A 139,601-nucleotide genomic window follows, 5' to 3' on the forward strand; every position below is an offset into this window, starting at 1 on the left:
CACTCTTAGACCTTAGGAAATACACCAATATGATACCTGAATAGTCATCTGTGAATGACTGTGCATATCTGTGCCCTTCTATGCTCCACGTAGGCATGGGACCCCCTAAGTCAGTGTGCACTAGTTCTAAGGGCTTCTTAGCCTTACTGTCTGGCTCCCTATTCCTTGTCTGGGTGAATTTTCCCTGGGTACACATTTCAAAAAACGCTGGCTTTACTGCATTGCCCTTTATTTCCATGCCTGTCACTACACCCTGGAACTTTTGCATATCTTCGTAGATACAGTAAACCGAAATCTCGTGCCAGGTTTTCACATCATGACACACACATTGTTTACATTGGTCAACAACACTCTTCAACAGTTGGCAAGTAAAACAGGTTTCCACTCTCATAGATATCAAACCTCCTACTATCACTGGTAACCATGTGGCAGTCCTCTTTCTTGAAGGTGATGGTCGTGCCTCCATTTGTCATTCTTGCCACTGAAAAGTTGTTGTGAGGATATGAAGGCATGTACAGTGCCTCTCGTAGGTGCGCTGTGTGCTGTCGTCCGGCATGGTCTTGTGGGTTGATCACCACCGTTCCTCCCCGCTGTTCTATTCCGCTGCACTTGGTTCTGTCGGCCAGCTCCAGTGAATGGGGACACAGGCTGAAATGAGCCTCTACAAAACCCCCACTCACTCAAAAATGTGGCTGACCTTCAATGGGGGCTTCTACACGGGATCCTGGCAGTCAACACCTTCATCTCCAATCCTCGACCCATCAGTGTCCAACAAGTGTCTCTTCTGTTGTGCCGTAGAAACAATCTTCCACTGTTTCTCCCAGTGTCCTTGGCTCGGCCCCCTGCTGGACAAACTGCGAGGTGTTCTCCCTCCGGACCTTCATCCTGGGCTTCAGGTACAGGAGGGCCACCAAACACAGGAGCCAGATGATCAACTTCATCCTGGGACAGGCTAAAGTGGCCATCTATGTCTCCAGAAAGAGGAAGATCAAGGACAATGTGGACACTGACCTGGTCCTCCTGTTCAGCAGGATGGTGAAAACCAAAGTGCTAATTGATTTTAAATATTACAGGGAGATGAAGGACCTGGACCAGTTTAAATAGATCTGGACTCCAGGTCTGGTCCTGTGCTTAATGCAGGAGGAACTGATCTGAGCAGTTTGTGTGTTTAGTTTGTAAGTGTAAGTGACGGAAACCTGTGTCTAAACCTCTGAAAGATTAGTGAAATAAAGCTGGCTTAAAATCTCTTTGTTGCAGCTGGGAGAGACAGAGACTTCAGGAGAACATAGTTAGTAAATGCAGTACAAATTCTGGGAGAAACAGTGATTTTTAAGCAGTTGCCTACGAGTCAATTTTGAGACAGAGAACAATGACCTGTGTAGACCCTCCACCACACTTATTAGCAGAAATACAAAGAAAAATGGTGGCTTTCTTTTGGGATGGGCTACACTGGGTGCCACAGAGGGTGCTGTTTTTAGCCAGAGAGGAGGGGGGACAGGGCCTCATCCCTCTGGCCAGCCGGACTGTGACTTTTAGTCTTCAGTTTGTACAAAAATACTTAACAGGTCCAGCAGATCTAATGTACAGGGATGTGGCCAGCTGCATCTTTAGGCATGTAAATAACTTGGGGTTGGATAAAGCTCTGTTTTTAAGTGACCCAAAATTTCTAGTTTTAAATGGGTTACCTCCATTTTATCAAAGTGTTTTTAAGTCTTGGAACTTCTTTTCTCATAGAAGGCGTTCCACAGCTGACTCTCTGCACTGGCTTCTGAATGAACCTTTGATCAACGGAGCCAGACTGGATATAACCTGTGAAACAACACCTGGTCTGAGGGGGGCACTACTCCAGTCAAAGATCCTGACATTACGACAGCTGGTGGATGCAGCAGTGGGACCGGTGCTGAATGATGCCCAGGCACTGGGCTCTCTGGTAGGATTGAAACCTACTCGGGTGGCACAGAGGACCCTGGAGCTGTGGGCCCATAGGCGCTCGGGTGATGAAAAACGGCTACTCACAGAGTATGCAAGAAAGAAATGTGAACCCAATGATGTAGATGCTTTCCTGGAAATACTCCTGAGCCCACGGCTGGGTGACCTGACTGGCCCCCTACTGATGGTCTACAACCCACAGAAACTCACTCTGAATAAAGCAGACAAAAGAACTTTTTATCACATCTGTGTGAAAAGCAAACACAAGGTCGGACTGAGCAACAGGCCCTCCACTGTGTGGACACAGAGAGTGGGACAGAACAACCTGAAACCACAGTGGAGGCTTTTTAACAAGCAACCCTTGGAGAAACGGACCAGTGACCTCCAGTGGAGAATTTTACACGGTGTTGTTGCCACAAATGCTTTTATCTCTGTTCTTAATCCTGCTGTTTTTAGTAAATGTACTTTTTGTGATCTCCATAAGACAGTTTCCCACATGTTCACTGAATGCAACAGGCTTTCTGTTTTAACATTGGTTTCTAGTTTCTTTGGCCTTGCTTTTACAGAGAAAAATTTTATCATGGGAACTGGCTATAACAAGACACACAAAGAGAAATGGCAGCTCCTTACCTATATCTCAGGAGAAGCAAAAATAGCTATTTATTTAAGCAGGAGAAAAAGGATTGAGAATAGAGAGGGACAGCATGCAAAAGCTATGTGGCAGGCAAAACTAAGGGCCAGACTCAGATTGGAGTTTAATTTTTATAAAAAGACAGGAGATCTGAAAGGCTTTAAAAGAAAGTGGTGTTTTAAAAATGTAATTTGTTGAAGACTTGCAAATTTTTTATGAAATAATTAATTTTATTTGAAAGATTTTGCACTGGAGCACTTTATTATTACTGCCATCTATGTCCTTAAATGTGAAAGATAAATAAAGTGTTTTCAAAAAATCAAAATTTATCCCTCTCTCTTTCTACCCCTTACATGTACTCCATGTCCATATCCTGAAGTCTCTATCTCTCCTAGTTCCTCTCCTCTTTCTCCATGTTCCATGTTCCTGCAACGCCTGTTGCTCCCATATCGTCATGAACTCCACACAGCATCTCTTAAAGGGAGTTTTTCCTGCTCATTGGGGATCTATTTGTCTCTTTAAATCATTTCATAAAGAGTTTGGTCTCGACCTGCTCTGTATGTAAAGTGGCTTGATGTAACTTTGTTATGATGTGGCGCTTTATAAATAAATCTGATTTTATTTAATTTGAACCTCATGACCCCCCAGTCTGTTATAAATAGATCGTCAAAATAATAAAAAATGGATAAACATTAATGCTAATAAAATGCCCCCCCCAAGCCCCGCCCACCTAGACCCAACCCCCAACCTCAAATCATCTCTCATTGGCCTACTGTAGTGCCTGTAAATGCACAAAGATGGTTCTTCTTAAAACCAAAAACAGACTTCTGAAGAACAACCCTCCAAAAGGGGGGGCAGGCGGGGATGGGGGGGGGGGGGTTAGTAGAACATCAAACAGCAGGGGATCAGACTGAAAACCACAGGAAGACTATAAAACAGGAGGGCGCTGACAGAAAACATACACTCACACAGAGACACACACACCCCTTCTCCAGATAAAGTCTGGTCCTTGGATCAGTGTCTAAATCAATAAAAATAGACATAGAAATAGAGTCCAGTGGACTCCGGACTGGATTCTGGACTCTAGACTAGACTAGAAGAGGATCAGAACTCAGCGGTATCACCACATCCATGACTGTTCTCAGTCATCCAGGTCATCGCTTTCCCATGATGCCTAGCCAGAGGAGCAACCCCAGGCTTGGTGTCTTCACGTGGTGATTGCCCCCACCCACTCTGGGTTAAATACCTGGGTTTCCCACACTGACCCTCAGAGCTGAAGAACCTTTTTGGGTGAGAGGTGAAACGTCTTCACACAGGATAAAGAAGTCCAGTTGCTTCCTACTAAACACGCCAAGACTCTTTGTATTAAAATGGATCTTCAGCATCCAGTGAGTCAGAGTCCAAGTCTTAGGATCTGGACCCTGAATGTAGATTGTTGAACCCCTAACCTAGGAGACTGCCATTGACTTCATGTCTTCCATCAAGCATTGGTTGTAACGTCCTCAGGCACTTGATCTGCTGCGTTACAGAAGAGTCTTTACTGTGATTTTGGATAAAATGTCTTTACCTTTAAAAAGCAGTTCAGTCTTTGTCTTGTCTCTGATGTTCTGTGGCAGCTCCAGAGACCTGCCTAAAAGTCCTGTTTGTTTGTTTGTTTGTTTGTTTGTTTGTTTTGGCTGATTGTTCAGCTCCTGATCATGAAACACTTTCACATAGTTTGTGAAGTTAAGGCTTCTGTAGCAACATGAAGACAGGACCTGAACCTTTGATCCCACAGCTGTTCACATTTAGCAGCTAATCTGCTGAGTGTTGATCTCTGACCTTCTTTCCTCTCAAGTCTCGTTTTTATCATTCATTTGAATTTAATCTCCCAAAAAGCACTTAAACTGGCAGACATGTGGTTTTCATATCTGAGACATTCTGGAGGCTTCACCTCTGACTCTGAGTTTGAAGGTTCCATCAGTTTCATCATCACACGTTTACAGAGAAATAACTGTCGGGAGCTTCAGGTCTGCTCCAGTTCAGTCTTGGCTATAATAAAGTCAACAAAGATCCAGAGCCAGTTGTTCATTACCACTAATGGGTGTTGAAAATTCTGAGCTTTCTGGAGAAGTAGTCATCAAAACCTTCTTCTGGCTTTTGTAAACGTGAGTCCACAGTTCCCACATTGTTAACAGGTTTGAATTTCTTCCAGTTCTTAACACAGGGATCTCAGTTGGACCTGATAGTGGGAAGCATGAGCAGTTGCCCAAGGCATAGCTGAACTCCAGTCTGCAGGTTCAACCTCTCCCCAGGCAAGTCCTCATCTCAGTTCCCAATTGGTGAAGCTGTTACTGAAGATACCCCGGCTCCTGGCTGTTGAGACTAATCAACATCATTAACTTTATGCATGCTAAGAAGAACAGTTTTAGGATGACTTGATATCTGTCACAGCTGTTCCCGCCTTTATTGATGCATCATAAAGATCTCTTGGTGTTTGTTTTCACTGCCAGTAATGAACATGTCCCAAAGAATCTTGGGAAATGGACCAGGACCAGGAGCACCAACTTCCAACTTAGTTGACAGTCAGCTTTGGCCCGTCTTAGGTCTGCCTTCTGGGATGTCACTCCAAAAAACCATGTGAAAGAGCGTTCCCTCCGTCCATCTTCTCTTCTGCTAAGATGGGTTAGATGGTGAGAAGTATCCAAGGTGGCAGCTTGTGTGAGCCTGTGTGTGCAGCTTATGTGATGTCCCCTGTTTGTCTATACTACCCCTTATTGGATTTTACTGGATCATATAGCATTTTAAGCCTTTTGCCTTTTGCATTTTAAGCAGGCTCGGACATCCAGCTTCTTTGTAGTGGGGCTTGCCTTCAGTCTAGTTTTGCTGCAGCAATTCAGAAACTGAACCAGAGCCTTGGTTTTCTCAACCTACCCAGGGCTTGTTTATCCAGCACTGAGGCCTACTGCTGCTGCTGCATCCTGGGCCCTATCCATCTGGCTTTGAGGCCTGCTGCTCCTGCATGCCTATTTATGTCATACCTATTTGGGTCAGGGACTTGCCTCCTTCTTGCTGCCTTCCTTGCTACATGGCCTGTTTGGCTATTGTCACCTTTTCTTCCCCTCTCTCTGGTTACAGCAAGCTCAAGCTGCAACCCCACCTTTCACCTCATTCGTCTATTTTCATATTTTATACAGACACAATGCATTTTGCCCTCATACTGCTCATTGTAGTAACTTTCTGGGCCTTCAGGTTAACTGTCCCTCACAGGGTGAGTGTACTGGAGAAAGTACATTCCACCCCGGCTGTTCCAGATGCCCAAACCAATGTTTTGCATAATTTGCTATTTGTGCAAGCACCGGATCACACTTTTAACTATACAGAATGGCTGTCTTGTTTTTCATGTCGGTCTTGGATAGCAACTTTGTTGTTTCAGAGAAGTCACTTATTGTAATTTCAATCATGTCAAACACGAAAAAAGGAATCCCCAGTAATAGATGCATGAAAACATGTCTTCTTCTTTTGATATCGGGAAACATACAGCCTAATCCTGGGCCGGATATTGCTACCTGTAATACTCCTGCTGATTTTAAAACCAGGACAGGGCTAGGTATTATCCACCAAAATATTCGAAGTGCACTCCCGAAAATTGACTCCCTTCGCATCTGGGCCAAATCAACAAATGCTGACGTTATCATTTTGTCTGAAACCTGGCTCAGTAAATCAATCCCTGATAATGCCATTTCTTTAAATGGTTACCAAGTTTTCAGAGCTGACCGCCCGAAAAGAGGTGGGGGCATTGCAATTTTTGTTAAGTCAAAATTCTCTGTTAATGTCTTCGTGTCTGTATCAGTTGTTAAGCAATTTGAATTTTTGGCCATAAACATCATACAAGTATTGAGCGGATTTAGCATCACTGTTGTTGGTTGCTACAGACCCCCTTCAGTTGTTGCTAAGGCACTTTCCACTTTGACTAATTGATGGGTGATATGAATTATAATGAAGTCATAGTGTCCAGAGACCTAAATTAGGACTCTAACCCTAACCCTAACCCATCTCTGATGATTTAAAAGATGCATGCGTCTCCCTTAACCTCACTCAGATTATTGGGCATCCTACACACCCAAATTCCAAATTCCCAGATAAGTCGTCCCTAATTGATCTGCTCTTAGCTAACGTCCCACACAAATACTCAATGACAGGTGTTTTCGTGAATTATATAAGCAATCATTGTGTGATTGCTGCTGTCCGAAACACCAAGTTCTCAAATCTAAACCCCGTTTTGTGGTCAAACGTAATATGAAGGCCTTAGTTGAACAAGGTTTTGTCCATGACCTTTATAACTGTGCTTGGGAACGAATTGTCTTAATTAATGATATGGCGACTGCTTCGAAATTTTTCTGCGACAGCTTCTCATAGAGTGGAATGGACAATCAGGACTGCAGAGAAGATCATCAGTGTTAACCTGCCCTCCATCCATGACGTGCACATCCAGAGTCAGGAAACTTCTCCCCTCTAGCAGGCGCTACAGAACACTGTACACCAAAACATCCAGACACAAGAACAGTTTCTTCCCCCAGGCCATTACACTGATAGACACCTAACCCTACACCTGATAAACCCTAACCCAAAACAAATCACTCACTTGCACTTTATAGTCATTCCTTAACTTACTGTTCTTGTTGTCCTTGTTCTTTGTTGAATGTTTGTTATGTTATGTCTATTTATTTTGTTCATGTTTACATTATATATTGTGGATAAAAATGCACCCTTTAGAAAATATAAAGTGATAAGTGAGGGATAACCCCTGGTTTACACCTGATCTAGGCAATTTACTCCACGAGCGAAATCTAGCTTGGGCTCAGGCAAGGAAAACAGGGCTGGAGTCCGATTGGCTCAGTTTTAGACAACTACAACATTGATTTTCTTTCCTTACAAAAAAGGCCAAGTCAAATTTTTAACTCTCTGCTACAGCCAAAAATTTAAATGACCCCAGGAGATTCTGGAAAGTTATTAAATCCATCTCGGCCACTGACACTCATAGTGAAATTCCTCCCTGTATTGTTAATCATGACTCTTCCATCATTTCAGACAGAGCTTCTATGCTTGATTGTTTTAATAAGCATTGTATTGCCTCTGGTTCCCTGTTTTCCAAGTCCTCTCCCCCAAATGTATTGTCTGCTGATTGTCTGCCTGTTGCTTCAAATGCACTGTCACCTGCTCCTGATGAAGGTCACGTATTTGCAGGTCCACTGTTCCATTTTGCCTTGTTCTCACTCGAAGAATTCCAAAGAGCTCTGGTATCACTTGACTCCACAAAATCTGCCGGCCCAGATAAACTGGAACCCTATTTTTTAAAACTAGCAGCTGATATTATTGCTAAACCCCTTCAACATATTTTGAACCTCACTCTTACATCAAATAAAATCCCTAGAATCTGGAAGACCGCTCACATTCCCTCCCTATATAAAAGGGGGAGATCCCACCTCTCTTCACAACTATAGACCTATTTCCAAGTTGTGCATTTTGTCCAAGGTCCTTGAAAGACTTTTGAATGAACAGTTAAAAGACTTCCTAAATACAAATAACATTCTCTCTCCATATTGGTCTAGATTCAGGAAACAACACAGCACCATTACAGCTTCTCTAAAAGTCATAAATGACAAATTAGAGTCACTGGATCATAAAAACTTTTGCACAGCTCTCTTTGTTGACCTTTCCAAGGCTTTTGACACAGTGGACCATCACATCTTGGAAAAACATCTGTCAGACATTGAGTTGTCCAAACAAGCTGTTGGTTGGATGGCAAATTATCTGGCCGGCAGGCATGTATGTATGTGTCTATGATTATGGCTGTTATTCCAGTATTTTAAATGTCTCTTTTGGTGTTCCTCAGGGCTCAGTATTGGGTTAAATTTTATTCAGTATCTATGTTGATGTACTGGGTCGAAATATTCCCAATTCCAAATTTCATTTTTATGCCGATGAAGTGGTTTTATATTGCTTTGGTTCAACTCTAAAGCAGGCCTTTCGATATTTGCAGACTGCTTTTAATCTTTTGGAATCCCAACTGATCGACCTGAAATTTGTTTTACATGTGCCTAAAACTAAACCTATGTTGTTCTCCAATGGCAGGAAGGTCAGTGATCCTTCACCCAGCATATTTTCCTTGCAGTGAAACCAGATGAAATTGGTTACACATTATATGTATTTGGGCATTTTAATTGATGACCGTCTAACCTTTAAACCCCACATTGAGAGCCTTATCAAAAAGCTGAAAATCAAGCTGGGTTTCTTTTTCAGGAACAAATCATGGTTCTCCTTTGCTACAAGAAAAAATTAGTTGCTGCTACCTTCCTCCCTGTGCCTGACTACGGTGATCTGTTTTATATGCATGCCCCTGTACATTGCCTACAATCCCTTGATAATGTGTACCATGGTGCCTTGAGGTTTGTTACAGGCTTCAAAGCTCTCACACATCACTGCTCCTTATATGCCCGAGTTGAGTGGCTGTCCTTAGCTGCACGCAGGCTTACTCACTGGCATTTTTTCATTTATAAGGCCATTCTGGGTTTACTCCCCACATACCTGTTTGGCTATATTATCAGGTCCCATAGCACCTACAGTCTTTTTCTTCCAATAACACATATCAGTTAACTGTTCCCAAAGTCCACGCTGTACTTGGTAAACAGGTTTTTATGTATGTTTTATGATGTTATGATCCTGTATTGTCCATGTCTATGTCTATGTTGTCTGTTTTGTTTGTATTTTACTGTACATATTGTTGTCTGTCTTAATATTGACCCTAACCCTAACTTTAACTAATCCTGCTGCTATCTTGGCCATGCTTCCCCTGAAAATGATGTCCTTGGATCTCAGCGGGACCAACCTGGTTAAATAAAGGTTAATAAATAAGTAAATACAATAAATCTGTGACTGTTTCAAAACCACAAGGAGCAACAGTGTCCCTTAGCAATTTATTGATCTGGATGTGATCAATAACTGTTGACAGGTCAAATAGGAAGCGGCAGAGGCTGTCCCTGGTTCAGACACTGCCTTCTCCCAGATAATCCGTCTTCCTGTCCTGCGTCTTCCCACAGCTGAGGCCAAAATCCTACTTCAGGAAGGAGGAATGCTGCAGGACTGACATGGCTTCCATCCAACCAAAATAAATCTGAGCCAGGTAATGAACAGTGGAAATCAAGGTAGTAACTTGTTACTACTGGCAGTATAAAAGAAAAGTGCTTTGACCAGGGATACATTGACACTTTGCCCTGATGCACAGTTTGCATACATGATACACTCGTGCAACCAATATGAGATTGATATTCCCTGATGACTGAGGACAAACCAGTCTGGACTCAGCAGGTTTTTTTATTTATTGAATTGATTTAGATTTTTTGATTGATTTTATTCAGTTTATTTATTTATTTACATCAATGGGGACATTCTGTTGTGCTGTCTGCATACTGAAATAAAACAACAACACAGTTAAATACCTTGGTTCACCCCTAGTCAGTCAGAGCTGATGAAGCCTCTTGGATGAGACGTGAAATCTCTTCAAGAATCTACAACTCCAGATGGTCCAGATTCAACTTTGATCTGGAGGACTGAGAACAGCACGAACACTAACACAGTCATACAAACGTATTACAGAGATTTTATTTAGAATTGCTGACACCCATTAAAGTGTGGTACTGCACATTAATGTATTTCTGTGTAAAAATAAAGCATCACATAGAAATCGTTGAGGCTTATAGATTCTGTTTGCAGGTTAAAAGCTCAAAATAAAAGAACAAGGTGAGTTTAATGACAGCTACCCAGGGGGGGGTTGCCTCAGTGGTGCAGTCTTTGCTGATAAAGTGCTTCATGCTGTGGATTTTAGGCAAAGTAGCAGATCTGGGCCCTGGACCCTGGACCCTGGACCTCAGGGCCCAGAGTCAGCATTTCAGCAGCGAGGGTTCCCCATTCGACAGTAACACACAGTTCTGAAGAGCCGACACTGACAGAAAGCACAAAAATCACAGCACACATGTTCTGGAGATTTACAGCTTCCCCACAAGGGAATGCAGTCTGCAGGAGGGGGGGGGCGTTTCACATCCAACTTCTTCTGGAGGGGGACAGAGACACATGAGGACTGTTAGAGTTTTTTTATTCAAATCACAAATAGATTGTTAAACTTTATAGAACCACATTCAATCTCTTCATATTCAGACGCTGATTCTGTCTGATCAGTTCAGACTGAATGTTTTCTTCTTTCCCTTTCCCATCTTTCCCAAAGAAAGGTTCCTGTCGTGTTTGGGTCATTCTGCAGCTGATCTGAAGTTTCTATCTTTATCTGATCAGGAGTTCTGCTCATTCTTTGGAGCAGTAATGATGAAAAATCAGCTGCTAACAGCAGACCCTGGATGTGTATGAACATGATGGTCCTTTAATATCTCAGTAGATGATCATTTGACCTCCACAGGCTCCACTCACCTTTTTCTGCTTTTTCTTGTTGTTCTTGGCTGGTTTGGGTAACTCTGAAAGGGAAAATGAGCTTTAGTCTTCATGATGAAGAGCAGCACTGAACTCACACTGTCACCAACATTGTAACTCACCAACAATGACCACAGGTGGCGGGGCCAGCTCCAGGCTCTGAGACAGAACGCTGGACACCACAACACGATTGGTGGGGAGTCTCTCATCCAGGATCATATGGGCAGAACAGATCAAGTAATCTGGGGTGGCGAAGACAAGGCAGGCCAAAAGAAGAAACGCACGCATCTTTCTCTGAGACCAAACAACAACAACAAAACATGAAGTCAACATTTGCTCACTGTGAGATCACTTCCTGCAAGCGACTTCAGGACCAACTGGAGACGTTTTAGCCTCCTTCATTGTCCTCACTGGGTATTCGACATCAGTATGCTGCCCTGACAGCTGAGGCAGGTAGTCTGCTGCCGCCCCACAACATTCACACCAAGAAAACACACAATCTGTCACCATGACATCGTTGTTCTGTCACAAAGCAACAACTAGAAGTTGTGCTTATGACAAGAGTGAGGGGAAAAGCATGATGATGGTGGCGATGATCATGGGTGACTTCTACAAGGGAATCGAACACACCTCTTATGGTGTTCTATCCACCACCAACCTCCTACTGTCCTTTGTTTCTCTATGAACAACATCACTGAACTTTTGCCTGCAGTCTGATCATCATGACAACTAAAGCTGCAGGTCCAGGTCACACCAGCACCAGAACCTGGCTGCAAGTCTCCCCTGGTCCCCCGCTGGCTCTGGTCCAGACCCCGCTCTTGTTTCAGCATGGTCCATCAGAGACCGAGGATTCTGTGAGGACACTGAGCAGTCAGATCTGACACATCAGCGAAACAGTTGCTGAGACACAACACATAATTATACAACTACACAATAAAGAATTCAACTAAACCACCACATAACACAGCACTGAACTATACAACTTCTGTTTTATGTTTCCCTCAATGCATCATCTTTGTCTGCAGATCCTGATCCTGAACTAAAACCTGATCCTTTTTCTGGTTCATGATGCAGCTCCTGACATGAGTTTCTTAAAAGGATCAGCATGCAAAGTGGAACACAAAGAGACACACATTGATATTTTCTGTAGGAGAGGAATAATGCTGGGGCCTTGGGCCTGGTTCTCATTTTGAAATAATTTTCAGTAATTTCCAATTGACAATAAACGCAGCACATTTCTCCTCAAGTTTCACACAGATGAGTCAACACAGCATGAAAAAACACAAACATTAAAATTATTTTTTCTTTGAAATTAAAATATTAGCTTTGAAAAAAAATTATTTGAAAATAAAAACCTTGCAATTTTTTTATTTCTAAAACAAAGACATTAATTATGTAATAACAATAATAAATTAATTGTTTTTAACTTTCTACTGAAAATAACTCTGTTAAAATAAAACATTAAATCTTTCTGCGAAAATTAAAACCTTAAATTTGTTTTTTTATATCTAATGTAAAAAAATATTTTTTAAGTTAAGCCAAATTCTATCTAAATTAAAAATGAACTCAGCTAACTACACAACAGAGCTAACACCACACAGACGCACAAAAGATTTAACTGTTCTTCTGGAAATAAAAAAAACCAAAATCTGGCCTCAATGGATTTAATGGGACACCTTACATCACATTAAAAGGAGGTAATAATGAATAATTTATTATTAGCAATAACCTATTTTGTCTATTTTTATTAATGTATTGCTCATTGTTAAATGTATATTTTATTTATGCTTTATTTATTTTGAATGTTTTTATTGTTTGTTACCCTAATATGCATGAGTATTCAGTATTATAATTATAATTAAATAATGATAATCATAATAATAATAGCAAACAGTAATGAAAATTTCTAATTACAAATTATTCTTTATGTGAATTTTGACTGATCAAATTTTCTGTATACAAACAGCTATGATTGAGGATACATGTGTGTGTGTGTGTGTGAACCTTTTCCTTTTCACCGTCCTTCAAGTCCTTCAGCTGTTGTTTTGAATATTATAATTCTGAAAATTAATCATAGTTTTGTTTGATAGTTCATCTTTAGAATGACACACATTCAAAAATAAAATAAAAGTAAAATAAAAATCCGATTAAATCAACATGACTGTAATAAAACAGTTTATAACATTATTCATAACAACAATATAATAATAATAATATGTATTATTGTTGATTATTGTGCTCTTGTTAAGGTACATTTTGTATGATGAATTTTATTTTCTTGTTATTTGTTTTCTCAGATTTAATTTTTAGAGGATCTATAGCTATTGCATATTGTGTGTGTTGCTGTGACTGTGCAGTTACATTTTTCATTATGCTATTTTGTGTTTATTGTTGTATATTTGTATAAACTTCACTAAATTCAAGTTTATTGCATAATTATTGTGTTAATAATAGTAATAATAATAATATGAATGATGAAAGGGTTTTGAATTCTAATTATTATAAAGTCATAAATTATCAATATTTTTGTTAATGGTTTTTTCACTGGCATTAGGTACTATTTTGATGAAAGATCCGACTCTGACACTGAAATTTCAAAATAGAACAGCTGAGGTCAAAGGTCAAAGCCATGAGTCACAACTGTGTGACCCTGAGGTTAAAACTGGTCGATGTGAAGGACACACACACACACAGACATACAGACAGAACAAAGGTTTTTCAAAGAGATGGTCACGCACAGCATGATGTCACCTGCGTCCTATTCAGTGAGGCCATCAGGCTAATGCTAACGACATCAGCCTGTTTACAATGACTAAAAACTTGATTTATGAACTTTTCAGACATAATGAAACACCAAACCAGAGCTGGACCAGAGAGACCTGTATGTGGGACAGGAAGTGCAGCCCAGAGAAACAGGCTGTGATCAAATTCCCGATGGACTTCAGCCAACCATCACGTGGCCGATTGGGCTGTTTACCCAGAATCCTCTTGTGAAATGACACAGACTGTGAGCAGAAACTATTAACCAATCAGAGACAATCGGTCATGTGGACTGATATTCTATGATTCATATATTCAAACACAATAATGTTAAATATGAAATCATGTTTTATATATTATCACATGCCAATATAACATAGAGGTGAACATTATAATCATTGATAATACTTGTAAATATTATTGAATTAATATCAATAATTTTTACTGATGAAGCAGAAACTGAACCTTTACTGGTCAGAATCATTAACTGATGTGGTGAAGAGGCGAGGAGGTAAGGAGGCGAGACGTTTCACTCGAAAGCGAATCAAAACTTCAGGACTTGGATTTTGACAGTACTTGATTAGACTGAAATGATCTGAAAGGGTTCCGGTTTATGGACTTATTTCGGACAGTTTAAGACCTTCAGAGACGGAGAACAGATAAACCCAGAAGTACAGTAAAGTTTGATCTTCTTTGGTCCAGGCCAACTTCAGTTCTGTTCCTGGTCTGTGCTCTGATCTGACCACAGGATCAAGTCCTGCAAGACCTGGTCCTAAATCCTCAGATCCTCAATCTGCAGGGTGGGGGTCGGCTGCTGACACCGGGCCAGCACTGTGCCGCTTACATATGGACTCTGGTCATAAAAAAGGTTTCCTGTTTCCTGACATCCCAGGTCAACTGAAATCACGATCCAGATCCAAACGCATGTCACGTCACAGGTTTGATCCCAGTGAACTGCTTTTCTTCAGGACCAGGTCTCTCTGGACCTCATCGTGCTGGAAAGTGGACTCAGGAGCACCGGGATTGAACAGCTGAACAATAAATCCAGATCCTCTGATGTCCGGGATCCAGACTCCAGGAGAGTTCTGACGGTCTGATTCCTGCCTCAGTTCGATTCCCTCCACTATCCCCCCATGACACTCAAACTGCTGACGAAGAAGAAGAAAAAGAAGAAAACAAGTAGATTGTGACTTACCTGAGTCTCTAGTTGTCCGTCAGTTTGTCGCTTCCCAGATTTCCCTCCTTCTATAGAGACGGTCTACACCCCTCCCCCCCTCTCTCTCTATGTCTCTGTCTCTCTCTCTCACTCTGTCTTTTTGTCTCTCTCTCTCTGTCTGCCCCCCCCGTCTGTCTCTCTTTCTCTCCCTTTCTGTCTCTAGTCGGACTGATATTTACCAGAAATCACAGAAATCACCATTATTGTGTGTATTTCCATGTTTTGCTGAAACGTAGTTGTTGGTTTGGTGTGTGTTTATTTGTTAGTTGTTTGGTGCATGTTTTGGGGGGTTTTCTGGCCAGGTTAGGGTGCAGCCGCTGGAGACCCCCACCAAGAGGGTAATAATCAGTAACATCCCCCCCTTCGCTAAAAACGAGGACCTGTCCAAAGCCCTGTCCAGGTCCAGGCAAATGGTCGGGCCCATCAGAATGGTGCCTTTGGGCTGTAAGTCCCTGAAGCTGCAACGTGTGGTCCGCCACAGGAGACAGGTCCACATGGTCCTGAAGGACACGAAGTCCCCCCTGAACCTGACAGTGACCTTCAAGGTGGAGGGGTTCAGTTACATGATCTTTGTTACATCTGACACAATTCAGTGCTTCGAGTGTGGAGCTGAGGGACACCTGAGTCTTGTCCTGAGGCCAGGGGGCCGGCCGGGGGTCTGGGGCCTGATTCGCCAGTGGGCCAGATTCGGGTCCGCCGGGGGGGTGTCCGGTGCTCCATAGCCGGTGGTTGCTGCGGGTGGCTCGGATCAGAGTCCACTGGCAGGAGAAGCAGGGGACAAGGAGACAGAGGTGCACAAAAACAGGGACATAACCTGATCTGAATGTGAATGGAAACACAGGGAAAGGTCAGGATTTGATGGAGGAGAGCGGAGGGAAGGAGGAAGACAGTCAGGCAGACTTCAGAATCACTGGTGTTTTAATGTAGGACTCAGGCCTCACCTTAAAAACTATGAGAAAAAAAATGATGAGACAGACTTTAAATATAGAGAAGCCCTGCTGGCTCTCTCCAATGAGGAGAAGGAGAAGATAAAGAGCCTTTTAGTATAGACTAAAGGTCAGAGGGCAGCAAAGGTGGAGAAGGAGTTTGACCTCAACGGTTTTGTAAAGTCTGTAAGCCGGCTGAGAAAAGAACAGGTTTTCTTTTAGTGTGTCTTTTATTACCTCCATCATGGCTATCATTCACAACAGCAGCTCTCTTGGTCTCAGAGCGAGGCCAAGAGAGCTGCTGCTTTTAAACTATTTGTGAATAAAAAACTTGATGTGGTTTTTATTCAGGAGACTCACAGCACCCCAGAGAATGAGGAAGTCTGGAAGAAGGAATGGCCTGGGGGGGTCTTCCTGAGCCACAAAAGGTCCAACAGTGCCGGGTTGGGGGTCCTGCTCTCCAGAACTTTTAGTCCTCACTCCGTGGAGGTAGAGCATGTTTTAAAGTGGCTTTGTGCAAAAATGTAAAAATGGCTTTTATCTGTATTTATGCTCCGGTTTTAAGCACAGAGAGGATGGAGTTTTTAAACGTTTTATGTACAACTTTGAGTGACTGTGCTGATGAATATTTATTCCTGGGGGGTGATTTTAACTGCACTGAAGACGACAGGTCAGACAGGAACCACCTGGAGCCTCATCTTGCTTCCTCTGCTCGGCTCAGACGAGCTGAAGGATGTGTGGAGAGGTTTTAATGTGAGGGACAGACAGTTCACCTGGACTCATTTTAAAGACAACTCTGTCTCTCTGGCCAGGTTGGACCACTTTTACTGTTTTAAGCACAATTTTCGCATCTTTCCCAAGTGGAGGACACTCGGGACATCAGGAGGTTCGCCACACACTTCTATCAGGAGCTGTACCAGAAGGAGCTGGAGGAGGACCCTGAGCTGGATCTGAGGAACTGGAGGCCGGTCTCCCTAATGTGTGGGGCCTTTCATGAGGTCGTTCATGTGGACCAGAGTTACTGTGTGCCCGGCAGGACCATAAGTGACAACTTCACTTTAATTGTGCACGTTTTGGAGCTCTCCAGCTCATTGGACGTGGACACTGGTCTTATTTCCATAGACCAGGAGAAGGCTTTTGACCAGGTCGAACACCAGTACCTGTGGCAGACACTCGGTGCTTTTGGGTTCAGCCCAGGTTTCATCCCCTTCATCCAGGTGCTGTACCGTGACGTTGCCAGCATACTGAAAATCAACGGTGGTCTGGCTGCACCTTTCTCAGTCCAAAGGGGGGTGAGGCAGGGGTGTCCTCTGTCAGGGATGCTGTACTCCCTGGCCATAGAGCCCCTGCTACACAAGCTGAGGGGGGGGCTGGGGGGAGTGGTCTTCCCTGGATGTCCCGCAGCAGTTAAACTGTCAGCTTACGCTGAAGACCTGATCGTGGTTTTAAATACACAGAAGGACATTTGTGTTTTAGAGGAGAACGTGGCCCTCTTTAAAAAACTGTCTTCAGCCAGAGTGAACTGGAAAAGAGCGAAGCTGTGGCAGTCAGAAAAGACTCTCTAAATGAGCTGGTTTTACCGGGGGGGCTGTGTTGGAGGACGGGAGGGTTAAAGTACCTGGAGGTGTTTTTAGGTGACAAACTATTTTTAAAAAATGCCCAGCATGTCGTACAGAGGAAGGACACTAGTGGTTAACAATCTGGTGTCCTCCTCTTTGTGGCATAAGCTGGCCTGCGTCAACCCCCCCCCTTACACCACTCCTGTTCCTCGACTGACCTCTGGCCTTTGACCCCAGCAGCCCATTAAATCCTGACAGTCAAAGCTTTGTTGTTTAACAGTGGTCATGAGTTAAAGGTCTGAGTCACAGACTGACAGGTGAATGACTGAAATTTCCACACTTGCCCCACCTCTTATATTTGGATTACCAGGGAATTAGGACTGGAGTCAGGCAGGGCCCCGAGGGAGGGGCCAGGAAGGCAGGGACATCAGTTCAGTTCAGATCTGATCAGGTTAAGGGTTAACCCATTTCAGCTGGAGACCCGACACACGGACAGACACACTGTCCCCAGCCCCATCACATCCAGTCACCAGATGTTTGATGAAGATCTCATTTCCCGCTCTGATCCGGAGCAGGTCCAGCTGATCAATGTAGCTTGTTGACAAGGCTACTGAACAATAGTGTGAGTTACACAGCACTGTTGATGTTGAAGAAATTTTTCAATAAGCCACTTTGATAGCTTAAAACTAACATCAGTCAGTAAAACTTTAGCTTAGAGTTAAACCTAGAGTCGAGATTTAGCTCTTTAGCTCACTTTGCTGATATTCTAAGATAGCTATCATTAGTTTTGATTAGTTTTATATTTCACAGATATGTGAAATAAGCTGATTTAGAAAGTGTAAAAATTATAAAACAAGCTAATGTTAGCTAGATCTGCAACACCTCAGAGGTTAAAGGGTCCTTCAGGGACCTTTTCCTGATCCAGCTGGTCCAGACTGACCATTCTGTCTTCACCACTTTTCTATCTGTCAGGATGTTTCCAGATTTTTCAGCTGACCAGTCGTCTTTAACCGGAGCAGGTTGTTTGATTTTTTATGATTATATCATATCATCTTCATTGGACTGAAGATTCTGTCGTGTTGACCAGTGAGCTGAAGGATGGGTTCACCTCCTAGCTTGTTACCTTAATACTTGTGTCCTCCTGATAAAAACCATTCACATGAAATCATGAAATGCTCAGATTAAATTTTCTAATTGCTGATCTGAGTTTGTGTCAGATGTGATGGGATCACCCCCCCACCCATCCCCCGGAGCTTGTCACAGAAGCTCCACTGTAATTAGACCAAACTATACACACATTTTCAAACATGGGTTTCTGATCTACATTCCCTGTTAATAGATCTATTAGGTGACACATTTCCACCACCAAACACTGAAGATCCCATTTCTGGCAAACTGGAGTGTTAATGAAAACCATATTGGTGGATGGAAGGAGGCTTTAAGTCGGCCTCTGCATTTCAGCCAAACTACAACCACATGGCAGCTCAAGGAAATCTCTGGGATGGAGCGGGGTCCTAGTGCTAAGATAGCCCTGACAAAGATACAGAAAAGAATAAATATATATCTGTTGTGCACTAGTGGCAGTAATTTAGAGATTGGCAATTAATATCAATGATTATGAAACTGATTATTGATATCTAAAAATATTTACTATCAGGAGTAAATTTTGGGGTACCACCCTGTTACAAGGAACCAATGTCCAAATTAGCAAAATCAATATCAAGTCTCAAAAGGGTTAACAAAAGGAGTAAATTCGAGCACTGGCTGTTATGAATCCAGCAATTGTCACAATTATAGCCACAATAATCACAAACAACAACGGTTTAATGTAACAGAATTTATTCACAGCAATTACTATTCAAAATAACATCACTCTGGATAAATGGCTGTTATAGTTTGATCATTCAATGACACATCAGCTTCTAATCTACAACAGAAAACACACATGTGATAAGAATGGGTCAGTAATATGGATAGCCTTAGCAATATAGCAGTAGCAATAGTAACATCATATGCAGCAACACTAATAGCAAGAGCAACCGCAATCCCACCAGTCCATCTATAGATCTTGAGGGTGTGTGTATGTGTGTGCGTGTAGGGGGAGAGAGAAGGAATGTGCGAGCGTGTGTGTGTGTGTGTGTGAGCAGTAACGGTGGCTGGAGAGTCACGTGAGTGACGTCTGCAATGGCCAAGATGGCGTCGGCTACGCACTCGTCAGAACCAAGATGGCGGCTGGTTGCCACATGTGAATGTGTGTGAGGGGAAGAAGAGGAAAGAGAGAAAGAGATCGCAGACGACATCACCACAGTTGATTATTACAGTATCACTACACAATAGCTGAGCCAGCGAATGGAGTTCACGGGTCAGGTATTGGTCCTTCAGCTAGTGATATTGCACAATCACTGATCACGTGATAACCCACACAGGTCTGTAGCAGCAATCACTTTTGCAATTTATGGAATTTAGGGGAAAGAAAACTAAACAAAGCAAACATAAACTGAATCCCCATATAAACAAAAGACACAGTGAAACAAAATGCAATGTACAACTGGGCCACGGGAAAAAGCGAAGATGGAGAGCCACGGAGTGTCTTTGTCACCTGTGTGACGTCACCGGGGGCCTCTGCTGAGGGCACTGGCGTCCAGCCAATGCCCTCCTGTTCAAACTCAGAACCACACCCTAGAGGTAGATCCTGGGGTCGTGGCGCCATTTTTCAAACAGGCAGACCACTCTGGCCCAGGCTTCAGGAGGGACATGTAGGCTTCTCTATTGTTCTTTTAGAGCATGTGAGAGGCGATCCCAACATATCTGATTTAACTGGGCTTATTATTTATCACTGGCCTCTCTGACCCAAGGATTAACCTTATTCTGAGCTCAGATTTTGAAACTGAAGGAAACAGAAATGTCTGCTTTTTCAAATAAACTATTTTAAATGAAAGAAAAAATAACAACGCCTGTTATTAGCATTTAACAACAATGTAAAATAAATTGGTTAATTACTGTCGTGGAAATTCTCTGTAGGTGAAGAATGAAATAGAGAGCTTCTGTCGGCCGACACGTGTTTTATTTCTTTGCAAAGAAAGGTCCCTCAAACATGCCAGTGGTTCGGGATGCAGGAAGAGACAATGAGACAAGGGGAAGACCTACATTTCTATTCTAGGGGAAAAGGGTCCACCTTTGAGGTGTGTTTTCGCACCTCCACCTTCAGGAGTCAGGGTTCTGGCCCCCTGAGGTGTGGAGTCGGGCAGTACAATTTAAAATACAAAGGGGTGAGAAAGCAGGGATTTGAGCATCTCAACTGGTGTGGATGCAAATAACTTGATTTTAAAATTACAATTGAGAGTGTTTCACAGAGACCTTAAAATTACATTCACAATTACAATTACTTTAAGAACATTTTATGGCAGCATCTAAAAATCCTCTTAACAATAGTATCCAATAATATTGCCTAGTATTAAAATTTAATGGAAATTTCAAACAGCATCTTGAAAAAGAGCAAATGTAGTTTAAATGTTTCAGCATGTTAAAGTTTCAAAGACTCAAATTAAATCAAATCTTAAACTTTTGTGACTCGGTGATGCTGTGATTGTGTGAATTTTATGATAGTGTTGAGAGTATTGATTAAGCAGGCCTGGACAATATGGTCACAATTTATAGCACCGTGTATCACAAAATTTTGGTCAATACAATATAATTCTGATATTGATATAAACATTACAAAAGTCACAGAAAAACCACAGAGAATGCTCACAAGAGACATTTGTACATACAAGCTCTGAACAAACTAGTTTGCCAAGTCTATGAAATCTTTTCCTAAAAACTATGCAATATTTTAGATCCAAAAATTGTACAAGTAAATCAATGTTTACCTTTTAATTGAATTCAACCTTCATATACAAACAAAAATGATGACGTCACCCTCAAATAAAGACAAACCTAAGCTTTAACATTCACATCTTAAACTAACTTCATACTACAACATAGGCTGATTATCTTATATTTGTATAATCAGATTATAACAAAAGTGCTTCTGCCAACATCAAAAATATGGAATATTTTTCAAATTGCTCCAGAATACAGAAAAAAGAGAGCAACAATAAAGACAAATGGTGTGTTGTGGTGATTCTGTGTTAGGGACAGGCTGCTTTAAACTTCTCTGGTTCCTTTTGCTCGTTGGCCTCTCCAGCTCATTTAGCAGAAAACTGAAACCTGAACTTTATCCGATGTTTGATAGCTGAACCACCTCCACTCCTCTGAATTTGTTGTGTGCAGAGGTGAGGATCCAGATAACCCACGAACTTAACAAGGCAACAAGACACGGGTGAAACATATTAGGGCAGGGAAGGCAATCAAGGTGATAGTAAGGAGGCAGGAACAGGAACAAAGGGAGGAAGCAAACATAGACAACACAAGGGGAAACCAAAACTATCAAAATAAAATAGGAAGTGAAGACAATGCTAAACTGACTCAAAATAAAAGAACACTAAGAGGACAAAGCCTGACAGAATTAGTGTCTTCTCTCTTATCAAATATTCCATCGGCCTTATTGTGACTTGTGGAAGCTCATTCAGTCACATTTGTGTAGCACTCATGTAAAAAATTTAGCAGCTAAAACTTACAGCACCAGAGTCGATTCTGCTGTGGAGGCGCTATGAAGCACCTTGTCATGCTGATCTGCTCGTTTTGCTTGGCTTGAATACAACAAATTGACGGCAGCACTTTGCACGGATGCTTCAAATCTGTAATATCAGAAATGTCTTTAAAAACTATTTCAGCATTACTAAACATTTTCTATTGTGACAGTTGCATTATTCTTGTTTTAGAGTTGTGTAAAGACACTGTGTCTTTACTCTGGCTCTCTGGAGTTGTTGTTGTGTAATGCTGCACATTCTCTTCTTCAAAGTCTCCATGTGCACTTTAATATTGAGTGAAAGTGAAAAACAGTTCTAAAAGCTGCAGGATGAAAAATGAGGTTTGACAGAAAAAACCAGCTCTTGGCTGAACTCCTTCTGGTTGCCGCTCCAACATGGCGACTCTTTCCATCTGCATCTTCTTCGTCAGTTAACTTACTTTTTTAATGAGAGCCAGCTCCACCTCTTCTGTCCCCAAGGAAGACGATGTCCTGAGGACAAGGAGGATGCACTCATGTCTCCCTGAGAGGCTGTTGAATCCATCAGTTGGCCTCCACGATTCTTCACTGCAACAGCATCAGGTGCACAGAGAGGACTCTGTAGATGTTGTTCAGTGCAACCCACACTGACCTTGGACACTGCCATATGTGAACATTTTACCCCAGTTGTGGGTAATTATCAGGTGCAATTATAAGGCGATGACATAATTTGACAATGTGAATTTGCAGGTGTTCCAGGTTGTTAAAGGCTGTTGACCAGCAGCTGTCAACCATTAATTAAATATGTGATACAGATGCTCATCAACTTATTCACATGGCGGTTCATTGAGTCCAGCTGTGGACATGGCTCCGCCCTCACAGGGGAAACAGGAAACTCAAAAGTTATTTTGTTGTTGTGGTTAAGGTGAAACAGACTGATGGCCCATATTAAACCTTCAATTTTTAAGGTGGAACGTGTGACTTTTCGATATTAAAGTGTCATAAAATCTTAACATTGTGTTATTTCTTCTTAAGGCCCATTTTATTGGTCACCTGCCAGTGATGTCATCCTCCACATGACATGTCATTCTGTAAACGTGGACCTGGACTCTAGGTCTGTGAAGTGATTGACAGACCAGGACGGCTCTACGACGAGAAAGAAGACAACAACTCAGATGATGTCACACTGTTTCACATGATGAACTCTTCATGATGAATAATGTTATTTCAGACATCAGATGTCAGTCCTGATGTTCAGCAGGTTAAAAGGTCGATGAAGTAAAGGGTGGTGAAGTCGATGCTTCTGCAGATGTTCTTTCTACCTGTTATATCAACTTATTTCATTCATTCCACTTAGCTGTCCACTGTTAGCCCTCTGCTAACCTCTCAAGTATCTGCATTTTATTATCAGAGTTTAACAGTTATTGCAATTCCATTTTGCTCTGTTAGCAGCTGTTAAGTGCTAGCCACACTTTGGTCTCAACCAGCAGGAAAATGCTTATCAGAACATCTTTAGCATCATTAGCTGAAATGTATCAAACAGATCTATAATGATGAAGCTGCATCTGAAGCAGACTGGATCATTTCATTCCAAGTCTCACCCACAGATCAAGATCAGCAGGCCTGAGGTTGGGGCAAAGAGGGATGAGATGGGCCTCAAACAGTGGGCACCATTCAACCACAGAGCCAATTGCTGGAATACGAGTGTTCAAACAGGAAACAGCTGTGAAAATATTCAAAATAAAACATCATAATGAGTGGGAACACTTCAGCTCCCTCTGGTGCTGCAGACAGAAACACTGACTCTGATGTGCCATAAAAACTAGTTGAATCCATTAAAGCACCAAACATTCTATGGTCTTTATAGCTCCATGATGCTTTCAGTTGATCTGAACTTTTATGGCAGCAGATTAAAATAGAGACTAAATAGAGAGATAAAAACCACTTTGTGTTATTTGTGTTTATAAATCTTTGTGTAGTCAAAGCTTGTTTATGGCTCTTTTGTTTACAAGCTGTTGATTCAGCATCATTAAGTTGTGTGTTTGTGGCAACTCCTATGTCTGAATTCAGGTTCAGACCTCCATGCTGGAACAAGCAGGTAACACCAGCTCTGTACTGGTCCTAATACAGACCAAGAAGGTCAACTCTGAAGTGAACTCGTGTTCACACAGAGGAAGAAGTGAACTGATTACAGCGATAAAGTGGTGTGAAAAATCCTGCTAATGAGGCTGCCAGCTCTAAAGCTCAGCTCAGTTGTTACAGGCCTCTGGAACTCATCAGGATCCTGAATTTGAGTGAAACACTTAAACTTGGAGTGGCATTAAGATTCCACTGCTGTCTTCACAAATAAAGAGCAGTTTTAATGAGCGCTTGAGTTACAGACTTCCTCTGGAAATCATTTCTTCTCTTCGCGTTTGGTCTTAATGAGTCCAACAACCACACGTTTCCTTTGCAGCTACAGCCGTTTATCAGCCAGAGGATCCGCAAATGTTTTGTCGCCTGCTAGACCAATTTAAAAAACACACGCTCTGGTTGTGTGTCTGTGAAGCTGTCAGTGAACATTTGGTGTCAGCTCACATGACACGCTGTTTGTGATAGCTGTGTGATGTGACCTGGTGATGTCATAGTGGTATCACACCAGAAACAAGCTAGTTAGCAAAGTCAGCTAATGTGCAACAGGTTTTTCATGTTTCATTTCCTACTCAGTCCGATCCAGGTTCCTGCTGAGGATGTCATGTTGAAGGTGAATCTGATTTTAAATGATGAATTTAAGTATTTTTAAGAGACGAATGCTAACAGGTTAGCACTGATGATGAGGTCAACATGTCACTCACACTAACCCTAACCCTAACCCACTCCAGATGAGGTGCTAACCTGGTTTATCCCAATCCTTGGCCTGAGTCTAGCCCATCTAGGAAGATTTCCCGTGTGTGCCAGACTTGGTAGCAACGAGCAGTCATGCTGCATAGAACCGGGTGTTTATTAATGGATGACCAACACAACTTTTTGGCCCGAATATGAGCCAGAAGGGCCAATTCACTGCAGCCAGATTTTTTGTTGCATAAATTTATTTATTAGAATAGTTAAATAATGTGAAAATGAAATAATGTTTAAAATGAATGCCTGATGTATATAAATTAAATCAAATCCTCACTATTTATAAAGCTTTACTTATATATTTTACACACTGACATTGGAGCATAAAGCTACAAATGATAACATGTACAATAAATATACAAAAGTACAAAAACCCAAAGATACAGCGCAATTAGAAAAGAGGGTGCAAACTCTGGTTGAATGCATTTCATTTATAAACCTTTAACTATTTACATTGAAACAAAATAGACAACTATAAAGAGTCATACAACAGAATGTAAATTAAAATGTGTTCAACAAAAAGAAAAAAACAGCATTGTGGTAACCATTTGAACCAATTGGCATTAGAATAACGAAGTTCCTCAGCTTTGACAGATCAATCCTGTTTCTTCTCTGTCGTTATCTGCCCTGTTTTGAAGCACATTCTCTCTGAGGGGACAGATGTTGCTTCAATGCAGTCTCTTTGCTGTCACAGTGTAAGATGTGGGCAGACTGAGCCCTGCACTGAGCTTGACCTTTCTGCCTGTTGTTGTTTCTATAACTATCTTTCCTTGTCTCGTCTCCCTCATGCTGCTGTGCTCACTGTGACCCCCACCTCCCCCCCGCTCAGCAAGTAAACACAGACACCACCACATATTTCAACCAATCACGTGTGATTTTAACAGAAAAAAGAGGTGAAGAAAAAAAAAAAGAATCACCTCCCAATCAAGAGCCAGCTCCTGTTGTTAACCTCAAAGAGCTGTTTAAGTTTGTATCTGTAGGATTTGCCTTTTATTAAACAATTTTCAGCCAAAACAGTTCATTCACTGCATTTTTTTAGAGTTAGATTCTTTGAACATACTGCCTCGTTAGTATAGTAGTGAGTATACCTGTTTGTTATGCGGGAGACTATACCAAGTCCATGCCGGACGAAGAACCCCAACCACAAGGCGCCCAGTAGTGGTAGCCAGTCCCAAGCCCAGATAAATGTCAGGGTTGCGTCAGGAAGGGCATCCGTAAAACTGGAGCCAAATCAATCATGCAAGTAGCAAGAAGCTTACTTGCTGTGGCGACCCCGAACAAGGAAAAAGTTGAAAGAGGAAAAAAATATTTCACTAGTGGAGCTGTGTACTTTGTCCACCACTGTGTAAATATCTACTACAGGCAGTTCAGGCCAGGAGAGACCGGACGGGCTCTGAGAGATCTGGATTCTACTGACCCCTCATAGCCATCAAACGCTGTGTTCACTGACAGTTTTAGGGCAGCAAAGGACATGGGAACTGCCAAAACCTGAGGACGAGGACTAACTCCAGTTTGGCAGCAAGTGTGGACCTGGATGAGTCCAGCACCTGGAGTGTAATGAACTATGGTGAACAGTCTAGACCTGAGGCCCCTTTAAATATCTGCCTGTGACAGATCACAGGCTCCCTCCACCCTTCCACCTCAGCTCTTAACAGGAGCTGGATCTGGAGAAGGATTTGGCCAAGAGACGCATCCTCCAGATCAGATCCAGACCTTCTCAAGCCACTAAAACCATCTGGTTGCTCAGAGCAGGTGAGTCAAACATCTGAGGTCAAAGCAAACCTGAAGAAACCACATTAGTCCTGGTGCAGCAGTTCCACTGAACAGTGACACCTGGTGGACAGAGTCCACACCTCTTGACATGGACCCACGGACCGGAAGACCCCAGGACCAGAGGACCCTGTCAGAAGAGAAGGAGCAGCAGCTCAGCAGCAAAACAGACTAATACAGCACAGATACAGCTGCTTCTCTGTGATCTCACTGTTGAGTCCTGATCTCATTGGACCTGGGGCCACAGTTATGGAGTTCAAATCCCCATCCCATACCGGTACCAGTAACAGATCCAGACCAGGCCTGGTCCTGTTTCAAACCGAGAGATGGTGTTTGTTTCTGGCCACTGCTGGAATTAGGACTTTATCTTGAATTGGTCTGGGATTCTGAGATGTGGTCAGTTGTTATTAATTATGATAAAGATGAGGAGCAGTGAGATCTGTTGATGTCAGAGCTTCAGAAGAAACAAACCTGTCACATGTTATGGTGTCTGTTTGTGTGTGTTGATTTTATTTTGAAGGTGTCAGGTCACCGCCCATCAACTTCCTGGCATTTCAAAATAAATCCAAAGTATTCTGCAGAGAAAAAATGTGTCTGCAATTTAAACATACACACACACTTAAATTTAATTTAAGGGCAATTTAAGATCTTTACAGGACTGGGTCTATCAAGTTGTTTAATGGAGCAACACACCATAGTCTGGCTATAAAAAGCACTGCCCCTTCACCGATCATCGTCCCTGAACATGAGCTCACCATTTGTAGAAGATGGCGTTGGCGATAAATTAATTATTTATAATCTTAAAAGATGTATTTAAATTTTAAATTAAATTCTTATTTAGATAATCAAGATAACTACCCCAGATGTACCTCTGATTACACTAAAAGTGTCTCATCATTGATCTCCACCTGTGGAATAGTTTAAGAGAAATTAATAAAGTGGATTCAACACAGCAAACAAAGAGAAGAGTACATGGAAACTTTGACAGTTACAAGAAACAATAAATATGCATTTAGTATTTTACCACCAAAGCACTTATACATCCCCTGGACAAAGAACAGCTGCTGGGAGCTGCCAGCTCCAGAGTCTGACTGAATACCCCGAAGACCGTTTTGCACTACTGGCACTACAACTAATAGAACACCAGTTAGAAAATTCCTTCGACTTTACAAATAAGACAAATCAAATTAATTTAACTTTGATTTGGCCCTAATCTAAGTGATTTCCATGTATCCTTTATTGTGAGACAATGCCAGGGAGAGAATTATTTATATAATATATATCATATCACATTATATTATATCGACTATATTATATCATTTACACGATCTGAATTTTTTTGTAAGGCTTCCTCTCTCGCCTTGTTTGTAGAAACAGTGTGCTTTCAGCTGTTCTTATCGGTCTGAACTCTTCATAGCTCTCCATTATCAAAATCTGCTCCTCTTGGCTGAAATATGCGGCACGTAATTGGACAATTTCTCTGTGGAAATGATGTCAAATGACGCCTTTTTATGTGAACACACACAGAGCCTGATGAGGAAAGCCTGGGCCGACAAATCCAGATGATAACCACCTTTGTGATACTTGTTATGCCTGGTTGGAGCCAGCTGACCAAAGAAAGCCCGGCTCTGTTTAGCTTCCTTCGTAGTTCACCCCTCTGGATCCGGACCTGTTGCTTCTCTAGACATGCTAACTTCTTGTCCCCTCTGTGTGTCTGGCTCCTCATGTAGATCCAGACCAGGACTCTGTGCACTCAGGACTAATCCAGTCTCTGTTAAGGTTAAATTAGAAACATAAACTGAGCGTTACCCATAATTCTCAGCAAACAGGATCCAGTTGGTTGTCCACAGAAAGACAACAGTGACTTCATAAACCTGAGACTCTTCATGAGAAACGGGAACAAGCTGTTATTATGTTGTCATTGTGTTTGTGTTCCTGTGAGAAACAACATGACTTCAGCCTGTGAATCTGAGACTCTTCATTAAAACCATCTGAATGTTGAACAATAAAAACACAGAGGCAGCTGTGGAACAGCTGTTCATCCCCTGCTCCAAAGATGTCCTGCTCTGTGGACTTCCCGTGAGGCTGGTGACTTTGAGGAACAAGACCGTATGGACCTTTAAGACTTTTCGTGCCTCTCTCTCACTTATTTTAAAGTTTGTGGCTCAGTGATCTGAAACATCTGAACTCTTTTTATGCCATGCATGAGGAAATGCTGCACTGTTGTGGCAAACTGACCTTTTGTTTTTCTCTGGTCTGTGATCTTCACTGATTTAATAAATGTTGAACTTTAAAGACACCAAGACCTTTATCTGGCCCGAGGTTCTGAGTCACTCAATGGAAGTTATCGTGACATCTGTAATGTCAAAATCATATGGAGGTATATAGCAGGTATATATAAAATGAAGGTAATAAGATGGAATTTAAAGCTGCAACTTTCTGACTGATGTCTTAATAAAAGGTCAGATAAAATGTTTTCATCAGTTAAACTTTACCTCAAACAGCCACAAATTTAATTAACTCATTTAACAGTCCATCTTTTTACCTTTTCAGCCTAGCACCAGTCAAACACAGGAACTTAAGACCAGGACATGTACTTCACTTGATGGAAATGTGGGAAGAAGTTAAATTCCTTTTTATTATTAGTGATTGTTTCCAATTTTAACATTTGAGTGTGATCAGTCACTCTGTACTGACAGTGATGTGTCATTCCTGTCTTACAAAGCAACAAGGGGCTGCCTTCACACATTTAAACCTCATGCTTGGCTGTCATTATATTTGACATGATGACCTTTGATAGTGTGTTGGAGAGTGACTTGTTTCAGTTTTCTGTAAAGAGCAGTGAAGTTTGAGCTTATGGGGAGTATTGATTCCCCTCAGGGTCAGATCTCAGATGAGGGGTTGTAGATCAGGTGTCTAGCTCCACCCACCTGAGACATGGGGAGTCAAAGTTTATTATCAGAGACCAGGTCTGTTTGGAAGAGACTATAAACCAGTCAGAGCCAACCACGACTACAGGAAGGGAGATAAGAGGTCACCACATGAGTAGAAACTTTCAAGTCAATATATTTATTTTCCTCATCAATTCATCAATCACTGCTGTAAGCACGGCAACCACTGTAACTCCCAGGTTTGTCACAACGTGGGGGAGTCCAGATAAAATATAATCACAATAGAAGACACTGAGGCAACTAATTAAGACTTAGATCAGAGGCATGAAGAGCTTTGGTGCTTCCTGTGGTAGTGGCAGTTTATGAAAAGCTCTCAGGTCAGTGTGACTGAATAAGGCTACTGAATGCATCGCCTCTCGCTGCCGCCACAACACAGGTCAGATACACTTTATTCCATTAATGGAGGGAATGACATGAACAGTAAATCTCAGACTGCTGCACCGATACATGGCAACATCTCAGAAGGGCAACGAGGAAGAGAAGAGGCAGCTGAAGACTGTGGAGGTGAAGTCAAGTGTCAGGTTTGATGCTTTTAATTTAAAAAAAAAAAAAAAAAAAAACTGTCCCTGAAGGGCTCATAAACAGAATGAACCCGGTGACTGTCCTCTCCACAACACCAACCCCACCCAGCTGCTGCCGGTGCTCCTCTCCCACCTGAGGGCCCTCAGTAGCGGTAGTGGTCCGGTTTGAAGGGCCCCTCGGCAGGCATACCCAGGTACTTGGCCTGTTTCTCTGTCAGCTTGGTCAGTTTGACCCCCAGTTTGTCCAGGTGGGCTGCAGCTACCTGTTCATCCAGCTAAGAAACAAACCAAACCAGTCAGGTCAAAGTGTCCATACTCACTTCCTATCTGAAAATCATCTTTGTTAAAACTAAAAACAAACACAGATGAACATAAACAACAAATCAAGCAATTTAAAGATCATGAGATGAGTCTGTGCAAATATTAGAAAAAAGGTCCACGGCTTCATATTTCATACTAAAAAGGTCCTGTTTGAAGGGTTGATATCCACGTTAACAAACCAAAAACCATCTCAGTGTAGTTCTACATCTCCCCTCTCTTGAAATTGGAATTCTTTTCATTTCATCAAATAAAATCATTCATTCATTATTAAACTTTACAAGGTTAAAATAAAGTTGGCAGGAGGTGAATCTAAATTAGAACCTCCTGTCTCCATGTTAAAGGTTGACCCCTGTAACATGTCATGTGTCAGCTCTGACCTTCTTGGGCAGGAAGTAGACTCCCACGGGGTATTTGGATGTGTTGGTCCACAACTCGATCTGAGCCAGGACCTGCAGGACAGAAGTGTTAACGAAAGACTGAGATTTGACACCTGATGCAGAGAAACTGAGATGCGTTTCCCACTTTTGGCTCAAAGTACCTGATTGGTGAAGGAGTTGCTCATGACAAAAGACGGGTGGCCCATGGCACAGCCCAGGTTAACCAGACGGCCTTCAGCCAGGATGATGATGTGGTGACCATTCTTCAGACGGTAGCGGTCAACCTGAGGAAGAGGAGGAAGTATCAGTTTAAAAGATTACATCTCTTCAGTCGAAAAAGCGAGGAGCCTTTCCTTCCTCCCACCTGAGGCTTGATGTTGACCTTCTCAGCAGCATTCTTGTTGAGCCAGCTCATGTCGATTTCGCAGTCAAAGTGCCCAATGTTGCAGACAATTGCATCATCCTTCATGTTCTCAAAGTGCCTGAGGACGACATGACAAGTTGACACTCAGAACAAGATGTGGGAGCAAGTGTGGAGTTCAGACTTACTGTCCCAAGATAATGTCCTCACAACCGGTGGTGGTGACAAAGATATTTCCCTCCTTACACGCCTCGTCCATCGTGGTGACCTCATAACCTGCAGAGGGGTGAAAGGTTAACCTCAGTGAACCTTTCCACCTTCATTTTCAGAAACCAGATCTGAGTCTTAAAAACCAGATGTTGCAATCAAAGTCTGAGCCTGAGTGTCATATTTTCCCTGGAAGAAGTTCACTCCGCCGTCACATACCCTCCATGGCAGCCTGCAGGGCATTGATGGGATCGATTTCGGTGACGATGACACGGGCTCCGAATCCTCGAAGTGCCTGGACGCAGCCCTTCCCCACGTCACCGTAACCTGCCACCACAGCAACCTTACCGGCGATCATTACGTCTGTGGCACGCTTGATTCCATCGATCAGACTCTCCCTGCAGCCGTACAGGTTGTCAAACTTACTCTGCAGGAGAAACAGAAGGGGTTAACCCTCATTCAGACGCCAACCACCTGTGATGTCACACCCCTTGTGAAAATACCACAGGTTACCTTGGTAACTGAGTCGTTGACGTTGATGGCAGGGATCTTTAGCTCACCCTTCTTCATCATCTTGTACAGGTTATGGACACCGGTAGTGGTCTCCTCTGACACTCCGCGGATACCTGGCAACAAGTCAACCAATCAGAGATCAGCTGAAGAGCCTGAAAAGAAATCAGACTCAACAGGTTGGTTTTAGAGAGATGCACAGAGAGAGACAGCAAGCTAATGAGTTCATGGCCTTGGTCTCTAGTTTCAAGACAACATGGTGAACTGTGTCCTGCTTCATGAATAATGTTATTTCAGACATTAAATTTCAGTTCTGATGTTCAGCAGGTGAAACAGCTGACTGAAGCGAAGGACGGTGTGTTCGATGTTTCTGCTGCTGTTCCTTCTTTACCTGTTTCATGACTCAAACTCAACCAGGTGTGTCCCTGTGGGTGGGAGAATCACTCTGAGACCTTTGGTGGGGGGTTCTCAGTGTAGACGACCACCAGTCTCTGTCTGCTCCTCCTGACACAGCAGCAGCACTGACAGCTGAGCTGCAACGCCTCGAGGAGCAGGTCACATGACAACACCAGCGGAACAGGATGTGCTCACAAAGACCCTGGCTACATGTCTCCAGGACAGATGTTTTAATTAGATCATCCTTTAGACTGCAGATACAGCTGTCAAAGACTTTGAATTAAAGTGCTCAGTGCCCCCACCTGCCAGCAGCTTGGGGTACTTCTGGTGGACCATGTTGGTGAGATCTCCTCCGTCATCCAGGATCATGTTGAGGGGCTGTCCATCCCTGAAGTACAGAGTCTGCTCGATGCACCAAACATACTCCTCATCCGTCTCACCTTTCCATGCATACACTGCAAACAAAGAAGGACACTTGGTCCAGGATGGGCAGGGGCAAGGCTCACCCAGCAGCAGTCAAAATTAATCCTCTCACTTCAATTGTTTTTTTTTAAATCAGATTTTTGGGCAGGGGTATTACCTGGAATACCAGCCTTAGCGATGGCTGCAGCAGCATGATCCTGTGTGGAGAAGATGTTACAGGAGGACCACTGGACCTGAGAGGGAAGAGGAGATGGGTAAAAACTGTGAGACCTACCTGCCCTACCTGGTCAGGTTTGATCCATAGTGGGTTTGCCCCTGTGGGTGGGCAAATCACCCTGAGACCTCAAGTGGAGCGGGGGGGTCTCAGTGTAGATGACCACCAAATCTCTGTTTGCTCTTCCTGACACAGCGGCAGCACTGACAGCTGAGCTGCAACGCCTCGAGGAGCAGGTCATATACAGACGAAACGGATCATGTGACCCATGTACGAACCAAGTGGAGGCGGAGTTAGCTCGTATTGGCTTAGTCTGAAACCAATCAGTTCAAAGACGAGTCAAACATTCAGGCAGAAGCTTGTTGCCGTTACCTCAGCACCGAGGGCGGTCAGGGTCTCGATGAGCACAGCTGTCTGCAGGGTCATGTGGAGGCAGCCGGCGATGCGAGCCCCCTTTAATGGCTTCGACTGACCGTACATCTCCCTCATCTTCATCAGACCAGGCATCTCATTCTCTGCGATGTCAATGGCCTTTCGTCCCCATTCAGCCAGTGTGATGTCAGCTGGGGGGGGTGAACAGGACAGTTTATTTTCTCCTCCTGGTGGACATTTCTATAGCTGCCTTTCAATATCCTGCATTTGTGTGTGCACTCTGCATTAGGCTGTTCCCTTTAATCTGAAAACATGTGTGGTAGTTTCACATTTCGAGGGAAGTCAGTGTGTATGTTAGTCCTGTAGTGCTGACTGCATTTCTCTTCACGGAGGGGTGGGCACAGAGGCAGCACTACAGGGTGAACACTGATAGTAATCAGACCTGTCCTGAATCTTAGTCCATTATACCACATCAACCCAGGGGAGAGGACCAATCACAGAGGAATGGCCCCCACACTGGACGGGAAGTGCTCTGGTTGACATTGCAGACAAAGCTCAAAGAGTGTGTGTGTGTGTGTGTGTGTGTGTGTGTGTGTGTGTGTGTGTGTGTGTGTGGTGGGGGGGGGGGGGAAATCCAGCTTCCTTTGACTGTATTTATTAACCAAAGGACGCACAACTGCAGCCGAAACAGTCGAGCAACTGATCTGACATGTCAACAGAAAAATATATACAAATATTAAAAATCAATTACAGCTCGTTAAACCAGTTCTGCATCAACCCACAGATCAGGACTGGACTTCCCCAGAGGGAAACCTAAACTGGTCCATCTCCAGGTGGCCCCGCCACAGGCAGCTAACTCTGGCCCGGGCTCGCCCCCCGAGTGCAGGCAGCCCACGTTGCTCAACTTCTGTCTCTGGCAGTCTGACAGTCAGGCCTGGGGGGGGGTCTGTGCTGAATCCAGTTTTCCTTACTGAACGCATGCAGACATTTTTAATTCTGTAGTGAACCAGTTCCGCTCAGCTTTGTTTTGTTTAATTGTTAATTATTTTCAATCAAGACCACGTGCAACTTCGCATCTGCCTGCTCCTGTCACTCAAACAGAAAGTGGCGGCGCACCGACAAGCATCATGGGAACTGTAGTTTCCAAATGTACCAGAACTGAGACGAGTATCGCCTCCGGTTCCGTTAATGAACTACAGCCCCCAGAGGAGCGCGGTGCGGCCCGCGACTTCACGTGGACTCATTCTCCGGATCGAGTCAAGCGCTTACGAAAACAGAGGAAAGCTGATTTACCGGCATTACATCAAATGAAACGCAAACATGTAGCCATCGCTGCTGACTAAACAACAACAGCAGCAGCAGCAGCTGACAGCGCCGCGGGTCCGCGCCACAAACCGCGGGAATATCGAACCCTGGTGGAACGTGAACGTGCTCGTTTCAGCGCACGCGGGTGTTTTCAGGTTAAATCGCGCGTGCCCGATACCGTAAATATACCAGCATGCTAACCAACTAGCTGACGGAGGCTCCGGCGGAGACACTGACCGACTTTGAAGGGCAGTTTATCGGACATGGCGGCCGCTGAGTCCCGGAGCCTGGAGCAGCTGTTCGGAGAGGGGGAGACGGAAACACGACGGCCCGGGTTTTATGGTCCGGGCCGAATTTACGCCGCCATCCCGGACCTGATCTGGATCCCTATTGGCTGCAGCAGCCCCCCCTCCCGGGTATGACACCTGTGATTGGTCGAGCATTGATGCGGTCCGGCCAATCAGAATGAGGAGTTTGGATCAAGTTCAGGCAGGACTCGGTCGGTGTTTTCTCGGTTGGAGCGGACTCACACCGGCGGTTACACAACACCCGAAGTACACAGATGCTATGGAAACCGTTCAATTTGGATCCTTTCAGAATTAACCATTTGTCGCAGTTTGTGTTTGTTTAATAATTTTAACTCATAAATGATAACATGGGGGCGGAGCTTCAGGCTGTTTGTAGAGCTGAGCAGCTTCACAGACACATGATAACACAGCGTGTGTGCTCAGGGAACTGAACCTCTGGGTCATCGGTCATGGTTAAAGCACACAGGTGACCATGTGGAACAGGTAAACAAGTGGTCGGATGATCAAATGTGTTCAGTGTGTGTCCGGTTTATGGATGCTGAATAAACTGATGCCATTTTAAAATGTACCTGCTCCTCCAGGCGTCAGCTGTCAGTGCTGCTGCTGTGTCAGGAGGAGCAGACAGAGACTGGTGGTCGTCTACACTGAGAACCCCCCACCAAAGGTCTCAGAGTGATTCTCCCACCCACAGGGACACACCTGGTTGAGTTTGAGTCATGAAACAGCAGAGTCAGTCAGTAGATTGAATGAAGGCTTTTTGGCTTCACTTTCAGATCAGGGTTTATAGACAGTCTGAGGTCTGAATGTAAACTCAACTGAAACAAAGAGAGATTATGTTGAATACTTTTTTCATTCATTTGTGATACTGTTGTGAAATGTAGGCCTACACACCATGAACTACACTATGAGCCCAGAGACACAGGAAGGGACCGACAGCCTTGTGCTGAGGAGGCGAAACTCTGCCCCTGGTAGAAATACTAGACTACAGCTAATTTAAGAGCAGGTTAAAGAGGTTCAAGACCCTCAGGCTCAAACGAGGTTTGGTGTGAAAGCTGTGATCCTGCTGGGTGGAGGTGGAAACACTGGAATGTGTTTAAGAGGTTTGAGTAACAATCAGATTATGAACTGTTCCTTTCAGTGATTAATATTTCAATAAAGTTAAATAAAGTGGTTAATATAAGAAGATATATTGGGAGGGAGGATCTGATCTTTTCTTCTGATAAGTTTCCTGATTTGGAGTGGTCAAATGAAAAATATAACAAATTTCACATAAACACAGATGAACAAGGGCAGCATGGCAGCATAGTTGTTAGTTCTGTTTCCCCACAAGAAAGTCCTGATTGGGTTCCCGTCCTGGGGCCTCCGAAGACATTCATTGGTGACTCTAAACTGTCCGTAGGTCTGAGTGGTTGTTGGTCTGTCCAGGGTGACCCCGCCCCTCACCCAGAGTGACCTGGGATTGGCTGCAGAACCCCCCCCCCCCATGACCCGCAAACAGATAAGAGAAGATAAATGAATGAATGAAAAACATATGAACAAAGACTGTAAGGCCAGATTGTGGGTTGCAGTGAGTGGGGCTTGGGTATGTGGTGGATGATTGATTTGTTGTGACATCAAAAGTTACAACCCCAAAGCAGGTTTTTCACTTTGATGAACAATTAGATTAAAAATCCTGACAAACCAGATCCACCGTCAGCTTTTCAGAGGAGGCTGTTTTTTTTTTTTTAGAGAGAAGATCAAACATTTCATGGACATGTTTGCTTCAGGTTGTTTGTCTTTCTCACTTGAAAATTCAGCTAATGATGAATTCACCTTCAGGCTTTGAGCTCCATTGAATGAAGAGGAAACAGGTTCAGAGAGTTAGAGTCAATTTCACCGAGCTCCAGGTCCAGCAGATACACTGCTCTGGTCACCCAGAACCAAGCTCCTGTACTTAGATAAGCAGTACAGCTGTCAGTTGCATTTAATCCCACCTTTATTAAGACAAACTGTTTACAATCTCGCACTGATAACAGTCACAGATTAGGATGGCTGCCACAGAGAACCTTCCACTGTCCAGCCCGTCTACAGCTCTGATCAGGACCAGCTACCACAGCTAACAGTTAACAGGACAGACAGGAAATAGGAAAAGTCGGTCCCATCTTAGCTAAAATTAGCTTCCCCTCAATAGTTTGTTTGTAGACATGGTGGTGGTGAGGCTGGTTAGTGATCAATGTGTCTTCAGGTTACGGTCCAAAGCAGCAGTCCGGTTCTGGTTGGACCCTGATAAGTCTGACGATGCAGCAACAGAGCAGAGACATCCATCTGAACAGTTTAACTACATATTGATGGAGGTCAGATGTCTGGCTGTCAATCATTTTCACACTTTAAATTCAACATGGAGGATTTTCTCAGAACACCACTGCCAAACCAGAGACATCAGCCAGAGTCGGACGCAGCTCTACTGGATTTCCACTACCTCCATCATAACGACTGGAATCCAGCTGAGATCAACAGAGGTGAAGTGACTTGTTTTGAAAATTACATTTAAAAATATCTGAAGACCCTCTGAGGATGTCATTATGACGTCTGTGGATTGAGAGCATCAACAGGCGTAAACCTGATCCTCTTCTATGGTTTGAAGGTGACGGTGAACAGCTGTATGCCTGCCATCGAGCAGCAGAGACTTTATGACAGGAAGCAGAGAAATTATAGTCTTTGTTTTTGCAGTTCTTTCATACAAATATTAATTCTTCACATTCCCTTGGAAACAAACCCGGTCCTCCCCCACCCCCTCCCCTTCAAACTACACATGTGGCATACACACAATCTCTCTCACAGACACACTTACACACTGCCCTTAAAGTATGCACCTCCCAATCCCCCTTGTAAACAGAACCACGTCAGTGGCAGGTGTGCCATCCAAGAGGAGGAGCCCAAGTCAGCTGACCTGCGTACAGGTGCGTACTTTAGGGCTGGGTGTGGTTAGACACTGGAACAGGAAGCAGTGTGCCAGCAGCCAGAATCTCTGTGTCTCCTCCAGATGTCTGAGACAGTCCAAAGCAGAGAGACAGACAGGGTGGGGTAGCAAGATAGCTAGCATGGCAGGCTAGTTTAGTTAGCTGCCCAGGCCTCAAGGTCTGCCATGTCGTCTTCGTCCTCCTCCTCCTTCTTCTTGGCTAAACACAAAGAAAAACTGTTACCATTGAGGTATCCTGCAGATCTGTGTGTGTGTGGGGTGGGCGGTATGTGGCAGGAAGTGGACTGTTACTGTGTGTGGTACCTGGTCTCGATGGCAGCGATGTGGATGGGACACTGGGCAGAGGGACGTCTTCTGTTCCCTCCACCTCTAGTAGACTTTTGTCCAGCTCCTCCTGTTCTAGCTCCTCCAACTCAGCAAGCAGGTCATCCTGCGCGCACACACACACTGATGTCATAATGATGTAACCAGTTACCTCCTGACAACCCCGATACCCCTTGTGGGGACCGTGAGTTAGCATCAGCACAGCTGCTAACTGGTCTGATCTGTCCAGTTGTCTTTGATTTCAACAGGGCCCTGACTGAGGCTTAACAAGCGGTGCTAAGGCAGGATCCAGCTCTCTGAACCAGGAAGTGAAGTCAATGAGCCTCAGATAGCTTTTTTTAGAGAAAATGTTAAATAAATGAGGTTTTGAAGTTGTCTTGATTAAGTTTCTTTGTGACAAACAGCTTGATGAGTCATGTTATTCTACCTGACTCATCAAGCTGTTTGTCACAAAGAAACTTAATCAAGACAACTCCCCTCCCATACTGCAGGTACCACAGCTTCCCTGAATGCTGATTTGTTAGTTCCCTCCTCACCTCGTCGTACTCTTCTCCAAAGCCAATTGGTCTGGAGATGACATCTGAGATTTCCTGAGCCACTTCCTGCTGCTCTGTGATCTCTGCCATCAGGTCGTCCACTTTGTCAATGTCCCTAAGACACAGGACAATGTACAGGAAGAACCAATATTAGGGACAAGTCTCAGTTACAGGTGAAGACAGGAGCTTGGGAATTTTATCAAATATATATTTTACTTATTTTCCTGAAATAAAAGCTGACAAAAATCTATCCAATTTCTTGTCTCTAAATGTCTCTTACATGTTTTCATGTGCAGCTTTCATTGCCTTCGCGGCAAAACCCATGTTCTTGAGTACTTCTGTGTTGGTATTAGCATTTTCCAAGGCCTCCCTCTGGAACTCAATGGTCGACAGGGTCCCGTCAATCTGAGCCAGCTGCTTCTCGTAGCGCTTCTTCCTCTTCAGGGCCTGTAGAGCCGCTGCACAGGAAGAGAGCAGTGTTAGCACAAGAAATTAAAGCTAAATGCAAACAGCACACACAAATTGGCATATTCTATTGAGTCACAATTCTTTCTGTGCATTGTTTCAACTGTTAGTTTATTTCTAACTCTACATTTGTATAACTTGTTCTTACCTCTTTATATTGCTCTGCTTATTATCTGCCATGTATTGATAAAAAAAACTCTTTAAAAGCACTTCTAGATTATTGCATTGTATGCATTATCATTATTATGTTTAAAGCAATGATAGCTATTTTCTATTCCTATTTCCTGCTTCTTATTCAGGACTTGAATATCTGGCAGGCCAAATGTCATTGACATCTTCACTTTTATTTGTGTTTTTTTTTTTTTTTTTTAGAGGCATAAATTTGGTCAGTGGGAAATTCATCACACCAAATATATTAAACATTTCTTTATTACTACTGCACTGTAATCAAAAGGACAATGTTTTCAAGAAAATATAGATAGATAGATATAATTTTATTGATCCCCAAGGAGAAATTCACCTAGTCAGGAGCTCATCAAAATAAAAATAAGAATAAAAAAATATATATAAAAAACAAAACATTATCCAGTCAGCAGGGGTTGAAATCTCCAGTTATTAATACAGGTACCTCAAAATGTTTAGTCTGTATCCTGGCAGCAGTTTCATGGAGAGCTTTTCATGGAACTTCAGCACTTGCCTTGGGTGGAATGTACACAAGTATTGTTATATGACTGAATTGTCTTGGTACATAATATGGTAATATAAACTGGTATAAACACTAGTTTAATGTAGAATTGTTGTTATTACTGAGTGAAATGTTTGAAACACCCGTTTCAAAATGTTCCATTGATGACATCCAGTCATCTGGTTCATTACTATGTTTCAGTTGTCAGTGTTGATGTTGTTCATGATTCACTTATTCCAGCGTTTTATCATTTGACACCTGTTTCAGGGCTAAATATGGAGTGAATATGAATATGAATATGAAGACAAGCAGAGATCATTTATATGATTTTATATTATTAAACATTCCACAGCATCAATGTAATGATATTTACCATGTCTTCCAATTGACACAATAAATCTACTAGTAGAGCAACAACAATTAACTAACAACCATTTTGAGAATTTGTTGAGAATTTGTCCAGTAGCTGTTCGAGGAAAACTACTAATGCAGTTTTTGCAACGAACGAAGCTGCCAGCGAGCACAGAAGGGTGTTAATAACACTTAGGTAAAAGTTTTAAGTTTTAAGTTTTAAGGAGGAGCTTGAGGCAACCTAAATTAAAGTTCACTCTTCCTGGTTGAACGTGTCAGCAGCTTTAAGCCAACATGGAGTCAGTCTGAGTTCAGGTGAGCTCACAGGTGACCTGACAGCTGCAACTTCCTGTTAGCCTGAGAGGCTAACGCACCAGGACAACCGGCCTCCCGACCCCCGGCCTCCCGACCCCCGGTCCACCGGTCCACCCCCCTCCCTCACCTCTCTTGTTCTTCGTGCCGTTCTTCTTCGCGGTCATCAGCTCCAGGTCGATCTTCTTCTCCAGGAAGTCCTGTTTTTTGGCCAACATCTCCTCCGTCTCTCTCAGCCGCTGAATCGCTTCCTGGGGTGTCGGAGCTTTCCCTCCTTTCCCTCCGCCACCGAACAACTTACCAAACACCGACATGTTATTTCTAATGGTGAACCGGACAGATGACCGGACAGAGGCTCGTTCTACCGGCCCGTCTTCTGAGCTGAACCGTCCAGAGCGGCTGGTGTTGTTTTGTCTCTTCTTCCGCTTTTCCCAAAAGGCCTCGTGATGCCATAACGTCAGCGCATGTGACTCATGCGTGAGAAGGGGCTTTCAGACGTGACGTAGCTAAAGAGTAAAATAAAATGACCTCAGGAAGGAGATCGGAGTCCGTTTTTATTTCATTTGAAGCTGTAGTTTGAGTCTGTTCTTTTCATCATTCGTCTCTGTGTGTCTCCCGTTGATTTAATTATTCAATTCAAACTGGCAAAGAAGAAAAGAGACACATAAAAACAAGTCGAGAGTTTTTATTCATTAATCAAATATCGACAAAAAACACAAATTTTCTGTTTGAATTGAGAAATCAAATAAGTAAAGAAACAAAACAAAATGAGTTAAATGATTCCTTTTTGTATTTGCATCCTTATTTCCGATTATATGATCATGTGGTCATGTGGGTAGGGTCAGTGAACACAGACACAGAACATAATGGAAATGCCCCCTCATGTCCCATCAGCTACAGGCATCAAGGGGCCAGCCTAGCTTCTTCAGAAAACTACACCTCCCATAATGCACCACGCCAAACCGCTCCAGCTGAAGGTGTGAGCAGCCTGAACGCCAGCCAATCATAGCCTGAGTTGTCTGAGGCACTGGGGGGGAGTGGACAACCTGGAAGACCAAAACAAGGGTTGTGAGAGAGAGAGAGACAGGTGGACAGACAGAATGATGTCATGATGTCATACTTGGATGCATTTTTCTGGGGGTGTGGAAGGGGGCGGGGCTAGGCAACAGTTCAGTTCCTGTGTGGCGGCCATCTTGAGCTTCACACTGTTCTCCTCGTACTGGAACACAGAAGTGTTTCATTCACTCATGTTATTTTTAACGGTTATTAAAGAAAATGCAGTTTGTGATGTAATCAGTGGTTAAATTGGCTTTTGTAAGAAGGGGGAGCCCTTCTTCACTCTTGGTGGTCAATATCTCTAAAAACATTTTTATTTACCTCACGCCATTAGTCTGATACATATTTTATCAACTTATGGCCTACTTATTTATATCTCAAATCAATTCACATATTGGCAACTGATTAGCCCTACATTTCGCCATCAATCTACACTGTCATTTGTAAAATTATATTAAGTTATTCATTCATCCATCTTCTCCTCTGATGTGTTTCTGGGTCACAGGGGGTTCTGGAAAGATGTCAGTCTGGAAAGGTGTCACAACACTGATGGTGCTGACCATGTACAACAAAGTTGTGACACCCCCCCACACACCCCGGTGCGTACCTCCTTGTAGACTTCAGTCAGAAAGCCCCACTTGTTCGGCCAGACTTCAGCTGAACCCTTCTCAACTTTTATATGAGCCTTCCTACAAACACACACACAGACACACAAAAATGTGTTAGTTACTTTATCTTTAAGTCTGAGTTAAACAGATGAAGATTCATATTGTGATATTTTTTCAGCATGTTGTGTTTAAAGTGCAATCAATCAATCAATCATTTATCAATAGTACAGATGATGATCACAGATAATATTCTATAATCAACAATAATCAGTATTAATGATGTAAACAGCAGATTTACCAGATTTCATCCTGATGAACAAAGTTGATGGATTCAGCTGTTTGCTCAGCCATCTGTCCTGACTGTTGGTGTGTGTGTGTGTGTGCGCGTCTTTGTCTCATCCAGCTCATGTTTCATGTGTGTGAAGTCACACTGACAGACCTGTTTATTGTCGTCATGGTAACACACAGCTCTTCACTGTCCTGCATGTGTCACCATGGGGCCGGTGGACAGAGGAGGAGGCCGGGGGGTCCGTGGAGGGGACACCAACACTGCCAGGTCCAGATCCAGGCCCAAGTGCTGGTTTCAGCCTTCAAAGGTATTTAGTTGTGTAGTTTTAACTTTCACCTGATGCATCATCTCCCAGAGACACCAGGGGGAGCTCTGATCTAAGACATGATGTCTGCAGACCACATCAGGGGCCACAGGCAGACCAGGGGACACTAAGCGTCCATTTGAATTCTTGAAATTTTCAATACAGAATCCTCCATCAGACAAACAAATTTTCTGGTCTGGATCAGAATCTTGGCCTGGGGTGGCAGGATCTTGGCAGTGCTCTGCTTCTGAACTTCAGAGATCTGAGACTCTGTTATCTGAGCTGGACACCTGAAAGAAAAACTGAATTAATAACCCAACAGCCGACCCTCCACCTTCACATATCAGCTCATCTGTAGAAACTATAAATTAAATCTAGGCATCTCGGTGGTACAGTGGTCAGTGCTGCCCCCCCCATGAACCAGGTTCAGCTGGGACCGAACTCCACCAAGTTTATCGGTGTGAAGTTAATGTTTGTCTGTCGGATCATTTCAGCACAAACAGGATGGAGACATCTGAGCAACCAAGGTAACACACAGCAGTAAGTGTCCTACTTCACATACACACACACACTGTGTGTGTGACATAAGTAGTTGTTGAGCAAGTTGTATTGATGAAAGTTGTTCAGTCAGCGTCACACTATCAGTGTTTTTGTTCCAGAAAGCCTGTACATGAACTCACACACACGCACACACAAACACACGCACACACACATACACACACACACGCGCGCGTGCGCGCACACATTCCTGCCTCACCTACAGTGGACTGTTGGACGACGCTGCTTCGTTGGACTTCTTGTCTTTTAGTGCTGATTGTGTTAAAGATGGATGATTACAGTCACACAAATGAACACACTTTTCATTTATCTCAAACGTGACATATGTTGTGTGGCAGCATGGCAGGCTTGTGTTGTTGTTCCAGTTTGTCATCCTCACACTTCGTGCATTAACTGCAGGCCTGTGTCGTGCTGTCCTGAATCCTGTGAACCCACAACAGAAGCATTTTTCATCATGTTTCGTGGTGGCAAACAACATCAGAGGAGGTGAAGCCATCAGCGTCAGGCTGCGTCTCCAGATCTATCTGATGTCCAAGGTCCTGTGAGCCGGACTCTTCATCAGTACTGCGTCTCACAGCATCAGCAGAGACGATGACACTATGTCCACCTGTGCAGTCAAACAACAGCAAATAAAAGATGCTAATTCTGCTCACTGTTCTGATCATCCAGTTCTAAAACTGTTCATTTCTACAGCTCATCAAGACGACTGACGGACTCAGAAATCAGGAAGTCGTTATTGTCATTGTATCAAATACAATGAAAGTACTTGTGGCACTCAAGTGATGCCTTTTCAACAAAAAAGACATTAAAGAAATAAAAACAGACTTGGAGGTTCATTACAGAAACATAAAATAATAAGTATAAAACATTTATCTGGATACCAGCTAATACAGGTAAGTAGGTAACTAAAGTTTCCAATTTATATCAGAGATGAATTCTTTGTCCTCATGGGTTTTAGTTTCACGTCAGATGTTTGTTCATCAGCTGATAAGTGACCTGAGACATGATGACAGAGATCGACCTCAAGCTGCAGCATAGTGGATCTGAAATATTTTTATAGAAATATTCAGTATTTTCTGTTTTTATTTTTAAAGAAGTTCTCCATGTTTCCAGATATTCCGTATCAGCTCAACCTCAACTTATTCTTAGTTTGATAATTTCAGACTCAGAAAACAAGAACTAACTAAAAACATAGTCTGAATGTTTCCTTCTCCTCCACAGAAAAGTTCCTCTTGTGTTTGGATTGTTTCTATCTCTATCTGATCAGGAGTTCTGCTCATTAATGATGAAAAATTAGCTCCAAATATCTGGTTGTCTTTATTCTGTCAACACAATAAACTCAGCCCAGTCCTTAGACAGACCATCAGGTCTGGTACTGGAGCTGCAACAGCTGCTTCCAGTTCCGGTCTCAGTTCTGGTCTCACTGGTCCCAATGGTTCTAGGTCTGGTCTCAGTTCTGGTCCTCCTCCTGGCCAGGTTTTTCACAGTGATGAAACTGCAGCTGGTAAAGTTTCATTAAAGTTTATTGTTGTTTCACAAGAGAGAGATGTTAATGAAAGACCTGATGATGTAACAACATGAGTCATCATAGTTCACGTTGTTCTTCTTCAGGTTAAATCAGACCTGACCAAGTTCCCAACACAGAAGACGACCATACCATACCATACGAACTATTCATTAGTTCATCTACTCATTTGTTCACACACACACACAAACTTAGTTGACCTCTGACCACGACAGGCCTCTGCAACCTCAGCCAACAGGAGTGGAGTCAGCAGAAGCTCCACCCACATCACGCATAGGCTGATTAATTATTACTCAGCTGTTTCACTCAGTTTTTCTGATTTGCAGGAACAACAGGTTCATGTCAATAACAGAAGATGATCAATCCCGCCCCCCCGCAGGACATCCCGGGGTATAAAAGTTTCTCTGCTGGATCTTCTCCAGCAGAGAAACTGTCCTCAGCTGCAGCAGCTGTTTCTCTTCTAGAGTTGGTGTTAATACCTTCTTAACATAAACTTAACAAAGACGTTTTATTCTTTTTCTTCTGCTCTTTCTCTTGACTTGCTCTCCAGACGCCCCCAGGATGCCTCCTCAGCTCCAGTCCCAGAACCAGAATGGACCTAAGATCCTACAAGGGGACATTAGCAGCCTGAGTCTGGCTGTCCGGGAGTTTGTGGAGGCCAATGTGAGTCTCTGTCAGCCAGACGCCGTCCACATCTGTGACGGGTCAGATGAAGAGAACCGGTCCATCCTGATCCAGCTGGAAGAGCAGGGCCTGATCAAGAAGCTGCACAAATATGAAAACTGGTAGGTGGAGCTCAGGTGGTCATTCAGGTGTCAGAAATTTGTCCCTTTCAAATACACCAGCTGTTACCATAGAAACAAAGGTTATCACATTCAAACTGTAGCTGACCAGGTTCTTCCTCCTCCTGCAGCTGGTTGGTGAGGACTGACCCGAGGGATGTGGCTCGTGTGGAGAGTAAGACGGTGATTGTGACCCAGGACCAAAAGGACACGGTGCCCACACCGCAGGGAGGCGGAATCAGCCAACTGGGCCGCTGGATGTCCCCTGAAGAGTTTGACAAAGTGATGACTCAGAGGTTTCCAGGCTGCATGAAAGGTACCAGAGAAACAAAGGGTTAACGTCTCATCACCTAAGTTTAGTGTCATGTTTAATCTGTACGGTGACATCACCTCTGACTCCACTCAGGTCGCACCATGTATGTGATTCCCTTCAGCATGGGCCCGGTGGGTTCCCCCCTCTCTAAGATAGGGGTGGAGCTGACCGACTCCCCCTATGTGGTGGCCAGTATGAGGGTGATGACCAGGATGGGCAAGGCTGTGCTGTCCACTCTGGGAAACGATGAGTTTGTCCGGTGTCTGCACTCTGTTGGTTGTCCTCTGCCACTCAAAAGTATGTTTACGATGGTGACTGAGCTACCTGCGTACAGTACCTACCTCTATAATTGTCTGTTTGAATTGAACTGTGTCCCATTTCCTGTCAGAGCCGCTGGTGAACAACTGGCCCTGTAACCCTGAGCAGACAATAATCGCCCACATACCAGAACGCAGGCAGATTGTGTCGTTTGGCAGCGGTTATGGAGGAAACTCCCTGCTGGGAAAGAAGTGCTTCGCCCTGCGCATCGCCTCACGTCTTGCCAAGGAGGAGGGCTGGCTGGCTGAGCATATGCTGGTACGGACACAGTCAACAAGTTATCGATCCATCCAAACCTACGGGCAGCCCCCCACCCCCCATAACAACCCATCCGTTCTAACCAAACCAAATGTTCCTCCTGTTCAGATCTTGGGAGTCACCAACCCTGCAGGAGTGAAGAAATACATGGTGGCAGCCTTCCCGAGTGCCTGTGGAAAAACAAACCTGGCCATGCTCTGTCCCACACTGCCAGGCTGGAAGGTCGAGTGCGTGGGCGACGACATTGCCTGGATGAAGTTTGATGACCAAGGTGAGAGATGAAAGACTTCAAATTGTAGTCTTACATCAGCATCTAACATCAGTGACACTGACATACCCCCCACTCCATAGGGAACTTAAGGGCCATCAATCCAGAGAATGGCTTCTTCGGCGTTGCACCGGGAACCTCAGCCAAAACCAACCCCTATGCAATGGCAACCATTGTCAAGAACACCATTTTCACCAATGTAGCAGAGACCAGTGATGGGGGTGTGTACTGGGAGGGAATGGATCAGGTGCTGCCAGATGAAGTGACCATCACATCCTGGAGGAACAAGCCCTGGAGCTCCAAGGATGGTAAGAGAGAAAAGTCAAAATTTAACATTAACACAAAGAAGTAGGTTTCAACTAAAATCTGATTCTGAAAGTCAGAAAACGTCACAAACTTTCCTCCACATCCTCCAGGTGAACCCTGCGCTCATCCCAACTCCCGTTTCTGCTCTCCAGCTGGTCAGTGTCCCATTATTGACCCACTGTGGGAGTCTCCGGAGGGCGTCCCCATCGAGGCCATCATCTTTGGGGGACGGCGACCAGAAGGTAAGAAAGACATTGGTGCTCTGAATACAATGCCTGAAGAGATGAATTAGATAAAACTAACAGACTGTGCTTCCTGTCAGGAGTCCCTCTGGTCTACGAGGCATTTAATTGGCAGCATGGAGTCTTTGTTGGCGCTGCTATGCGATCAGAGGCCACTGCTGCAGCTGAACACAAAGGTCAGAATCTTTCACACTCAAACATGAAGTCCTGCTCGTTTGGTCCTGGATCAGGTCTGTCTTCTGATTTCACTCAAGTAATCCCTCACTATCGTCTGGCTCCTTCTTTTCTCCAGGCAAGTTTATCATGCACGACCCATTCGCCATGCGTCCGTTCTTCGGCTACAACTTTGGACAGTACCTCTCTCACTGGCTGAGCATGGCCGACCGTCCTGGTGTCAACCTCCCCAAGATTTTCCATGTCAACTGGTTCCGCAAGAACCCCACTGGGGGCTTCTTGTGGCCCGGCTTTGGTGACAACATCCGCGTCCTGGACTGGATGTTCAGGCGGGTGAACGGCGAGGCCGGCGCCATGCCTTCCACGGTGGGATATTTGCCTGGTGCCAACTCCCTGAACCTCCAGGGTGTGCAGGGCCAAGTAGACCTGGACCAGCTGTTCTTCCTGGACAAGGAGTTCTGGCAACAGGAGGTGGAGGAAGTGAGGGAGTACTTCACCACGCAGGTGAACGTCGACCTTCCCAATGAGATGATGCGGCAGCTAGAGCTCCTGCATCAGAGGGTGCAGCAGATGTAGATTCCCTGGACAACTAGACTGTAACTGCAGTTGACCCAGAAAAACTAAACTGATGTGTAGTAGAGAAATGTACTAACTGACTAACTAACTAACTGGTAGTCCAGTTGTTTGTCCTTGTCCTAACCCTTTGACCTTCCTGACTCTCCGTCCTTTCTGTTTGTGTTTTCTGTACGACTTCGGTCTATTTATTTAGTTATTTTGATCTGACATGTTGGTGAGTCTGACAAGTTTTAATTTATTTTTATACTGTGTGAATTTCTACTGGTCCAATTAATAAAGATTTTAAACAAATTTCTGCTTCAGCTCCATTCTGTTTTTGATGTTCACTAAAGAGTTGTGTGACCTTGATCATGGAGGAGGGGTGATGATACAGTTCTGTGACTGATTGACCAGATATTCTAATTTCTCTGAACCAGAAAAAGAAGAAATGTGTCTGTAGTGTGAAGAAATATTTAAACCTAAATGGAATGGGAGCCTCATTCAAGCCTTTCTTAACATCTGGATTCATCCAAAAAGTTAATATCAAAATTACAAAAGTCCATCAGGCCAAGACATTTCTGACCATCACATATGGAGACCAAAATAACAAAGATCACAAATATAACATAAAATTATTATTTTGGAAAACAGAATTATGAGCAACAGATCCAAGTTTAAAACTCGTCGACAACCTGAGAGAACAAGAGTTGTAAGTCTTTGTGTCCTTCAGTGAATATGGTACTGGTCATGGAGTCTGTACTGGTTTGGATTTCTGTCTGTTCTGTAGGGGAATTCATGTGATCATAAATCCTGATTTGAATGAATGATTTCTTGAAATGCCTGATTAGGAAAAGATTCTCAGCATCACGATCTGAAGCAGAGAACCAAGTGAGACCACAATCATAAAGGATCCGGTTCAGACATCAGGTCACACATTTATCCTCACGTGATTTTAATGATGGCTCAGTGAGGCAATGCCATAATCTCATGCCCCTCACCTCAAGGAACACAACAGGGGCACAACCAAAACCAGGACCAGGACCAAGATCTGAACCAGGATTAGAACCAAGACCAGGACCAGGACTAGGAACAATGGTGTGTTGAATTTGCTATGGTCAAAATTCTACCTTCCCTATGTCCATGTGTCCTTCTCTCCATCCTTGTGTTCTTTCTTCCTTCGTTTCTTACATCATTGGCTTACATCAGTTTTGTGAACATAGTTATCAGCCATCTTATCTCTCATGACATCACTGATGACATCACAGGTAACCCTCAGCAAAGAGGGGAAAAAACACGATGGGATATTACGCAACATGTCCACACACACTGCTGGACATCAGCAGAGGCTCATGGGTATTTCATCGTAAACAATGAAGATGAAGTAAAAGGTCAAAGGTCGATCATTTGAATTTGTCCTGAGAAACAAGTAACCCCAACTTCTCCAGTCTTTTATTTTGAAGGGTTAATGTTTTTCTCTCAGGTTCAATTCCCTGTCAGTGAATTTTATTTTAGCCAGTCTGATAAGCAGTTTCAGACTGAGAGGACCTTTAATGGAAAATGTGTTGAAGGTTCAGAGTCTGAGGACCATAAAGTCAGTCTTCCTCTGACTGATCTGATTCTTTGTCCATCAGTTTGTCTTCATGTCACTGACTTGTGAACTTGTGTTCTGAGCAATAAACCGTCTGTCTGATGGGCCACCTGCCAGCTGTGTGGAAACAGAGTGATAACCTGCAGGACTCACAGAAAGGCCCCAATCCTGATCAACATCTGACTGCACTAAGGCTGAGCATCAGGTTACTCCTGTTCCAGGTCCAGATCTGGGCACACAGAAAATCAGGAAGTTAAATCAGGGAATACCTGAATCCGAGGCAGTCAGAAGTCATCTCTCTGATCACTGATCACAGATCCTGTTCCTTCCTTCCTGTCTTTGGAGCGCAGGCTTCATAAAACAGGATGAGGCCTCAAGCAGGTCCTGATCCTCTTCCTCCTTGTGGTTCACCTTACCTGAGCAGGTGATGAGGAAGAGGAAGGTCAGAGGTCATTAAGGGGTCACACAGAGACAGAGCAGTTAGAGCCTTTATTTTGTAGTTTTATATTTTCATTGAACTTCCTGTTGAATGTTCTTGTTGTTAATTAACTCAGACATTTAACAGAGTTCATTAATTAACTGTTACCAAGACAAACTGAAGCAGGTGAGACTGAAGGCTCATGTCAAATCTGACCATGTGACTACGTCCTCTCCTGTGGATGGTCTACAGCTCCACCTACTGGACACTGTGTCACTTTTTACACAGTTGTGTCAAACCAGCAGACCACCTTCAACAATCAGCTTTAACTGATGACCTTATAAGGACTTCCTGTCAAAGCCTTGGTCCTGACTCCTGACCCTTACTGAAGTTTATTTCTATAAATCAATAATATGAGTATTATTCCATGTAGACTGAGCTGTAGTGTCATATGTTTGACTGATGTGTCTTCAGTTCACAGTGCATTCAAAGTCACTGTGCAAAAAATACAACTTCAGGGGTCATTAACAAAACCTATACCTTACTCATATCCTGTGAATACAACACCAAAACCTGGTGAGATCATTAATTATGAAGAAAATCTACAACTACAGTAGCCCTGTTGTGACAAAAAGGTTCATACCAAAGAATAAGAAACTTCATCCTCTTCCAGAACTATGGCATCTTGTCATCAAGGGCCAGGATCTCTTCACAGACATATGCCTCATAAACCGATCACTGTCTTTATTAAATGCATAAATACATGGATGAAAACGCATCTCAGCTAATGAGTCAGTGACAGAGCAGTCTGAACATGAGTAGGAAAAATTTTATTGTCTTGAAGGGAACTGAAACTGAAATGTGTCTGATTCAACAACAACACATCCCAAATAAATAAAATCAGCTGTTCAATACACAACAATCACTTATTGACAACAATCTGTGGAGCTGGACCAGGCTGATCCAGGCCCATCCACATCTGAAGCAGGACCAATGGAGCTGGATCAGACCAGACTGGACCAGATATACTTATTGTACAAGTCCCTCATGTGATACTTTCATCAAAGTGGAAAACTTTAACAATGGACACACACACATACACACACCTGTTCTTATCTCGTTGTCCAGGAAGTTAACGTCCAGATACCTTCCAGTTGTGTCAGTCATCCAGTAACACGATGCATTTAAAGGCATGTCAGTCCAATAAGTTGGAAGGTTTGAATGATAGAAGAAGAAATAAAGGTCCCAGGAATTCTGTCAGAAGGTCACTGTGACATCATTTCCTGGTTCTAGATGACATCTAGTGGTCATGGTGATGATGGCAGCTGCACTTTGTATTGTCTCCATTATCATGTGAAGCTGAACAAGATGGCACTGTTACTATGGTAAACATGTTGATGGAGGGAGGGATCCCCCTCCTCTGGTATGTCAGGCCACTAAAAAGTGACTTGAAAGACTTTGTATCCCATGACATCATCACCACGCAAACCTCAATGGGAGAGGAAACTTCACAGGAATCGTTGTGTGTGTCTGTGTGTGCCTGTGTGTTAGGTAGTTTCACTCTCACAGTTTTACAGATAAAAACAAACAATGGTAAAAAGACCTTTTTGTTCTCAAGTAACTAAACAACAATAAAAAACACCAACACTATGTTAAAACAGTACTAATATCAGAAAGGCAAATAGAAGGTGTATTGCATCATTATGTGATACAGGACCAGGATGATTGACAACCCAAACTAGCCTGTCTCAGAATGGCACACACAACAACAACAAACAAATGTTTCCACGGAGACAACGGGTGACCAGCCAATGGCGGCAAAGGGCTGGACTACGAAGAGCTCTGTGATTGGACGACAGGCGTCTCTAGAGAACAGGTAGAGCTAATTCAGACAGTGGGAAGGAGATTGTATGTGTGTGTGTTCAGATTATACGTGACAGTTTGATGTCATCCTCTGCTGCTTCGTTGTCAACTAACAGACTTAAGACTTAAATGAACCAGCTTGTTCATTAACCAAAAATTACTTTTTACCATGTGACCAACTGAAACAGAGTCTCATTGGTGGATCAGGTGTGAGCTCTGATTGGTCTCATTGGGACATGGCTCGAGAATATGCTAATTCTCTTTGTTGCTAAAAGCTAGATTCAGAGTGGTCACGAGGCTAACTTAGTTTAGCATTAAATACAGGAAACAATAGGAAGCTACTAGCCTGGCTGTGCCCAGTGAGTCTCCATTACTAGCAGGCTAATGCTCAAGCATTGTTGTTACTCATGCTAAAGATGAGGACAGGGTGATGATATGGACCTAGACCAGGGAGGATTGAGGACTTGGTCCAGGATCGCACAGTTGTGATGCTTTTCAGTTAAGGTCACTTGATATGATCAAAGGTAATCAGACTGAGTGTGTGTGTGTGTGGGCGTGTGCATTCCCTCCTCTTCCCCTGTCACCTTTTTGTCGTCAGCCAGCGCTTCATGTGAACTGGTCTCTGTTTTGGTCCTGATGTAGACCGGTCCAGTCTTTTCATACCCGGAGTAAAACTTCCACAACCAGAGCCAAACCAGAATGGCCACCCATCAGGACCAGAGAGGGGAGGAGGACAGCAGGGAAGGTAAATAAATTAAGTCACTTTGGAACTGATGACCTCATAAGGAGGTGAAAGGTGATTGGTGCTCTGATTGGTCCAATCATCACAGCTTTGGGTCAAGAGATTAAGTTTCATGATTTGTTCTGTGGATCTGATTAGTTCTCCTCACAGGTCTGTGCTGGCTGTGTCTCAGGCTTTTAATCTGAAAGGGTGTATTTGAGAGTGGTCTTTATCCCCAGACGTGTCTGTGTGTGCGCACAGCCTGAGACACCTGTGTAGACTGAGTGAGTATCATCTTCTTCCTCTGTGATTGGGGTTGGATGGGTGGGGAGGGGTTGGTTGCATAGAGACCGGACTTGGTAACCTTGGGGTCACAGGGTCACGCTCAGAGACACCAGATGAGCCGCTGCTGACACTAGTGTCACTTTCCAACACTTCAGTGTGTCTTTTTTACAACAACTCACCCAGCGCTGCATTTAGACGTCTGCCCTAAGCGAGAGAAGAAACTGTGGAACGTTCCACAGTCCAAGGTCAGAGATCGGCCCTGCGGTCAGTGTGAGGTCAAAGGTCACAATACCTCAGGGTTACATTAGCTCAAGGTCACTTTAGGTCACACTGTATTTTAAAGCGCTGACTGACAGGATTGTTGTCTCTGTCCTGGTGCAATAAAGTGCTGAGAGACGCCTGAAAGGGAGAGGCCAACACAGGGGAGTGTGTGTGTGTGTGTGTGTGTGTGTGTGTGTGTGTGGTCAAAGCAGTGCACAGTCAGTGTGTCGTAGATCTGCCTTCCTGCTTGAGAATAGAGGGAATTAAATGGATCTCTCTCTCTCTCTGCCCCCCACAAACTTCTCGTTCTTTTACATGGCTCTGGTCTTGATTGGTTCAGATGTTTGTTTATTGTCTCTGATTAATGAGAGCAAACTTGCGTAGCATGCTTTGGCTCACCGTTTGGCCAATAGGATGAGAGAGGGAGAGAGGCAGGCTTCTGATTGGGCCCACAGCTGGGCGCTGACTCGTGGTTAGTTGCCGAACGTTTGCATAAAACAGGGATTTGTTTTGGGTTTTTTCTCAAGTACAGTGATGTCCGGCTGCTGGAATCAGACTCTGTCCTGAAGACAGCAGCTGCTGTGCACTGATCTGGACTCCCCTGGCCCCTGAAGTGTCAGGACTCTCCCTGTGCCTCAACAGAGCTCCTTCACAATAAAAGTCTCTCCAAATATTTCATCTGCGCAGCCTCAAAAATAGTGCAAATTTTCTCAGCAATGATATAAATAAAAAGTTCACTCTCTGCTTGCATACATGTGTAAATCTCCTCTGTCTTTAAAATAGAAACATTAGTGTGGAAGTTGGTACCTCTACAGATCAGTTTCCCAATAAAACTAAACAACAGACCCCCCCCCCAACCACTACCACCACCACCTACCCCACCTTGTGCAAACCTTCAGAGATGGCCGACTCCTGGTTGGTCAGATGACATAAGGCAGAAAGTTTATCCCATAGCTAAGCTAATACAAAATAAAACCCTCTATGCTAACGCTGAATCCCCAGAGCTGCTGAAGGAACTGAAGCAGCAACGGTGGATTACCATGAGAAACAACAACCAAACAGGCAGTAAGGAAAGAAAATAGTAAAGGAACAAACATGGTGAGTAAATATTTATGATGAGTGAAATAGATCCAGGGGAGGAGGCGATTCTCCCCTCTCCAACCTCTAACATCATCATCATCCTCATCAGTTCATATGAAGTGCTCCACATACAGGAAGTAGGAAGCTGTGCAGCAGGAAGTACCAGATGTCTTCCTATGACAGTGCCTAGCAGGAGCCTCGTGGTCTCCATGACTCACCTGACCAGCTGCATTGTGAACCAGGAACCAGTCCATGACAGCCAATCAGAGCAGGTTTTACCAGGTGCTTCCTTGTGGTAGGACGCAGTCGAGGTTTTCCTGAAGGCCTCCAGGGTCAGCAGTGTCACACTTGCTGAGAGTTATGGGATTTCTCATTGGCACTCCTGTTGTCCATGCTTCCTGGCTGCTGGGGTGAAGGTCGGAGCACACCGTGAATGAGTGTGAGTGGGGGGACTTGCGAGGATGGTACAGTCCGGGGGCCGTGGCTGGAACTCAGAGACGTCGGGTGGTAGTAGTGACCAATCACATCGCTGTAGGCAGGGGGGGCTCCCTGCTGCCCGATCATGGCACCTGAATGGATGCTGGGAGGCGGAGTCTGCAAACTGCAGACAGATGCAAGGTTGTCATCACAGCAAAGAAAATTTCAACATGAAGTGAACGTAGAAACTTGGGGGGGCACAGCTCATTACCTGGCCTGCAGGGGGGAGGCTGGTGGGTCAAGGAGGTGGGAATCGAACACCGTCCGGTTGGGTGGAGCTCTAACAGACTCGCGGTTCAGCTCCATCTGCTGCTCTGGGTCCCGCAGTTGGAGGGTGCAGGGCCCCTGATAGGGAGGGGGTTCCTCCCCGTCTGAGAGTGATATGGTGGGGGGCAGATCAATGAGACTCTGGGGCAGGTAGGGATACGTGGGCTGGAAGCGGCGTGGGGCGTAGGTGGGCTGGAAGCGCTGGGACTGAGGGTCACGTTGAAGGGAGGAGGAGGGGGGCCCTCCGTCCAGGGGGTGGGGACAGTACACCTGGTGCTGTGTGAGGGATGACATCATCACGTCACTGCTGCCTCACAATGACACATTTGTTATAAAGTTGGTTACTCACCTCGCTCAGACCGCTGCTGGTCCCAGGACCCTCAGGAGACCAAGGAGCCCCCTCCTGGGGGGCGGGAAAAAGAAAGTTGGTTAGGATAAAGTTTATTTCAATACAATTCGTTTAATAATGTTAGTTTTAATAAAGTTGATTTGAATAAAGTTTGTAAAAATTGAGTTTGGTTAAAAACATCCACCAGAGGATGCCACTGGACCACACAGTCCGGAGCCCAGGTCTGGCTTCTTTAACAGCTGAATCAATTAACTGACAGTGTGTATGTTTTTACACCTCACCCTTCATTCAGAGCTAATCTGCATCCACACACACACCTGAGGCTTCTTAAAAACATATGACTTCACTTGTGTTTCATGAATCAGCTGCTTCTGAGTCACTGTCTGTGTGTGTGTGCCTGCTTACAGTCAGGAGCAGCTCTGGCCAATGACATGATGTGTTAGCATTAGCATTAGCCAGCAGGAGCTGTCTTAGCATGCCTGATCATTCAACCTGTCAGTTTATTAACAATCCCATGAACCTTTTATTTGTTCACCTGTAACAAATCTGACATCACAAAGCCTAGAAGTCCTGACAGCTGGTTTTAAGGTTCAGGATGAATCCAGACTGAGCATTTCTCCGAGGACTGAGACCTTTGAGACTCTCACTGAATGAGTATAGAACTTAAACCGGATTTAGAATCAAAGACAACATGGAAGTCTCCCTGTAGACCGTCTGGGCCTTTAAAGACCGAAGGGGTCTCACACAGACCGGGTGTACATGTGTGTCTGACTCACATTGGCCAGGGGCAGGTGTCTCCGGTGCATGGGGGTGTGTCTTGAGAGGAGGGAGCGCGCTGAAAGTCGGTAGTGGTTGAGCAGGCAGGTGACAACCACCACCATCACCATCATCACCACCACAATCGCCAGGATCTGGATAAACTCCAGCTGGGCTGCAGAGACAAAGGTAGAGATTGCCATGGTTATCATGAGTCTGCCAGTGATCGCCATGGTTACGACAGGTCATCCAATCTGAGGAAACAATACTGGTGGTGCTACGGCTTTGTCATCATGGCTGTCTCACCAGGTCAGATGTTTTACAAAAAGTTTATACATCCTGATGTGTTGTGGGAAGTGTAGTGCAGAGACTGGTAATCAGGACGAAGGTACACAACATCTGGATATAAAACTGTATAGAGTTTACAGGTTGTGACCGTTTCATTTTATCTGCAGGTCCATTAAAATGTTTTAAATTCCATTTTAGCTTTTTGGGGACAAGTGGGCAAAAACACACCAGTGGATGGAGGCCTTTACCCAGCATGCTCTGGGGTAATGTGTTTAAATCATTTGACCATGTGTTTAAATTGTTAAAATGTTATACAGACACACACACACAGTCAGACTGGACCAGAAACAGACAGGGGAAGCTTTGTCTAGGCAGACTGCTCAACCCCCCTTCACAAAATCACACACACACACAGACAGGGAGCAGACGGAGGTCAGGGCCAAGTTAGACAAAACACAAAGTAGCTGAGAGACCAACAAACAGAGAAGACGGCTTTTAAAAAGAAGAACATCATTTTCCCTCAGTCCTTTGAGTCCTCACAGTCCTCATATCTTCACATGTCCCTCTAACAACATTAGACTGAATTAAATCCAGCTGGTTTGAACCCTTCACTGATCCAGTTTTAGATTAAACCTCCACCTGTTACAGAATTGGAGCCATGAGACCTGGACTGATTCGATCAAACCGCTGACAGAACCAGGTCTATCTGAAACACTGAACCAGCAGCAAATCAAAAGCACGGCACAAAACCAACTGACCTACAACACACACACACACACACACACACAAAAACTCACCACACAGTTGTGTCTGAACACAGTTGTCGTGGTTGTGCGGCTGCATGTTGTCGTTACTGGTTTTATCCAACAGATAAAAACATGTAGGTGTTTTCGGATGCTCAGTTAAAATTTAAACCCCAGACATGTCCAGGTCCTGATCCTGATCCTGGTCCCTGTCCTCCGTGTGTCCTCGCAGGCAGACACACACACTCTGAGCTTCGTCTGAGATTTGTCTGCAACTTTTTCTCCCACACATTCCCACAGTGTCCTCAGACCCACACAGGAAACAGCTGACCCCCCCCCCCAAGTTGCTGTATACAAAAGCAGTCAATGCAAAAGAGATGGGAGACAAAGGACAGGGTTAGGGGGTGAGGAGGTGGAGGGTTGGGAGTGTCTGTGCAAGACAGATGGGTCAGAGGGATGGACAGAATAATAAGTGGGGGCAGGAGCTGAAACTTAAACCTATCATCAAGAATATGCAGTGAAATAAACAACAACAACCACAAATCTGCTGCAGAACAAACACTTCTGATGGACCTTTATGAAGAATATAAACAGAAACTTATGAAAAGAGCCATTATGGCTGCCATAAATCGAGGTGCAGCAAACTACAGGAGATGGACTAAATATGTACAAATTTAATGCTTTTGTTTCATATTGTGTATTTTACTTTTTAACATCACTCTTGGCTCTTTTTTCTTCTATAAAGGGTTAGGTTTTGATTGTCTTTGTACGACATTTTTTCTCCTTATCTCTTGGCATACAGTTGCCGATAGTAGACCTTCAATATCTCCCCCATTGTAGAGGAATGCCCCACAGAAGAAGAACCACAGCATAATATCCTCAGACAGCACAGTGCTCAGAGCTCGACCCTGCTGTGTGGCTTTACCGAGGTGGGTCCAGTAGACCAGAGGTAAACCATGTTGAGCCTGCTAAACTGCTGAACTGGTCTGTGTCCCACAGATATTTGTCTGCGAATCTCCTGCCACAGAGTCATCAATCAATGGACAGGACATGGTCTTCTGTGTCTCTGTCCTCTAAAAAATTCTCACTGATACTCCATCTCTCTGTCCTCCACCTTCCTTTGTGTTGGGCTAATGCTGCCTTGATGCTTAAAGAGTGCAAGCTTGAGTGAAATGACCTTAATTGAATGGTTATTTCACCAGTCAATCAGAAACTACGGTTGTAATGGTGTGTGGGTGTGAATTATATTTAAGCTTTTTTATGGCCTCATGTTTTACTTCCTTTCATGTTAAACCCTTAAAGTTGCGTTTGATGTCTATAAATATGATTGATTGATTACTGAATGTGCACATAAGTCATGTGATAAGAGTTTTAAATCTCTGTTTTTATTTTCACATCATGATATGAGAGCGTCATTTAAAGTTTTTATTTCTGCCTGTCAGACATTCTCTGACATACAGGCTAATCCACCAGAATATGTTACCATGGTAACTCAATAGGATCTTAAGTCTCGTTGATGGAATGGAACTTTTACTTAACTAAGACAAACTTATTGAAAAAAGTGTGGCTTTTCCTTAAAGGTGCTTTGTGGAAAGCCCCAACACAACAACAACAATCACAACAGTAACCACAACAACATTTTCAAAGACAATAACAACCAAAAAATGCCTATAAAACCTGTTAACAGTTTTCATTTGTTGGTAGAGAAGCCATTATTTGCTTCCTTGCCGTCTAGACTAGGGGTGGAGGCAAGTGGGGGTAATGAAAACAATTAGCTCATTTGTCTTCTGCTACCCTTGTTCCCCCCTCCAGCGAAAGGTCACAGACAGTCACTGTCAGGTCAGATGGTTCAGGCGAGCAAAAAAAAGAGGAGACAGCAAATAAATAAGCATAAAAATGAAGAAATGAAAAATAAAAAAGGAAAGGAGAAAAAGAGAGAAAGGGCAAGAAGAGAGCAAAGCCCCCCCCCCCCCCAACCCCATGACTCAACAGTCTGGGGAGACAGAAATAGCACAGACAGCTGTGTGTGTGTGTGAGTGTGAGTGAGTGAGTGAGAGTGAGAGAAAAAAAGAGGGTTAAAGGTCACTCAATTCACCTACCAATTTCCATGAGAAAAGCTATAGTGGATGGACACACACACAGACACATATACACACACACACACACACACACATTCTCTCTCCATTGACTTTGGATGTCACAGTCATGGTGCAGTGTGGGAACTTTGAGCCACAAACTCTCATTGGTCTTTCAACAGTGGGAAAATGGAGGGGGGAGTGACCCCTCCCATTCTTCCACCACAACACACATCTTCACAGACACAGACACACTCTCTGCCACTGTCAGCTGTTTGTCTAACATCAAAATCAGACCACTGAGTCTTTGTAGGTCCAAGTCTCACTCATACCTTTCCTCAGACAGGAAGTGAACAAGGAAATAATGACACTCAGAACAGCAGAGAAGACGAGCCGATGAGCAGAAGAAGACATGAAATAGAAATGCAGAGATGTGAGAGCGGAACAGAAGGCTAAAGGTGCCATACTAAACATGGGCTTCATCTGAAAGCTAGCGATGCTAATGCTAACGGAGGAGAGCAAGAGAAACTGAAAACACAACTGTCTGACCTCTGACCTGACTAATTGTTCACCTGCTTCTCTGTCAAGAACCCACCAGGTTCATCCTCATCAGACAGAGACAACAATAACTTTCTCTGTCTGGGTTTCTCCTTCTCTGTCTGGAACATATGAAAATTAAACTCATTATCAGCTGCTCGTCTGGCTCTGTGTGTGTATCTATATGTGTTTGTGTGCATCTGAGTGTGTATGTATGTGGTTCAGACTACGTAATGACAGAGCAGCCTGTTGTGGCTCAGACTAATTAATGGAGAAATTGTTCCCTGTCACTTTGACACATAAACAGGCTGTTACGTTGGATCAGAATAGTTAAAGGAAAGTTCAGCTCCTCACTGGGTCCAGACTAATTCAGAGCGAGTCACTGTCTAGAACATTTCATTATTGACAAGGACATGTGGCTCAGACTAATTCTTGAACATGTTTTAACACAAGAGCCCAGCATTCCTGGAAAAAACACCTCAGCTTCATTAAAGTTGTTATTAAAGACGACACAATACAACTCCACACTAATCAATGGAGCACAAACATTTTCCCAAGTGATTAATGTGAGGGTTTGGACTGTTGGACCATCCTGACACAGACTAATTAATGGAAGACAACATAAAGACTGGAATGGAAGTGTTTTGACCATCTCAGACTAATTAATGGAAGCGTATTCACACCAGCAGACACATAAGCAGCCGAACTTCAGTCATCACTGGGACAATACAGGGCCCTCAGTATGCAGATCATTGGCAGACAGCACACACAGACACACACCATCCCCCAAAGTGACAATGACCTTGACCTCCAGACACACACACTGTGCATGAATCTACATAAATGCATGATGAGACCTGCTGATGACGTCTTATACGTATGTGTGTGTGTTTTCATGCTGTCTAGACTAACAAACAAAGAACAGCTGAGAGGGTGAACAAAAGGAACAGAGAGGGCGAAAAAATTAAAGGAGAAAGGAAGGAAGGAAGGAAGGTTCCACAGAAGAGGCTGTGAGCTAACAAGGCTAACAGCTAAAAGGTGAATGTTGTCGGTTCAGTGAACACAGTTTGATCAGGATGGATTTTTGATGCAAATTATTTTTCATATTCAGCTTCCACCGTCAGCAGAAGAACATTACATTTCCCAGCATGCACCTCACCATCTGTGTCCTGTCCCAGATCTGATCATCCAGAGTCCGGATTCAAGGACCAGATGAGCCCCAGGGTCCAGTCAGTCTGATTGGGCCTTCAGGTGTGTCCCTTACCTGGACCATGAATACTCCAACTGGTCCTACGTATCCCATGATGCATTGCAGCAGAGCACAGACAGCCAGCCTGATGATACACACATAACAGATACAAGCACACAGACACACACTCACACATTCAGAGAAATCGATACAGAAGCACGCTCAGACACACAGTGTTGTTGTTGTTGTGCCTGTTAATGTAACGGACTGTGTGTTGTGTTAACCATGTGATCTGGCAGTTAGCTGTGTTGCTAATCTTTCTGCTAACAGTTAAACAGACCATCCACCTTTCGGTTTCCTGACACATAAACAGTCCGGCACAGACACACAACAGTCATCACTTCCTGTCTGCTCAGGGATGGTCCGACCCCCCTCTCGCGCACACACACACACACACACACACATTGTGAGTAATGCTGATGTCATGTGATTTGACTACTGATGACTGCCAACAGTGAGTGTGTGTGTGTGTCTAACAGGTAAATGTAACCCTACAATTAACCCTCTCAGATCCAGATGAGGGAGGATGAAAAGCAGCAGACTGAAGTGTCTGTCAGGACAGACCAAAACTACACAACCACACAAAGTCGCCCACATCTACACACAACTGGTTGTGTAATTAGCGAAGTTACAGTTGTCTTAGCAGCAGTTATGACGAATGTCAGGAAGACAATTAATATTATCTGATCAATAATCTACTGATCAGCGTAACTGATGTCCTTCAACACACACACACACACACACAGTGTCACCACTAAACATTATCAGGATCGCCATCGGGAATCGAACCAGTGACCCAGGAGCGTCCCGTCTTCCTTCGACCCAGCTGAACTTCCCCCGCCCCCGGTCAGAGGTCCGGAGGACCGGGACAGACATAACACCCGAGCAGGAGCTGCGGCTCAGTCCGGCTCATGGAACCGAAGTCAAGTTCAGATCCAGGACCACAGACTGACTCACAACACAACAGACACACAACCACCTTCACACATCCAGCATCATCACGACCTGGGTCCCGAAGACACACAACAGGAGTCCCTTACTCGGCTCCATGGTCCGGAGAGCCCGCCGGCAGTCACAGGAACAGGACTCATTGGTTCCGTTCGGGACCCCCATCTGGTCCAACACCGGCAGCCGGGACCGGACATCGACTCCCGGACGGGACGCACGGAGCAGCCGGAGAGCCGCACCACAGTCCGGCCACAGAATCCTGCCTGGTTCGTCCTCCTCCGGTCGGTTCTCACGGAATGACCGCAGACTGAACTGTTCCTGCCAGCTGTCTGCTCCTGTCTGCCCCCCCCCCCTCTGTCAGCTCCTTTTTATGGCTTAACTCACATCAACATTAATACGAATAATTACTGTTTACTGAGATTAACAGTTTTCTTTCTTATTTCTGAAGAATATTTTTACTCCTTAAGAACTTTGAAAGATTAAAGAAAGACTGGAAATATTAACGAAAGCGTCTGAAGGGTTAAAGGTCTGACTGTTCCGATAGCCCCGCCCCCGCCCCGCCCAAGCCCCGCCCACCATCGCATCAATCTGGGCTGGATCAGGTTTGTGTTTTTCCTGAAATCTACTTTGACTTGGTCAGTCGTGTAGCAGTTGGTCACTGGGCCATAAGCCAATCAGGAGAGACAGGAAGTGAAGGCAGCTGATTAGCAGCAGGTGAGAGTGCAGCCTTCACCCTCCATGTGGCTGTGATGGCGTGTGGTAAACTGGACTTTTGGGGGGGGGGGTTTAACATTGTTTTATTAGTATTTTAACTGTTAGGGTAATGTGGGGGTGCATGCACCCTGAGATACTTGTATTTTCTTGATTTTAATATTGGGTTTGCCATGGTTGTAGGGAGAAAAGACAGATAATAGCAAAATACAAAAACATTTAAACATTGTAATGTCCCCTACAATTCAGGAGCCGTTTTTTAGGCATAGCACTGACTGCTGTTTGTTTTAATTTAGTGTTTTAGTCTTATTGCTTTTTCTATTTTTAGGGGTTGAATATGTCTAGTTTTAGAGTTTTCACACTCTGTCTCCTTTTATTCTAGTGCTGTGACTGGTGGGGCCTCCACTCATCGGTGTGGTTGGGGTGTTGGGAGTTCACTCTAGATGGTGATTTGGTTTGTGGGTGTACGTTGTCATTAGTGTGGGGTTTTTTTTGTTTTTAAACTTTAAGTGTGTTGATTTATATTTCTTTTGATTACATAGTATACTCCCAGTACCCTGGCAGTGAGTGGTTGATTTTTCCCAGTCGTGGTATGACTGTCTTGTTCTTTCCTTTCTGTATTTTTAAGGTTTTGGTCAACTATAAATAAATAGCTGTGTATGACCCACACTGACTGTTGTGCTCTTTAAGGTTACTGTTAGTAAGTCATTCAATTAGTCTGTATTTGTAAACTGCTGTTTACAAATATCACCAAAATAGTACTAATTCATTTGGAAAATGTACAACAGACAATGCCTGGAATAAAGACATTTATAAAAAAAAAAAAAAAATCTGCTTCACATTAAGCTTTTTGATAAAACTTTTCTTGACTGATTTTAAAACATCAGTTTTACTGTTGTCTGGTCATTGTTTTTTTTGTGGATGTTGTTCATCTGTACAGTCACAAATCAGCTGTAACTGTCAAGGCCTGTTCAAATAAGTGTATTTACTTAGAAAATGTATAATATAATTCTTTGCATCAATATTATGTTTCATTGAATTAATAATTCAATTATAAATTAAACAGACATGGTGCCAGGATGTTTTCTCTCCTGGTGCGAAAGTGGAACTTTCGATTCGATTCGTGGGGGTGCTAAGAAAATAATTGATTTTCATGACTTCAGTCACTTAATATGAAGGTTCTGTTTTTTCAATAAAAGCAGTTCTGACACACGATACGAGAATGTTTGATATAAAAGTAGTTTTAACTGAATTTGGCCAGAGAATCTCCCTCTTCTTGTTTGTCACTATGGGAGACCCGGTCTTTATTTTCTACCTGCACTCTTTTTATTCTTGATCACAAAACAATCCATTGCAACAGACTGTAGGCTAGCAGGCCTGGAGTCCACCTACACACAGGTTATACACTAATGGGGTACAGGCGCGGCACAAACACGTAAGCAGGAATTGGATTTGAACAGATTAGCAACTTGTGAACTTTTTAATGTTTTTAACTTAAAAAAAATAAAATATAAAATAAAATGCTTCAGGGACTTAACTGGGGCTATGCAGATTTTTGACAGGCGAATAATTCATAGTAGTATTTGTCTGTTTTTTACAGCCTCAGGTTGAACACCATGTGGCTGTTTCACAGCTTCTTCCAGTATCACCTCTAGTCCAGTCCCCCCCGGTCCACTTCCTGTTCCAGTCCAGTTTCCTCCTGGACTTGTGAAGACCACGATGGGTCCTCAGTGTCTATTGAAGCAGTGAGAACATCGCCTGTGTGTGCCCTGCAAGTGGAGGCAAGAGAAATACCATTGTATTTACAGAAGAAGCAATTTAGAGGGAATTAGTGGATAAGTTTGAGGGGGCATAGTCATAATCTTCCAACTAAAAGGTACTACAAACTGAACTTCAAAATCAAGTTTTGGGTGGATAGGGGACACAACAGCAAGAGAATTGGGGATGTATGGAATAGAGTTCTGTCCAACAGTAGAATGGCCTAGGATGTGTGGATGCAAGAACCGTTTTAGATTTGAATTTACCTCCAGTTAAATCAAAAAAATAACTGTATGGACCTAGTAAATGAGTTTTAAAGTTATACAGAGAATATACACAGATGGATTGAAAGATCCAGAAACTGATCGTAGTGGATCTGCAATCTCAGTTCCCAGTCGCAGAGTTGCAAAAGGACATCATATTACTTATGTGTATATTCAGTGGAGTTATATGCTATCTGGCTCGCCTTAGAATGGATTATGCAAACTAAAACAAAAGGAGCCCTGATTTGTAGTGACTCAGCAGCAGCTTTGGTTAGTCTAAAAATAGGCTCATCCTGTAATCGTCAGGATCTGGTGTTCACAGTAATTTAAACGGGACACTTTATATCATTGAAAAACATCCAATTGGTATCTGTGACATCTGTAAACAAGCTGAAACAACAGAACATGCTGTTGTAAATTGCAGAAATTATATCCAAGAAAGACTGAGCATGTTGACAGGGATTTGAAAAGTTGGACTGATAGGGATGGATCTTAAAAGTACTCTTCAGTGTGGACAGAAAAGGTAAGGCCGGAGATATTTATTGGAATTTCTTTTAAGAACTGGGCTGACAAGGAGAATGCTGCTACCATCATACCTGTGCCGAAGAAACCTGTCCCATCCTGCTTCAACGACTACCGCCCTGTGGCACTGACACCCATCATTATGAAGTGCTTTGAATGGCTAGTCATGTCACATGTAAAATCCATCCTCCCCCAACCCTGGACTCCTTCCAGTTCGCATACAAAACCAAACTATCCACAGAGGATGCAATCTGCTCTGCCCTCCACCCAGCCCTCACTCACCTAGACAAAAAAGACTCATATGTGAGAATGCTGTTTGTAAGCATTCAGCATCATTATATCCCAGCAACTTATCTGCAAACTGGAGCTCAGCACCTCCCTCTGCGACTGGCTGCTGGACTTCCTCGGTCAGAGGCCACAAACAGTGCGTGCCGGCAACAGCACCTCAAGCAGCATTACACTGAGCACAGGGCCCCCCCCCCAAGGCTGTGTGCTCGGTCCCCTGCTTCTCACCCTGCTGACACATGACTGCACAACAACCTACAGCACCAATCACATAGCGAAGTTTGCGACACAACAAAACAACCCTGGTGGGACTCATCACCAAGGGCGATGAGACTCACTACAGGAATGAGGTCAACCTTCTGACCACAGGGTGCAAAAGCAACAACCTCCTGCTGAATGTCAGCAAGACCAAGGAGGTTGTTGTTGACCTCCAAAGAGGCCACACCCAACACCTGCCATTGGCCATCGATGGTGCTGCTGTTTCCTGCACAAACTCAAGTGGGCAAATGCGCCACCACATTCTACCAAGACACCATTGAGAGCATCCTTTCCAGTTGCATCACTGTGTGGGGCGGAAGCTGCACAGACTACAACATAGTGAACACAGCTGAAAAGATCATTGGTACCCCACTCCCCTCCCTGCAGGACATTTACACCACCCACCTCACAAACAAAGCAATCTCAATGGTGAGTGATGCAAGGCACCCTGCACACAAACTGTTCAGTCTCCTGCCCTCTGGGAGGAGGTACAGGAGCCTCTGTTCCCCTACCTCCAGACTCACAAACAGCCTCATCCATCAGGCTGTGAGGATGCTGAACTCTCTCCCCTCTCTACCCTCAGGTCCATCCACCAGGCTTTCAGAAAGCTAAAATCTGACTTTGCACCACCATGCCACTTGCACACTTGAAAACTACAGCTGCTATATTGTCTTTGCACTATAACATTTTTGAATATTTACATCATTTATTTTATACAAATAAAACCTGCTGCTACTTTTCTACTTCACACTTTTATTTATCTACTGCGCACCTTTACTTTATATTATTGTTTAATGTTTACTTTCACTTTAACGTTAGGAAATGTCTGTTTTCAGCAGTTTACGTTTGTCTCTTTTTCTTGTTGTGCCTGTCTACATGTCTTCATGTCTTGTCTTCTCTTCACCGTGGGATAGTGAGAAACGGGATTTCGATTGCTTTGTATGTCAGGCACATGTGAAGAAACTGACAACAAAGCTGATTTTGACGTTTGACTTTGACCAAACAATAGATATAATTAGTCCCAATAGGTGGCAGTAATGCAACTAAAAACGACGCCAGCTGCCTTAAAACCTCAAAGAAGAAGAAGAAGAAGAAGAAGAAGAAGAAGAAGAAGAAGAAGAAGAAGAAGCCGACGACGACGACGACGAGGAAGAGGAAGATGAAGCGGAAGCCCATGATGGCAGACTGTGATGGAAATGTGTGTGAGAGTCTCCGGAAGCTGCTGAGCTCCGTCCGGACCGTCCGGGACCAAGTCCGAGGTAACCGGGCCGGAGTCTTGCAAGATACCGCAGATTCACGCGTCTGGAGCTGAAGTTAGCAGGAGCTGAAGTTAGCGTTGTTTTGAAGACAACAGATCCGTTCACCTGTTAGCTAACTGCTGGCTAAAGTGTTAGCAGGTGTTTCTGTGACGTGTCTCACATCATGACATAGCCATAGCTCAGTTGCTCAGGTAAAGGATAACACCTTCATGGACACTAAAGTTATTAAGTCACAAAGATAAAGAATCAACAACAACACACAACAGTTCATGCCGACTTAAACTGCATCACAACACAAAGTGAGCCTGAACACATTAAAAAGGTTGAACAGGAAGTGTTTAATATCTGACTGATTGAACTGTCACACAGGAAGTGATGTCATATTTCCATCTGTCATAACCGTAGATTCTCTGATGTTACCAGCTTTGCTTTTGGTGCTTTGGTATGGTTCAGTCTGTCAGTCACACAGAAGCCCCGCCCCTTAACCCCTCCCCTTTCCCTCTAAATGGACCATCATTTAAAAATTTCAGAGCTATTTCAGACTGAGACCATAAATTAATCAGGAAAATGTTTACTGAGCAGGAGGAGGGACATTTTCCCACAGACTTCAATATAAGGGAGGAGGAAGAGGGACATTTCCCCATAGACTTAAGTATAAAGGAGGAGGAGGAGGAGGGACATTTTCCCATAGACTTAAGTATAAAGGAGGAGGAGGAGGGACATTTTCCCATGGACTTCAATATAAGGAGGAGGGGGGACATTTTCCCATAGACTTCAATACAGTCTGACTTATGACCTCTTGCCCTAAAGGAACATGACTCTTTGGTAAAAGAGCAGCAAACAACAGCATCATCATGTTTCTGGACCAGCCTGTAGATTTCTGATATTAATGAAAACCTTCAGGTGCTCAGGTTCAGATGGCTTCATCTCTAAACTTCAAGTGTCTGTTTTCCCTCCAGATGCAGAGTCCAATGAGTCAGACGGCGCCTTCAACCTCCTGAACTTCTGGGACACGCTGAGTTCAGTTCACTTTGTCTCACGGCCCCCAACACACACACATGCACACACTCTAGCATATTACTCCCCCCACTGAAGTGTCTCCTCTGTCCTCAGTCCAGGCTGTGAGGGCTGTGTCTCAGGAAGCCACCAAGCTCAGTATCGCCTTCTCCAAACCGCCGCCACCATCACCACAGGTCAGGAACCCGCCATGAACAAAGCAAGCAATCTAATTGGTTCATAAGTGTTGTGTCCTGAGTTACTCTTCATTGAGCCGTATCACTCTGCGGCTGAGGAAGTAACGGGACTGTTAAACAAACATGAAAGTTAGTGGTTATTTACAACATTATGAGTCTGAGCTAACAAAGACAGGCACAGTACTTGCAGGCAGCCGGGGCACTCTTTTTTGTGTTTATTAAAAAAGAAAGAAATGTTAAAGTAATATTTTAGTGTTTCTATTACTCTCACTTTTTTGGTAGACTTATGACCATTTTAAAAAAAGTAGGAGCTCACTTCAGTTTGAGATATACACTGATTGCATCACATGAGGTGGCCTCCATGTATGATATGAGTGTGTATTATGGCCAGTCGTGAGCTACTCCTAAAACACATGTACACATTTGTGTGTATACTGTATATTTCCTTGCCTTTCACTCTGAGCTGTATCAGATTGAATGTTAAAAACGATCCAGATCAGGACTGAGTCTCCTCCGTCTCCTCTGCAGGAAGGACAGATGCTGTCAGAGTCCGTTCTGAAGAGCGTCCTCACCCTGTCCACTGTCTTCTATTGGCTACCAACAAGTCAAGGTGATGATGTCACTGCTCCCTGGGTTTAACGAGTCAGCTCCATGACACCGGAGAACTAGACTGTTGTGGTTCTGCCTGATTCAGGACTCAGTCTGGAACGAGGTCCTGACAGTCTTTGTCCATGTCTCAGGTGCCAGTCTGAGGAGAAGGGTCAGAGATGCTACCGTCAATGTCTTGGATGGACTGACACAGCTGGTGGACGTGATACTGAGCTCACCGCTGCAGAGGTATCACACTGACACACACTGTCGCACACATACACAGATTCACACTGACAGGATGTTGTTGTTTGTCCAGCCTGACACAGGATCAACTGACATCAACAGGAAGTGTGTGGTCGGCCTGCGACCAGTTCGCCCAGCTCCCCCAAGGTGGGTTGACTGACTCACCTGACAGGTGTACTTCTGACATGTAGGGGGTGACGTTGTACCGACAGTTTCTGTACACCCAGCAGGTTGATTGTCTCTTGAAAACAATGTTAACACAAAAACAATCAAAACAATAAGAAGGAAAAAGGATTCCAGCTGAAAAAGGTTTAAAGATTTAAAAAATATCACGTTTATGCCATTTTAGAGTGAAATATTTCTTAGAGATGTCCCTTTTCTTTTATTTTACATTCTATTTCATGCTATTTAATTCTATATCTTATTCTGCATCTATGCAACCATACACTAATCTCTGTTTTTTGTTTACAAACAACGAAAATAAAGAGGATCCTGATTCTGAAAAGTCCATATTAGAGTTAATAATGAACTTTGAGCCTATCAGCTCTCAGCTCTGGTGATTGTGTTTCAGATAATAAAGTTGCTGTGATGGAGATTCTGTCTGAACAGATCAACGTTGTGAAGGATGCCATCCAGGAGTTGGATCAGGTAAACACAAAGTGGCACACTGACAGACACACACACACAAAGATAGAGACCAGATGACCCCCCAGCAAACCCCCCTACCCCACCCCCCAGGCTCTGTCCCAGGATCCCTTCAGTGACTTTCTTGATAATGACGATGACCTGGAGGGAGACGACCCTCTGGGTCAACAGGAAACCAACTGGTCAGATGAGGACCGGCGTGTGATTGGTCCATGTCAGGGGCTGATGAAGGCAGGGGTGGCATGTCTGAGGAAGATGACATCAGCTGTCAGAACAAATGGTGACATCACCACTCCCCAAAACCTGTCACAGCTTGATGACCTTGCTGATGTCATCAGGGAGATCAGTCCTGGGTAGGTACACACACACACACACACACTCTCTTGTTGAGTGTTTCCATCTAAAGTAATCATCAGTTTTTGTCGTTTCTCCTGCTCCTCCAGCGTCGATGGCCTCGCTGTCTGTCTGTACCCACCCATGGATTACAGTGGAATAGACAACAATGTAAGACAGACGCACACAGACACACCTGAACCAGCTGCTGCTGCTGTATCATTAACCTTCCATTTTAACCATTCTGTTGTTCTGCTTTTTATTTGTCCCAAATTCAAAAAGCTTTCCAGGACAATTTCATTAAACTTGTCTGACTCTTATTTCTCAATTAAAAATCACAAAGACTTGGTGATATTATCAGCGTCCTCGTCTGTTCCTAGATCAGACTCTGGATGAGCCATTTCCTGCAGTCCTGGATCAGTGGAGCCCCACCCTCTCAGAGCGGCAGGGGGGCTGGCTCCACCCCCATTGCACCTTTTCAGTTTGGCTTCCTGTTGCCTGGACATGCTTAGGCATGTCAGGCGGGATCAGTTCTTACTCAGTTGATAGTGAAAAGGACACAAAAAGTTAAATGATGATGATGATGATGATGAATGTGTGTCAGGGGATCAACAGAAACACGAAACCAGGTGACACAACACACAGAGTGGGAGTCAACTGGTTTCACTCTGACTGAACTGGACTTAAGATCCCTCACGTCACACTGAAAGCTGCTTTTCTTGTTCTGGTTTTCTCATTTGTGAACTTTTTTCTTCAAATAAAATACATTTGTATGTTCAACTTCCCAAAGTTTGAAGCGGCAGGCAGAACAAATAATTTTTATCAAAGCTGCAGATTTTAAAAGACAGACGTCATTAATCAGAGATGTAAATGAAGAATAACTGACATTTGTTTCTGTTCAGGCGTCAAAACTGGCTCTTCTGCTGAAGAAACTCCTGGAGACCATCAGGTGAGAACCTGCACTCACATAAATGTCTTCGTCTGTCCCCCTCTGTCCTGTGTGTGTTTGTGTCTTCTTGTCTGATCATCCTATTCCATCAGATGAACTTGGCCCAGTAACCTCAGTCCTCTGTCCTTCAGATCCAGTCATGTGTGTGGAGAGTCAGAGCTGACTTGGGTCCAATTCTTAGATGGAGCCGTGACCCATAACCTGCAGAAAACCAGAGACCTGATCCAGGAGGAGAAATAGTGTGTGTGTGTGTTTTATCTCCAGGTTTCATTCTCTAAATTCAATAACATCAATAAACTCATCTCCAAAGTTAATCTGTTGTTGATCGTTTTCCATGTACACACACACAGGTTTGGATTCAAATTTTAATTTCAAATTTATATGGCGCCAAATCCGAACAGAGTGACATCAATGTTCTTATACAGAACAGGTCCAGACCAAACTCTGTATGGAGTTATTGAATTCACTCCTTTTTGTGAGTTCACTGTCAATTCTCCGCTCACTACAATAACAGTAGTATTTATAATAGTCATGATAATAAAAGGATAAAAACTTCTTCGAATGGTTAAAAACATCAATGAATCAGAAATCATCTTAATCAGGGCACTTTAGTATTTAAATAAAAAAACATAATAGTTTTAATGTAACTGAAAATATTTACAGCAAATGCACAAAAGGGATGCAATTATGTTTCATGTTTCCTGTGAAGAAGAAGCAGTTAAAACCTGTGATATAAAGATTATAATGATACCATCACAAATCCACCCAGTAATTAAAGCTGGTTTCTTTTCTTTGTGCATCTTTGTCACAGTGAAGGTCACAGACATTCTGTCTCTGATTCAGTAAAATCCAGCTGATACTGGATCATCAGATTCAGACTCCTTCACCCCAAGTGTGAAGGAGAGATATTGTAGGTCCTTCCTTCCTGCTGCTGTCAGACTGTTTAATGACCTTTGTGGTTCTGGTTCAGGGTGTGATCATCAGACAGCACTGGAGGGAAGATGCCAACCCAGAATTAAACTGGAGACAGATGTTTAGGTTCAGGGGACATGACCTCTGACCCTGACACACACACACAAAAAAAAACATGAATAAGAGAAGAAGAATCTGAGACTTGGAAGTGTCCAATGACCAATCAGTGGGTCCAGTTTGATCCAGATCTGCATCCTTCGGGGTGAACTGTGCCACATCTCCTATAGACTTTATTCTGAAAATCAATAAATGTGTTAAAATCTGTTTGAGCTGTTACTCAACACAGGAAGTGGAGACGCCAGGTGGTCAGACATGTTCCACCTGAATGTGGAAAGTGGGCAGGGCCGAAGCTATAAGAGCTGTTGCTGCTGAGTCAGCGTCAGCTCAGTGTCAAGAAACTGCCAGAAGACATTCTGCTGTCTTTGTCTCCAACAGACGACGTCCTACACTGATGGAGCTGGACAGTAAGTTTCACCATGTTCATGTCTTTGACTCAAGTGTTTATTTAACTGTCAGACTGAAGGTCTAGTGGTGGACCTGGAGTCCAGGTACAGGTACAGTTCCTGTCTCCCTGTCTCCACCTCTGGCTGACATTTGGCCTGGTGCTGGTATGGCGTCTTTGAGCAGCAGCTAATGGTGAACGTGGTTGTGACTCAGTGTTGTTTCCTCCCGTCAGTCCTTGAGCGTGTGGATTTCCACACCATGGCCAATAACAGCAAACATCACACCAGTGACATCGCAGGGAATCAGCTGATTGTCAGGCGAGGCCAACCTTTCACCTTGACGCTTCATCTGATGCTGCCTCTGAACCCCGACCTTCATTCGCTCATCATGGTGGCAGAGACAGGTCAGTTATACCTTCAGGACCTCATCAACTAACCTTTTACCTTTTATTCCATTTCTAATTGAATGTGTTTAAATTGAGATAAACAGTCATTACCCACAATTCAGTAGGAGGTCTGAGATTAATCCACAATGAAGTGGGTCAGACTGATCCTAGGCCAAATCCTACTCCTGGTCCTGATCCGGATCTTTCCTCTGCAGGTGAGTTTCCATCTGAGGACCAAGGGACCAAGTCCTCCTTTGCAATCCAAAACTTTGCCACGCAGCGGTCAGCAACTTTGAAGGCGCAGTGGAGGGCGGAACCTCAGAGCAACTCCACCCCCCTGACTGTGGCCATCTTTCCCCCGGCCAACACCCCCATCGGAGAATACAGGCTGTCAGTCCAACACGGGGACAAGGAGACTCTGCTGGGGACACTGGTGGTCCTTTTCAACCCCTGGTGTCCTGGTGGGTCCTTCATCATTAACACTAATATGAATATTCATGAGATGAATGTCCTAATCAGATCAATGTGAATCTGCCTCCAGACGACGCCGTGTTTCTGCCGGATGAGAGTGAACGACAGGAGTTTGTCATGAACGAACAGGGAACCATCTACAGGGGAAGTGGAAACTACATTACCTCCAGCAGCTGGGACCTCGCACAGGTTTCCTGTTCTGCTTCTCGTTTCTGTCCCCAAGTCGAGCCGATCCTGGTTCGGTGGACACATTTTCATTTCATGCTGCAAATCTCAGCTTTAAAGGAATAATTTGAATTTAACTCTGACACCAGTTTCTGTCACTGCGTCCTTGTCCTCATCCAGTTTGAGGACGACATGGTGGAGATCTGTCTGAAGATTCTAAACATGAGCCACAAACACATGGAGGACCCGGCTGAAGATGTGTCTGCTCGCTGTGACCCTGTCTACGTGGGCCGCGTGGTCAGCGCCATGGTAGGACCTGGGTTCGAGCCGAATCAGATTCAGATTCAGGACTTAGATTTGACTCACTGCCAAAAGGGAGGATCTTATTAGCTTGAGGCCACCAAGGATCTTCAGGAGCAGTGAGTCAGTCCAGACCACCATGGTCCAGCAGTGAGTCTGTCCCATAGACCCCCACATAAAATGTCCAATATGTTTCCAGTCTGGAACTAAAACTGTTCTGTCTCTGTCTCATTTTTGGAGGAACTTAAGAGTTTGGGGGTGGAGCATAAAAAACCTGTGGTGATGTCACAGAGGCAGCGTCCATTTTTAGATTTATGATGCTAACATAATGCTACGAAACTACAGAAGGTGAAAATGTTAAATCAAATACCTGCTTAGCATGTTAGCGTGTTAACTTCTGGCTACAACAAAGTTAGTTGATGGGTCACAGCTTCTCAGCTCACTCTTCAGGTTATTTGCCTGTCCGACTCACCTGTTTCTTCTCAGATCAACTCTGATGATGACCATGGCATCTTGGTGGGAAAATGGGCCGGCTCCTTCTGGGGCGGTGTCTCACCCCATCACTGGAATGGCAGCCACGCCATTCTGAGAAAATGGTACGATACACACTGTTTCCCGGTCCGGTATGGCCAGTGCTGGGTGTTCGCCGGTGTGATGTGTTCAGGTAACAGCTGACTCTTCAGCTTCTTTTTTCTTCATTTATTCATGTTCTCCAAACACAGCTCCGAACTGTGATGAAAAGGTTTAAAATCAGGAGAGAGAGCATCAGGTCCTCTCTCCTAATTGGCTGACAGACCTGTTCCTGGAGCTCCAGAGAGAAGCCTGAGAGGAGATCTAAAACTACTGAGTTGGTTTTGATTACTCAAACCACAATATATCTTGTTATGGATATCAATCCTTCAAAACAAAAGACAAAAGAAGTAAAAATATGGACCTTTAATTGATTTCTGGCTGCAGCTTTAACAAACTGCTTTGCTCCTCCTGTCTCCACTGTCTTAAAACTTTTAGCTTGATTGGTTGAAAGTACATTTTCTGCCAATGTAATCAAAAAGATTAAAATGATGCTGTTTCCTTCAACTTCAGAATAAAACAAGTTTTCACCTTACATGAAATCATCATATGACTCACCATGTGAACATTGGTCACATGACGCTGATTGCATGCTTCCTCAGGAGAACAAACAGCGATCAGTGAGTTCAGCCTGATCATCATGTATTTGACTGTTTGCAGTGTTGCGTCTGCTCGGGATTCCCTGTCGCATCATCACCAACTACCTGTCAGCTCATGACACCAACAAGAACCTGCTGATTGATGTTTACCACACCGACTACGGAGTCTGGCCAATACCGTCTAAGGACAGTGTCTGGTAAGAAATTTCTTTAAGCCTCTGAGAAATTAATAATTCAGGACTTTGTGTCTCCAGGTCTTCATAAATTCAGAATCAGCTCAACCTCATCTGATTCTGTCTGATCAGTTCAGACTCTGAATGTTTCCTTCTTTTCCAAAGAAAAGTTCCTCTCATGTGTTTGGGTCATTTCTATCTTAATCTGATCAGCAGTTCTGCTCATTAATGATGAAAAATCAGCTCTAAATATCTGATTGTCTTTATTCTGTCAAAACAATAAACTCAGTTTATCACTGAAGTCAGTTTCAGATGGGACAGATCAGACTGTTAGAAAGAGCTGGCTCTTCAATTTAAGGAGGAAAAACAGGAAGAATCATCATATTCAGAGAGTCTGAACTGTGTGTCTGTGTTGTAGGAACTACCATGTGTGGGTTGAAGGCTGGATGAGACGTCTGGATCTGGCAGACAATGGAAAATACGACGGCTGGCAAGTTCTGGATCCGACACCTCAGGAGAAGAGCGATGGTACAGCTGACCTCTGACCTCTGACCTGCAGCTTGAGCTCCTTCAACTCTTTTCTTTTTGATGTTTCAGTTATAATTTGTTAGGGGAGAATGAACTACCTTCTTAAAATCAACACATTATTTCCTATTTTGTGTCTGTGTGACGACTCGGTATTGGCCGGAAGGTGTTTATTGTTGTGGTCCCGCCCCAGTCTCCGCCATCCTGAACGGAGACACTCATATCAAATACGATGTCCCGTTTGTCTTTGCCGAGGTCAACGCCGACTGCGTCGATTGGCTGGTCAGTGAGTTGATGACATCATCACATAATCTGCAGCTTTTCTGCATCCTTTTGTTCTGACGGCTATATGTTTGTCATTGTTTCAGGTCAAAGCAGATGGCTCAAAAGTGAAAATCTTCTCTGACACCAAGAGAGTGGGTCAGAACATCTCCACCAAATCTGTGGGCTCCACCAAAAGGCTGGACATCACGGACACCTACAAACACAGAGATGGTCGGTCCACCTGCTCCACCTATCACATACCTGAGCGGGGAGTAACTCACTACGAAAGTTCATTAATAAAAATCTGTCCTCACACAGGATCGGAGAAGGAAAGGACTGTCTTTGAATCTGCCATCAGCAACAAATCCACAGACCGGGAGGAAGAGGGCAAGGGCGGTATGGGGGAGGAGACAGAGGAGACAGAGGAGGAGACTACGGAAACAGGGGAGGAGACTGGGGAGACGGGGGAGGAGACAGAGGAGGATACTAAGGAGACAGGGGAGGAGACTGAGGAGACAGAGGAGGAGACTAAGGAGACAGGGGAGGAGACTGAGAAGGAGAGCCGGGGAGGAGAAGATGTAAACCCTCCACGGCTGCCGGTGTCGATGCAATTTGAGGAGGTACGTCCAGCTGGTCAAACTTTGTGCAGGACAATAACGTCCTGGACCGGGTCAGACTGACCTGTGACATCACAGGTTGGTGTATGACCTAGATGTTTTCTACTCAGCTGTTCACGCCATTGAACGGTCAGGACCTGAGTTTGAAGCTGCTGCTGCGCAGCAAGAGCGCCATCTCCAGGCTGCTGTCCATCAGCATCAGCATCCAGGCCATGAGGTACCACGGCTCACCAGCTGCCACCATCCAGACTGAGACCAGGGAGGAGACACTGCAGCCAGGGACAGGTGAGTCCACCTCTAGACGAACACCAGCTGTTCAAAGGCCTGGTCTTTAACTCCTCCCCCTCGTGTCCTGCAGAGCTGGTGGTCCCTGTCCTGGTCCCGTTCTTGGCCTATCACAAACACATGGTGCAGAGCGAGAGCATAAAGGTGTCGGCTGTGGTCACCGACAGGCTGAGCCCTACCCACGTCTATCTGGCTGAGGATGATATTGTGTTGCTGGACCCTCCCATGTCCCTCAGCGTCAGTAAAAAGCATGTCGTATAACGGCATGCTCTTCTCTCACATTTCCTCCATAGAACCCTTATCTGGTCAGAGCTGCTGTTGGTTAGAGCTGGCTAGACCTTTATTCTGAAATTAATTCAACCTCTGATGTTGCAAGGTGGACAAACCAACCACCTTCCATTTCATAACAACAGGCATCAGCGTTGCCTGATTTATTTAACTCTGAAAACAAAAAAACTAAATCAACTCTTCACTTTTATGTTTTTATATGAAAACAAAACCAGCTGAACCCAAAGTGAAAGTACAGACCTATCAGATTAATGCGACTCAAGTTCCTAGACTTTATAGGATTTTTTCTTCTTCTTTTCCTGTTCTGTGTTTATTATTTCTGTGTGTTAGTGCGTCATAGATGTAAAAATGTAAAAGGTTGTGTGTTTAGGTGTTTGTTGCTTTTTGCCTTTTGGAGGTTTCTCCTGATGCATCATGGGTAGTGTTGTCAGCAGCTCAGTGTGTTTGTGTGTTCAGATTTCCGGTCCGATCCAGCTTAACCACTGGGCCATGGCCGAGCTCGTCTTCACAAACCCGATCAATGAGACCCTGAAGAACTGCAGCATAACGTTGACAGGAAGTGGTCTACTGAAGAAGCAGGTGGAGAGCAGGTGAGTGTGTGTGTGTGTGCCTAATTATGAGTCTAGAGACACAAAAGAAGTCCCTCTTCCTCATGTCAACACAGAACAAAAATAAACAAACAAAGCACACACAGATCGGATGTTTAAGGTGATTCTGTTCCCACAGTGTTCCTGACCTGCAGCCCAACAGACGGACACGGATCCAGTACTTCTTCATTCCCTACAAGACTGGACTGAAGACTCTGATAGCTGACTTTGACTGTTCCGCCTTCAGGGATGTGAAGACCAGCATCTCAGTCAATGTCACATCCTGAGTCCAGAATCCTTATAATGTCTTCATCATGTACTCGGGACAAAAATGGTCGAAGAAATCTTAATCAGGATCACTAATCTGTTTGACAACAGTCTTTGCACTGCACTTTGAACTTTGACCAGAACGACACAGACTTTATATTTGTGGATCAGACCGACGGAGGTCCCACTCCTGTTGAATCTTAGGTTACCCACAATATAAACACTGGAGGTTAGAAGCTCGAGCAGGTCCAGAGGATACGGTCCTCATAGCGCCTCCTGGCGGTTAACTGGGTAACAGACCAGGCTGTTTCCTGCTAAATCTGATTTATGGTTTGAATGGCTTGCTGTCTGGCATAAACAGCAGAGAGAGCTTTATTTTGACTTTGTTGTTGTGTGATGATGTAATGTGATCCAGTTTGTTTGATTAAATAATAAAATGGCGTTTTCGGCTCACAAACTGGAAGTCAGCTCACTGTCTGAACTTTGAAACAACGCGAGATTTGCTCCAAACGCCGTTCAGCCTGGATGCTCTGGAAACGTCACGTCTGCTGATGCCTTCACGGCCGTGGGATATAACAGCGTTCCCTGTAAAGCTACCGCACTCACAGCGTTCAGATTTAGTGACTGTGGTTATATTAGTTTAAATAATCTCTTTAATTTATTTAATATGATATCTAGCAGTATTATTGTAATAATAGGCATATTTTATTTATTTATTTATTTATTTATTTACAAAAATACAGTTTAAAAACAGGATATCCGGTTTGCCGTGTGTGGTTCGTGTCACGTTGTACTACATTTTCTGCGGGTCCTGAATGGAGCATAATAACGTGACACCGGTACGGCTGCTCTGAGCGGCCTCCCCGGTAAAAGCAGCTACGGACCGGACCGGACCACCGGAGGTGACACGGTGACTGGCGGACACTCACGGCTTCGGGAGCCGGTACTTTTCTGACGTTTCTGCAGCCGAGCCGTGACGTCAGAGCAAGCAGCGGGTCAGCAGTTCAGCCTGTTCGACTGCTGCTAAATTAGCTTAGCCAGAAACACCGTCCAAATGAGTCCAAAATTAGCACAACTTACTCAGCGAGTTAGCTCAGCTAAAAATCGAACAGAGAGAGAAATTTGCACTTTAAATACGGACTACAGCACAGAGAAACCGGCCCAGGTCTGTCTGTCATCCATAGTCCGTCCGGAAACCGATTGTTAGCAGCTAAGCTAACAGGCTAACAGCCAGCCAAGCTTTAGCTTGGCTAATGTTCACACAGTTCTAGGACTGACAGTCCAGGACTGACATTAAAGGATGTAAAGCTGAAATAACGTTCATTATTATCTAAGAATGTTGTAACGTAATTTATTTGTAGTAACTTAATTAGGAATGGTTATTTTATTTATATATGTGTGTGTGTGTATATAGTCTTTCCCTTACCGTCTCCAAGACAGAAACATCGGAGTCAGATGTTGACTCAGTTTCCTCATTTCAGATAAATAGTAGAGATGCCTCAGAAACAGAAACAGAAACCCAAGTCCTGGACTGAGCTGAAGCAAACAGGGAACGACTGTTTCAAGACGGGTCAGTATGGCGAGGCCACTAGTCGGTACAGCCAGGCTATCAAAGAACTGGAGAAGTGCAGTAAGTATCAACCTAGACCTGTTTTGAGTAACCTGAGAGACTCCTGTAAGACACCTGTCTGCTAAAACTTTTATCTAACAGACCATATCTAGACGCAGGTCTAGACCTGCTCTCTGTTCGATACTACCCTCTTTCAGGACTTTGATTTCCTGTGCAGGTAAACATAGTCTGGAAGAATTGGGCATCCTATACTCAAACCGTGCGGCTGCCTACTTGAAGGATGGAAACTGTGCAGAGTGTGTGAGAGACTGTAACAAGTAAGTGTTGAACTGGCTTACTGGCCTGTTGGACTAATGATCTGAATCCATTGTGTCATCTGACCTGATCTGGTCTTGTGTCAGGTCTCTGGAGCTGTATCCTTTCAATGTTAAGTCTCTGCTGCGTCGTGCTGCAGCTCATGAGGCTCTGGAACGTTACAGACAGGCCTATGTGGACTACAAGACCGCCCTGCAGATCGACTGCAACATCGCCGCTGCTCATGACGGCACCAACAGGTACCTGATCTGTGAGGCTCAGAGACTGAGAGCTCTCAGATCCAACCGTAGAGAAACGAGAAGCTGAATCCTCAAATCCACTATTATAACTAACATGAGTATGAGTCTGTAATCCTTGGACTTCCTGTCTTATGTTGAAAAACATCATATTGGATTTAAAATTTTCCTAAAAAACAAGCTGCCGGCTGTTGTTGAGGTGATGACATCACAAAGGAAGTTGTCTCTCTGAGGGTATGATTTGTTTCTTAGGATGACAAAGGCGCTCACCGAGGCTGATGGACCGTCGTGGCGAGAGAAGCTCCCGCTCATTCCTACAGTGCCCCTGTCCGTCAGAAAGAAACTTACCCAGCAAAAAGCACAAGCCCCACCCCCACAACACAACAATGCCAGGCAGACACAAAAACCTGGTGAGGACCGTGAAGCTTTAAATGTTTGTCTGTTCATGTTTCCACCACTCTGATTTGTCTTCCCATGATCCTTTGTGCCCTCAGCTCCTAGTGAGGGAGAGGTGAAGAGAGGTCACGCCCTGAAGGAGGAGGGAAATGCTTTGGTGAAAAAGGGCGAGCATCAGAAAGCCATCGAGAAATACAATCAGAGCCTCCAATTCAACCCCAGTGAGGTCACCACCTACACCAACCGGTCGGTCAGCCAATCATAGCACAAGGTTTCACCTTTCAGACCAACCAGAATCATTGATATCGATTATTGAACCCTCTCCCCTCTCCCCCAGGGCTCTGTGCTTCCTGTCAGTGAAACGTTTCTCAGACGCCATCAGAGACTGCGACGTCGCTCTGAAGATTGACAGCACAAACATCAAGGCTCTTTACAGGAGAGCTCAGGCCCAAAAGGAACTGCAGGTCAGTCCAGACCACCACAGACCACCAGGGACCACTTTAATTCAACTGCTCAGATCCCCAAGAGATCAACCAATGATGAGTAGACTGGACCCATCTCAACTGCAACCTTTGTCCTCAGGAGGTGGATGCCTGCGTGGACGACCTGAACCGCCTTCTGAAGGTGGAGCCAAAGAACACAGCCGCACTGAAACTGCTGCAGGAAGTGCAGAACAAGAAGTGAGGTGGGGGTGAGGAGCCTGAGGGTGACAGGAAGTGACACACCTCAGACGCACTTCTGATTCCTGTCACAACAAAAAAAAACATAGGTGCTCTGATTGGTGGATGGAGGTGGGGCTGTGAGATGTTTGTTTTAGTTTGAAATGATTTACATATTATAAAGACATTAAAACTTTATCATCATATGACCTTCATCAGTGTCTCAGCATCACTGACGGCCATCTTTGATCAACTTCTGAGATTCTTAACCTAGAAGAATCTCTAGTCCGAGTCCGTGAACTCTACCACACTGTGTAGTCTGGAACCTGACATTGAGTCTGTGTTGAAAAGTAGTTGTGTGACAACCAGGGTTCTAAATCAACACCCGCCAACCTGCCCAATGTGGGCTAAAATTCATTTTGGCAGGTGTTGATAAAAACTTACTAGCCAGTTTGACCGGTGATGCATGAGGCAATTGTGTCAGTCAGATATACTCTACACCAGAGATACTCATTGCGTGGCTCGTAAGCCACATGGTGGCTTGTGTGGTAGCCTATAACAATATGGTAACACAGCCAATAATTTATTTTATTTTATTTTTTTCAAATTTCCTACATAGATGGCAGTGATTCCTACATTTCCAATCAATACTGTGCCGTAATGCTATGTGCTGAAGTTTAATGCGCCCCATTGGTTGCGCGAATGCTGGTATTTCTCACTACAGTCGCTACTAAGTGCAATTCGTGCGAGAAACGAACAGACATAGTGTGAGGGAGGTAGGTAAAAACAACAGAACCAAAGCTTAATGTAAAACATACTTTAACGTCTAAAATAAAACTTAACTAAATGCAGTGGTGGTTGAACTTGGGACAGACAAGGTTGGGTGAGAAGAGAAAGAATGGAGGGGATATGGATATCGGCAACAGAGTGAGCGCAATGAAAAAAAGAAAGTTTCATGTCAAATGGCTAGTGGAAATTCTGATTGGCTGGTAGCTGGTGACCAAAAAAGTAAATTTAGAACCCTGGTGACAACCTGTCATCAGCCTGAACCTGCAGTCTGCAGATACTCCTGAGTCCATCTGGATGGAAAGGAGCCAATCAGCAGCATCTTTGCAGCTGCATGCTGATTGGCTCCTGACAAGTGGATGGGATGTATGACATGTCACATGTATTGAACATGTGACATGTTCTGTCAGTGGGATGGTGTTACATTGATCAAAGCTGTTGACAAGATGTTTCTGGGTGGGAGGAGCTAAAATGCCCACAGAGAAGCTGATCTGATGCTAAATTGAAATAATTTGAAATCAGTGATGGCCTGTTCACATCTGGAGATGACATTTCTTTTTTTATTATTTGTCAAATAAACAGGAAGTGAAAATACTTACAGTGAAGATAAGGTTGGATGTAATAGCTGGTTTATCATAGCGTTAACACGGGGCATAGCCTGTCTCCATACAAACCCAAAGATGGTTACACTCTCTGCTGATGTCATCACAACACTGAATGACCTGATGTCATATTGATGTTTCAGGAACAGTGAAACATTTAGCCAGTTACAAGTTGACAAATAACATGCAGAAATTAAAGATGCTAACCACTTTGATCCATCGGCTGGTCTTGTCTGGGTCCACCTGAGTCTTCTCTAACCTGCTCTGACCCCTGGAGCCAGCAGGCTACGTGGATTAAAGGTCAATATTGATAGAATGAAATATAAAAAAAAAAAAACAATCCAGACTGATGAGTGGAAGCTCATTAAATTATTCAAACCCTGAATGGGCCATTGACTTCGGGAGTGGATTCACCTATCCACTGTAGATATCTTTAAACCTTCAGACCTTAGGAAGAGTCTGATTCTGACCCAAATCCATGAGTGATGGTCTGAGTGGAGCCAGACCTTCTCTTCTTTCACAACAGTTCAGGAACAGGATCCTGCTCATCCTATCTGGGCCTTCTGTAGGTCGGTACATGTTGTTGTACCCCCCCCTCCCCCCACCCCCACAGAGAGAAGCTTCATGAACAGGAAACAGAAGCTGGTTCAGAACTGATAAAACCTTTATTTCACTTTAAATTGTCTTTTACATTTTGTCCTGTTTATAACATGAAGGTGAAACTAGAGTTGGATTTTTAGAGACATACACAAATCTAGGATTACGTCAATACCTGGGGTGGAGGGGGGGGAGGGGGGCTGATCAGGGGTTTCTTTTTGTCGGTGCCTTTAAGCTAAAGTCTAAATGGTCACAACCACGTGCGCATTAAGCAATAAAACCGTCACAGAAGCAAACTTTTTCTTTTAGTTTTTTTGGGTTATTTTTTTTTTATTTTTATTCGAAGCAGAATACTGGTCAGTAAAAACAAAATGATTTGAGATACCAGATATACAGACAGGCTCGGCGCCACATTCACGACTGCATGGATCAATTTTTCCTTAGAAAGCAGGAAGAGGAAGAAGACGGAGGAGGAACTGCCGTCTGTCCGGCAGGAAACACCGAGACCTGACGTCATACGGCGGAATGTCTGATGGTTGGTGACACTGAGGGGGGGCGGGACCCGGTCCTCCTCAGCCTAGGAGCGGGTTCGGGGGTTTAATGGTGGGGGTCAGATCTGTGTACCGCGAGCTGCCGACTGCTTCCTGAAACCGTGACATCACTTCCACAAACAGATGATTGGCTGATCGGCTGCTCGTTGATTTGGCGAACATGTGGTGGACTCGAACCTACGACACTCAAGCTCACTGCCTCCTGTGTTCGGTCTGATTATCTGCTCAGCTCAGAGGGTTCAGCTTGGAAGGTTGCCGGTTTGATTCCCGGCCTTCGAACGTGGTCAGTGAATAAATTAAGGTCTGATCTGGATCGTGTTTTGGAAACGAAGCAGTGAGCTGAGGCGGTCTACAGATCCACTCCCCCTGCCGCCTGTGGTCCATTCGCACGGTGACAGACAGAGCAGTGACCGGGCTGGGTGGGGGGCGAGTACCAAAAAATGAGCGGGTCAAAAAGCACCGATTAAGAAGGCGTCAACTTTGATGAACCGTTTTAAAAGTCAGGTCTATAAATGTTACAGTTAAAAAAGGAGAGTTTGACTCACATGGAAAGAGGAAAAGAAAATGGAAGAGGCCCAGGACCAGGACCAGGACCAGGGCTGGACCAGAACCTAAACCAGAACGAGGACTCTGGAGGAATGTTTGCTCGTTGAACAGCAGCAGGTGAGACTGGTCAGTGTCACTTGGACCTTCTGTATAACCGGCAGCAGAACGGCAGCCCCCCACCCCAACCCCCACCCCTCGCCGACCGTCATGGAGGACAAACTGAGCGTCACAGTGTTTGTTGAAAATAAATGGACAGTTTAATAACCTTTTCTTCTTCTGTGGTTAAAGTGGAGGGAAACCAACAATGATGCCAGCACACTAAGAAAAGCTGGGGGTATGGGGGGTTGGGGTACACTAGATGAATGCATTGACTCCCTTTGGGGGGGACTGACATGTTAGGAAGTAATAGGATAAAAAAAAAAAGGGGGTGGGGTCTAAAAATATGAATTTTATTTTTATGGCCTGGGTTAAAATCCCCAACAAACCCCCCCCCCCCCCCCCACTGTCAGTGGAGTGCCATGATGGAGGGAGGAGGAAAGGGGAGGGGTGGTGGGTGATGGAGTTTCTGCCCCCCTCCAACCCTCACTGCTCCCCTAACCACCACCTGAAGCTGGAGGAGGGAGGGTGGTCAGGTACGATTCATGCTGCTGTTATACAGAAGGAAGGAGGGAATGATGTTTATGATTGAAGAGGAAGAGAAGGGGGGCGGGGGGGCCAAACAGTGAAGTGCGCTCTAGTTTTCTCCATCACCGGTCTCACCCTCGTCTCCCTGGTTTTCTGATGTCCACAGCTGTAATGGGAGGGGAGGGGGGGGGGGGCAAAGAGAGAGACAATCACACATCAGGGGGAGACAGAGGAGGCAGAGAAAAAGAGATATCGATTTTGGGAGGGGGGGCAGAGACACACTCACAGTGAGGTTGTCCCTTAGTAGCTGCATGATCAGCGTGCTGTCTTTGTACGAGTCCTCATTCAAGGTGTCAAGCTCAGCGATCGCCTCATCAAAAGCCTGGGAGAGGAAGATGGGACCATCATCATCATCATCATCAGCACAACGCCCTAGGGAGGAGGGACCACCTGTCTGCTGTGATGTCACTCACCTGCTTGGCGAGGGAGCAGGCCTGCTCAGGGGAGTTGAGGATTTCGTAGTAGAAGACGGAGAAGTTGAGGGCCAGCCCCAGACGGATGGGGTGTGTCGGCTGCATGTCCTTCTTACTGATGTCGAATGCGTTCTGGTAGGCCTGCTGGGAATTCTCCACCGTGTCTACAAAACACAACCACCCCCACGAACCGTTCTCAGGTCAGCCTCCTAACCAACACTGAAGTTATACAATCAAATCAGCAGCCTGACGCTGTGACATCACCATTTAAACCGTCGCAGTCTGTCTACAGGGTTAGGCTGGATACAAACTGTAGGACGGTAACCTCACTGTCAATCATGGATTCTGTCAAGGCGGTGCCACAACTGGTGGCGCCACACTGACTCTCGTTTGAAAGAAGAGGCCGTTCACTTCATGTTCCACATAGTTTCAGGTGATGTCACAGATAACTGCCGATGATTCAGCTGAATGACACCTTTCAAGGTGAAAATTACACTTTTTAGTTTGCACTGCCGAACACAGCCACTGCCTGCTCGGAGTGCTGCTTGGAGCGTACACAACAACGGGACAACAACCACTGTTTCAACTGGTCCACAGCATGGACTCTGCTCAACTTGTTGCCATGGTAACAATCAGATGACCAAAAATCTTGCCAACAAACCATCTCCTAGTAATAGTCTGAAAGACCCTGACAGACCAGGGTCTTAAAGCCTTGATAAGCCAGGTCCATGCAGACCCTGTGAGACCAGATGAACCCAGGCTGGCTCAGGTACTCACCCTTCTTCGAGTCCCCAGAGGCCACCTCTGACAGGTATCTGAAGTAGTCTCCTTTCATTTTGAGGTAGAACACCTTGCTCTCCGCCTGAGATGCGTTGGGAATGAGAAATTTATCGAGCAGGTTCTGAAACAGAAGATCAAGAGGAGGTTAGATGCTCGTTTCCATGGTGATGCCACACAGGCAACATGTCAGTGATGGCCTTATCACAGATCATCTTTGTTAAAACCAAACCTGCAACCAGAGTAAACAACGCACTAACACCCAGCCTGGTGTTCCTATACACACCGTCCTCTCTAATGATGTCACTCCCCTACGGCGCTTCGTTCCCGTTTCATCTGGTTTCAATCGGATCATGTGACGAGGACCGACTCCAGCCTGGAGCAGCTCCTCACTGAGACCGGCTTTGTTTCCCTGCCAGTCACATTTCCACCAGAAACATTTTACCTGCTGACTCATCACAGAATCAGCAGGAACTAATGTTGCCCTGAGCTCACTAAAGATGGCCACACTTCAGGTCTACTCTGAAGTCAACGAGGATCGTCCTCCATTTGACCACAAACAACAATCAGACATCATCGTAATAAAAACAAAGATGTGGTTCACGCGTGCCACCATAGACCATCTGCAGACCACCTGCCCTCTGTGGACCTGGACCCAGATCAGCAGAGCCTAAATCCTGCCTGAAGTCTGGCTGGACAAGGAAGTCAATGTAAATGGAACATGTTGGACCAGAACCTGAACCATATCCTCTTCCTCTGACCTGTCTGCCCCCCCAAACTCCTGCTGCAGCACATCAGTGCAGACAGTTTGACCTTGAAGATATTATTAGGCATTTGGAAGTGGTGGTGGGAGGAAGGTCCAAAACTGAAAGGCAAACCAGTTTTTACACACACACACACAAATAAGTTGTGACTGGTCGACAGCATGGTGAGTTGCATGGTTAGCACGCCATTGAATCAGAGCATCCTGAGTTAAAAATTGGCTCGAACAGGCCTGTGATGCAGGTCAGTCCCCCTCCCTCTATTTCCTGTCAGCCTCTCCGACATAAAGGCATAACAGCTAAATAAATGTTTTAAACAAAGAAGAGATCAGTGAAGCAGGGAGTTAATAACCTGATCACTGTTTGACAGTGGATCATAAAAGAGACTATGTTTCACTGACCAACAGGAAGTGAGGTCAAAAATGATCATTAGGGTTATTAACCCCAGTCTGACTGGATCACTTTCAAACTGAACGATGACTGAGTCCAACTTTTCTGGATTAGTCCTCAGACTCATACCTGCAGTAATGCATACGAACACACTCACACACTTTGTGCTGGCGTGCACTGATGCCCAAGATGAGCAGCAAGAAATAAATTAGATCTTTGTCTGCTGCCTGAGTCAACAGCTGCCAGCGCATTATTACTGTCTCCACAAGGGACATCATGTGACGGCTCTTCCTCCCCCAGCCAGGAGGAATCAGCTCCCTCCCACCTCCCATCAGCCCCCATTCTTCCCTCTCCTCACCAGCACGTCGTGGCAGATTTCTTGGAGTTCAGATTCGATCTTCACGCGGTAATCACGGGCCATCTGCTGTTTCTTCTCATTTCCCTCCGTCTTCTGCTCAATGCTGGAGATGACACGCCAGGATGAGCGACGAGCCCCCACCTGTCGGAGACAGAGACACCATCAACCTGTGACTGACACCAGCAGTCCATGTTTTATCTTAAAAGGTCCATATTAAACTTCCCCAAACCAAAGCCTAGCTCAGTGTAGTTTTACAGCTCCTCTCTGGCCAATCAGAAGGATGATCAGGTCCTCACTTCCGATACTTTGACCTGATTTATGATCAGACACCAAATGGAGGGCTACCTTTAGACCACAAGGACTTTTAACATCCACCTTTACAATATATGGACCTTGACACATTATGGCCCTTTTAATCAATGTCTACAATGTTACTCAGAAGGAATTTTATATATTTAAAGTTAATAATTTATCATTATGTCATTTGAAAATGAATTGTAAACCAACATCAGACAGCGACGTTCCCAATGAATGTTCCATATAAACATATCCAGGCAGGGACTAACTGTTCTCCTGTTACAGTCAGGACTGGAACAAACTGAAAACACACAGTACAAACAAGAACAGAGCAGCCAAGCAGAGACCCCAGGCTGCTTTGATTCAGCTGCATTTCAGAGTTGGACAATAAAATCATCTTATGGACCAGCTGTAAGACGGAGTGACGTCCACATGAGGAGCAGGGAGAGAACTGTTTTCTGTTGTTATGAGCCTACCCCACCGACCAACTGGTATGTGACTAGAGTTGTGCTGCAGAGTAAAGTCCAGTGCTCATTACACCCTCTTCACTGAGCACCCACAGTAAACGTTCCCAAAGAAGAATCTGTCAGGGCCTTGAGAAAGAACAGAGGCTGTGACATCAGAGTGGGGCGGGTCCAGTGCGTCATGTTAAACCATCACCACCACAGGCTGATCTTTATTGGGGTCTAATGGGCTCTAACAGAGGAGCTAAAAGCTGAGATAACACACCAATGAACCATAACAGAATGATCCTGACAGGTGACGTGACTCACTGATTACCACGTTACCATGGATACCTGTCAGTAGGTGGGACATATCTTTATGTGGTTGTTGAAAGGTTAACCACTCACACATAGACTGAAGGGCAGGTATACCCCGTGTCTGGACAAGAAGACAGATTCCATACCACATTCTTGTAGGCGACAGAGAGCAGGTTGCGCTCCTCATTGCTGAGCTCCAGACCCTGCTCTGTCACAGCCTTCATGGCAGCCGCCATGTCGTCGTAGCGCTCAGCCTGCTCTGCCAGCTTGGCTTTCTGCACCAGGTCGTTCTTATCCATCTTTTAGGCTGTGAGGAGGAGAACAGGGACAAAAAACTGGATTAGAGTTTAGACATAAAAGGAAGCGAGGGAAGAACGTTAGACCTGTGTCTGAGCAGAGCATGGTGGACGGGAGAAATAACAGGAAGTGATTAGATTTAAATAGACATGATTGACAGAGTTTCAGAGGTTCAGTTCCTGAGCCTGGGACCTTTCTGTGTAGAGTTTGCATGTTCTGCCTGTGTGGGTTTCCTCACACCATCCAAAGACACCATGTTTGGGTTCATTGGTGACTGAACCCAGTAGTTGTTGGTCTCTCTCTGTCTCTGTGATGGACTGGAGACCTGTCCAGGGTGGCCTCGCCCAGAGTGAGCTGGGATTGGCTGCAGAACGCCCCGTGACCCGGAAACAAATAAGAGGTAGAAGATAGATGAAAGAATGAATGAATGAAAAATTTCAACTTTTAATTTGAAAGTTACTCTTACTAAAAATGCCATGTAGGAATTTTAACCTGGGAGAAAATCAAAAGGACGCCTGTAACTGTCAGTCTGATTTGGTCCTAATCAGGGGGAAGTTACACTGTCTGCTATTCCCGCCACATGATATAATTTATGCTCCCTCCAAATCATTTGAGACTGCTGGAGAAGTCCAAAATCTGTTCTAGATTAGTCCATTCCAGTTCAAAGTCTCCTTCAGGCAGCTCCGTCTTTACCTGGGTCAAAAAGGCTACAACCAGAAGGTCCTTAATATCCCATTATTCATAGCATGTCAGTAATTTTAATCAGCCAGCACAGGCATAGAGCCCGAGGATCAGTTCAACATTAACGGCACAAACCGTTCACACCTGAAGACCTGTAGTTTTCAGCAGCAAGGGTGGGAAAAGATGGAGACGTAAAGTGAAAATCCTTCAACTGTCTCAGTTTCTGCGTCTTCATGGTCTAGGACAACCATAAGAGGCCACACTTCTGTAGACCAGGTCCTGTGGAATACACGATCCTGGATTCATCACCCAGACACAGTCCACATCAGAACTTTCAGAAAGGACAATAGCATTTGCTGTCAGAAACCCATTCCGCTCCAGTGAAGCAGCCCCCAGGGTCCCCAGCTCTCCAGATGACTCTGGTCTAAGTAGGCCACAGCCATATTGCCTCCATATCCATACACACTGTAAACCATCCATTGACAGCCAAGTCGAGCTTAAGGGTTGACACTGAGCCGAACTGGTGCATCACCCAACCGGTAACCTGCTGGAGAACCAATGAGACCGGTTTCCCACTCGTTTTGCATACAACTGGTTTGATGAGTTCCTGTCGTGAATGGTTAATCCAGGTAGCTCCGCCCACCAGAGGGAAACTCAAACATCAGTCTCTTGTTCAGATAACCTTCCTCCTCACCTCCGACCCTTGAGCGGTTACACTAAACACCATTACAATCTGATCAGCTCAGACCTTTAGCCATTAAACCTGTTCAACCAAAGCTAGATTCCTCAGGATGTTCAGTGAATGTCTCTGAAACCGAGTGCTGAGGAAGTTCTGGGCTGATTCAAACAGACCAACAGAAAATTATAAAACCAGGTCACAAAAGGTCTTTTTGCTTTTAAAAAACTTTTTCATTAAATAAATTCAACTATAGTGATGTAAAATTAATAATAAGCAAAAATTATTGGTACAAAAATAAATAGTGAGAGATCATACCCGTTCCCTCACTCTGGCCGACTCCTGGACATTGATGTTATAAATTTGCTATATCTGTCAGTTTGGCCAAGGAGAAACTGCTGTATTGTTCTTGTTCCCATTTATTTTTATTGTCAATTTATAAGAAAATGTTTTCTGGATTAACTGATTAGAGTTTGGTCTATAAAAATGTCACATTTCTGGTTCCCAACAAATGAAGCTGATCTGAAACTGGTGAAAGACCTGGTCTCTTGTTCTTTATGAGTCAGCGAGTGACTCCGCTGGTTGTAAAACGAATTCAGGCTGTAATGAATTCTATGGGAAAATGCCCCTTCTTCTCCCTTTGCTCGGTGAAGCTTTTCCTAATTGCTATCAGGCTGACCTAAAACCACCTCACACTGGGGTTTGGCACCATGACAGGGTAAGGATTAGCCTTAGTTTGAACTGTACTTTTCAGGTGTGTTCACTGCCTGAAACACCTGCCAGATTATTGTTTTCACTTATTGACTAATTATTAGAGCTGAGTGATATTTAATAAATATATTCATAGATATTGACAAGTCATGATCCCAGTGGTGATCATTTTTTCAAAGCTAAAATAATGAAAAAAAATGTCCTTTTTGTGGAATTTTGTGGATGCTGCTACCAAACAATTTTCTTCATATAAGGAGAATGTTTTACAGGAAAGACTACAGATAATACACAATTTAGCCCCCAACACACACCATTACATCGTTGGTTGTAAAACTACCACCAATTCAGAGCTAAATATGACAAAAAATGTGGAGCATCAAATATTAGATCGTTATCACCCAAATCCCTTGGTCAATGATCTAATCACTGATCATATGGATTTATTCTGTATTACTGAAACCTGCTGCAGCAGAATGAGGGTGTTAGTTTAAACAAATCTACACACCCCACTCATGTTAACTTTCCTATTCCTCGTACCAGGAGGAGGAGGAGTGGTAGCTTTCTGCTAGTTCCAGTATATCGCCCACCTGGTCCTTACTCAGAGTTTCTATCAGTGTTCTCTAAGTTCCTATTGGAATTAATACTTGGTACAGATAAAACATAGTGGGTGATTTCAATATTCATCAGTTTTGCATTTAAGTCATTACTGGACTCAACTGGCTTTTCCCAGCGTGTGAATGAACCTATCACAATCACAACCGTGATCTGCTGTTAACACATTGCATTGAAATTGACAAATTAATATTTTCCCACAACCCTCTTCTCTCCAACCAATACGTAATAACCTTTGAGTTTACAAAAAATGGCTGCAAAGCATCTGGAAATAAATTCAGCGATAGCAGATGTTTATCTGAAAATGCTGTGCCCAAATTTAAGGAGAATATTCAGACATCATTTGCTAAACTGCCATGTCTAAAGTCCACAGTAGACTTCTCCCCTACACAGATTGATGACCTTGTGAGTAGCACTATGGCCTCACTGTGTTCAAATTTTGATTCTGTGACTCCTCTAAAAAAGAAAGTAATGAAAAAGAGGAGGCTGGTACGCCAAGATTCAACAACTCTTACCTACAATTCTCAGTCATCTACTATCAAATGCAGCAGCTTCTCAATCAACTGTAACACTTGCTTTGTTTTTGGAATCTATTTCACCTTTACATTTCTCTGACCTACTTTCTACAGTCTCATCATCTAGACCATCAACTGGTCTTTTAGGCCTGATACCTACCTGGCTGTTCAAAGATGTTTTCCACTGATTAGAATGTTCTGGACCTGATCAGTGAGAGTTTATCTCTTGGTTATGTTGCTCAGCCTTTCAAAACTGCTGTTATTAAACCTCTCCTCAAAAGACCTAATCCTGATCCAGATGTTTGGGCTGATGATGGATTCATATCTAACCTCCCTTTCATTTCCAAAATTCTTGAAAAAGCAGTTGCAAACCAATTCTGTGACCATCTTCAGAAGAGCTTCAGTCAGGTTTTAGAGTCCAGCACAGAAACGGTTCCGGTAAAAGTTACCAATGACAACGGATAGGCCTCCATACTGTCCTGTTAGATCTTAGTCCTGCTTCTGACAGCACACATCATAATATTCTATTACAAAGGCTGAAACATGAAATGAAATCAAAGGAGCTGCACTAAGCTGGTTCAAATCATACTTATCAGACAGCTATCACTTTGTTCATGTTAACAATGACTCATCCTCAGACACTTAGATCATGGAGTTCCACAGGGTTTTGCCCTCAGACAATCCTTATCATCCTTAAAATCCCTTAGTCAATATAATCTGGAAGCGCACCATGAAGTTTCACTGTTATGCAGATGATACTCAGTTCTACTAGTCAATGAAGCCGACTGAAACTAACCAGCCAATCAGACTTCAGTCAGTCTTACAGACAGCAGAAAAAAGCTGCAGGTCATCCAGGTCTTTATGAGCTCAGACGAACTTAAGTCAATGTACTTGGCCCTGAGTACCTTAGAGGAGCATCATCTGATCATCTAACCACTGTTGATGGCATTAGTTTAGCCTCCAGTTCATTTGCGAGGAATCTTGGGAATCATTTTGATCAGGAAATGTCATTTGTCCCTCGCGTCCTCTCCCTTCCTGTCCACATCCTTCAGGTGCTGAATCATCTATGCTCCATGTTCCCTCTCAAATCATATTTTTTTTAATTTGATTTGTCACACCTTTACTTTACAAACCAAACATCTTTATGTATTTTGGTCTTAGAACTACAATTTGCTCTTCTTTATTCTAAAATTATTGAATTAATGTTGTGGCAAAGTCCCTGTGCTGTGTACACACCTAAAAATTTAGTGTTGTTCCATTCATTTATCAAAAAAAAAATATTACAAAATAAAAAAAATATATAAATAAATAAATAAAAATAAAGGAAAACTGAATGAGGCCATTTGTGTTTTGCATCATAAAACCATTAACTCAATTATCAGGACAATCAGAAGAAAAATCCTAATTCAACAGCATGAGGTTCCAATGAAAGACCAATAAAATTAGCATCAGTTTGACTTTGTCATCTGAGTTATTGATTATGCCCAATTCATAATCACCGACCAAAAACGAAAAAGGACACAGAATTTCAATTTAAACACCAAACCACCATTACAAATGGGCACAATAATTTAAACATTTTACATTCTCAACATCAGGCAACAAACCAATCGCATAAATCAGTAACTACCTAAATCAAGAACTGCCTTACTTTATTATGTAAATTAAGATTGGTTTTGTTTTACTAGCACTTTGAATGTCATAGCCAACCTGGGCTTATAAACATTAACAACACACACAAACCTGGTTAATGTATGCTTTTGTAGGAATTAAGACACATTTTCTAAAACAAATGGCCACTTGGGCAAGAAAATAAGTTGGGTTTGACCGGTAATGTCAAAAAGGGGTTTCTCTCCCATCACCACCTCTAAATCACATTATAAAGTGTTTCACTTATGCTCCCTGTTGGCAAAATCCACTTAACGTGTTGAACTTTTAACGTGTTAAAACATTATTCATCTGGCACAGACTCCTGCAATTTCACTGCAATTTCCCAGCCTGGGATAAATAAAGTATATCTATCTATCAAAACCATGTAGGGGCAAGTGTCTCCTCCACAGAAATGAGTAAGTTTGTTTAGATCAACAAGAAAATGTCTGATTTAACATAAGAGGGAAATTATACTTTTAGGGTTTATGTTAGTATAGGAAGCTGGGAAGTACTTTATTTCAACTCTATCACCTATTTAATAAAATGTAGTTAACTTATGTTTGAGGTTCATACGTGAAAATACACAAAGTAAATCAAATGTCATGAGAACCTTTAGTGTGGATGGCTCATCTTTCACTACAACATTAAAGTCTGTCCAGTTTAAATAGCAGGAAAAGGAGACTTCGGGCTCTGGGTCGGAAAAATCGAGCAGAGTCAGTCTCCGGGCTTTATGTGGCGTTCACGGTCCCGTCAACTCACCACCGGTTAACCCCCCGAAGGTAAACTGCATTCAGGACTTAACGGGAAGAGAAACGCTGCTTATCACGGCCCCGTAGATGAAGCAGAGACCCGCATGTGCTAAAAAGCCTGATCCGGTTCTGCCCGGTTCCGTCAGTAACCAACACCTGGCCGAGCACCAACGGTCCGCGTTAGCAGAGCCGCTGGCGCAACCGCCCAGCTCCGCCGTGAGGTTAACAGGCTACGGCGCGTCGAAAGACTGGGGACATGGTCTTCCACAGCGGAGACACATAAAACCAAACGGCTGTAAACATCCCGGCCGGAAACGTTTTAACGCCCTGCTGACCGGCAGCCGACAGTCCGTGAATATTCCGGCTGTTGGTCGGCGGCTAACAGCCTGCTAACAGCTCCGCCCTCCGCCGCTTCCCCTGCGGAATTTTAAGATGGAGAGAGATTACCGCCAGCTAACATGTTAGCATGCTAACGGACCGTCACGGCCGTTGGCTTTAGCCGTTAGCTTAGCCGCTGACCCAATTCAGGATCCACGGTAGTGATGTGAGACGACGCCGACCATATAGCCGAACCGATCAGGGGTCAAATACAGCATCTGGTCCGTTTCCCCCAGCCCCTGAACGGAAGAGGTTGTCGATGGGAAACGTGGCCGACATCGAAGCCTCGTTTAGGAGGAAACTCCGGGGACAGGGAGGGTGTGTTAGCGCCGCTACGCCATGACGGAGCTCCGCCGGAGACAGCGATAATTTCCCTGTTGCTAGGATAATGAGGTAATCTCTGCCGGGTTTAATGTCGTTAATGCCGGTGTGTCTTATGGAGTCCGCCGCGTAATATGCCGAGCACTCTCAGTCAATTTGTCCGCCGCCTGAGACGGCGGCCCGGCGGGGCTCGGCTGCTGTCAAAATGGCCAAACTCCGCCCGACACGGGCACCGCACCGCACAGGGCTGGGCCCCCAAGCCTGGGGCCCGCAAACACACGAAACCAACGACTTGAAGGATTTTCGACAGCGCGGAACCAAGACAAACCAAAGTCGGGTAATGTGCGGGTTATTTTTGGCTATTTAGGCACTACTCTGGGCCTAGAGCCTCGCACCCAGCCCCAAACCACAATAGGCACCTTCCGCTGCAGATGCAGCGAATGAAGCCGCCGCTGGGGAGGCTGTTCCCCGCTAAAGACTCCCCTCGGCTTGTTTATATGACAACCATCGATTGAAATGGAGGTGAACTCACAGTTAGAGCGGACTTGGAATCCCGATTTTATTCTCTGAACGATGGGAGTTAATCAAGCCGTCCTCCGCTTGCTGCTCAGCGTATTCAGGGCAGTACCACTTCCGCCTGCTCTGACACTTCCGCTTCCTCTAAACCCCACCCCTCCCCCCGCCAGTATCCATGGCGACCTAGCCAGGGGGTTTCCTAAGCAAGTTGCGAGGGGCTTTGACGTCAGGAGGACCATAGCAACCGCTCCAGGATGACGTGCGCCGGTCTCCGTGGCAACTGTCTCCAAGAGGCCGTTGCCGTCGTGAGTTCACCATCATGTCAGCTGACAGAGTGGGTGACACTGATTCCACAGCAGCACACACAGACACACAACTGACTGCATCAGACACAGACACACAACTGATTACATCACACACAGACATACAACTGCCTGCATCAGACACAGACACACAACTGCCTGCATCAGACACAGTCACACAACTGACTACATAACACACAGACACACAACTGACTGCATCAGACACAGACGCACACCTGCCCTGTCCTCTATCCAACATCAGTCATACCTGATATCACTCCGCCAGCCCGATCCATCACTGAGTGAACATGCCGAGTAAAGAAAACAGATCCAGATCAGACCAAACTGGGAAACAGGAAATAAATAATTCGGACAGTTTGAAGAACAAACACAACTCAGGAAGCGACAAGGGACTTTAAGACTCACCTGGACACACCAATAGAAGAAAGAAAAATATTTTGACATGTATAATTGATTTTTTTTTATCATTGATCGCACAATAAGACCTCTGGGCAGCACGGTGTCCCAGTGGTTATCTTTGAGGGTCCTGGTTGGGTTCCTGGCTTGGGGCTTCCAAAGACATCATGTTTGGGTTCATAGGTGACTCTTCATTGTCTGTAGGTCTGAGTGGTTGTTGGTCTCTGTCTAACCCTAACCCTAACCTGTCCAGGGTGAGCTGGGATTGGCTCCAGAACCCCCCTGTGACCTGGAAACAGATCAGCGGTAGAAGATGAATGAATGAACAAATCCTCCATGTTGGAAAAATATTCCCATCAAAACCAGGACACCAGCAGGGGGCAGCAGAGACTGAGGGGGTAACTTTACACCTACACACTGTCACACCAAAACCACCTAGGATACAGGTGATTGAAGATGTGTGTGTGTGTGTCAGTGAGGATTGATGTTATCAAGGTGACACTGATTCTCTCCCTGATCACTGGTGAACAGATTAGCATGATAACAGGATAAATCTCCCCTCTTCCTCTTTCTCTAATTTAAACCCAGCAGACTCGAGAAGCACCGCTGGTCTTCATGTCCACATTCCTGTTAACCAGGACAGACCATGATGGACCAGGACTGGTCTAGGACTTGAAGCTGGGAAGAGACGGTGTCTGTTTTGTCTCAGATTAACAGGAAGCTATTTATGGAAAACTGGGATCAGATCCTGGATGTTAATTCTTCTCTGATGACTCAAGGTGTGTACCAATACACAACCCAACAGCACACCACAATAAAGTCCCTACATGACCCTCAAGTGCACAGGTTGTCTGTGTGTTACATGTGAGTGTGAACAAACTGACATACAACCGCCGTCTGAATCTGGATGAGTCAAAGAAACAGCAGGTTCCTGTTTATTCTGGGATGGTCATAGAAACAGGATATTAAAGAGTGTGTGTCTGTGTGTGTGTGAACAATGATGCTTGTGCAGTAAAGAAATAATTATTGACAAATAAATTAAAGATGTAAATACATAAGCCATTTGCGATGTCTCTGATGGTCCTGAGATAGAATAAAGTTTTAGGACTCTTCAGACCAGAGTCCAGGTCCAGGTTTAGACACAGACTGTGGGCAGTGGATGGAATAAGGAACAGTTTCTACCCGCAAGCTGTTGCCCCCCCACATAATGAACCGCAGTACTTTATCTTTTTGCTGTTACCTGATTGAAAGCCATCTGTTCACATTCTAAAGGTTGCTGTGAATTCTTAGAGTAAATTCTAAAATGGTGCATTTATCGTTCTTTGCCGATCTATTTTCTATTTTTATATAAATATATATTTATATTGTATCATATTTATTTTATTGAGACAGAAACTGCAGCTAATTTCTTTGTACTGGTGGTAGAATGGCAATAAAGTTCGGTCATTCATTCATATGATCTGTAGATGAGGAGCATAAGGAGAGCTTCTAAAAATACTGTTTGTGTGTGGGAGCACATGAAAGATAGTAGAATAATGACCTGCTCAATGAGGGGGGGGTCCTGACCCCAGAATAGCCCCCACAGTCGTTAAGACTCATCTCGATCTGAGTTATATCAGTTCAATTAATAAAGACACACACAAACAGACATCCTGATGGAATTTAACACGCTCAGATCTCAGCTGATGTTGAGTCTGACTCTCGTCCTGTCCATCCAAATGACTGACAAGAAGGCGGTGCCTCATTAAATCGATGCAGTGACCACCACAGTAGAAAAAGTTGCAGCCTATTTCACCCTGCCCCCAACGCACACACACGTGGTTATGTGTGTGACAATGAGTTTCTTGGGTTTTCTGTGTTTTCTCTGGATATAACGTAAACTGTTTTAAATGACACTAAATATTGTTCATGTTTTCCAGCTAATTAGAAGTCAGTGCTTGTGTTCAGGAAGTGAATCAAATCAGGAGTTTCCTCATAGAGAACAGGAAGTGGAGCAGGACGCTGTTATCTGTCCCATCATTTTATGGGCTCCATCATCAAATGGGTTTGGATCTGACTGCACTGCTGCACTTACAGGAAGTCAGCTGCCCCAATGTGACATCACAGTCTTCCCTGCCGCACTCATCCATCAGCTGATTACTGTGAGCAGGGTGGGAGGAGGAAATGTGATAAATGATGTTAATACTGTTTTTAATATGAGTTTAGTCAGCTCCATTAGAGCAAACTTTCATCCCTGGAATAACAGCAGAAACACAGAGGCAACAAATGGAAAATTAGATTCCTGTTTCTTTCTTTCAGGTGTTTGTCGTCATCGTCGTTGCCTGTTCACTCATTGGTTAAATATACAGCTCATGGGTAAATCATTTTCTCTCACTTTCCCCAGATCTTTGTCCTGGTACTGGACAGCAGATCCACCATCCAGAACTTCAGCTGCTGAACTGAGTTACTGTCCGTCAGGATCTGAGACCTGCCTGCAGACAGGATAAGGAAGGAAGTTTTTCCTTGCCGCTGTCGCCTAGTGCTTGCTCAAGGAGGGATCCGTTGGGTCTCTTTAAATAATTTTATAAAGAGTTTGGTCGAGAGCTCCTCTATATTTAAAATTAATTGATGTAACTTTGTTATGATTTGGCACAATATAAATAAATCAGATTTGATTTAATAACAGGAAGTGGGAGGAGCCAGGGGTCGCTGAGAGCAGGCTAGCTTCTACTGCTAACAGCACAAGTTGCACCTTAAATATTCACGATCTCAATATGAAAACTTTTAATGTGGTGAACTTGTGTGACAGATGAGAAGGATGGACAGAGGTAGAAAGACAGAGACATGATGATGATGATGATTAAACTCTGACTCCACAATGAAGGCCTGCTGTACAGAAATCATGAATAATGGAATCAGAGAAAAATTTGTTCAATCTAGTTCAAAACTGATAAAATATTTAAATATTTCCTGAAATAAGAAAAAAATTTAAAGAGAGAGAGAGAAAACCATTGTTAGCTCACATTTGTCTTCGTCAGCATTATCTTCCTCATCGTCTTCATCATGTCCAATGGGACCGTGCAATGTCAAATGAGTTTTTCCTCTGCTGGTCCAGCTTGAACAGGATCCAGATCCGAGGACAGAGATGGATCAGAACAACCTGTTCATTGCCACGGCAACATGATGATGTCACTGTCATCATGGGCAGCCACAGCAACGTTCTCCTCTCACACTGATTCCAATCTGTCCTCAAACAGGGTGTGTGTGTTAGCGTGTGCTCATATCTTCTTTGGTACTGAAATTCACACCCTTTTGCAGATTAGATAATATTAATGAACACCACTATGCTATTAGCTCATAAGATTCTTCATCTTAAAGAAGATTAGGACCGGGTCCACGGTGGGACCAGGACAGATACTCAGACACAGAGTGGCACACTGGGTCAGCAGCAGTGGTGGCTCCTGACAAATTTTTCAGGGGGGGCAACTGTTCTGATGATGACCAAGGTGACCCGTTCAATGGGAAAATTAATAGGCAGCAAAAGAATTGCCACATCTTGTTACTTTCTGGTCAACTTACATAGCAACACCAAATGTAACAGCTACAGTGAAAAGTTACATCCAGGAGTCTTCAATCAATAAAATTACCTTGGCTCTATAAAAATCTACAGAGAGATAAACTGTGAATCAAAAACAAAAGTATTTATTTACAGTTCTTTGAAGTTTAAAATTACAAATAGTTTATATAAATCCAAAAAAAAGGGGAAGTGCATTAAACTTACTCAACATTGCACAAACAATACTTTGTATTTGCAGAAACAAATAGTAAATAGAATAACTGTACAGATTGCCTTATCAGTGACAATATTTTAAAGGTTTTGTGCAGTTTAATTATCTAAAAGTGCAAATTAAAGTGCACAGATTCAACAGTCAACTATATATACAAATATAATCTCTGGCCAATTGTAGAGATTTGCAAAAATGAACACAAACAAATATAAAATAGATGAACATATTGCCTGAAATCAGCATTAAAAAAAAAAAAAAAAAAAAAACTATTAAAAACCAACATCAACAGTTGCCGCCATCAGGGTGAAATAAAGCAGAACAAAGCTTTAGCTGCTTCATAGCCTGCTCGCCAAGTTTTCCGCTCATACAGCTCAGCGAAAATTCCCGGTTATATGATTTCCCTCCCTTTGGTCCTATTTGTTTCATTGCCAATTTATCTTCATGACTGCGACGACTGAAAGGGACTTCTTTCAGGGAAAGGACCGAGTTGCTCCAGACACTTGCCATGCTGACCTTGAATGCGACTAGCGCAGTGGCTACGTGGGCTGTGCTCACATTACGTATGACGAAAGCACGTTAAGGGCAAACCCTCCCGGAACCCATAGAGAATGGATAACGACTGAAATATAAAAAAAAAAACTGACATTACATGAGAGTCGATGAAGGCAGTCAGGGAAAGTTTCATCCTGACTGAAATCGCCCAAAAGGTTCGGTACTTCATGAAGCACAGCCCTACACTGAGTGGATAATGACATACAGAGCAGCTCCAAATGTCTAGAACTGTCGTAACCACTATAACACTGTAAAGAATATGATAAAAAAAAAATTTCCCCTTTGCTGGTGCGTTGTCCGATTGCCCTTACGAACAAACCGCCTCTGGTCAGCAGCCAATCCCAGCTCACTCTAGGCGACAGAGACCAACAACCACTCAGACCTACGGACAGTTTAAAGCCACCAATGAACCCAAACAGGATGTCTTTGGAGGCCCCAGGCCGGGAACCCAACCAGGACCTTCAGAGAGAACCACCGTGACACCATGCTGCCTTTTTTTTACAGTAAAAATTAAATGAAATAAACTACAATCAAAATTTGGTTTTTCCTTTTGAACAGGAAGTTTGTGTGAAAACAGAACAGCAACGCACACACACACAATACTCTGCTGCACAACGATCACAGTTGTGTGTGTGTTCACATTTTTCGATCTATTTTTAATGAATAATTCACTTCTACGAATCACCAGCTTCATTATCATTACTGATCTTCTGCTGTTGACTTCACTTCAGCTATTTCTGTTCACGCCTGCTGTGTACTGGAGGAGCTGGGAGTGTGCACGTGATGCAGCTGCTGGCATACGACCAGGCATTTGAAGCATCTACACATACACACAGACAGACACAAAAACCTGAGCTTGTGTTTTTCAGGATGAAGTCGTTGGTTTTTGTCTGATCGTCTGATTTATCCTAACATTCAATATAATGATGAAGCATACAATTTCAAAATAAAATGCACTAATATGTTTGTTTTTAAACATAAAATATCTGACTTCGAATTTCTGGTTCAAAACAAAAATGAGACAAAAATTCAGAGGACGAAAATGAGTGTGTGAAATCAAACACTTTAATTAGATTCACATAAACTTCATAATCCAGAAACTAACTCTCTCTCTCACACACACACACACACATACATACACACACACCTGAGTTGCTTTTTGTGTGATCCATAATTTAGGAATGTAGCCTCACACAATGATCATATGTGTATTTAAATTAGATCAAAACATCACTTATAAATATATAATGAACACACAACACCCACAAACTGACTCACACTAAAGTCCTATTTGTGTGTCTGGACAGGGAGTCACTAAAAACACTGGGCACCTGTTCCTGCCCCACCACTTCGTGTGTTACTGTGTGTATATGTGTGTATATGTGTGTGTGGCAGTGACAGGAATGTTGACACTGGACTTTCTGTCTCACGTGGACTCGTCTCGGCGTTACTTCCTTTACGACTCTCCCTATTTAAAGAGCTTCAGTCGTTAAAGGTTTCATCCTCTGACACCCACTGACCGACTGAAGGTTCAGACTGAAGGTCCAGACTGAAGAACTGACTGATGGATAACTTCCTGCTCTGTCCTGAAAATACAGATTTTGGATCTCTGTTCCTGATCAGCTGTAAAGTTTTTTAGGATTTGAAGCCAAATGAAGAAGATTCTTCTTTTCTCTTCAAGTCTGTACTCTTCTTTTTTTGACCTTTGACCCTTTTCTGGACAACACTGAAGTTTGACCTCCAGAGCCAACGTCCACTCTGGGAGGAGAAACGTCTTTGAAGGATTTTATTTCTCAAGCTCCAAACATCTGGAAAACGTCTGGTGTCTGGTCAGGATGAGCGGCAGAGGGACCACAGTCTCCTCGGCAGAGCCTCAGGTTTTCAAACGAGCTGTACGGAAGATCAAATGTGCTGCCATGGTGGCCAATCTGGCCAAGAGCTGGCAGGGCTGGGCCAATGAACATGCAGGCAAACAGGACGCCATCCCAAGTGGCTGGATGCCATCTTCTGTTGAGGAGGAGGACAGGAAGGAGCGCAGCCACGTGGTAAAGCTAACTGTCACCCCACGGGTCATCGTGGCGGACTCTTCTGATGGTGACAGCAGTAAGATCCGAACCTGCTCCGTCACCAAGACGGTTCAGCCAAAACGTAGCGAGTGCAGCAGTAGTGATGTTTACAATGCCATCCGAGGCAAGATGGAGTCAGGGCCCGAGGAGAACAAGCCATTCTTGGGCAATGAGTCGCCAACGCGGCGGCGCCAGATGAGGGCATTGAACACTGCAGAAGCAGGTGGGGTCATCCAAGACAGGAAGCTGATGCTCCAGGAGAAGAAGCTGGGGTCAAGGAGCGGCAGCATGGAGACGGAAGACAGCAGGGTGGAAGAGGAGGCAGGCCTTAGCAACAACAGTGAACCCAAAACTGAAGTGCCGGACGTCCAGAGGAAACAAAGCAACAGGCTGAAGGTTAATGTTATCTTAGCATGCTAACTGTTCTGATCTGACTCTAAAACATGACATGTAGTCTCTGATGTTTCTTCCTTCAACCATTTTCATCCTCTCTGCTCTGTTACCTGTTCACCTGATGGTGGGCGGAGCTTAAGGCCTGGTCCAGGTTATGTTAGCTACAAGCAGCTACCATCTAATGTTTCCACATTCTTGTTGGTTCCAGCTGTCTTTATCAGACTGAGCAGCTCATAGAGAAGCTAAGTTGACCTCAGATGAGGACCGAGGGCTCCATCCGTCCATCCTCTCAGTAAATTTCTTCTCATCCTCATCAAACAAATTTCTTAAAGTGGAGCATAAAGATTCCCGCAATTCACAGCATGAATAGAGTTCCCTTTGAAGTTGCCTGAAGAAATCCAAACCCCCGACACAAAACACTTCCCGGCTCTGAGGTTCTTCCTATTAAAGGCAGAAGAGCAGGGGGCACTTATAAAAACTAAAGCCAACACAATGGAACCTATGGAGGGGGGGGATCTGACATCTAACATTTCAGGATGCGAACATTATAGTTTGGGTTCATGAAAGATCATAACAAACAAACAAACAACGAGCAGCTTCAAAGCTGTTTGGAAAATAATCAAACTGCATTCACATCTTAGTTAGTATGCTAACATTTGCTAATTGGCACAAAACACATAGGACAACTGATTTATTCATACACTAATAAAACAGTTTGTCCTCATGTTTGTGCTGTTGAGCAGCTCCACATAAAACATTTACAGCCTTTAAAGATGGACCTTTAATTCAAACTGTGCAACGTTCAGTGAAAATGTTTATGTTTAAGTCCAACAGCAGCTTAAAGATGGTTTAATAATGTTATCTGTATATTGTTTAATCACAGCGATTCCATAATTCACTTTTACTCTGTGAGCTGATAATATGAAAGTAAAATACAACATTTTACTCTTAAATATAAATATAAGACATATAATACATTTATTATGAAACACAAATAGAGACAAAGTCCAAAACAGGAAATCTGGACCATTATCACTTTAAGGCTTCACAGTTGGTGACAGTGTCAACTTCACATAGAAGAAATAGCAGAGAGATCTGATGACACTGAGGTGAAGGAGGAGCTGAGGAACATACCAACTGTGGGTTAATGGGGGTTAATGACTCAAAGTGTCAGCTGCAGCTTTCTATCTGAGGTCAGCAATCATCATAGCATAAGGAATGGGCTCAATGGGCTTGATGACGTGGAAGCTGCTCAGTCACTGCAGACCTTCAGATCTAAACTGTTCTACATCAAAACCATATAAACAGAAACGTATCTGACTTGTGACTGACGTGTTTCCCTTTGTCAAACAGGTTAAAATCGCCACAATGGGCGACATCAAGAGCCGCTGGCAGCAGTGGTCCAACCAGCACATAGAGAGCCAGAAGCTCAACCCCTTCAGTGAGGAGTTCGACTACGACTATGCCATGGCCCAACGCCTCCGCAAGGGGGACTCTGGCTACGGTCGGCCCAAAGAAGGCTCCAAGACGGCGGAGCGGGGCGACCGTGCCCAGAAGCACATCCACAGGGAGATGGAGGAGATGGTGTGGATCATCAGAGACATGGGCTCCAAGGACAAAGAGGGAAGGACCGTCATCAGCTTCGGACGACTTTTTGACCGATACGTAAAAATCTCGGACAAGGTGGTGGGAATCCTGCTGCGCTGCCGCAAACACAAGATGCTGGACTTTGAGGGGGAGATGTTGTGGAAAGGACAGGACGATGATGTCATCATTACACTGCAGGACTAAGGACATGTGATATCTTACATACCAACATCATCAACATGCCAACAATTTAGCTTACCAAAAAACGGAGACAATTTTTTTTTTAATCAGAAACACAAATGCAAAACTCTCAGGATGAACACAAAGACAACAAATGCAGAAACACACACACACCAGATTGACTGGTGAAAGGGTGCTATCTTTACCATGTTAACAATGCTCACCTTTCAAATTATGCTTCCACGTTAACTATGCTACATGCTAACTAAGTTTTTTGGTTTTGTTTTGAAATCTCTGTGGAAATGATCCAAACAAGCTAGCCTTAGCATACCACAGAAGGCTTTCAAAACAGCAACAATGCGACCAAAGTGCTGTTTCCTCTCAGATAGTTTGAGCTCAAACTGACATTAACTAAGGAAGAACAGGAAAACTGGATGAAACCGCGGGAACAGGTGTGTGTCCATCAATATTTCATCATACAGAGTGAGAGTGCTGCAGGAATTAGCTTTTTAGCTGCTTGAAGTTTATGGGGTTTTTTTGTGGATGTGAATTAAAGTCTGTTATTAAGATAAAGAACTTCTTCAGACTTTACAACAGAACAAACAGATCAGTGTGAAAGTCTGATTAGCATGAAACTCACTGACACGAAGAGTTAAACACGATCACATCAATTCACTCTGACAGGCAGAGGCGGTCCTGGCTAGTTTTACACCCTGGGTGAACCATCCAGCCCCCAAATAGATTGTGCCCGGGGTGGTCGCCCACATTAACCATAGCAAAAACAGGAACATTAACCGTCGGTCTTCAAGGAAAAGACTGCAGAAAATAGAAGTTTCATGATGTGATGCTGAAGTCATGTGACTACAGCGTTGTCAGAAGTGATCTTACCGTTCAGTGGTTTCAGAGAAAATCATCGTCTTCAGGCCACTTTTTCATCCATGTGACAGAAACTTTTTCTTTCAAAGTGAAACCAGGTGACTCAAACCATCACCAGGAATCACACCAGAGAACTGGATCAGGTTCTTTGAACCTTTTTTTTGTTTTTCATCCCTTTGTGTTTTTATTTTTAGAAACATCTCCACATATATTCAACCTCCGCTAATTATATTTGTGACTAAATAAAGACATATTAGAGACAGACAGACAGAAAGAGAGACAAAAGCACATCAGTGAAACCAAACAATAAAAAGTGTTGTCAGCAGACTCTCTCTCTCTCTCTCTCTCTCTCTCCCACTCTCAACCCAACCGGTCGAGGCAGATGGCCGCCCCCCCTGAGCCTGGTTCTGCTCGAGGTTTCTGCCTCTTAAAGGAAGTTTTTCCTTGCCACTGTCACCAAGTGCTTGCTCATCGGGGGATCTGTTGGGTCTCTTTAAATACATTTATAAAGAGTTTGGTCTAGACCTGCTCTTTATGTAAAGTGCCTTGAAGTAACTTTGTTATGATTTGGCGCTATACAAATAAATCTGATTTGATTTGATTTGAGAAACAGTTTGTCTCTGCAGATTACACACAAATAAAAAGATCTGATGTATCAAAAGATGGAGGAAACTATTTTATTGACGGCTGGAACAAAAAAACAACACAACAAATTGTGCATTTACTCAACAACAACAGTTTTCCAAAGAATTGGGAAATATACTTGTGATTAAATGACAGTAAACTAAAGCCACTCCAGGAAACAGGCAGAAATGCACCAACAACCAATGAAAGCAATGCAGATGGGTGTCCACTGCTTAGTGCTAATGAGATATTACACATGAGGTCTGAATCTTTAAAGGCCGACCCCATCAGGCTGCAGCTAGACAAAGGTGGATACTGATGTTCAAAATACAACAATCATGAAAACAATGAACCAACGTTGGAAACTTTTACTCAGATCGAATTTGGTCTGTGTGACGTTTGAGTCTGGTGTCGTTCTGCCTGCTGCTGCTGAGGAGCCACCGAGCCACAAACGGGTGAATCCGAGTGTGTCAACAAAAGAGCCAAATTGACACTTTGATGCATCTCCTAGTGATCCAGATTCCCATCGGCATCGCTCCCAGAGGTCAAACTGACCACATCAAACCTTCCTGTGTCCCCTCAAATCCCAAAACCAAAACTTCCCCTGTGCGTGTGTCCGTGTGTGTCCGTGTGTGTCCTCACAAGGCTTCAGACAATGGACAGGTTAAGTCTGAATGATAAAATGGCTTCATATCGAACATAAAACAGGAAGTGCGATGAGGAAATGAGCCAGCAGAGACAGGTGAGACAGGGAGGAGTCAACATGGAGTCAACGTCCTCCAGAGGACACGCCCCCCACCCCATATGTGTCACATGGTCACTTGAGAAGAAAAGGACTCGTTTTATGATGAGTGAGACTTTGAAGTGGAGAGGAAAGCAGCGAATGAGTGAATAGGACAAACCTGAGTCACTTTAGCTCCGTCTGCAAAAACAGGAAGCTCTGACTCAAAACTCCTCAAGTTAAACTTTAGAACTGATGAATTTGGATTCATTCTGTTTACACAATCAGAAGCATAAAAGACAGGAAGTCGGTGGTGATTTAAGTGGACGCCATCCAGACACAAACTTTCAAAATCTCTTTTAAATCTCTTGAAGCAGTGACACACTTGACTCTTATTTTGAAACATTTACGTTTACTTCCTTGTCACCTGACCTCTTCAATTATTCAAATTATTATTCAAAAGTCTTCAAACACCTCACTGCCTATTTCTCTGAAACAGGAAGTCACATTCCAGGAACTTTTAAAAAAGTACCATAATTTCTGGACTATAGAGCGCACCTGAATATAAGCTTCACCGGCTAAATTTAAAGAGAAAAGCAGTCTTGTACATATATAGGCCGCACTTGTTTATAAGCTGCAGGTGTCGGAAACATGAGAGAAAATGGCATATGGCAGGAATTATGCTACACAGAAAGATTTCGCCTTTTCACCATTGACTTTAACTTGAAAGCTGCATCATATGCACATCACATGCGCTTCGTGTGTCAGGCTGTTCTTTGTGCATGAAGCGCAAAATAAATGACTGATCTGAAGAATTTAGTGTGAGTGCGTTTAATTTAATTCAAACTATTTCATTGGTCCACTGTGACCTGTTCGGTAATTTCTTTGGTCTGATGTGACGCTAAATGTATTGGTGGCATGAAGCTTGTTACTCGTAAAAATCCATAAATTAGCTGTATAATTATTTAAGCCGCAGAGTTCAAAGCGTGTGAAAAAAGTAGTGGCTTTTAATCTGAAAATTACAGTATTCATTATTAACAGCTGTTTTATTTTGTGAACATATTCTGTTGATCCAAAGCAGAATTCACAGGAAAGATTCCCTGTGACTCCAGCCATGAGTGTTTTAATGAAGGAAATGGTTTATAAAGACAGTTTGAACCAAAAACTGAATATGAATGAATGGACCTGGACTCCGGCCTGAAGCATCTTAAACCTTCATTCTATCTACAGACCATCAGGGGGCGACTCCAGAAAGCAGTCAGACTGTCTTGAAGTCTATGGGAAAATGTTCCTCCTCCTCCTCAGTGAACATTTTTCGGATGAGTTTATGGTCTCAGTCTGAAATACAACATGATGCTAATTTTTTAAATGAAGCTCCATTTAGAGGGAAACAGAGCAGAAATGCACCAAATATTTTTGTCTGAATGTCACATCACTTTGTTCAGAAAATAAGGGTAAACTGTTTTTGCAGAGTAAAAACCTAAAAGACCCTTTGACAGATAATCAACATGTTCTTTGACCTTTTTTTGTTTTGTTTGTTTGTCTGTTTGTTTAGCTCAACTTGATTGAAATCACAAAGATTCATCATGTTCAATGAAACACCAGCAAAGAAACAAGAGCCTCATTTTTACAATTAGAAAAGACGTGTTGTTAAGAAACAGGTGTCTGAATATCTACACTGCAAAAATGTTTTCTTTTTTGAAAGAATTTTTTTGCTGAGTTTGCTGAGTGGCAGCCCACCAATGAGTGGGAGGATACACAAAGAGTCTGTTCAAATATCAGCATATCAGAAATTCATTAAGAACAAAGCTATTAATCAATCATTTCCATAGACGATGAGAGTTCATTTCTCTCATTAACAGGTTGAAACGCTGTAAAGCTCTTTTTTGCGTTGATTAACATGAGAGTTGTTAGTGTGTAGCCCTGACAGATTGTGTGTTGGTGTTTAAGGCCTCACTTACGTTACAATTGATGGTAGAAACATCATTAACATCAACAAGGCAGAAACAGTTGAAACAGGGAAGTGAACGGGACGTTTTGGTTCTGATCATCTTTGTTTCCCAACAAACAAACAAACTGACCAACAAGAAGCGACACAAAGACACAAACACGAACCGGTCCTATAGTGAAACATCACACACCAGATCACCCAAAAGTCACTGCTGCTGCCATGTTGCCCCGCCTGCAAGAGGAGCTGCTACGGTGACCAATCAGCTGGTAGTGTTGACTCATGCTCAGTAAATGAAGCAGCTCAGGTGAAACCTGATCCACCTGATTCATCCATCATCACTCTGAGTTACTGTTTTCAGTCCCAGAGCCACTTCCTTTACCCAGAATGCATCAGCTGTTCTGGTCACTGAGAAAAAGATTTTACACCTCGTGTGTAAACATTGATTTCTTTTGAAATCAGCCCTAAACTCAGTTTGAATTTTGGCACAAAGAACAGCAACAAAGACACAGAGAATTCATCTAGACTCATGTTTATCTTCTAATAATAAAATCTGTTTTCTTTACTCACTTTATATAAAACTGATTTCTTCTAATTATTGTCATTAGATTCAAATCCATGCAATTCAGGGGTGAAGCAAATTTTCTAAATGATTAGAGAGATTAGAGAGAAACAGACCATAAAGGAGATTGATTAGGGGGCGTGGCTACCATGAGATCGACAGGTCACACCACCCAATCAGGAGTCCAGAGCAGGCCTGCTCCACCCCTTTCCTCTTTAGGTCCGCTTTCTCCTCCAAATACAGTTCCTACAAACAAGATGGCCACCCCTGAACTTGGACACCACTTAAATAATTTAATTTGTAAAAATGAACCTGCATTTTTCAAATCAGAACTTCTGATGTTAAATCAGAGAAGCAACGCTCCGTCTGAAAAAAACAAACATGATGCTGCAGTCAAATGACCGGTACAGGTCGTTTTCTGATCATATGATCAGAATTAAAGGTCATTTCTCATTACTGAGCAACTCAAAACAACCTGCAGTGACGGGTTGATCGATTGATTGATTATTGCTTCTCAAAATGTAACTAATTGTGTTGGAAATAGATCCAAAACATCCCTGCGACGCTGCTACTGGCTGAACTGAGTGTTTCAGCGTAAAATGACTTTAGATTAGAGCTGAAATCGTTAAAAAAAACTTCCAACTGCTCATTTTTTCCTTTCCATTTCTGAATTTCTCGTCTTCGATTAAAGAAAAGACCCAAATAAAAACGAATCAGTAGTTTTAGTAAAAATCGGGATGAATCTGCTACGTGTTTGTTTCCCTCATCTCCGCTCGGCCTCTTTAGCCTTTAGCTCATGCTAACGCTTATCTGTTGCTAATTACTTATTAGAATCAGTCATGCAGATGCTACCAGCTAATGCTACAATCTTATGCTAACTAGCAAAGACGTTCTTTCCCTTTAAATCAGCTACAGAAACTTTGGCTCTAAGACAAAGAAGCCAAATATTTACACATTAAAGAGAAGCTCAAGATCCTGAAAGTGTCCAAAATAAAACACGCCTCTGCTGCATTTTTCTTTTAAGCTGTCCCTCCTTTCCTTCCTGTCCTTTCTGTCCCCCGTGATCGAGGACGAGGAAGGAGAAGACACTTGCTGGTAAAACTTGGCACAGCAGAAACTTCTCTCAAACTTTTAGCCAAAGTTTTCTAACAAAAGAGAGGACTCTTAAAAATCTTCAGGTGTTGACAGGTAAACTCTTCCCACCTTCCTTGGGTGGGACAAGGTGAAATGAACAATCACAGACATCAATGGTTAATGCTGAGTTTGGCTCTAACAACAAATGTCAGCAGCTGGTTGCCCAAAAAAAACCTATAGGCCCTCAGAACTTAGTGGGACGTGGTCTTTCAGAACTTGAACCTGCTTTATTCCACATTCATCCACCCAGAAATCACCTCGACCTTCAGACAGATCATTGATTCACCAAAATCCAGCACAGGTCTAGATCCTTCTAGAGGATAAACGCGGTGTTCATTCCTCAGTGTGTGACACTGAGCATCAAACATGACACAAAGAACAAAACCAACTCAGAAACCATCAGGTTCTACAATTAGATTTTTGGGAATTTTTGTCTTCGGACCACCACTCTGGTCCCTGAACAGGAACCCAGACAGACAACAAATGGCCCAGGAATGAGAATTGGATGTCGGCTGTGAAGATGGCGCGAAGCTGAAGCAAAGCTGAGCCCGCAGTGCATCATGGTCCCAGAAGGATGCAATCAGTGTTGGCAACTGGAACCTCGTGCTGAACTTTCCTTTGCTTTCGTCAAAGATCTGAAGAAGTAAAATGTTCCTGTGGGTCTGGGGGAATGGGGGGGTGAGGGGGCAGCTCTCCCATTAGTCTGAGAAAAACCCACTAATCTGTAAACAAGTGATTCCTTCCCCGCCGCAGTCAGACCTATTGAGGTGACGCCTGAGTCTCAGGATCGCTTAGTCTTAAGACCGCTCACAGCAGGGCCCGATGGTCGACTCCAGAGACATCTGGGACGAGTGGCGGATGAGCGGCGCCATCGTTGGGTCCACCATGGAGGAAGTAGGGAAGAGCTTGTACCAGCCAATCACCATCGTACTCAGGTCCAGCTCCTCCAACAGGATTCGAGCCACGCCCATGAAACATTTCCGCTCCATCCGTCCATAGTTGCCCCAAACAATCACCTGAGGAAGACAGGTGAGTGTGATGACATCATGGTAACACTTCCACACCCAAAAAACTCTCCTTATCATCAGACTCAGCTGATTGTGTCTGTTCAGACTCTGTTCTCTGGAATCAGAAAACAGCAACTAACTAAAAACATTGACGAAAGTGGGAGCTCTCTGACAGCCGATAATTAAGGAGGTGTTTAGTGACTAATTACAGAGTCAAGATCAGCAGAACAGCCACAGTCACAGGGAGGGAAGAAGGAAGGAAGAAAAGAAAGGAAGCATGGCAGGTGAAGAATAGGACACAGAGGAAGGAAGGGAGGAAGGGAGGGAGCTGTAAGAAGTCTCTTGATGGCCGATCCAGCTGATCAGGATCAGACAGATCCAGTTCCTGGCCCTTCGGGGGCCCCCAACACAATGATGGAGCTAAGGGGATCCAGACTCTGGGCCACTACATGGACTACAGCTGCATGTGGTGAGTCCTGATCCAATGAATATGAATGTGCATGCTATGTTAGCTGTTTCCTGGGTAACCTGGGTCATGGAGTCAATGATGTCACTCACCTGCACCACTTTGCCCTGAGGACTCTCAGAGAAGACCAGAACCTGGTTGTAAAGTGGATCCAGACTCTTCCTCACGGACTTGGTCTTTTTCTTGGACACACAGATGCCGTTTTCCAGCAAGTAAACTTTAATGTAGGCAGCTGGAGGGACAGGAGACGGACTGAGACACACACACATACTCTATCTGCGTATTAGAGAATCCCAAATCAAATCAAAATGTTGATATCATCAGGTCACTGATCAATAGCTGATCGATGATCGAACACCAAACTGAAGGAGCTGGATTAGTGTGATTGATTAAATTAATTATGAATTTGAGTCAAGATCTGGGTTCTGATTTCTAGCTGTAATTTAATTTGTCGCTGAACTGATGCGAGCTCATTATGGTCTTGTTTTTAGGCTCCGCCCACACTGAAACGGTTTATTTTGAAAACTTGTCTCTTCTTTGGATGGTTTTAAACTGGTTTCTTCTTCTACTCTTCACACTCTGAGCTGTGGTTGTTTGGGACTGGACTGACCTGGAGGTCCCTTGGAACCTGGTTTCATGGTGAGTCCTCGGGCCTGAACAACCTCCACCTCCAGGCCCCCATTCCTCTCCATCAGACCGATCTCCACATCACCTGGAGGACAAAGACAGGGATGGGTGAACACTCTGAGTCAGGACATCACAGCGTCATGTCAACAAGTCAGTGCACAGGAAACAAAAGACACCAGGTCAGATCTGTGACGACTGTAAGACCAGGACCTGGAGAGTTCTGATCTGAAAGCCACAATATGAGCTGAAATCTCTGAAACCACAAACATGGAAGTCAGCCCAGTTATTTTGGTCCTCGGATGTTACGCAACATTGGACTGGATTTGGACCAGAACTGGTCCAGGTGGTGTCTCTGGTGTTGAGCCAAGGACGAAGTCTGACTGCCAGACAGGAGGCTCACCCACTTAGACAAGATGGGGGGGGGGCTCAGCTCTCAGTTGGGATGCAGCTTGATGAGGAAAGAGATTTAATTTTTTATATATTACAGACTCTCCTGGTCCTGGTCCTGGTCCTGACCCCCCCTGTAGAGAGAGAATGCCTCACCCATGGACGTGGTTGCCAGCGTCTGTCGCCCTACAAACTGGGCAGGGCCCATCCCATCCAAGAAGTCACTAAACTGAGCATCAGAGGCCAAACACATTCCACTGTAGTTCAGACTGGGGGAGGATGGGGGTGACAGGGAAGGGACAGGAGAAGGACGGGTGGAGGATGGAGAAGAGAGGAAGGGGGTCAGATCTCCAGGAAAAAACCTGATGACTGGACGCCATTTACACTTCCTGTTTCAATTTAGCTGTGTTTTAGTGTGTGTGTGTGTGTGTGTGTGTGTGTGTGTACCCTAACTCTGTCAGGGTACACACACACAGGAAGTTGCAGTTTGTCTTCTGCTATGAAAATCAAAAAGGAACAGACACCTGGAGCTACAAAACACAACACTGAACACAACATAGTCCACCAGACTGCCCTCAGACTGACCCGGTCTGACCCGGTCTGATGTGGACCCTGTCGTGTGACTCACTTTCCCTCGGAGCCATAGCTGTTCATGCTGTCCTCGATGGACTCGTGGCTCGCCTGGCGGATGGTCCGACTGGGCATGTCAACAGCAAGACCGGTCTCCGTGCTCCGCTGGATCCCGCCCTTCAGCTTCCTGCCCTCAGTGTCCACTGCAGGGGACACACAGGAAGACACACTACCACTGTATGACACAGGAAGTTGGTGGAGGTCTGTGCATGTGTCTGTGACAGCATCAGAGTCAGATGAAGGCCAAGAACACAATCAAGATCTTCCTCACAAACACATTTATCACTGAACTAAAGCGACAACAGATCGAGGTTTCCTGTGTGTGTGTGTGTGTGTGTGTGTGTGTGTTGATGGAGGTTGAGTTTATAATAAAGAAGGTTTCTGACCTTGTTTTTCAGTCAGGACAGGAAAGTTGTTCTGTTGCAGTGAAGAGGACACACACACACACTCAGATCATGTGACGCTGGTTCATTTTTAAGAGGAACAGATTGAAGACATAACAAATGACATTTAGTTTGAATCTTTGGCTGTTTCTGTGTCTTTGTGTGTGCGTTTTGTGTTCCTGTTACACACACGATGCCATCCTGTCTCTTCCTGCACCATTTTCAATCGCTTTAATGGAAATGAAGACGCTTCAGAGAGGCTGCTGCACACACACACACACACACACACACTCTCAGTTATTAAAGAGCGACCTAGAACAGGTCTATTTCAGTCCAGGTCCTGAGGGACTGGACTCTGACAGATCTGGGTTAGAGCTTCTGTTCTGGTTCCATATGATCAGTTATCACTGTCACTGAAACCAGAACGTGTGTGTGTGTGTGTGTGTGTGTGTCAGTGTGTGTGGAGTGGGCAGGGGGGTATTTCTATGAGTCTTCTAAGACTAGAAGGTTGTTGCCAACCAGCAGGTCAGCTCCGCCCCCCACTCCTCCTCAGCTCAAATAAACCAAAATGGCCGACAGACAGACTCCAAACAGCAGACAGTGGTGAAGTTCACAGATTCAGTGACAGAATTGGACAAAAGAAGAAGAAGATGAGTCTGGCAGCTGTGGTTTGTTCAGGCAGACTGAAGGTCAAGACCAGGACTCTGTTTGACCACATTGTAATGAGCATGTTATAGGGACTAATTACCCATAATGCTGTGCACTGTGTTTCTTGATGGGAGCACCCATCATGTTTGATGTGATCAAACCTTGATATAACCCTGACCCTGTAACTTCACAGTGCTTCACATTAAAATACTTGGACTTTCAAAATAAAATCAACAACCAAAGGTATTTTCATTTGAATGCATTTATATTCAAGGAGAATGTGTATTTGTAGGTTTAACAAAAACTGGATTAGCATGGTTGTACACCTCAGGCTGACAGGTCAGTTAGTCAATCAGAACAGAGCATCTGATTTTCTGCTCTGATTGGTTCCATGGTCCTTCAGACCTTCAGACCTTTACTGTTGCAGCAGCTTTTTCCACTGACGTCCTGGTGACTGAATCCAGGTCTTTCTGCTCTGGACTGATGACTGGACAGTTTACTGTGTCGCTGCAGGGACAATAAATCACTTTGGAGGGGGTTTGTAAATGAAATAAATTTAGCATGATTTTGGCTACATCTTTGACTACACACACACACACACACACACACACACACACCCTCTCTCAGCTGGTGTATTCAGTCTTCAGTTCAGAAGAGGAGCAAGTCCAGACAGAACTGAGTCAGGACTCTGGAAACGAGAGGCTGCAGCTCTAAAGACTTGAAGACACCAACACACTCTGAGACCTGAAAGAGCTAAAAGAGCTTCATCTGACTCTGAGCCAGAATGACAGAATAAAATCTGTGTAAAGTGTAAAGAGTAACCAAAGAAAGGTTGAACACAGAGAGTTCATGTATTTGGGTTGAGAAGCCTCCAACATGGAGAGGTGACTCCAGACATCACTGTCAAAGATGGAGGATGAGAAAGCAGCAGAGCTCCAGTCAGAGAGTCAGACTGAACCAGATCTGAACTAACTTCAGATGGGTGAGTCACCACATTGAAGACGAAAGAGAAGGGAGGAGATGAGGAGGAGAGGAAAGGAAACAGCTGAAGGAGGTAAATGAGACTCTTCATCACTGTCAGAAACACACCAGACAACCCCCCCACTTAGGTGATGACTGAGGAGAAGACGGAATCATCTTTACCCCCCCTACAAACCTGGAGATCAGAGGACAAACGTTTTCTCTCCACGAGGTTCAGTTTCAGTGAGTTAAAGGTCCTTCTATCTTTTATTGTAAAAGGTTGACCTCCATCAGAAGATGTATTTGTGGTTTTAAGAACAAAAAGCATCTTGTTCGTTTTCCAACTGCTCTCAGCTCTCTGCCAGGAGCTCCCAGAACATCAGGTCAGTCAGCCAATCAGAGGTAAGGACTGATGGTCCATGAGGCGGGGCTTAGGGTGTGGCTAAGGGCAGTGACTTGTTCAGGAAGTCCTTGTTGGTGATCAAACATGTTGGTTTTGTAGTTGAATTTAATAATGACATCACAGGAGACAACTTCCTGGTGACTTGTCTGCAGATTAATGTTTGTTACTGTAGCATGTACCACGTGTTTGAGTCCCTGTATATATTTGTGCATATTTTTGTACATTTGTGTGTCTGTGTGTGTTTGTGTCTATTTGTTCGTTTGTCTGTGTGTGTTTTAATGGCTCTATGTTTGTGTGTCTGTCCCACTCACCTCCATCGTCCTCGTCGAATGAGTTCATGCAGGGGAAATAGATGGCGAGCGCCTCGAAGGACGCCGACAGGCTGATGCGGCTCTGTGAGCGCTGCATGTAGAGGCCCGGCGTCGGGCCGGGGTCGGCCGGCTTGGCCAGGCGCGGCTGGGCATTCTTCACGCGGAGTACGGCTCGCGGCGTCTTGGACTGTTGTCAGCTGCCCCCAACGGCAGATCCACGTCACTCAGGAAAATGAGACTCTCACGCCGTCTGGGACCGGCGTCAAAAGGAAGTTCGTATCAAAGGAAGATTTGGAAGTTTGTGGCCAGGAAAGATGAAAGTTCCTGAAATGTCTAATGATCCCAGACAGAAACACTCGTACTGGTAGACTTGTTTGCTTGCGTTCACCTCTGACTTCCTGTCATTTCTCTCCTAGTTTTGATTTCCTGGTTTTGTTTTTGTCCTCAGGCTCGTCTTCTTCATCATCCTGGTCCTGATGGATCGTCTCTTCACAGCCTCACGTCCTCTCTTGATGGCTTGGACGTCTTCTCTTCCTCAGGAGAAAGTGGGAGGAGTCGCCAGCAGCGGTGGAGTTGATGTTGACGCCCAGCAGTTGCTTAGAGTCTGGCTCTGATGTCGTCTCCCGGCGCTCTGACTGACTTCAGCTTCGTTCTTCTGACCCTGATCAACCTGGACACTGTCGCTGCAGCTGAAGACAATCTGTTGCTCCCCGATCACATGATCACATGATGCTGCTGCTCAGGATCTGGATGTTTGTTGCAGAGAGCGATGTGTTATTTTCCTCCTCCTCCGTCCTCTGTTGCCGTGCCGATGCTTCACTGACTGTCTGCTCCTGAGACAGGAAAGGACAGAAAAAGCGAGTGAGAGAGGGAGAGAGGATGAGAGAGAGAGAGAGGCTGCTCTGGTTAACAACCTCTCTGTCTGCACTCATTCAGCTGCTCATAGGGGGGGCAGACTGTAGCTGGCAATCCAACCAATCAGGATGTGGATGAGGGAATAAGGGGGTGTGGTTTAGGGACAGTGGATTTGATGCAGAGCAGAAGTTTACAGTCTCTGTGCAGCACACACCTGATTGGTCAACCATGCAGTCACATGACATTTATGAAAATGTCAGAAATGTTCAAAAGTTGTTAAATTTGAAGCTTCATTAGTTCAGTGGAGATGATTTGCTCTTCTTCCTCATCATGTCCTTCATGTCAGGAGTAACCCCCCCCCCCCCCAACAGAATGTAGAGCGGAGGAGGGGAGGGGACATTAGGACTTCCTGTCTGTCTCTGTCTCCTCGTCCTTCGGTCTCTGTTTTCATGTCCAGCTCAAATGAAACAGCTGCTTTTTTCACTTTAAAATAGTTTTTTAATCAAAGTGAGAGAACCAATCAACTCACCGCATGTTGAAAAATCATGTTAAACAGCAGAGACTGAGCAAAGTTAGCATTCCTGCTAATGTCCTGTTGGCACAAATACACACGCAGAGGTCTTTTCTTATTCCCTCGGGTTTGTCGTCATTGTATGTCAAGCATCATGGTGGCGCTGTATTTAAAACTCCTGTTTAGTCTCGGGGGCTCGTTACAGCGAACAGGTGAGTGATTGCTGGTCTGAGGTTTGGATGAAGAGAAACTCACATCGCTCATGGTGATGTTTTCAATTGGATGGAATTATTGATTCCCTAATAACACACAAACAGACACACAAAGACACACACTGACGTCAGTCTGTTGGTCCCACTGTGTCTCTGGTGTCCACTGAGGAGGAGACAGAAGGCTGAACAGTCAGAGGGATAGACACCCACTGAGCTTCTCTTGTGTGTGTGTGTGTGTGTGTGTGTGTGAAACACACTGGGCTTTGATTTGTGCTTCTCTTCCTGTTGTGTGTATTTTTGTGTTGTATTTTGTTGTTTAGATTCACTGAGGCCAAAGTTGCAGTGCTGACAGGTAAAGGGGCCATCCTACTTTTGCAGGTCTGAGGTTTAAGCTAACATTGACTTGTCCTGATCCGGACTCTATCCTAATTGGGCGTTACAGTCTGTCAATCATAGTGTAACCACGCCCCCAATGGGACCGGCTTTTAAAAAAATAACTGCAGGTTTGACAAAGGGGTGGTGCCACAATGGCAGAATTCTCCCTCACACACACAAAATACAATTTACAGCTTCACAAAAGTGTCACCATATTTCTGTTTTATTGTGTGTGCGTGTCACTATGATGACGTTTGATTGTGGTGATTACATAATGTGTGTAGATGCTCCCTTCCTGCGTCCTTTTATCACCTGGTTGTTGGTTTTACTGACTGACATTTACATTAAAGGAGTGAAGCACTGTGGGTAATGTATAATGATGACAGCTTATTTAGTTTCAGCCTACTGCTACTGATGGGCCAGATTAACACATGAACCAGATTATTGAGATTAACCAAATTATTTGTTTCAGAGTTCAGTTTCATAAAATCCTCAGCTCATTTTTATTTTTTTGTTTTCTAATGATCAAACACAAAGAATTCTACACACACACACAGGAAGATGTTATTTATGGGGCCTGGGTCACTGCTGCAGTGAATCCAATCACATGTTGGGAATATCCCAAGAGGCTGTAGGTCCAATTCTTCATTCTGCCGAGAGAGGGGTGTGTGTGGATAATGATTTTGTGTCCACATGAATGTGTGCAGGGCTGAGTAAAGAAGGTTGAAAAGAACAAATGAAAAGAAAACAGACTCCTCAACAGACTGTTGAGATGTGACAGAGCTGTTGTCCCAGATCAGGACTTGGACCGTGTTTTCTGAAGGTTGTTCAGAATCAGACAGAAGAACCATCAGGCTGTTTGGGGTTCAGGTCTCGGTCACAGAGACTGGACCGGGTTTGGTCCAGTTTGGCCACTCAGCTGCTTAAATGAGTGTGGTGCAGTTCAAATGAATCTGTAAACTTGATTAATGATCCATAATGAATAATGAATAATCAATAATAGAATACATCAACAATCCCAGATCGAAAGAGGGGCAGTGTGTGTGTGTGTGTGTGTGTGTGTGTGTGTGTCTTTCTATGTCCGACACACTAACTGTCCATAGGGACAGCAGGACCTGTCAGGACAAAGACAACACACCATCACATCAAGGTCACAGATGCTGTACAACTGTTCTACACACACCGACACACAGAGAGTTATTGTATGAGTAGCAGCTGTTAGCAGTTTGTTGTTGATTAATAAAAATGTCACTAAAGAATCAAAGATTTGTAACCTGAGCTGCTGGAAATAACTCAGCTTTAGCCCTTTGGTGTTAGCTCTTTAGCATTAGCCCTCGGAGGAGAGTGAGTGCGTTGGACTTCCTGTTGCTGTCTTCTGGGAATATAAATGTCTTGTCCCTGTGGTGAAACGGTGCAGGTGTCTTTGGCTGGACAGAAATAGCTGGAAGGCGTCACCATTTGCTGCCGCAACATTTTCACAGTAAAGGTTAGATGTTGCAGATGGAACAGGATTAATTGCCTCCATGGCTGCGTCCTGTCGGGTCTGTAGTGTTGTTGCTGGTGGTGACACGTAGTGTGATCAGGGTTGTGATGATTTTGCATCTATTTCTTCTTCTCCTCTTCTTACCTTCAGAACATTTTTGTCCTCACATCTCTGGAGGGAAACACAAGCAGCTGGATTAGAGATAAAATAAAAGCAGTGGGTTTTGAATGTTGAGATGTTAAAGTACAAAACAGCTCCTGAAGGTTTTTCACATTAAAAGCCTGGCAGAAAGGTTGTTCATTCCTCCATCTTCTACCTCTGATCTATTTCCGGGTCACGGGGGGTTCTGGAGCTGATCCCAGCTCACTCTGGGTGAGGGGCGGGGTCAGCCTGGACAGACCAACAACCACTCAGACCAACAGTTTAGAGTCACTAATGAACCAAAACAGGATATCTTTGCAGGCCTCAGGCCGGGAAGTGAAACCAGGACCTCGTTATTGTGAGGAAACAGAGGTAAACACTGTGCTGCCGTAAAAGTCCACATTTATTAAAGATCAGCCAATCAATCTGGGAGCATTAACTTTACTGTATGGACCTTTAACATGTTGACTCATTAACATTAGCTACTCATTTGAATTTTTAACAAACACAGTTAAAATCCAAAAAATAACAGCATAACATTAAAAGTCTGAAAGTAAACTATTCCTGATTAATAAATGGTCGTTCAAGTAACAGCAAAAACATCATCAGATATAAATTGTTGGATAAAAAAGAGATTACATTCAGAATAGAATACAACTGAAATTGTATATATATATTTAGTATCTACAGCATTGATAATTTAGATTTTTTTTAAACATTAGTAAATCTGACTCATTAATAGTTTTCAAGCTTTTTGTCTTCTTGTTTGACTTTCAGATGGAACACTGAGACATGTGGTGTTGAATCAGGGAAACGAAGCTTCAGGATTTTGATCATGAGCTTGTTCTAATTTGGTAAAGTGGGTTAAAGTCCCATTAAAGCTGTGAGGCTGCAGGCGACTGAAGACAAGTCGGAGTCCTCACAAAGAGTCCACTGTCACTTCTAACCTGCTTCACTTCCATTCATTCAGGCTCTGTCATGTGAATCAGCGGGCCTGTGGGATGATGGGATACGCCTCTGTGACAGTGAAACGTCTTCCTGTGTCCTGTCTGAAGAGCAGCTGTCTCTTCAGGACATTTCAGCCTAGTTTGGAAAAGTGGAGCTCGACTTCTGTTTATATAGATTCAAGGAAGAGGAGCCAAGACAATTATCAGCTCTGTGTCCTTCGTTCCCACTGTCTGTCTGTCTCTATAAACTTGTTATTGACCTACATCTTTGAATGGAACCATCCGTCTTCAACCAGAACGGGGGGTTCTGGAGCCAATCCAAGCTCACTCTGGCGAGGGGCGGGGTCAGCCTGGACGGACCAACAACCACTCAGACCTACGGACAGTTTAGAGTCACCAATGAACCCAAACATGATGTCTTTGGAGGCCCCAGGCTGGGAACCGAACCCTCAACCTTGTTGTTGTTGGGAACAGAGCTAACCACTGTGCTGCTGTGCTGCTTCAATGAAACCTGATTCTTCATATTTGCAGTTCAGTGTTTCAAGGAAACTTTTCTGTTTCAGCTTCACCTTATTCTGTTAAGGGAATAAAAGCACGATATGTCAATGTGTGTGTGTACATGTGTTTACACACACACACAAACTCAGCTTGACCTTTGACCTCTCGGTACTATAGATATGGAACACTAATTGAAGCTTCCAGCTGTGAGATCCGTCCAGATAAATTCTCTTCGTGTCACATCAGTGTGGCTGCTGGACGTGGACAGGAAGTGTGTTAGTGGGGACACACTGACCCCCTGTGGCCACAGAGTCCTGGTTCATCTGATGCACGGTCTGACCCGAGACCTGGACCCACACAGGTCGGGTCCTGGACAACAGTTGACTCATCTGACAACTTGTTTCGCTCCCTGAACCTTTGGGGGGCCACAGCCACGTTTCCATGGTAACTCCAGTAACACGTCAGCTGCTCAGCAGGGTCAACAGGAGTTAAAAGCCCTTTCTGCTCAGTTTGAGTCTCATCATCACCATCTTCATCTTCATCACCATCACCACCATCTGATGTTGTGTAGCTGTAGCAGGGTTGTCTTCCACCTCAGAGATGTCACTGTGGGGTGGAATGGGTGAACTCTGCTCTGATCTGCCTCTTCTGTCTGAACACACACCCAGTATGGAGCACTGGGCTGTACTGGAGAGGAGGCACACACAGACACACACAGCCACAGACATACATAGAATTAAAAGGGTTATATTTTAATATTATTGTGTAATATTGTATTACATTGCGTTACCTTGTGTCACATTGTGCCTTTGGAAACAACAGCTTCATTGTTAGTGTAAATATAGTTTCTGATTGATTTCTTTGAGTTTTACACTAAAAATGTGAATACATTTTGTGTGTCATTAGCCCGGACTGAAGGACGTGGAACAGACAGAGGACAGTAACACAACTACAGACACACACTGTTCACACCCACAAACACTTATACATACATATATAAATATATATATATATATATATATATATATACATATATTTATTTATTTATTTATACACACTACCAGTCAAAGTTTTGGACGTACTTTCTCATTTAAGTGAATTGGAAAGTGTGTCCAAACCTTTGACTGGTAGTGTGTGTGTTTGTGTGTTTGTATACTGCAGATTAAAGTGAAACACTTTTCAGAATAAAAGCTTCAGTCTGTAACGATCATTGGAAGTTTTACTAACTGACTGCTACACAACCGTTTGTTGCTGTGACACAACTTAAAGACAGCTGACAGTAAGAGGACTCACCTAGGGACAGCTGACAGTAAGAGGACTCACCTGAGGACAACAGCTGGCAGCAGGAGGACTCACCTAAGGACAGCTGACAGCAGGAGGACTCACCTGAGGACAACAACTGACAGCAGGAGGACTCACCTGAGGACAGCTGACAGTAAGAGGACTCACCTGGGGACAACTGACAGCAGGAGGACTCACCTGAGGACAACAGCTGACAGCAGGAGGACTCACCTGAGGACAACAGCTGACAGCAGGACGACTCACCTGAGGACAACAGCTGACAGCAGGAGGACTCACCTGAGGACAGCTGACAGCAGGAGGACTCACCTGAGGACAACAGCTGACAGCAGGAGGACTCACCTAAGGACAACTGACAGCAGGAGGACTCACCTAAGGACAACTGACAGCAGGAGGACTCACCTGAGGACAACAACTGACAGCAGGAGGACTCACCTGAGGACAGCTGACAGTAAGAGGACTCACCTGGGGACAACTGACAGCAGGAGGACTCACCTGAGGACAACAGCTGACAGCAGGAGGACTCACCTGGGGACAACAGCTGACAGTAGGAGGACTCACCTAGGGACAGCTGACAGCAGGAAGACTCACCTGGGGACAGCTTACAGTAAGAGGACTCACCTGGGGACAGCTGACAGCAGGAGGACTCACCCGAGGACAGCTGACAGCAGGAGGACTCACCTGGGGACAACAGCTGACAGTAGGAGGACTCACCTGAGGACAACAGCTGACAGCAGGAGGACTCACCTGGGGACAACAGCTGACAGTAAGAGGACTCACCTGGGGACAGCTGACAGCAGGAGGACTCACCTGGGGACAACAGCTGACAGTAGGAAGACTCACCTAGGGACAGCTGACAGCAGGAGGACGCACCTGGGGACAGCTGACAGTAAGAGGACTCACCTGAGGACAGCTGACAGCAGGAGGACTCACCTGAGGACAGCTGACAGTAAGAGGACTCACCTGAGGACAGCTGACATTAAGAGGACTCACCTGGGGACAGCTGACAGTAAGAGGACTCACCTGAGGACAGCTGACAGCAGGAGGACTCACCTGAGGACAGCTGACAGTAAGAGGACTCAACTTGGGAGGTTTCCGGAGCTCCGTCCGCAAGAGAGCGGACCTAACGGTCCGCCGGGCTGCCAGATCTGGACCACCACCCCCCCCAGTTCACATCCGGTGGAAAGTGGTTGCAGAAGGCAACTTTCTGTTCTAAATTTGCAATTAAAGAATTGTGCCTCCTGTTGTGTTGTCTCTTGTCTCGCTTGTTGTGTCTCTCGTGTGTCGCACTGCTCCTTCTCTGATAAGGTCCATATTTTGGATTTCGGGTGTAGAACTGTTTTGTTGTTTGGATGTGTGGTAGAAAACGAATGTCCATTTCAGCCTAAATCAGCTGTGTTTGTGTTATGTTGTGTTTTTGAGTATCCTTAAATCAATTGTCAGTGAGGTTTTTTGTATTTGATATCTGTATGATCGCAGAACCGACACAGAACCGAGTTCTCTGAAAACGCCTGTTTCCTGCGGACCTGGCAACCCGCGGAGCGCTGACCTGCAGTGACGCAGACAAACATGGCGGACGACGTGGAGCAGGTTCGTGTGTCTGTTGTGTGAGCTTCGGGTGTGAAAGCAGGCCGGGGAGTCCGACAGAGCTCCGGCCCAGCCATGTTTGTGTGTCGGTGGGGATATTGTGTGGTTGTTGTGTTCCTCTGTTTGTTGTTGCTGTGGAAACAGCCCGGCCGGCAGACATGCTAGCTGCGTTAGCCTGGTTAGCCCGAGATGCTAAATTCAGAATGAAGCTAAATGTGACTGTGTGTGTCTAACGGCCCTGTCATGTTGTGCAGCAGCCGAGCAGTAACACGGTGGAGGAGCCTCTGGACCTGATCCGGCTCAGTCTGGACGAGCGGATCTACGTCAAGATGAGGAACGACCGGGAACTCCGCGGCCGCCTGCACGTGAGCGACACACAACCTGGACGTGTGTGTGTGTGTGTGTGTGTGTGTGTGTGTGCGTGTGTGCGCGCGCGCGCGCGCGCGTCTTCGTCTTCGTCTTCCATTTCATGTGTTTGTGTGCTGCCCCCCCCCCCCGTGTTCTCCACAGTGTGTGTCCTCCCATGTCACACATGTGTTTGTGTGTCCGTCCAGGCGTATGACCAGCACCTGAACATGATCCTGGGGGACGTGGAGGAGACGGTGACCACCGTAGAGATCGATGAGGAGACGTATGAAGAGCTATACAAGGTTTTTAAGACATTAACATTGTAGGGACGGGTTAGAGTTTCAGCGCGGACTGTGAAATGTTCAGCTGCATCAAGCTGAAACATGATTTAAATAACAAATCTAACACGAAAACCATTTTTATGTAAAATAATTCTGTCTGTTGTAAACGTGTGTTTTACACCTAAAGTCGGAGCTACTTGTCTGCAGCTCAGTTAGTTTTCTGGCACCAACTTGTGTGTAATCAGTGTTGCTATGGTGACATTAGTCACATGGTCAGAATGATGACTTCATCGGCTTTCTTTATTTCTCTCCTCATGACATTTTAGTGTTTCAAAAATGTCAGTTATGTTTTCTGGGTCAGAGTCAGACCGGGTCCTGCACCACAGATCTGGACTAACAAGTTCAGGTTAAATCGGTTGTCAAGGCTAGCTGGTCCCAGACTTCTCCATCTAGATCTGTGCACGTTCATATAAAAAGGGTTTGTCAGCTGCTCTGGTTAAGTTACCATGGCAACATACCATGATGGAAAGTAAAGCTTTTGTGAGACTTAAAAGCCAGGGTTAGCCTTGAAGTTGACCCTGAAATCCCGCCCCGTACATCAGGCCTCTGGTCTGAGGGACCATGTTGGTCTAAATTTTGTCTTCAAGTCTGGTTTTTGTTCCTCTGATAAGTAAAGTTTGTTGAACTGTTGTCATTGATGCTAAGTTAACTGGTTTGTTTTTGTGTCTTCAGTCAACCAAGAGGAACATCCCCATGCTGTTCGTCAGAGGAGATGGTGTGGTCCTTGTAGCTCCACCCCTCAGGGTGGGCTAACCTTGAGCCACTTCCTGTTGTGTGGCGGCTGGGAGGTGGAGGTGTGGTTAGTGTTGGACTCAGGACCTTTGATTGATCTGGGCTCATCAGAACCTGATGGAGGTTTTGGTGGTACAGCTTTGTCTCTGAATCTCTAGTTTAGTTCTTAAGATAAATATGTTTAGTCTTCTTTAAATGTACTGACTTGTGTGTCTAAACTTGCGTTGGTCTGTTGTGTGTTTTGAAAACATCACAGATTTAATGGGATTTTTCAGTTTAACAAAAATAAGAATTGGTTCAGAGCTGAATGACTTTTTCTTGTTTTTTATACTTTCAGTTTGTGCTTCATCAGACTCAGATTTGGAAACCTTTGTTTTCATTTAGTAAAACTTGAATAAAAAAGGTGATTTGGAAAAGAAATGTGTGAAAGTGATAGATTTATTATTATCACTCTGTCGGCCCTGTGATACCACAAACGTGAAGTCTTGGAAAGATTTAAAATAATGTGAGATCATTGAACTATAGTCAATGTGTTTTAAGACAGGAACTTGTGTGTGTAGAAGGCCCTCAGTATTTGATGACATCATTATGCAGTATGGGATAATGGGAGTTATAGTCTTGTAAGTGATGGAGGCTGTTTGACTGAAAACCAGTGAAGCTCTTTACTGATGTGACTTCAGAGTTTTACCACTTGATAGCAGCAGAGATCCACATAAAACCTGCAGCGTCACTGATGCGATGGCAGTGAGGAGGTAGACCTGAACGGGCTTCTGGGTTTTCACTCAGTCGTCCTGAACTGACACAAACTGTGTCGATCAAAGTGGGGGGTGGGGGGGGCAGAAACCTCTAAACAACATGTCTCCTGATGACTGGAGGACTTCAACTGTCACATTTTGATGAGATGCGCGCGGGGCTGAGTGGGACTTGGCTTGGGGCCGTCACCGCTTTGTGTCCCAGCTCGGACAACGAAATGTGGAGTGGACTGGTGGAATGAAGGGTGACAGTCCACCTCCAGGGCACCGTCGAGGTGCCCTTGAGCAAGGCCCCACTCCCCAAGAACCCGCTCCAGGTGTACTGAAAAATGGTGGCATCATATGGGCCCTTGTCTGTGTGTATCTACATATCCATATCAATGACAAGAAGATTCTTCCTCTTCTTCAACATCAGATTCAAGCTGAAGGTTCCACCAACATTCCAAGTCTGAGTCGGTCACATGACTGAGTGAGGATGAGGACAACTGTAGACAACACACACAATCGTGTTGTTGGCACACAGTAAAATAAATAAACACATGTTCTTGCCGCCTGTCTGTCACAGAGGTGTCAGAATCATCACCGACTTCTCACTGTGTGTGTTTGTGTTGGCCTTCAGTCTGGCCCTCAGTTTTGTGGGTCGTCATCATTGTTTTGTGGCTGTAACAACAGTGTTTGCATTTTCCCAGCATACTTAAATGTATCTGCTGTTCAGTAACTGTTATAGGAACTGATGTTAATCTGAAGGCTTGTGTGTGACGGTGTGTACGTGTGTGTTATGTAACAACATGTCATGGCTGCGGTCTTGTTGCCAAATCTCTGCTGTCCTCTGACTGTTCATCACATGTAACCTACTTTTGTGTCTCTGTGTGTTTGTTGATGTTGTGAGACGAATGTAGAGTTTATTTTTGTTTGTGGCTCTTTCTGATGAATGTGTTGTTGAGTTGAGGCTGGATCAGATTTTATGACTGTAGTGAGTTCTGTGTTGCCATAACAGCCTTCCTATTAAATGTTTGTCTCCCCCTTCTGATGCTGTGCGGAACTACACAACGAGGCCGCCAAGTCAGCCCTCTGTCTGTCCAGAGTCTGTCCGCAGTGTCAGTCGTCCATTTTCAGACTGATCTGCTTCTTGATGAAAAAAAACCCCAAAACATTTGTTTCCTTATTTTAATGATAAAAGAAAGTTCCTCGTGTGTTTGGGTTGATCTAGAGTTGATTTGGCAACTTTCTCTCTCGAATGGTGGATCCAGGTGGGTGGGGTTTGGGGGTGTGACTGAAGTCTTTGATGATGTAATCCTCCGTCCCCCGATGGTCTTTAAGTTTGGACTGTTAAACCACCTGATGATAAATGTGATGTCATCTCTGATAACATCAGTGAAGTCGCTGTCTGTGTATCCCATGATGCTTTGCAGGGCTTACATATGTCTTGATATGTTTTGTGAACAACTAATTCTCTGCTGATCCTCTGAGAAATCAGTGTTTTAACTGCATCTCCTGTGTGTGTGTGTATGTGTGTAGTCCATCAGCGCCTCTCCTGTGAAGGTTCTTTATGTTTGAGCTCCGGAGCAGTTTACCTCCCATCAGGCTTTGCTGCAGAGGAAGACGATCAATCTTCCTCACTCGGGCGAGCAGCTCAGGCCACGCCCTCCTCCTGCACCTGAGAGGTGCAAAAAAATGAAAACATTTCCTATAATGAGTCGTTCATCCAGAAGGACCTACATAGTCCACCTTTAGCCCGTATGGACCATTAAACCTTTTGACTGTAGGAACTGTTGAAATGGAGTATGAACCTGAACCTGGTCCAGTTCCAGAGGAGCTGCAGTGTTTTGATTTGGTCTTTATGTGGTGATCTCCTGCTGGGAGCCGGAGCTGATGAGGCCACAGAGAGCGGACAGGAGGGAGAGGCCGCTATGAGAGCTCATTTGTCTGAAATTTGGCTGAGATGCAAAGAAAATGAATTGAAAATCAATATGCAAAAAGAACCAAACAACAAACAATCAAATTTGTGTCCTCCGTCTCCAACAACTGACCCACAAAAGCACAGAAGTAAAAGCCCAGAGGAATCAGTTACACAAGCTGAGAGAAAATACCACGATGCCACAATCGTTTTATGATGCCAAGGCAGGGAATCTGTGTGTGTGTGTGTATGTGTGTTACTGGTCTTAACCCTTTTAGATCCACTCAGGCTTTTCTTTTTTTCCATTCCTTCATTTCTCATTTTTTTAAAATGTCTCCAATATTCATAATTAGCTGAACTTCAGCTCGTGATATCAACAACTCATAAAGGCTAATAATAAATAATTCAGACCAGCTTCTCCTCACTCTCCTCACTGAGATCAGAAACATACAGGACTGATCCAGAAACACTCTGATTGGCTGTGACATCACTCACCGGAGCCAATAGGAGCGTCTGATGTAGAGATGTGACTCTAGACGTCATTATCAAAGATGCAGGATGAGAATGGATGGATAAACACACAGAAGGAGTCAGAGAGTCAGACTGATCCTGATCAGCTGATTCTGTTTAACCATCAGAGAGCAGCTGATGGAGGAGGACACTCTTCCTGTGGACTGAAGACTATTCTCATATAATCCTCTGCTTTCTCTACTTTGTGGTCACAAACAATTTGATCTGAGCCAAAACCAGACACCAAAATCTGAACCTTGAACCTTTTCAACGACAGAATGAATAAACAGTCATTATACATTTCATCATCAGGAAGAAAATCTCACATAAACATAAAAGTGGGAGGACCACAACCATGGAAATATACTGAACGCACACACAGCCTCATTTTCTCTGACAGTTTATGGTTCAATTCCAGCTTCCAGTTGAAGACGCTCATAAACTTGTCCATAAAATATTATAGGAACTTGTTGAACTTATTGCTTTGGAAAAAAAAGGTACAAAAACTGGGCCAGTTAAACCTGTCAGGTGGGAGGGGGGGACAAAATAAAGGCAGAATAAAGACAGAGGGACAGAATAAAGGCAGAGGGACAGAATAAAGGCAGAGGGACAGAATAAAGGCAGAGGGAGATAATAAAGACAGAGGGACAGAATAAAGACAGAGGGACAGAATAAAGGCAGAGGGAGATAATAAAGACAGAGGGACAGAATAAAGACAGAGGGACAGAATAAAGACAGAGGGACAGAATAAAGATAGAGGGAGATAATAAAGAGAGGGACAGAATAAAGGCAGAGTTACAGAATAAAGACAGAGGGAGATAATAAAGAGAGGGACAGAATAAAGGCAGAGTTACAGAATAAAGACAGAGGGAGATAATGAAGACAGAGGGACAGAATAAAGACAGGGTTACAGAATAAAGACAGAGGGACAGAATAAAGGCAGAGTTACAGAATAAAGACAGAGGGACAGAATAAAGACAGAGGGACAGAATAAAGGCAGAGGGACAGAATAAAGACAAGGTTACAGAATAAAGACAGAGGGAGATAATGAAGACAGAGGGACAGAATAAAGACAGAGGGACAGAATAAAGGCAGAGTTACAGAATAAAGACAGAGGGACAGAATAAAGGCAGAGATCAAATCAAATCAAATCAGATTTATTTGTATAGCGCCAAATCATAACAAAGTTACATCAAGGCACTTTACATATAGAGCAGGTCTAGACCAAACTCTAATTGGAATTAAGTTGATGTTTGTTAAACACAGGATGATCTCAATGCCCTGGTTGTCCTCTTGCAGAAGAACAGCTCCAGCAGCACTGGCATCAACCTCAAGCTTGAAACGCAAGGAGAAATCCGGGGCAGACAGAACAGGAGTGCAACACAACATACCTTTAAGGCTCTCAAAAGAATGTTGACACTCACTTGACCAAACAAAGGGCTTCGAGGGACTGGTTAAAGCAGTTAGCGGTGCTGCCACAGAAGAAAAGTTTTTGCAGAACCGGTGATAGTATCCCGTTATCCCAAGGAAACGACGCAGCTCTCTACTGGTTGTGTCACGACGGGAAAACGCGGTGCGAGCGCGTTGCAGGGCGGACCCAAATGCAGGAGACGGAAAACCAGGTAGGTGATGAAGAAAACACTTTAATAACGAACGGACAAGGCAGGAACAAAACGACAGGGCATGGGCGAAACAACAAGGCAGGGCATGGGCATCACTTGGACAAGGCAAGGACGAAATGACAGGGCAAACGACAAAATGACAATGATCCGACAAGGACTAGGCTGAAAACATTACTTAAATATACAGTGCTAAACAAGACACAGGTGATCCACATTAGGGCAGGGAAGGCAATCAACATGGGACGCAACCAGGAAGTAACATAACGGGGAACACGAAGGAACCAAGACTACAAAATAAAACAGGAAGTTACGTGGACAGAACACAAAACACCAGAATTAACTCAAAACCTGACAGGTTGTTGGGACAGGAAATGCAGCAATAGCCGTGATCTTTGCGTCTACAGGACTACACCTTCCCTCGGCCAACCTGCTGTCCAAGATAGAGAACAGTACCTTTTCCAAACTCACACTTAGCAAGATTGAGTGTTAGGGATGCAGTTGACAGGCGTTTAAACACTTCCCTTAAGGTTGTCATGTCAGCCCAGTCATTAGAATACACCACAATGTCGTCTAAATATGAGCGGCAGTTTGAAACATCTCCTAGTATTTTATTTACCAGCCTCTGGAATGTGGCAGGAGCATTACACATTCTAAAGGGCATGACTGTGTACTGAAAGAAGCTGTCAGGGGTCACAAAAGCAGAAATTTCTGAAGCATGCGGTCAAAACCTCGGACTTACGTCTGATTTTATATCTAGGAGAAAAGGGGAGCTCCACGGACCGCAGCTAGGCACCACAAATCCATTCTGCACCAGATAGTCAACTTCCTTTTTCATCACATCTCTTGGCGGGACTAACTCAATAGGCACGCTGCTTGATAGGGAGCGGGTTAGTGAGGATAACATCATGCGTTATTGCAGACGTTTGTGAAGGAATGTCACTGAATAGGCTTGGGAAGGCACGTATGAGCTTCTCAACATCATCACGCTGGCTATCAAGGAGATGAGACAAGTAATGGGGCAAATTAGATAAAACCTCTGAATTACTTAGTCGAGCCCCCTGGGGTGTAGCGTTACACATCACCAACTCAGCTTCATCATCCTTACAAGAGCGCACCTTCAAAATGGATGACAGTTTGTTTCACTGAGCTTCTTCTCTTTCCAGAGCTCCCTGACTTTCAGGATGATAGGGGCTAGAGGTTATATGCTTAATGCCTAATGTTTTAAGGACATGAGCAAACACTTTGGACCTGAAATTGGTACCTTGATCAGTTTGAACTACTTTTGGTAGTCCAAACATTGAGAAGAACTTTATCAGAGCCTTGCTGACAACCGGAGCTGTGATTTTCCGCAATGGAATGGCTTCTGGGAACCTAGTAGAAGCACACATGACTATTAACAAAAACTGATTCCAACTTTAGTCTCTGGCAATGGTCCCACACAATCAACGATCACTCTTTCGAAAGGCTCACCCATGACAGGTATGGGACAGAGGTGAACAGGCGGAATGACCTGATTTGGTTTGTCCATAACCTGACACACATGGCAGGTCCTACAATGATGAACAACATCGGACTTGAGTCCTGGCCAGAAGAAATGCTTAAGGATTCTGTTGTAAGTTTTTGTTACCCCCATGTGTCCTGACCATGGGTGATCATGAGCTAAGGACAGTACCTGAGAGCGATAGGCTTTGATGCTTTGATGAATTCCTCACGGGTGGCTGGCAGTTTCACGACCTCTGGACTGGGTAAGGATAGTACAGCACCAGCCAGTTGATTCCCCCTCTGACTTTTGGACTCCCATCACCATCGCGTCAGATAACTGTCAGAAAGGAGTCAGACAAGTCAGGACCATACTTCTTTGACTGGGCTCTTGTAACAACACAAGCGGGGAAAACATCAGAAAAGGCTGTTTTGTGAGACTCAGGGCTCAGATCAGGTCTGTCTGTCACCTTAGAGACAGGCGTAACCTTCCCCCCTGCTAGATCATTACCCAAGATGAAATCAGTACCTTTAACAGGCAGGGCAGGACGAACAGCAACTTTACAGAATCCACTGACCAAGGAGGATTGAATATGAACATTATGCAAAGGGACAGGGATGAAACTCATTCCAACACCCTGAACAACTGCACTCGAGCGACATGATGATTTGGATGACAAGGGTAAGATGCCCTCTCGAATAATGGACTGAGAACCTCCCGTGTCTCTTAAGATCTGTACCGGCTGCTGATCTTTTGGATCCCCCGTTAGTGAAACAAATCCTTCGATAATGAAAGGTTTGAAACAGGGGTCAAAGGCATCTTCATTTTGTGGTGTCTCAAGACCTGATAGCACTGCACTTTTGATCAGACCCATACCTTTTGGCTGCGGCAAGTTAGGCTGGGATTGCTGTCTACACTTCAGAAAATAACAATCAGCAACAACATGACCCCTCTTACGACAATAGAAGCACTCATGATCCCCACGAGGATGTGATGGGGCCCCCTGACTTTTTCAGAAGAACTTCCAGAATCAGGTCTCAGAGTGAGATACTGAAACCCTGTCTGAACGAGAGGAAGACAAAGACATTTTTATGATTTAAAACAAACTCATCAGCCAAGATAGCTGCTTTAGGCAGCGACGTCACTTTTTGTTCATTTAAGAACATGACCATTTTCTCTGATAAGGCACTCTTAAAATCTTCAAGGAGCACCAGCTGATGAAGGGATTCAAAACTATTCTTGACCTTAGCAGCACACCGTTTGTCAAAGAGAACCCCTTTTTCATGTGCAAACTCAAAGGTTTGTCCACTGGACTTTTTAATGGTTCCTGAATTTTTGCCTGTATGCCTCTGGTACAAGCTCATAGACACGCAAAATGGACTCCTTCAGAACATCATATTTCAAACTGTCCTCTAAGGAAAGAAATTACAACTTCCTGTGCTTTACCAACAAGTTTACATTGAAGTAGAATGAGCCACATGTCTTGAGGCCAGTCTAATGGAGTAGCAATTCTTTCAAATGCCCTGAAGTAGGAGTCAACCTCTGATTCCCGAAATGTTGGCACTAAGGAAATATTTTTACTGACATCAAAAGCTGGTTTGTGAATGAGTTTAAGGTAAAATTTTTTCAGGTGCATGTGATATGGTTTGTCCTGAAGAGATCCTCAAAGCCTGTACTTCAAGTTCTTGCAACTTTATCTCTTTATTAGCTTCTATCTCTAGCCTGCGTACCTGTAATTTGAGATCATAATCTGCCTTACGCTGTTTTTCCTGTGCCTCTAGATGAAGGCGGGCCAGACGAACCTTCAGCCTAGCATCCACACTGGATCCAGGGGATCCAGGGGGAGAGAACGGCTCAAAACGGGGCAAGGTTGCAGGGGGGCCACGTTCAGCCCTGTCTCTTGGAGGGATAGCCAGTGCAACCCGTCCCTCCTCTCCATGTACAGAGAAAGGGCCTAGTACAGCAGAAGGAACATCAGAGGAAACTTCAGCCCCTTGCTGGGCAGGGTTAACTAGAACCTTTAACTCTATAAGCTTTTCCATTATCTTATTTTTGATTTCCTTTTTAAGCCCATACTTTTGCACAGAAATATGAAAATGCGCTGCAAACAAACAAATCATCCTTGCGGCATGAATACATTTTTTTGAAACTAGGATTGTCAATGAAATCCTGTAAATCAAAACCCATCCCTACCCCTGATGCCAATACTACAGTGACTCATCAATTCAGGTTGTTTTTAGCACAGGGAAAGGATCCCGAATGTGTTACATTCCCTTGTTAACCAAGACAGTAACACGACAACCAAGAATTGAATGGAGTCAGAGTAGGGGTGGCAAAATATACAGAGAGTTTATTTACATCATTTTTTCTTCTTTATATTTACAAACACAGTGTAACAGCAAAGTTGTCTAGCAGGAGTTTTGGCTTTACACATGCCCATGCACTGTTAATCCACTTGACGTCCAGGTTAAGTTGAAAAAATTAAAAACCTTTTATTCTACAAGTGTCACATTAATCCACAAAAATTGGCTTTCTTCTTTCTAACCTGTACAAGGCATGACAAGCAGGTTACACAAGCATGTTAAGAAAACTGTGTCTCCACTGCTAGACTGGGGTTCAATACTAATTACAGGTCACGACCCACTACTGCCAACATGCGAGTCTGCAGCCTTAAAGCTACAGTACCCCAGTACTAAACATAACTTACGTAGCTTGTTATAGACAGAAAAGATTAACAAATAATAATCAAATTCAATTAAACTGACTTATAAATGACTGTTAGACAACTATTAAACCTAAAGTTTAATCCAAAGTTAAATCCAAAGTAACAATACTAAGTATGTTTAAATGACATAAGAAAAGTGAAAATATTAGCAAACTTATTTCCTCATATACACAGGTTTTCAACAATGTGGGGGAGATGGGACAAGGTGGTTGTGCCAAACAAAAGAAATAAATAGAACAAAACTAGGCCTAAGTAATTTCTATCTCATAAAAGAAAACAACCAAAAGACCTAACTGTCTAGTCTAACAAAAGAGCTTCACCAAAGCGTACAGGGATGGCACCAACCAATAAACCTAGTGATTCTAGACAGACAATAACTAAGTGTGAAATAAAATGTCCTCCAATCTCCCACCACAAACCTTTTTTCAGCACAATGGCCACAGAAGGCCACAGACAGCAGCAGGCAGGCTCAGAGCAGCAGACCCTGAGACTTGTCTTCTCAGCCTTCTTATAGACTGCTCTCACTCCTGACTGGACAGCTCCGTGTTCAAATGACCAATGAGGAGCCTGTCCATGTCCTCACAGGTGTCTCCACATGAAGCCTCATCACCTGAAGACAAAAGAGGGGAGGGGGAGGGGAAAAACAGACAGGAGGGAAAACAGGCTCTTTTCCTGCCTGGCATGTAACTGTTGTTGGGAATGATGACCAAATGTTCTCTTTAAATTTAGCCACAGCAGCTTCAGATAAACATCTTCTATAGCTGAATTTATTCCTCAATGCTGTGGAGCCCATTAAAGTAAACTCAAATGTAATAAGGTAATGGTCAGTCAGGAGAGAATTTTGGGGAAGAATTGTTAGCTTGTCAATTTCAATGCCATAAGTTAGAACAAGATCAAGGATATGATTGTAGAAGTGAGTGGGTTCATTCACATGCTGGGAAAAGCCAATTGAGTCTAGTAGGGAAAGAAACCCAGAACTAAGGCTGTCGCTTTCTACATCAACATGTATATTGAAATCTCCCAGTATAATGATTTTATCTGTCCTGAGTACTAACTCTGATATAAACTCAGAAAACTCTGATAGGAATTCTGAGTACGGACCAGGTGGACGGTATACTGTAACTAACAGAACTGGTTTTTCACCTTTCCAGTCTGAGTGGGAAAGACTAAGAGTGAGGCTTTCAAAAGACCTGCAGCCAGATTTTGGTCTGGGGTTGATTAATAGGCTTGACTGAAATATTGCAGCCACCCCCCCTCCTCGACCTGTGGTACAGGGATATGAAAGTTAACATGGGGGGGGTGTAGCTTCATTAATGCTAACATACTCATCCTGCTGCAGCCACGTTTCAGTTATACAAAATAAATCAATATGGTGATCAGCTATGAGATCGTTAACTAGTAGAGATTTTGATGATAATGATCGAATGTTCAACGGTCCACATTTGATCGCAGTGTTATTTGAGACTGACTTTGTGGCTGTTTTAATTTCAGTTAGGTTTTTGTTTTTAGCTCCTCTTCTCTTTAATTTGGGTTTTTTAACTTTTCTAAATTTAGGTGTTCGGGGGACAGACACAGTTTCTATAGACCTAAACATAGACAGAGACTCTATTCTATTCTCGGCAGATGACCGCTCTGACTGAGGCGCAGAGGAGCGTGTTAAACTGCGGCTCTGCCTCCTGGTCTCCACCCGGGATTGTCAGGGTTTTGGATTTCTAATAAAATCGGCCATATTTCTAGAAATGAGAGCGGCCCCGTCCACGGTGGGATGGACACCATCTCTCCTAATTAGACCAGGTCTCCCCCAGAAAGACTTCCAGTTATCTATGTAGCCCACGTTGTTTTCGGGACACCACCTCGACAGCCAGCGGTTAAATGACGACATGCGGCTGTACATGTCATCACTGGTCCGATTGGGGAGGGGGGCGGAGAAAACTACAGTGTCCGACATCATTTTAGCAAAAGTACACACCGATTCCACATTCATTTTTGTGACTTCCGACTGGCAAAGTCGGGTGTCGTTACTGCCGACGTGAATAACAATATTAGCATATTTACGTTTACCCTTAGCCAGCAGTTTCAGATAAGACTGGATGTCGCCTGCTCTGGCCGCCGGATACACTTCACTACTTTTCAGCAGGTGTGTCGCTGAGAGGGGAGAACCTGTTGGAAACGTGAACTGGTCGGTGGTGAACCGGGGGCTGCTGCCTACGACTATGCCTCTTGTCTCGGACAGCCACCCAGCCGCCCTGACTAGATCCCGGCTGCTCGGGAGCCACTGAGGGGGAGGAAACTATCTTAGCTGCAGTATGAGCTTGTCTAGGTTCGCCCGCACCGGCTACAGGGGGGGGGGGCTAGCTACACTAGCATAGGTTGGGCTAGCTAAAGTGCGGAGCCGGGATTCTAACTCATTAATCTTCGCCTCCATTTCTACCATCATCCTACATCTATGACAAGAAGTGCTATCATAAAAGGAGGCAGAAGAATAACTACACATGAGGCACAGAGAACAGGAGAGGAGAGGAGGAGGAGGAACAGAGAGTGGAGACAGAGAGCTAGAGGACATTGCTAATCGGGTAGTTTGATTAGCGGAGGAGCAGAACCGGTTATAACCTTTGGAGAAAGGGGAGATATTGACTTCTAAACCTAGTGTTGGTGTGAAAATAATTTTCTGTCGGATTAATCGAGTGAATTAGGAAATAATAGCAGAAGAACAGTGGAAACAACACACGAGATGACAGAGCACAGCAGAGAGCACAACCGCCAGTGACCGGAAATGACACCACACGCTTCTTGACAAGACAGACAGAATAAAGGTAGAGATAGAATAAAGGCAGAGATAGAGTAAAGAAAGAAGGACAGATAAAGACAGAGAGACAGAATAAAGGCAGAAGGACCTAATAAAGACAGAGTTACAGAATAAAGGCAGAAGGACAGAATAAAAACAGAGGGATGCTTGAACTTAAAGTAAATGGAATGCTTCCAAACAATCCTGGGGAAATAGCAGAAGCTCTTAACCACTACTTTATTGATTCTGTAGCTACCATTGCACAAAGTTTTTCACCTGAGTACGCAAATGTTTATCCAGTCAATACAATGGAATCGGCTTTCAGCAAAAAGAATGTTACTGAATCAGAGGTTGCCAGAATGATTAGATCTTATAAGCCGTCCAGAGCAAAGGATATACTTGGTATGGATGCAGTTATGCTCAAAGAGCTCAGTACAACACTAACTAATCCTATTATCCAAAATTATTAACCTCTCGATTTCTCAGGGAATGTTTCCAAGTGTTTGGAAGTTGGCTGTTGTTGTCCCAATATTTAAATGTGGAGATCCCCTTTCCACCTGCAATTACAGACCTATCAGTATCCTACCTACAGTATCAAAGGTTGCAGAGAAAGGGGTAGCTGAACAAATCACCTGACATCTGAACACTAGCTCATTTGCTCTGCACCCAATGCAATTTGGCTTCGGAGCCAATTATTCGACTGAAACCGCCAACTGTTCTCTTCTCTAAGTTATCTAGTTTCAATTTTTGTTCAGATACACTTAAGTGGAGAGAATTATATTTGTCAAATCGATCTCAGTCTGCTCAGGCACAGAATCATCAGTCAGCTGCCCTTTGTCTGTCCACAGGAGTCCCACAGGGATCCATCCTGGGCTCATTGCTATTTACATTATATATCAATGATTTCCCATTTGACACCAACATCCAGTAATTTATGTACATGGTGGCAGCATGACACAAGTTGCTAATAAACTCCATGGCTCATGTAACCGTATGGTTGAAGCAATGCTGTTTGCAACTGAATGTGTCTACAAGAGTATGTATGTTTTTCACCAAGACAAACTGTTCTAGTGTAGACCCAGATGTCTTTGTATCGGGGGAGAGGCCACAGGTCGTATCTGAATACGAGTGCCTTGGTGTTTTGATTGATTCCAAGCTTTCATTCAAGGCTCAGGTAAAGAAGGTGTGTAACCAGGTCAAATTCAATCTCTCAAATTTCAGGTTCATTTGAGATTATATGTCAACAGAGGCGGCTAAAATGTACATGTATTCCATGGTCATTTCCCATATCATTTACTGTTTAACAACCTGGTCGCAGGCTAGCAACACTACTCTAAAACCAATAGAGTCTTTGTATGAACGAACAATTAAAATCCTTGACAAGAAACCGGTACATTTTCATCCATGCCCAATATAAAAAAATATAACTTGTTGAATTGGAAAAACTTGATTAAATATGTAGATGTTTTACTTATGTACAAGATATATATGGTTTGACCTCTCCTCCACTCAGACAGTTTGTCAACATAAGCACAACTGCATTTGGGTTCACAAGAGGTGCAGCAAGAGGGGATTGCATCATCCCACGCAGAAAAGTACTTTCAGTCAGTCTGCATTCATCCCAGCAACTCTTAGAGAACTGGATACGAATAGTTCATTTAGAGCTCATTTAAAGAGATGTGTCATTAGTACTCAGCTCTGTCAGCACCAAGACTAAGCCGCACTTTGCT

At 44.2% G+C, this 139,601-nt stretch overlaps 12 protein-coding genes and 2 non-coding genes across 22 annotated transcripts; 7 read left to right on the top strand and 7 right to left on the bottom strand.

Annotated features, from left to right (window-relative positions):
• Positions 1-10,487: 10,487 nt before the first annotated feature.
• On the bottom strand, positions 10,488-11,305 carry asip1 (agouti signaling protein 1). The gene is made up of 3 exons (XM_029502937.1): positions 11,140-11,305; positions 11,018-11,061; positions 10,488-10,649 (listed from the first exon to the last, which is right to left on the bottom strand). Exons 1-3 carry the CDS (start codon positions 11,303-11,305, stop codon positions 10,488-10,490), a joined length of 372 nt encoding a protein of 123 aa, XP_029358797.1.
• Positions 11,306-30,039: 18,734 nt separating this feature from the next.
• On the bottom strand, positions 30,040-35,052 carry ahcy (adenosylhomocysteinase). Its single transcript, XM_029501878.1, has 11 exons — positions 34,930-35,052; positions 33,388-33,578; positions 32,959-33,034; positions 32,681-32,833; positions 31,986-32,098; positions 31,692-31,899; positions 31,454-31,541; positions 31,269-31,386; positions 31,066-31,188; positions 30,905-30,976; positions 30,040-30,481 (listed from the first exon to the last, which is right to left on the bottom strand). Exons 1-11 carry the CDS (start codon positions 34,955-34,957, stop codon positions 30,350-30,352), a joined length of 1,302 nt encoding a protein of 433 aa, XP_029357738.1. The 5' UTR covers positions 34,958-35,052; the 3' UTR covers positions 30,040-30,349.
• On the bottom strand, positions 32,407-32,537 carry LOC115044350 (small nucleolar RNA SNORA17). Its single transcript, XR_003840816.1, has one exon. It is a non-coding gene; the product is annotated as a small nucleolar RNA SNORA17 (small nucleolar RNA).
• Positions 35,053-35,568: 516 nt separating the features above from the next.
• Positions 35,569-35,692, top strand: LOC115044351 (small nucleolar RNA SNORA17). The gene has a single exon (XR_003840817.1). It is a non-coding gene; the product is annotated as a small nucleolar RNA SNORA17 (small nucleolar RNA).
• Positions 35,693-36,938: 1,246 nt separating this feature from the next.
• Positions 36,939-41,077, bottom strand: chmp4ba (charged multivesicular body protein 4Ba). The gene is made up of 5 exons (XM_029502017.1): positions 40,763-41,077; positions 39,100-39,277; positions 38,820-38,934; positions 38,263-38,389; positions 36,939-38,158 (listed from the first exon to the last, which is right to left on the bottom strand). The coding sequence occupies exons 1-5, from the start codon at positions 40,944-40,946 to the stop codon at positions 38,094-38,096; spliced, it is 669 nt and encodes a 222-aa protein (XP_029357877.1). The 5' UTR covers positions 40,947-41,077; the 3' UTR covers positions 36,939-38,093.
• Positions 41,078-45,349: 4,272 nt separating this feature from the next.
• Positions 45,350-48,209, top strand: pck1 (phosphoenolpyruvate carboxykinase 1 (soluble)). Its single transcript, XM_029502503.1, has 10 exons — positions 45,350-45,362; positions 45,523-45,757; positions 45,886-46,070; positions 46,161-46,364; positions 46,456-46,643; positions 46,752-46,914; positions 46,995-47,219; positions 47,328-47,459; positions 47,540-47,635; positions 47,752-48,209. The coding sequence occupies exons 2-10, from the start codon at positions 45,534-45,536 to the stop codon at positions 48,207-48,209; spliced, it is 1,875 nt and encodes a 624-aa protein (XP_029358363.1). The 5' UTR covers positions 45,350-45,362; positions 45,523-45,533.
• On the bottom strand, positions 47,389-62,379 carry pmepa1 (prostate transmembrane protein, androgen induced 1). 6 transcript variants are annotated; one of them, XR_003840746.1, is made up of 7 exons: positions 62,186-62,379; positions 56,274-56,428; positions 55,498-55,551; positions 55,093-55,424; positions 51,301-55,005; positions 50,046-50,192; positions 47,389-47,436 (listed from the first exon to the last, which is right to left on the bottom strand). XR_003840746.1 is itself a non-coding variant. In XM_029502504.1 (5 exons), exons 1-5 carry the CDS (start codon positions 62,256-62,258, stop codon positions 54,747-54,749), a joined length of 873 nt encoding a protein of 290 aa, XP_029358364.1. In that variant the 5' UTR covers positions 62,259-62,379; the 3' UTR covers positions 51,016-54,746. The 6 variants fall into 6 exon arrangements, 4 of the variants coding, with proteins under 4 accessions (XP_029358364.1, XP_029358366.1, XP_029358367.1 ...); XR_003840747.1 differs by lacking the exons at positions 47,389-47,436; positions 50,046-50,192 and adding an exon at positions 49,900-50,005; XM_029502504.1 differs by lacking the exons at positions 47,389-47,436; positions 50,046-50,192 and having other exon boundaries at positions 51,016-55,005.
• Positions 62,380-66,991: 4,612 nt separating this feature from the next.
• On the top strand, positions 66,992-71,417 carry ccndbp1 (cyclin D-type binding-protein 1). 2 transcript variants are annotated; one of them, XM_029502284.1, is made up of 11 exons: positions 66,992-67,149; positions 68,109-68,168; positions 68,263-68,342; positions 68,871-68,952; positions 69,083-69,179; positions 69,250-69,323; positions 69,748-69,824; positions 69,915-70,174; positions 70,265-70,325; positions 71,057-71,103; positions 71,235-71,417. In XM_029502284.1, exons 1-11 carry the CDS (start codon positions 67,050-67,052, stop codon positions 71,341-71,343), a joined length of 1,047 nt encoding a protein of 348 aa, XP_029358144.1. In that variant the 5' UTR covers positions 66,992-67,049; the 3' UTR covers positions 71,344-71,417. The 2 variants fall into 2 exon arrangements, 1 of the variants encoding a protein (XP_029358144.1); XR_003840739.1 differs by having other exon boundaries at positions 67,020-67,340; positions 70,265-71,103; positions 71,235-71,336.
• Positions 71,418-72,426: 1,009 nt separating this feature from the next.
• Positions 72,427-78,466, top strand: tgm8 (transglutaminase 8). Of its 2 annotated transcripts, none has more exons than XM_029502751.1 (15): positions 72,427-72,539; positions 72,752-72,922; positions 73,120-73,365; positions 73,446-73,564; positions 73,721-73,849; positions 74,327-74,504; positions 75,071-75,206; positions 75,601-75,710; positions 75,874-75,989; positions 76,076-76,202; positions 76,290-76,591; positions 76,699-76,873; positions 76,947-77,110; positions 77,618-77,751; positions 77,888-78,466. In XM_029502751.1, the coding sequence occupies exons 1-15, from the start codon at positions 72,527-72,529 to the stop codon at positions 78,033-78,035; spliced, it is 2,268 nt and encodes a 755-aa protein (XP_029358611.1). In that variant the 5' UTR covers positions 72,427-72,526; the 3' UTR covers positions 78,036-78,466. The 2 variants fall into 2 exon arrangements, with proteins under 2 accessions (XP_029358611.1, XP_029358612.1); XM_029502752.1 differs by having other exon boundaries at positions 76,947-77,100; positions 77,596-77,751.
• Positions 78,467-78,814: 348 nt separating this feature from the next.
• Positions 78,815-81,406, top strand: tomm34 (translocase of outer mitochondrial membrane 34). Its single transcript, XM_029502753.1, has 8 exons — positions 78,815-79,010; positions 79,497-79,645; positions 79,803-79,902; positions 79,987-80,139; positions 80,389-80,546; positions 80,631-80,778; positions 80,870-80,996; positions 81,115-81,406. The coding sequence occupies exons 2-8, from the start codon at positions 79,510-79,512 to the stop codon at positions 81,214-81,216; spliced, it is 924 nt and encodes a 307-aa protein (XP_029358613.1). The 5' UTR covers positions 78,815-79,010; positions 79,497-79,509; the 3' UTR covers positions 81,217-81,406.
• A 1,819-nt stretch (positions 81,407-83,225) lies between these two features.
• ywhaba (tyrosine 3-monooxygenase/tryptophan 5-monooxygenase activation protein, beta polypeptide a) lies at positions 83,226-95,963 on the bottom strand. The gene is made up of 7 exons (XM_029502754.1): positions 95,837-95,963; positions 88,861-89,021; positions 87,657-87,797; positions 86,148-86,271; positions 85,371-85,534; positions 85,184-85,279; positions 83,226-85,063 (listed from the first exon to the last, which is right to left on the bottom strand). Exons 2-7 carry the CDS (start codon positions 89,011-89,013, stop codon positions 85,007-85,009), a joined length of 735 nt encoding a protein of 244 aa, XP_029358614.1. The 5' UTR covers positions 89,014-89,021; positions 95,837-95,963; the 3' UTR covers positions 83,226-85,006.
• A 6,730-nt stretch (positions 95,964-102,693) lies between these two features.
• Positions 102,694-105,108, top strand: abraa (actin binding Rho activating protein a). Its single transcript, XM_029503136.1, has 2 exons — positions 102,694-103,320; positions 104,671-105,108. Exons 1-2 carry the CDS (start codon positions 102,694-102,696, stop codon positions 105,106-105,108), a joined length of 1,065 nt encoding a protein of 354 aa, XP_029358996.1.
• A 6,638-nt stretch (positions 105,109-111,746) lies between these two features.
• On the bottom strand, positions 111,747-116,868 carry rims4 (regulating synaptic membrane exocytosis 4). 2 transcript variants are annotated; one of them, XM_029502749.1, is made up of 7 exons: positions 116,768-116,868; position 115,832; positions 114,065-114,198; positions 113,593-113,705; positions 113,033-113,134; positions 112,515-112,654; positions 111,747-111,965 (listed from the first exon to the last, which is right to left on the bottom strand). In XM_029502749.1, the coding sequence occupies exons 1-7, from the start codon at positions 116,866-116,868 to the stop codon at positions 111,747-111,749; spliced, it is 810 nt and encodes a 269-aa protein (XP_029358609.1). The 2 variants fall into 2 exon arrangements, with proteins under 2 accessions (XP_029358609.1, XP_029358608.1); XM_029502748.1 differs by lacking the exon at position 115,832 and having other exon boundaries at positions 114,065-114,209; positions 116,772-116,868.
• Positions 116,869-124,627: 7,759 nt separating this feature from the next.
• Positions 124,628-126,519, top strand: lsm3 (LSM3 homolog, U6 small nuclear RNA and mRNA degradation associated). The gene is made up of 4 exons (XM_029502595.1): positions 124,628-124,682; positions 124,934-125,044; positions 125,234-125,329; positions 126,041-126,519. Exons 1-4 carry the CDS (start codon positions 124,662-124,664, stop codon positions 126,119-126,121), a joined length of 309 nt encoding a protein of 102 aa, XP_029358455.1. The 5' UTR covers positions 124,628-124,661; the 3' UTR covers positions 126,122-126,519.
• Positions 126,520-139,601: the final 13,082 nt, after the last annotated feature.

Source organism: Echeneis naucrates, chromosome 5 (assembly GCF_900963305.1).
Source record: "Echeneis naucrates chromosome 5, fEcheNa1.1, whole genome shotgun sequence".
Taxonomy (NCBI): Eukaryota; Metazoa; Chordata; class Actinopteri; order Carangiformes; family Echeneidae; genus Echeneis; species Echeneis naucrates.

What these genes read in the sequence shown, in the direction of transcription:
- tomm34 (XM_029502753.1), top strand. Translation starts at nt 79,510, where the DNA reads ATGCCTCAGAAACAGAAACAGAAACCCAAGTCCTGGACTGAGCTGAAG. An exon ending in CAAAGAACTGGAGAAGTGCA is followed by an intron (nt 79,646 to 79,802) that starts GTAAGTATCAAC and finishes TTTCCTGTGCAG; the next exon opens with GTAAACATAGTCTGGAAGAA. An exon ending in TGTGTGAGAGACTGTAACAA is followed by an intron (nt 79,903 to 79,986) that starts GTAAGTGTTGAA and finishes GTCTTGTGTCAG; the next exon opens with GTCTCTGGAGCTGTATCCTT.
- abraa (XM_029503136.1), top strand. Translation starts at nt 102,694, where the DNA reads ATGAGCGGCAGAGGGACCACAGTCTCCTCGGCAGAGCCTCAGGTTTTC. An exon ending in AACAAAGCAACAGGCTGAAG is followed by an intron (nt 103,321 to 104,670) that starts GTTAATGTTATC and finishes TTTGTCAAACAG; the next exon opens with GTTAAAATCGCCACAATGGG.
- asip1 (XM_029502937.1), bottom strand. Translation starts at nt 11,305, where the DNA reads ATGCGTGCGTTTCTTCTTTTGGCCTGCCTTGTCTTCGCCACCCCAGAT. An exon ending in GCCACCTGTGGTCATTGTTG is followed by an intron (nt 11,062 to 11,139) that starts GTGAGTTACAAT and finishes TTTCCCTTTCAG; the next exon opens with AGTTACCCAAACCAGCCAAG. An exon ending in ACAAGAAAAAGCAGAAAAAG is followed by an intron (nt 10,650 to 11,017) that starts GTGAGTGGAGCC and finishes GTCCCCCTCCAG; the next exon opens with AAGAAGTTGGATGTGAAACG.
- ywhaba (XM_029502754.1), bottom strand. Translation starts at nt 89,013, where the DNA reads ATGGATAAGAACGACCTGGTGCAGAAAGCCAAGCTGGCAGAGCAGGCT. An exon ending in CTGTCGCCTACAAGAATGTG is followed by an intron (nt 87,798 to 88,860) that starts GTATGGAATCTG and finishes TGTCTCCGACAG; the next exon opens with GTGGGGGCTCGTCGCTCATC. An exon ending in TACTAAGGGACAACCTCACT is followed by an intron (nt 85,064 to 85,183) that starts GTGAGTGTGTCT and finishes CTCCCATTACAG; the next exon opens with CTGTGGACATCAGAAAACCA.
- ccndbp1 (XM_029502284.1), top strand. Translation starts at nt 67,050, where the DNA reads ATGAAGCGGAAGCCCATGATGGCAGACTGTGATGGAAATGTGTGTGAG. An exon ending in GTTCGCCCAGCTCCCCCAAG is followed by an intron (nt 69,324 to 69,747) that starts GTGGGTTGACTG and finishes ATTGTGTTTCAG; the next exon opens with ATAATAAAGTTGCTGTGATG. An exon ending in CCATCCAGGAGTTGGATCAG is followed by an intron (nt 69,825 to 69,914) that starts GTAAACACAAAG and finishes CCCACCCCCCAG; the next exon opens with GCTCTGTCCCAGGATCCCTT.
- pck1 (XM_029502503.1), top strand. Translation starts at nt 45,534, where the DNA reads ATGCCTCCTCAGCTCCAGTCCCAGAACCAGAATGGACCTAAGATCCTA. An exon ending in GATGAAGTTTGATGACCAAG is followed by an intron (nt 46,915 to 46,994) that starts GTGAGAGATGAA and finishes CCCACTCCATAG; the next exon opens with GGAACTTAAGGGCCATCAAT. An exon ending in TGGGGGACGGCGACCAGAAG is followed by an intron (nt 47,460 to 47,539) that starts GTAAGAAAGACA and finishes GCTTCCTGTCAG; the next exon opens with GAGTCCCTCTGGTCTACGAG.
- chmp4ba (XM_029502017.1), bottom strand. Translation starts at nt 40,946, where the DNA reads ATGTCGGTGTTTGGTAAGTTGTTCGGTGGCGGAGGGAAAGGAGGGAAA. An exon ending in AAAGCTGCACATGAAAACAT is followed by an intron (nt 38,935 to 39,099) that starts GTAAGAGACATT and finishes CCTGTGTCTTAG; the next exon opens with GGACATTGACAAAGTGGACG. An exon ending in TTGGAGAAGAGTACGACGAG is followed by an intron (nt 38,390 to 38,819) that starts GTGAGGAGGGAA and finishes GTGTGCGCGCAG; the next exon opens with GATGACCTGCTTGCTGAGTT.
- tgm8 (XM_029502752.1), top strand. An exon ending in GCCGCGTGGTCAGCGCCATG is followed by an intron (nt 73,850 to 74,326) that starts GTAGGACCTGGG and finishes GTTTCTTCTCAG; the next exon opens with ATCAACTCTGATGATGACCA. An exon ending in CGCCGGTGTGATGTGTTCAG is followed by an intron (nt 74,505 to 75,070) that starts GTAACAGCTGAC and finishes GACTGTTTGCAG; the next exon opens with TGTTGCGTCTGCTCGGGATT.
- ahcy (XM_029501878.1), bottom strand. Translation starts at nt 34,957, where the DNA reads ATGTCCGATAAACTGCCCTTCAAAGTCG. An exon ending in TGACCGCCCTCGGTGCTGAG is followed by an intron (nt 33,035 to 33,387) that starts GTAACGGCAACA and finishes CTTCCCTCTCAG; the next exon opens with GTCCAGTGGTCCTCCTGTAA. An exon ending in GAGGACATTATCTTGGGACA is followed by an intron (nt 31,387 to 31,453) that starts GTAAGTCTGAAC and finishes TGTCGTCCTCAG; the next exon opens with GCACTTTGAGAACATGAAGG.
- rims4 (XM_029502748.1), bottom strand. Translation starts at nt 116,868, where the DNA reads ATGCAGCGCTCACAGAGCCGCATCAGCCTGTCGGCGTCCTTCGAGGCG. An exon ending in ATTCGACGAGGACGATGGAG is followed by an intron (nt 114,210 to 116,771) that starts GTGAGTGGGACA and finishes TGTCCCCTGCAG; the next exon opens with TGGACACTGAGGGCAGGAAG. An exon ending in GCTGGCAACCACGTCCATGG is followed by an intron (nt 113,135 to 113,592) that starts GTGAGGCATTCT and finishes TTTGTCCTCCAG; the next exon opens with GTGATGTGGAGATCGGTCTG.
- pmepa1 (XM_029502504.1), bottom strand. Translation starts at nt 62,258, where the DNA reads ATGGGGGTCCCGAACGGAACCAATGAGTCCTGTTCCTGTGACTGCCGG. An exon ending in TCTCCGGACCATGGAGCCGA is followed by an intron (nt 56,429 to 62,185) that starts GTAAGGGACTCC and finishes TTGTCTCTGCAG; the next exon opens with CCCAGCTGGAGTTTATCCAG. An exon ending in GACACCTGCCCCTGGCCAAT is followed by an intron (nt 55,552 to 56,273) that starts GTGAGTCAGACA and finishes CCCGCCCCCCAG; the next exon opens with GAGGGGGCTCCTTGGTCTCC.
- lsm3 (XM_029502595.1), top strand. Translation starts at nt 124,662, where the DNA reads ATGGCGGACGACGTGGAGCAG. An exon ending in AACTCCGCGGCCGCCTGCAC is followed by an intron (nt 125,045 to 125,233) that starts GTGAGCGACACA and finishes GTGTCCGTCCAG; the next exon opens with GCGTATGACCAGCACCTGAA. An exon ending in CGTATGAAGAGCTATACAAG is followed by an intron (nt 125,330 to 126,040) that starts GTTTTTAAGACA and finishes TTGTGTCTTCAG; the next exon opens with TCAACCAAGAGGAACATCCC.